We start from the raw sequence: 144,179 nt of genomic DNA, 5'->3' as shown, positions 1-144,179 counted from the left end.
TACAAAATACAATGCAATACATACATATTGGTTTATATAGTGCTTTAACACCAGCTGAAGCTGTAACAAAGCGCGGACATGGAAAAAAGGGAATTTCTGCTCCTTCGTGAAAGGAAAAAAAAAACATTGCCAGAGGTCTTACCAGCGCTTGATCAGCACCCCCGCAAGAAAAACCAAAACCTGAACAAATTCAGGAACGGCGCTCCATGTCATATGTTCAATTCCCGAATAAATTCGGGGATGACAGTGAATGAGTAAATACATGAAGTCCAGCTAGCTCATTTCGACTAATATCTAATATCAAAGACTGTGCGCACCTGTCCTGCGCTGAATTCCCAGGGAATACCATTAGCTCGTCCTTGTTCATTCCCACGACTGCGTGAACGCCCTTTTCCACCTGTGGAAATACCAAAAGAAATTTAAAAAAACTCCTCCAATGCGTTGGGCCTGAATGTAGGTTCCCTATTATTAAAGATTCAATCCAAATTGTTGCTTTGATAAATATTTCTCTTCCTCCTGAAGAGCAGAGTGCTTCCCGCCGGCCCCCATATAAACTCATCTCTGAGAGGTTTGTTTATCGGCATTTGTTGCGACCAACCAACTGGCCAGTGGGCACGGTTCCACACAAATCGCGACACACTCAATGATCAATGGATCATGTTTGGATCGTGCCGAGTGTTAAATGCTGACAATGTATTCATCGATTTGGCTCTTTCTCTCGGTATCGATGAGTTGAGCAATGGCAAAAGCAGCAGTAACCTTTAGATCAGGGATGGGGAATCTTACTCCTGTCAGTTTTTATAACATAAACAAGCGGCATGTCCAAAAAATATATATATATATACATATATTACAGTGGCGGGCCATCACGGCCTCCAAGGCCTTCTCTGCTGGCCTAAAAAGATCTGAATCACAGACTAATTATATTATATTATTATTACAGTAAAGTCTCGTTATATCGATATCGGATATATCGATAGTCCCGGTTATATCGATACTATTTCTATGCACGCACGGAGAAAATTACATGCAAACAGGGTCGGATATATCGATAGTCCCGGTTATATCGATATTTTTTCGGACTCCCTTGAATATCGATATAACGAGACTTTACTGTATATTCATATTTTGTTCATAAATTATTTTTAAATAATTCCAAATTGTCTTTCAGCTTCCTTTCACTATTTTTCCCCTGTTTCGCATGTTCCAGATGTTTGTTTCCGTATTTACACATTCAACCAATCACATTTCAGCCATCATTTGTTAGCAGGGTCAGAAATCTAGCTGGACGCCTTCACAATCAGTTCTGCAGGCTCTGGAGCTAAAAATCAACGCCGATGAAACAGTTGCTTTTACCAATCAGAGTTCGATTTGGCAGCCCAATGCCTGCTTGAAGGCACTATCAACGTCAGAGTTTTCACAAATTATGATTGGCTAATCACCTGATTGGCTAGTGACTAGCCAATCATATAATATAGTATCACTAGGCGTGAGTGATAAGCGCATACTGGCCAGAGCCAGCACACTGTATCATAGCAAGCTGCATAAGCAAATCTATTGTATTAATTTAATAGCAGTTTTGTCAACCCACAATGTCTGAGATTTACTGAAAACAGAAAACAAGAAAAAATTGACATCACTACGAAATGTTGGTCAGTTATTTGCAAGCTAATGTTACCCTCTAGTGGACTTGTAGTAAATCACACCACACTTTTTCAGTCTGGATTGATTGAGCTAGCTGGACTTCATGTATTTACTCATTCACTGTCATCCCCGAAGGCCTAGCGATGAAATCCACGGTCAATCACTGATATATTCTATGATTTTATTCAAAGCGTCCATTTTATTGTTGATTGGGCTGTTTGCAGGGCTGCCACAAAGAGAAATACATTCTTGATATTTTATCCACATGGGCAAGACGTTTACGAGACATTTGAGAGGGCAAGAATCTTGTGTACTTGGCATTGGATGTCAGCAGCTCATCGTAGCCAAAGTTGACGACTCGCCACAAAACCTCCACGAGGTCATGGTTTGACTTAATGTCTTACGTGTGTTGAAGGTCCTGGTGAAATTCATAGGAAGTCCTTATTTGCCCTCCTGATTAAACCATGTGACGCTGGGTACGGCTGTTGAGCTGTTGGCTAATAAATAAATATTTATACACAATTTCAGATTTGTTTTCCAATTAATGATCACAATGGACACTTTATCCCACAAAGCAATTGAAGCTACAGGCTTATGTAAATATGCAAACCAGAAGAAACATGTTTCTATGGTAACAATAAGAGTAAAATGATAATCAGGGGCTTCAACGATTGCACAAACGTTTACATAATGTATATCGGAAAAGCTGCAGAAGCTGTTGCCTTGTTAATCTAACAAATGGCGTTTCTTGAGCCACATATTCAGTCACCAAATAACGATAAACAGCATTATAATGGACTCTAATTATTGTACAAACAATCTGCTGATATGACAAAATGGTTGACTTGGGTTAAGTGTGTTTCTCTCGTGCCTTCTTGGCATTTAATGTGCTGTCGCATCACCTCCAGCTAATGAACTTTAAGCAATAGGGCCGAGGACGTGACCAAACTTGATAGCCAACTCAGAACGAGCACAACCACAGAGGGGGGTTGAAAGGTCAGACGCCGTCCAAGACGATCGCTAATTATGCCGCTAACTGCCAAAATCAAGGCAAGTGGGTGAAAAGTGCTCACGCGGGTCGTGAAAGCAACAACATCAAAAAATGAAGATACGATGAACTTCCTGTCGCCTCCAACTGGATCCTTTTCTACGCTTACTTTCACCCTTAATTTTCACAACCAATTAAAGCGTCAATGTGTTTTCTCGCACTGAAGTTCATCAGAGATGATGAACATGCTGCTTCATCATTGACAACCAGTGGTGAAGTGGCAGCCAAATCAACCTGGCCCTAATTATTGCATTTAACTGCATGCGGCGTTTGACATAGTGGATAAAATTATTCCATTGGCTCGTTTGCAGCCTCTGTTGGATATTGGCTGTCGCACCCTTGAGGGGGATTTCTAATAATATAACAATACATTTAATTCACAAGTGCCTTTCAAAGCACGCAAGGACACTTTACAATTAAAAGAATAATGTGATTAAACTAAACTGTAATTGGTTTAAGTCCCATTTGGCTGTGCAAAGTTGCACTCAGTCACTTACTGCCCCACTGTCAGGTGGTGTTCCACAGGGCTCAATTGTGAGGCCTCTGTTGTTCTCAGTGTATCCCCTCTCTGGGTTCAATCTTAATTAAACGTGGTATTTCCGTCTACTGTGGTGTGGATTACTGTCAAATCTGTCGTGCTGGGTCTCAATGATAAAAAACTTCTCATTGAGACCACTTTTATACTCTCTCGCGGAAACAACCTCTTGGGTACTGATTACAGTAAAAGTCAACCATAGTTGGCTTTGAAGCCGCAGGTACATGATAAATGTACCGTACCGTATACAGTATTGTACCACATAATGTACTGTATATTTACTGATGCTCTACAGACTAGCTATGGGAATGTACTGTATATCTGCTGGATACATTGTGTGTATCTACTGGATACACTGTATATCACACGGTACATTTATCATGTACCTGCAGCTTCAAAGCCGGACAAATACAGGACCAAATACAAATACAGGACCACATAATGTATATCTACCGTAAAAATTCCAGCAGACATTTAAACAGCTTCTTCCCCCAAGCCATTAACTCTTTGAACTCTTCAACAGTAGCCAAAATGGAACTGTATAGTGCCACTTAGCAGTTTTTTTGATGACGATACTCGTGCAGCGTGTTCTACCTGAAACAAATTCCTTGTATGTTCTACATACTTGGCAATAAAGATGATTCTGATTCTGATTCTGATTCTGAAACATAGTGTGGTACTGTATTTGTACATATCCGCAGACATACATTTTCTTGCGAAAATTCAGGTTACACGAAATGGCATTTTATTGGTGATTACATTGGCAAAGTTTTGAATGGCAATTAAACTAGTGGCCGATGGTAAGCGACTCATGAAAACTATTTCCAGATAGCGATAGTTCAGCCACTTCGCAAATTTAAAGACAAACAGCCATTTCAGTTACAATGCTCCATTCATGGGCGAAGTTTTTGACATTCAAAACGTGATAAAAGTGATCTTGCTTAAGGACATAACTCACACCGCTTTTGCTCATCAATGACCATCAGTGTTAGGGCTTTTGTTTGCGTCGTCCTGGCAAATCATCCTCCTGTCGCAACCCCCCTGATGATTTTGTTCCGTCGTGCATTCATTACCCCAATTCCACTTCCTCCGTCTGCGCACCCCTGTGACCTCCTTCTATTCTTCCTCTTGGCTCCCGTTCGCTCCGGCGGGTCTGGAACAGGAAGCGAAACGTCATGTGTTGCCAACTCACGCGCACACACATACACGCACGCACACACACACACACACACACACACACACACACACACACACACACACACACACACACACACACACACACACACACACACACACACACACACACACACACACACACACACACACACACACACACACACACACACACACACACACGCACACACACACTCACACACATTGAAAATGAGCGCCTGCGGGGATCTATCTGTATGGTCTTTCAGATGCCCATAAAAGAGAAGCGGACTTTCGAAAAACACAAGCCCTCTCTATTCAAACACTCCCAGACGTGCCAACAGTGTCCACCTGCCTGTTACACACACACACACACACACACACACACACACACACACACACACACACACACACACACACACACACACACACACACACACACACACACACACACACACACACACACACACACATACATACACAAACTTACACACACATGCACACATACACACACTCACACACTTTCACACATCCAGTCGCTGACTCACTTACTCATTTTCTCAATTGGTCCTCCTAATTGTCCGTCAGAAAAATCCCCAAGTTCAGCCGTGATGCCGCAGCCAGAAACAGCGTTGGAGCACGTGAGGTGCAAAATTTGCATTGTGATAGAGGTCAGATAGGTATGGGGGGCAAGTTTATGGAAAACGGAGAATTTTAAAGTTGATTCTATATTTGACAAGGAGTCAGTGGAGCTCCTGGAGGACGGGGGTGGTGTGGTGAAAAGATGAGGTTGTGGTGATGAAGAATTCTGGACTAGTTGAAGTTTGTGGAGAAGTTTCTGAGGGACACCAAGGAGAAGTGATTTGCAATAGTCAATCCGGGAGGTGACAAGACGATGAACAAGGATAGCAGTGCAGAGACGGGCGAAGACGACTGACGATAATACAATACATATTTATTTATATAGTGCTTTAACAACAGCTGAAGCTGTAAAAAAGGGCTTAGCATTCGAAAAAACTAAAGCAGTCACAAAGATAGCAGGAAGCACCAGGGAGTAAAACAAGATCAAGTCTGAATCATGCTGAGGCAAATGCCAAAGAGTACAAGTGAGTTTTTAGGCAGGTTTTAAAGATGGGCAGCGAGGGGCTTGCAACGGAAAAGGCTCAATTCCCTCTGAGTCTTCGTCTAGTTTTTTTGGCATATCTAATAATGGCTGGTTCTGCCGACCTGAGGCGCCAGGAAGGTGTGTAGGAGTGAGACCATTTAAACATTTCAATATATGGGGAGCCAGTGAAGGGATGCAAAAGTAGGGGTTATGCTCCCTCTTACGGGTACCAGTTAAGAGGCGAGTATCAGCATTCTGGACCAACTGGAGCCGCATCATGGCGGATTGGCTGACTCCAAATTAAAGTGCATTACAGTAATCGAGCCGAGATGTGACAAAGGCATGAATTACTGCTTTAAGGTGTTCATGATAAAGGAAAGTGTTCAGAGGTTTGTTAAGTTAGGATGAATATCTGATAAACTGTGATATATTCGTCCAAAAACAAACAAAACAAAACGCACTCCTATGTGTTTTAGATATCTCCCTCGTCCAGCACACCTAAAAATGGTCCCTATAATCGCAACCACTTATCACTCTTTAGTCCCTAAATCCAACTTTCAAACAAATCTGCTACGTCAAAATAATTAACCCAAATACGTGTATAAGCAATCTAGACTATTTAAAATTCACTGCTACCCAGTTTTGGCAGGACAAAAAAATGCAGTGCACTTTGATCTTTGTGGTATTTTTATCTAAATCATGACATGGTGATTTTTATAATAGGGGTTTAAAATAACATAATATTTCTCCTTAAAATATGCTAATCAAATTTTCCAAGACGCAGCGATGGCCCACAAAGCGCATCTCAATTTGCACGGTGTTTAAAATGTCAAGTTGTTTGGAGGCTTTCAAAGAGAAGCAAATCTTTTTCTTAATTTGCCACATGCTTTTTTTGGACACGTCGTAGCCGACAGCTGACAATGACGTTTATTGTGGTGGTGGTGGTGCTGGGGAAGGTGGGGCAAAAAAGCAGCCGGTTACAAATCTGAGCCATATTTCTCTTTATCCATGGGTGTCAACCTCTACTGTGTGCATTTCTGTGTGTGCGTGTGAGATGAAATTGATGTTTTTTTTCAATGATTTGTCAGCTCTGAAAGAGCAGACGTGTGAGGATTAATAGGGGACTATCGTTTTGAGAACACATCATTCATCAGAACTTGACAAATCCATATCTGACAAAAATACACAATTGCCACAAATGGACATGGTGACCCTGGTTGTATGTGTGTGTGTGCATGTGTGTTTTATTTCTAATGAAATCTGAGTCACGTCCGTGTGTGTATGTGTGTGTGTGTTTGTGTGTGTGCATGTGTGCGTGTGTGTGGTCAGGCTGCCAGTGTGGTCGAGTCTCCATTTGGACGCCCAGGTGGATTGACAGCATCGGATTGGACAATATTTATCTCCAAGTCGACTGAGGAAAATAGTTTGTCCCCGGTGACATTTTCATTGATTGCAACATGTACCCTGCCACCCCAACCCCTCCAAACCCCCACCCCTCTCCTCTCCACTGAAAAGCGACTAAGCTCATGACTTGTGTTCTCCGTCTGGGTCACGATGTCACATCTACTGAGCAAAATGTTCTCGGTTTCCACACATGGATCCATTTTTCCCCGTATCTGATTTAGTACCAATATCAGATGTTTTTCATGTGCAGTTTATCCACACTATTGATAAGGGAGAATATTGAGTCTGCTTATGATGCCCCACTATAATTGCACAGAAAAAAAATATTTATTTTAAATTTGGCTCCAATTGGTGTTAAAAATATCCCTTACATTTATAACAGCGACTAGTTAGTTGGCTTGTCAATGGCATTTTACATTGTTTGTTAGCATTAAAGAATAACCAAGGCCAAGTTGTGTATATAATTTGTAAAATCACTTCAAATGACTTTTACTGAGCATATTTTACAAAGATTCCACCGCATATAGCCATATTTTACGTTTTAAGAATCACACTGAATATTCAGGAAGTCTTGTTTTTGAGTTGGTGACGATTCCTGACGTGACGTCACGTCAGGAACGCCCCTGACCGAGAAAGCGGCGCACAATGCATTTTGTGTACTTTGTTCGGTCTGAAAACTTCGTGTTGATTCGTATTGATGGCGAAAGTAGAAAGAACACACATAAATAACGTGATGGTGAATCGTTGTGTGTTGCACCAAGACTACTATTTGATACTAGTCGACACAAATTGCCAGCAGACAAATCAGCCCATTTCCAACGGAGCTTGGGCACCATCTTGTGCATTTTCTGGGACGCTACATTTGTGTCATTGACGGCTCTAATTGATATGGGAGTACTCCTTTAATCGATTGCAAACATTTATGCTTTCCTCTTCAGAACTATTTCAATCATATTCATAACTGGATGAAGAACAAGATCTTCTTTGAATCTGAAGCCATTGTTTTGATTCTAGAGCAAGACATGAACACGTCACGAACAAGGGGGCGGGACCTTCTGAAACTCGCCATCTCCGAGGTCATTTTGAAGTAGTTTAGGGACAGTTTAACTCATTTTTTATTGGTGTTTTGCATTTGACTAAAAATATCAGCCTGCGTGTTTTGGGTATTTTAGATGCTATAAAATGTTTTTCTGATGTGTCGGTTGTCCTCTAAGCTAAATCAACTTCCCTGAAACAAAGCATTGTGGTTCTTTGGAAGAAATAAATGAGAGGCCTTTTTTGAATTGAGATACAATAAAGAGGTGCTTTCTGATATGAATGATCCTAGTTGAGAAGGTTCAGAAATACAAACAGCCAATATTTGTATTTACTTTTTTATTTATAGAGAAAATTTATATTAAATTATGTATTTTATTTATTATATATTTTATTTAAAATAGAGAAATATTCATTGTAAGGGAAGCTTCAAGCTATTTAATTCCACTGCCAGTTGGAATTTACTGTCAGAATTAACATAAAACCAAGAGAATATTAGCCAAGGCCTCAAGCAAGTAAACATGAACCTGGCCACTATTTGCAAAGTAATAGAAGAGCACGCTCCATTTTTTCATTAGATCTTGCTATTTCGATATCCACTTTTGGTTGTCACGTGGAAGGATCAGTTTGAAACGTTTTTTTTGTTGTTGTTGCTGCACCGCTGCTGGGCCATCTGGTCTCGATTGGCATACTGATCCACTCTGCAGCTGCCCTGTCACGGCATTCTTATTTAAAGGTACAGTGCGACCTGCCATTTGGGGGTCCGTCGCCCAAGGAGCTTGATATAGATGGCGGCGGTGTGTGACAGCAATTGTAATCAATACACTGTAAACTCGTCTCCATTACTTAAGTCCTTATTGATCTGCTGGGCTACCTGGCAGTCAAAGACGTGGGAGGGCATTGCCGTGAACAATTTGTATTCATTTTGTGCACGCTGTAACTCAGTGGGTGATGGTCAGGGCAGGGAGACCTTTGCTATGCACAACTATCAAAAGTAATGACCTATATTGTCAGCCCTAGTTCTAATAATTATTGAACACATTTTTTTTCATCAATTTATCCCCAACAGTCTGTTCTCTTTAGTTTGCAGTGTAAATCTCGTGAATGCTCCATTGTCAAGGAGGGTCCTAGTTCAGCCTGTAGTCAACAATGTTGTCCATATAAATATGTACACACACACACACACACACACACACACACACACACACACACACAGACACACACACACACACACACACACACACACACATATATCCTGTGCATATACTGTTAATGTACTGTACATATACTGTACAGATACACACATATACACACGTATACACACACATATACACACCTACACACATAAACATAGATATGCACATACATACACATATATACACATACATACACATATATATACATATATACACATATACGAATACATGCGTACACACATATACGTATATATACACAGACAGACGGACAGACAGACAGACAGACAGACAGACAGACAGACAGACGTTTACAGACCGTTACAGACCTTTACTAAGGTGAGGGAGGCCAGCAGCTTTCAACACAGTGCTGCATTCCTTTGAGAGTCATCACTTTACTGTTCAGGTAATTCTTGGAGGTCGTCCACGCATGGGAAGGTTCAGAATAAACTTTAACTTCTCTGACCAATGTTGCCGTTTCAGAAAAAAGAAAAAAGAGAAGAAAAAAGTCACCCGCAGAGTCAGTCCTTTGGTGTGATGGAATGAAACCTTTTGAGGTCAGAAATGACAATAGTTTGGAGCATATTATTCGGGAAGATTTTTTCGTCTCCGTCTCAAAATTGCACGACTTTTGAAGCGCTGTAACTTCGGGGCAGCTTTGTACCAAAGTCTCTGGAATGCAATGTCATGGCCTCATTTGACTTCAATGCTGCACTCACTTTGTCTCTGGGTTGTCTCTGGCTCTCCATGAAACTATCCTCATTCAGGGTAAAAAAAATTAAAAAATACAAAATGAGACAATGTTTTCAATGTGTTTTTCCTAGACTTTTTTCAGCCCCGGAACAAATGATTGCTTTTTATTGTCTTTCTCATTTTGTTTCCCTTCTTGCTTTTGCGTTTTCTGAACTAAACCACCTTTAGCATCATTGAACCCAAATAATAAATGACTGACTGGCGGACTACAAGGTGAAATCACCTGCCCTCGCGAGGTCTCTTGGCAACTTATTTCAGGCATTTTTTTTTATTGACAGGTTGCCAACGGCGTCGGGATGTCTTTGAAAAGGAGCCACAGCGGTTATCTGTGGAACATTAGAGGGCATGAATATAGATTTTTTTTCTTTATCCTTTTCCACCTGACTTTTTTTCTGTGTGTGTGTGTGTGTGTATGCGTGTGTGTGCGTGTGTGTGTGTGTGTGTGTGTGTGTTTGTGTGTGTGTGTGTGTGTGAGAGTGCGTGTGTGTGTGTGTGTGTGTGTGTGTGTGTGTGTGTGTGTGTGTGTGTGTGTGTGTGTGTGTGTGTGTGTGTGTGTGTGTGTGTGTGTGTGTGTGTGTGTGTGTGTGTGTGTGTGTGTGTGTGTGTGTGTGTGTGTGTGTGTGTGTGTGTGTGTGTGTGTGTGTTAGCCCTGGCTCACCTTTCTTTTCTGCAGCCGTCCTCGCAATAATCACAGTCATTCATATTGGATTTCGCTATTCTGTGAAGGTGACGAGGGCAGGGCACAAAGACTAAATGGAAAAAAAGAAACAAAACATCTATCCATCCATTTTCTACTCCACTTAGGCTCACGACAATTTCCACTCACTTGCTAAGTTAGCCATGATGCCGTTGCTGCTTCCAGCAACAGGTTAGTGGTTGCACTCTAGAACGAGTTCAATCACAGTTCTTTTTGTGTTAGCCTCAGATGCTCCGTGTCCCATTCTGCTCCACTGTCGTTCCACAGGGTTCAATTTCGGGGCCCTTGCTATTTTTGTAGTTTTTGCTGCACATCAGGTTCCAATTTAAGAAAGCATATTTCCTTTCATTGACATGTGCAAGACAGTCAAATCTCTGTCCTGCTGAGCGAAAACAAATCTTTTTCAGTTAGGATTTTTTTTTCTTGTCTAGGGGAAGTCAAATGACGTGACTAAACGTTTTGAGCAGCAGTAGTGGTGTGACTGTCTGATTTCTACTTTACACACAGCTGAGGTTGTTTTCCAAGTGCTCTATAATTAAAATTGAGTTGCGTGCTCCGTGTCTGTAGAACGTTAACCACATTTAACTCCTTCACTGCCATTCCCAAATTTATTCGGGAATTGAAAATATGACGTAGAGCGTCATTCCCAATATTATTTCAGGTTTTGGTTTTTCTTGTTTAGGTGCCCATGAAGCGCGAGCCATGGCTTCTGGCAATGTTTTTCCCTTCTACAAAGGGGCAGAAGTCCCATTTTTTTCCATGTTAGCGCTTTGTTCCAGCTTCAGCTGTTTTTAAAGTGCTATATAAACCAATATGTAAGTATTGCATTGTATTTTGGACAGCCACCCTCATTTCAAGCTCATATAACTGCAGACCCATATAATTTAGGAATTAACTCTTTGTTCTTGAAAAAACAAGAGAGTCTAAGGTTTCTTACGCTGCATTGAATGTTTATGTAGTCCCAAAATTCAATATTCTGTGGGTGCTTCAATTTGATTAACAATGACAAAAACCCTGGCACTGGAGTGAACACATATTTGTACATCGTCTGGTAGTCTCTCATCTCATCTCATTTGCCGTACCGCTTATTCCTCATTAGGGTCGCGGGGGTTGCTGGAGCCTATCTCAGCTGTCTTCGGGCACGAGGCGGGGGACACCCTGAATTGGTTGCCAGCCAATCGCAGGGCGCACAAAGACATACAACAGTCACTCTCACACTCACACCTAGGGACAATTTGGAGTGGTCAATCTGCCTGCCATGCATGTTTTTGGAGTGTGGGAGGAAACCGGAGGACCCGGAGAAAAGCCACGCGGGTCCGGGGAGAACATGCAAACTCCACACAGCGACCTCTGCACTGTGAAGCCGGTGTGCTAACCACTCGACTACCGGGCCGCTCGTCGTCTGGTAGTGAGTGAGGTAGTGAGTTAAATGTATTTATTTATTTATTTATTATTTGTATTTATTTATTTATTTATTTATTTGCCAATGCGACCATTGGGAAGAAAAAAATAATCGATGACAAGGCATTGCCTCAAACTATTTAAATTGCTTTGATATCAGCCTTCTGGGTTTTGAAATGCACGTCATTTCCCGATGAAGAGCTCCGCTTACGTTCACTGGGAGCACCGCAGTTTAATTGCAACCATGTGCCGGCGCTACAGGCATGCAGCCATCAATAACCAGCCTCGTAACAAGAAAACAGCACAGATACAAATTATTTTTTGACAAGAGAATTGACAGTACATGACATTTAGTTAAAAATGCAGTATTTCCTAGCTGGAGCCACATGCAAAAGTGTACTCAGAAACAGGTGGAGAGGAAATCTGGTCTGGGGGAGCCATTTCCCATCATGTCCAAGTTATTGATGACCCTTAACATTACTGGGAAGCCGCGTTTTGTTTCAGCAGAATTTCGATAATGTGTCAGAGGGGTTCCAGGACCAGTGTAGTTCTTGCGGGATCTTTGGCAGTCTCCAGGTGGAACCCACGGGTTTGTTTTGAATGCATGGATGTCAGAAGAACCCTTTTTGTGACACCAGTCCAGGAAGTTTTTAACACGTTGTCACAAAAAGTAAAATAAATAAATAAATAAATAATGATTTACCTCTTTGTCCTTCCAGTGCCATTGTGACTTTTGTCTGTTAATATTACCATATTTTCCGGTGTACAAGGGGCACCCAAAAGCCTCCCCCCGTAGAGTAGTGCGTAACTGCAGCCTCTACTATAGCGCCTTATGTGGTGTGCCTTATATTTGGAAAACTTTTATATACAGTAAAGTCTCGTTATATCGATATCGTTTATATTGATAATACCGCTTATTACGACACTATTTTCATTTCCCGTGCACATTTCTAGTCTTTTTATGTATAATTAGTTCCGTTTAGTACGATTCGTGGTTTTTACGATAATCCGGTTACTACTGTGCTCTTTTTCATCTCCCGCCGGCCATTTCGCTACGTTTATATCGATACACGCCATCGGTCGCGCCATTGGTCGACTTGGTCACGTGACTTGGTCAGGTGAGTTTGTTACGTGACCAGCTCCCGTGTAGCAGAGCCATTTTCATTTTCAGACGCTAGCTCGTGTGTAGCAGACGAGATTGAAGTGTTTGTGTTAAAAAGTAAAAATGGGAAGCAGAAGATTGATGACTTTTTTAAATTGCATACATAATACAGTAAGATGTAAGCGTTGCAGTTTCTCTGTTGTGTTATGTACATGCCCACTGTACTGTATATGAATGCAATCTATGCAATCTAATATGAATGAAAGTCCTGCCCCCAGTTTGTGATGTCACGCCAAGACGTCTTGCATTGCTTGTGAATCCAAACAATGGCTTCAGATTCAGATAATATGCTTTCTTGTTACACATCCAGTTATGAATATGATTCAAATACACTGTAGTTCTGTAGAGGAAAGCATACATGTTTGCAATCGATTAAAGAATTATATATGCCATATTGAGGCAACATTGGGGGAATGTCTCTCACCCCTAACAAAAAGAGGCACAAAATGGGAGCTCATATGGCCAGCTCCGTTTCTTATATGGCGCTTGGATGCTCTCTTTTGGCGGCTTTGTTAATGCAGTTCGGCTCTCGACGGATATAGCGACAGTACGGTTCTCCCAGCATTCTCCCGAGAATATCGATATAACGAGACTTTACTGTATTTATATACTGTATTATATTTAGAAAATATTTTTCATTCATTGGAGGTGCGCCTTTTAGTCCGGTGTGCCTTATATATGGAAAAAGTTTGAAAATGCTCCATTCATTGGGGGTGCGCCTTATACTTCGCTACGCCTTATACACCGGAAAATACGGTACATCATTTTTAGGGAAAAAGACCCTTTTTTCATGCATTTAAGAAATTTCACATGCAAAAGAAACAATTAAACAAGGTTTACGATAGATTCTGTTTAACCCCCACCACAATTAAATGACTTTCCATTCAAGGTTTAACCCTCCAAAGTCAACGTTCACTTCCACCCGCTGGCTTTTTCTCCTGCGGCAGGCTCTGCAGCCACTTTCTTTAAGCGCTTTAGGCTAATTAATTTATGGCATGGCACTGTAACATCCTTTCAGCAATTACAATGCGGTCAAGTAGCTCATCTTAACTCAATTCATTCGGGTTTTTGGGGACACTCTGACGCTTAGTTGAGGCCTCTGCGGAGTATCACAAAGCCACGGGTGATAATCATGCAACATAAATTATATTGCCAGTAGCCTTTTATTACATCAGTGCTTGTAATCATGTTTATCCCCAAAATAACATTCAAGAAAAACTATTTCTATTACACAGAGGCAGGGCCTTGCATGTCACTCCTAGGCCTTCAGTAGTGCTGGGTATGAATCAATCCACAGCTGTGAATGTGGTGTGGTTTACTATACGCCCATGGGATGTCATTGGCCAGGAAATAACGCGACTTGAAGAAACTTAAGAAATTCTCTCATTAAACTGAATTTTGACTATGGACGTGTGAATTAACGATAACTTCCTAATATTGCAATAGTATATGCTATTTTTGCTAGCTTCCGAGCTGTCCAACCTTAATGATGTCCATCTATTCTTGAAAAGTCTGTCTTGAAAATAGCTTTAACAGTTTATCTCCAACCAAATCCGTTTTTTCTCCTGCTTCAGCCAATCTGGGTTGACAAAACTGCTATTAAAACAACACAAAAATATATTTTTATACAGCTCACTACAGATACAGGGTGCTGGCGCTTCCCGGTATGTGGTTATCACTAGCGGCTCGTGATATTATGATTGGCTAGTGACGAAAACTCTCCCGTTGCCAGCGCCTTCGAGCAGGCTCTGATTGGTTAAAGAAACAATTTGATCGACATTCAAGGGCCTGCGGAACTGATTGTGAAGGCGTCCAGGTAAATTTCTGACCCTCGTAACAAATGATGGCTGAAATGTGATTGGTTAAAGGCTTAAATACGAAAGCAGTACAACAGGGGAAAAGCAATTAAAAGAACCTGAAAGATAATTTTGAATTATTTAATAAGAATTCATGGACAAAATTTAAAACACATTAGTCTGTGATTCAGATATTTTTAGGACAGCAGAGGACGCCTTGCAGGCCCTGTCGGCCCAGCACTGGCATTACAATGACTTTATGTTCAACAAACAAACCAGATTTCAAGTCGTGACTGAACTTGAGAGTAAAATGACACGAGCGCATCAAGCGAGTGGTCTTTTTTCTCGCTTGTTCTGCAGAGTAGCGTCCGTAGACTTTGCAGTAATTAAAGCTGGATTGGAGCCCTATCGAGCAAAGCTCCTTATGTTTAGTGCACTCGGCCACGGATGTGGGGTCGGGGGGGGGGGGTTGACATTGAATGCAGCTTTTGCACGTCATACTCCACCCACCCTCTTTTCCCTTCTCGTGTACACATGGGAGAGGGATGTAAAGTGGATGTGGGGATGTGCAGCGGAGGTTGTCACGCTCCAGCATTCCGAGATGTTAAAAAGCATTTGATTGTGTGTTTGCGTGTGTGTGTGTTTGTGTGTGTGTGTGTGTGTGTGTGTGTGTTGCGTGTGTGTGTGTGTGTGTGTGTGTGTGTGTGTGTGTGTGTGTGTGTGTGTGTGTGTGTGTGTGTGTGAGAGAGAGAGAGAGTTATCCAAGAGGGATTTGGTTCATGGCAGTTCATGGCAGACAATTGTGAAAAACGTGTAGTGTACAGATCAGCTACAGTAAGTGGAGCGAGCAACTCCGGCACTAAAACAAAAACGTAAATACATATGCTCACACAGACACACAACCCCCCGACACACACACACAAAGTCCGCAGTTAAACAAGCCGGGGATGCGACTGATGTGTCAAACGTGATAATAATATGCAAGATATCTTTCAATTTGATGATAATAATATGTGACGTCTGTGTAAGCTCTCAGTCACACAGGAGTGGTCCATCTATGAAAAAGTTTCTTCAGCCGTCATCTATACTTCTTTGAAGGTGTCGGACGTTTTGTTTTCGGGCAGGACAATAGAAGTAATCAGTCAGGACAATAGAAGTAATCACTGGAGCCGCAGGGAGTAGTCCTCTGCTCCCCCCAACCTGAGAGCAGGGACCAATCATAGCAAAGTCTGGCACTGCCACGGCCGTACAGTAGGGTTATATATAGGGCCAAAACTACCAGCAAGACTTTAGTTCGCTGAAGAAGCATCTTGGATAAGAAGCGAAACGCCAAACACCTTCAAAGCATATTTGTGTATGTGTGCGTATGTGTGGGTGTGTGGTATGAGTGTTTGTGTGTATGTTTGTCTCCTTGGTAATGTGTGTGTCTCTTTGTGTGAGTGTTCGGTGGTGTGTATTTGTGTGTGTGTGTGTGTGTGTGTGTGTGTGTGTGTGTGTGTGTGTGTGTGTGTGTGTGTGTGTGTGTGTGTGTGTGTGTGTGTGTGTGTGTGTGTGTGTGTGTGTGTGTGTGTGTGCGTGCGCGTCCACACTGGAGCCGCTACCTGCTCTCCCCGAACAATTAAGATGAGCCTCCTTACAGTATCTGCACTCCAATTAATTTTCCTACTTAAAGGGGCGAGCGGAGACTCGCGTGTGGGCACTGACGGACGATTAGAGCAAACTCAATTAAATATTGATGGCTCTAAATAAACACGCCGATTTGGCGAGGCGCCACAACACAAACTCCGTCGCTGCTTATCAAATCGGCAAATGTTGAACTTGGGTGTGGGTGGAGGTGAGAGCAAGGATAATAATCCAAGGTAGACGCTGATTGCAATAATGGATGCCTACTGTATACGCCTAACTTCTTCTCATCTGTTGATGGAGCTATCTAAATTAATTCATAAAATGTCTAATGTCAGGATTGTGAGGTTCCTCAAGGTAGTTCACTGGGGCCCTTCATACATTTTTGCCCAGGTCAAAACTGACCTGGAATGTGCAATATTACAGGAGTAGAAACAAAGTACTGCATTTTACGGTGTATAAGGTGCACCCTCAATGAATGGTGTATTTTCACACATTTTCTATATATAAGGCGCGCCCCAATGAATGGTGTATTTTCAAACGTTTCCAGATATAAGGCGCACCGGACTATAAAGCACACCCCAATAAATGTTGTATTTTTAAACGTGTTCCATATATGACACGCTGTATTATAAGGCTCACCGTCGATGAATGGTGTATTTTCAAACATGTTCCATATATAAGACACACCTTAATGAATAACATAGTATAAATCGTACCTGCAATGAAGGTTGTATTTTCAAATCTTTTCCATATATAAGATGCACCGAAGTATAAGGATCACCGTCAATGAATGAGAAAAGATTTTCAAATATAACGTATTATTACATAGTTTTTCCAAATATAAGGCACACCACATTATAAGGCGCGACAGTAGAGGCTGGGGTTACGCACTACTTCTTCTATACGGAGCAAATGGAGTCAGTAGCCGCTGACAGTAATTGCGAGACCTGTTGTGGGACAATAGGACTTCACATATAAGGTGCACCTGAGTATAAGATGCAGAGTCATCTTTTGAAGAAAATCAAGGCCTTTGAGTGCGCCTTACACACCAGAAAATACAGTACTTGTATTTTGCTCTGGACCTGTATGCAATTTTCGCTAGCGAATGCATCTCCTATTGTCACAGCCCAAATGAAGCACTTTGACTTTGCGTCTAGTTGACAAGATGTGGCCGCCTCGGAGGAAAGACAAACGAGGCACGAGGAAGGATTAACAGCTACCTGTCACCCGGGCGGCGTGAGCGCAATCACGATGAAGGAGCTAAATAGCAGCAATCAGCGGAGACGCTACGCCTCCTCTTCCTTCGCCTCCTCTTCTTCGAGGTGCCAAGCGATGCCGCACGCCGCAATTATGCAGGCGTCAGCCCTCTGCGACAGGCGCCTCGTAATTTCTCCTCAATTTGGCTGGCGTGGCTTTGAAAGGGCCCGTAATTTGGCTCCCTTCAGCTTTATGCTAATGTCTTAGCGCTGACGCGTGCACCTTTGTGCTAGCATACAACCAGCACGTGTCACGAAGGCGCGCGACCATGTTGACGGCCAAGAAAATGGAAGATGAATGATGAGGTAACTGGGTGTACGCCTGCGATACGCTTTGTTTATGACTCAACTGTCATAGGAACAACAAAGCTTTGGTTAAATCTTGCCATGTTGTGTGGATAAACAGCACAGGCAGCATTTCCTGAATGTATTTAGGAAGGATACTTGCAAAAACATAGAAAACTTCACTTTTATCTGTAATTTCAAAAAAAGAGTAAACATTTGTTGAGCAGTGTAATTCAAGAAGAGGTAAAACACAGATCGTTCATTTTTTTAACTCCAATTATGCTAACTATGAGCATGTCAATGGTATTTTACATTGGTTAAGCGTCCGACTTTCCTCAAGCATATTTGTTTAAAAGTCTCCTTATTATTTGTTTAGTTTGAAATAGAAGTGCGTTGGGTGCATACTCGTCTTTCTCCATGAAAGAAAGGCAGAAGATAATAAGGACATGAGCAACACACAGACGTTTAGCGTATGAGCTTGCTAATGGCTAACCTGTCACACCACCATCATCCAAAGCCTATTCAAGGACGCGTCAGCTTTCCGTCACGATTCGCCACCACAAGGCAGCCGCCTTCTTTTCCCCTACGCTCTTTTTCACGCTTCATTCCTGCCTTCCAGCAGCCAGGAAAGCTTAATTAATCACTGCCCGTCTCGAATGAATTGACCAGATGGGGTGTTATTGATCTCTTGGGTAGACTCACACCCTCTCAACTGAGCTCATGGGTCAAACACATTGGAGAAGGAATGTCAAATATTCCAGCTGAAAAGAAAGAGAAGGTTAGCATCAAAGAAGTCTCAGAAAAAAAGGGAAAAAACAGCAGAGCTCAGCGTTCTGTTGTGGATGAAGACCACAAATGTTCCTCAAAGGTCAGGGATACGAGCAAGAAAAATAAATCAGTGGACATGATCCTATCGAGCTGTAAGCGGGATTCTTTTCATGTCAACTAAAAGCAACAGCCTTCAGATTTAAGAGCGGTGGGCATTTTAGTTGAACGCAACAAGCCTTTCTCAGATAAAAATCATCATGTCTGAAGGAAAACGAAATACGAATATGACAGCCAAAATCACCTTTAACTCATTTACTGCCAGACAATGTGTAAAAATGTGTCCACTCCAGTGCCAGGGCTTTTGTAATTTTCACTCGAATTGCAGGACTCACAGAATATTGAGTTTTAGGACTACATAAACATTCAATTCAGCGGAAGAAAGCTTAGACTCTCTTCTTCCATCAGAAAAAAAATATTTAATTCCTAAATTATGTGGGTCGGGAGTTGTATGAGCTTGAAATGGGGGCGGCTGTCCAAGAAACAATGCAATTCATACATATTGGTTTATATAGCGCCTTAACAATAGCTGAAACAAAGTGCTAACATGGACAAAAGGCAAATGCTGTCCCCTCATGGAAGGGGAAAACATTGCCAGAGGTCTGACCTGCCCTTTTTATCGGCACCCAAGCAAGAAAAAAGAAAACCCTGACTTATTTGTGAATGGGCTATGTCATATTTTCATATTTCCGAATAAATTCTTGAATGGGAGTGAATGAGTTAACACTCACGGTAAACAGATATATTTCTGTGCTACAACCCTTTAAGCAATGGATTGAACAAAAACGGTGCGGCAATGCATGTAGACATTCAGGAGTATAATGTAACGTATTTACAGTACATACATACAGTATATACACATATATGTGTGTTTTTTGTATGTGTGTGTGTGTGTGTGTGTGTGTGTGCGTGTGGGTGTGTGTGTGTGTGTGTGTGTGTGTGTGTGTGTGTGTGTGTGTACGTGCGTGTGTGTGTGTGTGTGTGTGTGTGTGTGCGTGTGCGTGTGCGTGTGCGTGCGTGCGTGTGAGCATTGTGCCATAGTGTGTGTTTGTGTCTCAGTTTACATGTAGCATCTTCGAGTAGGGACTCTGGGCCTTCAAAAAAGAGGGCGGGGAAAAAAGGTGAGTTTTTTTCAGCAATGTTTGGTTCCACAGAAATATGCGGCAATTGTTTGAATTTGTCAACGGTGCCAACTTTCTGTCCATCAACACGCAGTTGATACGAAGTGTGTGTGTGTGTACTTTTTTGAAGGTGTCGGACGTTTCGCCTCCGATGTGTGTGTCGTATCGGCCCTATTTATATATCCCGAATGTGACATTGGATGTGTTGGATGTAAGACTTTAGTTCGCTGACGAGGCCTCTTGGATAGGAGGCGAAACGTCCGACACCTTCAAAAAAGTACAGATGACGGCTGAAGAAACCTTCTCATCGATGGACCACTCCTGTACGACTGAGAGTTTACACAGACGACTTGAACATATATTCGAAAGTAGCACAAAATGCTTTTTCAATCACTCATCTACTGTATCTGTTCGAATATTTAGTATCACCAGATACAGTAATGGTCCAGATTATTTTGACATCTGAAAATGACATCACAGTTGCTCAAGGCTCAGGTAATGACCAATCACGGTTAACCTGTTGTCTCCAGCTGAGCCATATTGCGAGTGGCAAAATGGCTGCCCTCTGAGGGTGTTTGTGTGTGTCTGTAAATGACACGATTATCTCTCAATCCCATTCATTATAGTGCTCAATGTTTAACTAGTTTGGACGGGTGACGTACGACAACGATTGGACATTACATCACGGGGTAAGGCCTTTTTTATGTCTGGCTAGCATACATAATCGAGTATAAATGAATTGCAAAACTGAAAAACCACAGTCCGTGAAGCTGTATTTGACCATGCACAACGTACAGAATAGTACTCAGTTGACTCAACGTGTTCCTTAACTGCAATGTCTTGTTTCCTATAATATGTACGTGGAATGCCCTTTAAGTGTAGCAGTAACCGATCGGAGAGTCGAGTGTTTGGGGCACAGAAATGACCTTTGAAATGCATGCAAAGTACTTGTTCAGTGACCTTCTGGTGAAATGAAAGAAGTTTATTTTTGTCCTGTGGGTGCGTGTCAGATTCATTTGAACAGTATTGTAAAGCAACAAATAAATCAATGGGCTGATTGACTCTGAGCAATCAGTGTGGCATTTTCACAAATAAGCTGTATTTTAATCATCATGACAAGCATGCTTCATCACAGCTCTGAAAGAAAATGAAAAACAGACAAAAGTAATGTTGATTATTTTAATCCCAAGAGCCTTTTAAAACATAAAGGAACCTATGCATGGAAAACGAGGATTCAAAAGATAGATTTCAGAATGAAACATAATCACAATAAAAAAAATAAAGTCTGAAAATGAAAAGTTGTGGTAAAAATACCCTCTTTGTATGTACGTTTCAAAACACCAGAAATCATGGAAAAACTATATACAGTAAAGTCTCGTTATATCGATATTCAAGGGAGTCCGAAAAAATATCGATATAACCGGGACTATCGATATATCCGATATCGATATAACGAGACTTTACTGTATATACATATTATCTTCTGCCTTTCTTTCATGCTACATGTGTGCGTGTGAGAAAGAGATCTCAATAGTTATTAAATATGATATGATTTAATACATGATTAAGAAATTTGTAAAGGGATACAATAAAAATTGTCATGATATATTTGATCGCCACTCTCTGAATGTTCATATGAACGATGTTCAGGAAAAAAACAACAAATAATACTATTTGGGGGGATTAAACCTAATCATCAAATCTTTGTGTATCATTTCAGAAAATGTCGGAAAAAATACAGAAAAATAGAAAAATACATTTTTAAAAACTACCAGGACACAAAAATCAATCAGATCATTCAAGTAACAATGATAAAAAGACAATGTCAAAATAACAATTTAAAAAACAATGTACTCCAATATATATTTTGACAACTTAAAGATAAATAACCTAAACAACAGGACACTTTCTCTCACTTTAACTCATACCAAAGCCCCCCACCCCCCTCGTCCCACATGCACACACTCACACACACACGGAATGGCTGTATAAGCCTCAGGCGACTTTTGGCTGCGTTGTGGTATTACTTCAAAGCCATTAAAAAAGAGCCCCGCTAATCTAAATCCAATCATTTGTGCACTTTTGCCTCCCTTCGCTGGCATCATGCGTTCTCTGTGAGGCACAGATTGAGAGTGTGTTGTTTGGACAGGGATAATGCTGATGGCGGCGGCTTACACACGATATAAAGACTCTTAATAAAATTCTAATTAAAAGAAGAAAAAACATCTCCAGTACGCACAACATCTCTGATTGTAAATCCGATCTCCTTTCTGGTCGCCTTAATGCATTGTTATCCGCCTTAAAGCCAAAACAGCGTGTTGCTTCTGAGGCTGACAACGAGAACACAAAGCTTCTTCGCCTCCAAATACGCTTTATTTTCGTATACTTTCTTTCAACCAGTCTGATCACCCCAAAAACTTGATTTTTAACACGTAAAAAGTTGAACCATTATTAAGTTTTTAAGACCAAAGCTTCTAAATATTTCTGCTGACACTCATTGATTGAATAAATAATACAGTAAATAAAGTCTTGATCGATATTCTCGGGAGTCTGAAAAAATATCGACATAACCGGACTATCGATATATCCGATCCTGCGGCATGTAAATTTTCTCCTTGCGCTCATAGAAATAGTATCATAATAAGCAGTACTATCGATATAACAGATATCGATATAACGAGACTTTACTGTAGTACAAACAGCCAACATTTTTGGCTACCGAAAATATTCAAGCGTACATGCCAATATATTCGGCCATATTTGCAAGTGCAGTGATAACTCGGCTTACGAATGCTTTAACTAACGTACTTTTCACCTCACGAACATTAAATTCGCAAGCATATAGTCTTGGCTAACAAACTAGTTTTCGGCAAACAAACCAAACCACACGGCGCCACGGTGGCTGGGGGACTAGTTTTCGACGGATGAACACCAAACCACACGGTCGAACAGCGCCACGCTGGCTGGCGCACTACATTTTGTCACCCCTCTTGTTGAGAACAGACGTGGTTTGTTTTCGAGTGGAGTACTTTTGCTATTATGGGACCAAAAAAGACCCCACCAGAGGCTAGTGTGAAGCCGAAGAGGACACAAAAGAAAATTACGGTCGAGCAGAAGGAGATTGTCATGATGCCAAAAGAAATGTTAAATAATTTTGTGTGTTCTGGATTTTGGATGGGAGAAAGGTGCGCATTTCTCCCCATCCAAAGCAGTCGAGTTGGGCGACCACTAATTGACTGAGACTGATTGAGAAGGTGATTGCAACCACCTGGGAATGGCCAATTGCCGCTGGGATCTGATTGGCCAGAAGCTTAGGTGAAGCACCTTTAAAACTAGACTGAGCCAGTCACTTCGAGGAGGAAGAAGAGGGACAAAGGACAAGCTGGAGAGCGGTGTTACCTGGGGCCTGCCGAAAACTGATATCAACTTCAAATAAAGAAAACTCACAATACCCTTCCTGCATCTAGCTGAGTGAACTTTTATCCTCTTTCCACCTGCTTGCTGTCTCGCCGCACGACAATTGGTGGCAGTGGTGGGATCGTTTCACCCTGCATGAAGAAGGTGGGATCGTTACGCCTTGCTGAAGTGGAAAGGATAAGAGGAAGCCGAGAGGAAGAAGGTGGGACGAGTAAGAAGTTGTGTAGCATGGGCCAACCAAACTGGACTGAAGAGTTCTGAAGGGGATCAAGGAAACCAGAAGCTTGAGTTGCCCCAAGAAGATGCCGTTCTTCTTTTCCATGAGGCGTCTGACAGTTGCCAAGCCAAGGATGGAACTGAGCAGAGTGAGATGGAACCAGTGGTGAAGCCTAAGACTCAGACAAGAGGTGATGTTGATCGAACAGATCTAGAGATCAGATGCACCCAACAAGTAAGAATGGACATTTGACAGTCGATCTAGTCAACATTATCCCCCTCTGGGACCGCAGCCCCAGGGCGCTGACTCTCGAACAGCCAGGCCAACGAACCTTCGTCCCGCACAAGAAACTCCCAAGTTGGGTTACTTAACATGCCCAACCTCCACAGTTTCATCATCTAAGACAAGCTGCAATTCCCATGGTTTCTGAACCCAGAATTCCAGAAAGAAGCGGAAGATGCAGAACGTCAGAAGCTGGAAGAGGATCTCCAGCGAGAATAACGGCAAGAATTTATCAGGGAGAGATTGGCACCCTGGACAGAAGGTGTTAATATTGTTGCATATGGGATCAAGTAAGCTACTGGCAAAGTGACAGGGCCCATACGCTGTGACTAGGAGAATAGGACCTGTCACATATGACTTTCTCTGCCCTGACAACAATTTATTGCTGATTATTTTACAAGAATGTCTGAACTCTGAGGAGAGGGTGTGAATGATGTCATGATGCCAAAAGAAATGTTAAATAATTTTGTGTGTTCTGGATTTTGGATGGGAGAAAGGTGCGCATTTCTCCCCATCCAAAGCAGTCGAGTTGGGCGACCACTAATTGACTGAGACTGATTGAGAAGGTGATTGCAACCACCTGGGAATGGCCAATTGCCGCTGGGATCTGATTGGCCAGAAGCTCAGGTGAAGCACCTTTAAAACTAGACTGAGCCAGTCACTTCGAGGAGGAAGAAGAGGGACAAAGGACAACCTGGAGAGCAGTGTTACCTGGGGCCTGCCGAAAACTGATATCAACTTCAAATAAAGAAAACTCACAATACCCTTCCTGCATCTGGCTGAGTGAACTTTTATCCTCTTTCCACCTGCTTGCTGTATCGCCGCACGACATCGAAAAACACAACTGAGCTCTGCGTTTGTGTGACTTAAAGTCCCTGTACCAGTATGCTAAGTCGGCCATTGCTACATGTGGCCAAAGGTGTTTCTGTGTTGTCTAAGCAACGGTCTCAGGCAATACAAAAGGTTGAAAAACTTCTGTTGATTTGGATTAACGAAAAGCAGCCAGCAGGGGACTGTGTGAGTTGAGGGTATTATTGACGAGAAAGCACGGCAACTTCACTCGGATATCATCAAGAGGCAACTACATCAACGACCATCACAAAGGTCAATAAAACGACTTTATTATACAGCAGGGGTCGGGAACCTATGGCTCGCGAGCCATATATGGCTCTTTTGATGATTGCATATGGCTCGCTGATAAATATTACATATTATAATACCTATTGTGGTTTTTTTCGTCGTTCATTTCCCATTGGGGCTGCAGTTGGCGGAAAGCGCAATTTTGATTGGATGACACTGACCCAGAATGGCCGAAAGCGCCATGTTGATTGGATGATAGTGGCCGTCATGTTGAAATAGGTAAACTCCCCTTTAAATGAGCCCAACTTGTGCACTTCAGCGTGAATGCACCGGAGCATTAGAGGAGAGAAAATGTTCTGATTCTAATTTGCAATGAAACAATACCATCGATGAAACAGTCGAATGTCAGTGACATTTTAACAAGCCCCATGTTAACGTTAGCATCAACATACTTCTGCGAGAAGTAGATTGCAGATAGCAAGTGTGGAAGTTTATGAGCCGTGTGCAGGCTAGCTAGCAGTAACTTCGCCTCTGGACCGGCAAATTGAATTTCATTCCGATCGTTTTCCTGGATTTTTACCAAACACGGGGAACGGAAAACCATTCATGTTAATGGTGAGTACTATCACAAAGTTATTTTAAATAATACATTCTGATATTTTGTTGAAAAGTGGCCGCGCCCACACACGCGCACGTTTGTATGTGCGCGCGCGCGCGTGCGTGTGGCTCTCGCTGAAAAACATTTCTAAATATTTTACTTTTATGGCTCTCTTAGTCAAAAAGTTTCCCGACCCCTGTTATACAGTATAGTATTATACAGTACAGTTTATTTCTTCAATTACAATACAATATCACATTTACTATTCATAAAATAAGGTATATGTTGTGTTGTTTTTAGGAACAACCGACGTCTCCAGACAAGTTGTGTCCATAATTTGTAAAATGGCTTCAAATGACTTCTACTGAGCGTATTTTAAAAAGATTTCATCGCATATAGCTATATTTTAAGTTTTAAAACTTGTGCTGAATATACAGGAAGTCTTGTTTTTGAGTTGGTGACGAGTCCGCACGTGACGTCACTAAAGGAACGCCCCCTGACCGAAAAAAGACATTGTAGCAGTCCTTCCATCACGTAAATGTATTTTGCTGTATTGTTTGGTCTGAAAACCTTGTGTTGCACCCAAAAGCCGCCAGAAGAGGGTGTCCAATCTCCACATAAGAAATTTATCAGCCTGTGAAAAAGGAGGTGGCCACAGGAGGTCACCATTTTGTGCCTCTTTTCTGGTGATCGTTTCTCCCCAATGTTGCCTCAAAATGGCATGGAATAAATTATTTAATCGATTGCAAACATGTATGCTTTCCTCTTCAGAACTATTTGAATCATATTCATAACTGGAGGTGTAACAAGAAAACATATTCTCCGAATCTGAAGCCATTGTTTAGATTCTCAAGCAATGCAAGACATCTTGGCGTGACGTCACGCACAGGGGGCGGGACTTTCTGAAAATGCCCAATTCGCAGCTCAATTTTTTGCAGATTTTGGACACTGAGTCATTTTTATTGGTGTTTTGCATATGAATAAAAATATCATAGTGCGTGTTTTGGGTATTTTAGATGCTATAAAACGTTTTTCTGATTCAGTTAAGAAACAAAAAAGTGACGTCGGTTGTCCTTGTGGCTTATTTAGTCGAAAACTATGTTTTATGGGGACCTGGGAACGGATTATTCTCATTTTAATGGTTTCTTATGGTAAATAAATGTTCGGCAGACAAACTTTTTGGGAACAATTAAGTTTGTGAGCTGCGGTATCACTGTACTCTGGCACAGCTGATTAATCATCTGGCAGTGAATGAGTTAAGCTAGGTTTTAATGTTCCTTTAAAGGACAACCAACGCCTCCAAACAAGTCGTGTCCATAATTTGTAAAATCACTTCAAATGACATCTATTGAGCGTATTTTACAAAGATTTCACGGCATATCGCTATATTTTACGTTTTAAGACTCACACTGAATATTCAGGAAGTCTTGTTTTCGAGTTGATGACAATGCCTGACGTGATGTCACGTCTGGAACGCCCCTGAGCGAGAAAGTGACACACAATGCATTTTGAGTACTTTGTTTGGTCTGAAAACATGGTGTTGATGGCGAAATTACAAGGAAAACACATAAATAACGCGATGGTGAATCGTTGTGTGTTGCACCAAGACTACTATTTGATACTTGTAGTTGATACAAATTCCCAGCAAACAAATCCGCCCATTTCCAACGGAGCTTGGGCGCCATCTTCTAAATTTTCTGGGACGCTACATTGGAGTCCTGACAGCTCGAATTGAAATGGGAGTACTCCTTTAATCGATTGCAAACATTTATGCTTTCCTCTTCAGAACTATTTGAATCATATTCCTAACTGGAGTAACAAGAAAGCATCTTCTCCGAATCTGAAGCCATTGTTTTGATTCTCGAGCAAGGCAAGACGTCCTGGCGTGACATCACAAACAAGGGGACGGGGCCTTCTGAAACTCGGCATCTCCGAAGTCATTTTGAAGTAGTTTTGGGACGCTTTAAGTCATTTTTATTGTTTTGCATTTGACTAAAAATATCAGCCTGCGTGTTTTGGGTATTTTTGATGCTATAAAACGTTTTTCTGATGTCAGTTAGGAAACAAAAAAATGGTGTCGCTTGTCCTTTAAATACACAAGTTGTCATTGTCTTTGTTTTGTTTGACATTCAACTCAAAGTGGCGAAGACCAAGTGGATACACAGGTGAATTGCGCCTTCCGCTATCTCACGGAAAAAAATAATCGGTCAGTCTGTCTCGATATGTCACTCGTTGAGGGAGATGAGCGAAGACACGTTATTTGAGTCGAATAGCAAATCATTTTTGGCCTGACGAAGTGATTTCCCACGGCGCGGTGGTTGAGAATCGCTGGAGCCGACAACAGAGTTGATGGGAGATGTTGGGGGGGAAGAGTGGAGAGTAGAAGTGATAAGAGCTGACATGGTCAAGTCCTCTGTGGCCTCGCTCTCCCTGGTGGACACACACCAGCCGCTAGCAATTATCTCTCTTCCCAAATAGCCGTTCTTCTTCTACGGGAGCAAAAGGAAGAACGTCGGCCGCCATTAAATGGCCAAACGATAAGCACACAGCGCTGACTTATAGCTGAGTTCAGTGACTGGAGCAGGTTTAGGGTGAAAATCGTAAAATCGTTACAGGTAATGTTTACTTACATTTTTACAAAGCTATCTGTCCAGCTGAACATTTCCTGGTGGATAAGCCCGTCACAACCACCATCCAAAGGCCATGAAACCGAGCGACGAAACAAACTGCTGGAAAAAAAATCCCTCTCAGAGAGCAACGCGATGCCGCTTTTAATTATTGCACAATCACCCCCTCGCCGTGAAGAGTTCCAATTGATGCGGCTGTCAGCTTCAATTAGACGCCAAGTGTCTTGCAGTGGGGGGATCTCTGGGGGCCACAAGTCCAACGGCAAAAGAAGAGGAAGAGGGTCATCAAAGGCAAGGGTCGCCACATCGAAGGATGACAGACAGCGCGCTAAGGAGCTTTTTGAAGAGAATAATGGTCAATGGATTCCAAATGTCACTAAACTTAACAATAGAAGAAGATGAAGTCCAAGATGGCGCCCGAGTAGGCAGCCGTATGCAAGTGCTCTAACGAGCCTTGTTTTTTGTTGTTGTTGTTTTTGTGTTTTCAGAACAGATACGGGTTTTTTTTTCAGCATTTTAGGCCACGACATTCTTCAAGGAGGAGACTCAGCTGAGCGGTTGTGCCTTTTCAGCAGCACGATTATGGATTGGATTGGATATGCCTTTATTAGTCTCACAGTGGAGAAATTTACATTTCACAGCAGCAAAGTGATGAAAGGAATGAAAGTAGAAAAACAAAATACATGAGCTGCTGGAAAGGCAGCCACTCTCGGGCGCCGTCTTGAAGTCAAAAACAACAAAAAAACTAAATAACAAATAATATGACAGCATAGAGACAATATGACAAAACAAAGACACAGAGAGACATTCATTCTTCAGGACTTGCTGTACCCTCTTTGTGATGACATGAAGCAGTTCTAGATGAAAGAGGATGCCAGCACTGTTTTTGATTGAGGAGGAACGTCAGTGCCATTTGATTGTCATCACTGGACAGTTGTGGGGCCATTTAGCTTTTTGCGCCTTTTGCCCAATGCAGGCACAAAAAACCATTGTTACAGGCCGGCTTTGTTCAGAGGAAACTGTCGGACGGTCTGCGGCTGGATGGATGCTTGAAGACACCGTGATGAGAAGAAAGGAGCATCAACGCAGACTGCCGATGTGTGTGTGAAACTTTCGCGGCTTGGAATTGAAGCGGATTTATGTGGAACAGTGAGACAGTCTCTTTTCGTCAATGGAAGCTAAAGCTTCATGTTTGCCTTCAACCATTAGCTTGTAGCAGATGTGCACATTATACCATGACATCCTTGATCCACTGGTGAAAAGGAAGGATGCTTTGATCCTCTCTTTCATCAAGAACTGCTTCACACAACTAAGAGTGTGCAGAAAGTGCTTAAAATTGAATGACTGTGTGTGTCTTTTGTTGTTGTTTTGACTTCAAGATGGCGCCGCGACAGTGGCTGCCTTTACAGCAGCTCCTGTATTTTGTATTTCTACTTCTTCTTTTCCTTTCCTCTTACTTCCATCACTTTGCTGCTGTGAAATGTAAAATTCTCTATTGCGAGACTAATAAAAGCTAATCCAATTCAATCCAAGAAGAACTGACGGTAAATGAAAGGTAAACCATAATGTGTCATCTGTGTTAATGTGGGTGGAAAAAAAATGAATCCCCTGCCACTTAACAAATTTGCAGCTATCAAAGGCAAGTAGGACGTGTACTTGAGAAGTTCCTGAGAGGCAGCAGTGACACTTGACAAAAAAAAAGGATACACAATCAGATTCTTGTTAAAAAAGCTTCAAAACATGTTATCTTCTCAGGAACTCAAAGCACTTGTACACACGGGGCTGATTAAAAAAATAATAATAAAAAAGCTAGCAGATGTAAACAAGTGAAGCACAGATATCACCAACTAAAAGTTTTGGTTGAATATTACCAAATTGACATGATACTGTATTTGGAATATTACAAAAAATTCAAAGAAATAACATTACATCATCTTAAAATTGCGATCATCATCAAATCATTGATGTTGCTTTTAATTGATGTGACTTTCATTTGTATTCTATTTGCTATCTAGCTGAGTAGCTGGCTGCCTAGCAAGCTATCTATTAGCAATATAGCTATCTATATAGCTAGCTGTATAGCTAGCTAGCTATTTAGCTGGCGGGCTGTATATCTTTCTAGTTGGCTGGCTAGCTATCTACCTAGCTATATACCTGCCTGCCCCTCTGGGGGTCGGCATTGACAAAGATTAAAGACTAGATTAAAGAGATTCCTGCTTCATTAATAATGACAATAATAATAATATTAATACTAATACTAATACTACTACTACTACTACTAATAATAATAATAATGATACATTTCATTTATAAGCGCCTTTCAAAACTCTCTAGGTCACTTTACAGTCACAGGATAAGTTTTTCTGTGGGTGAGCAGCGGCAGCCACACGTGCCAGCGTTCACTAAAGCCAAAAGTAACTCAAATAGATAGAAGTACTAATATATAGCTAGGTAGATAGCTAGGTAGGTATTCTGGCGGCTTTTGGGTGCAACACGAGGTCCCCAGACCAAACAAGTACAGCAAAATACATTGACGTGATGGAAGGACTGCTACAATGCGTCTTTTTTTACGGTAAAGGGCGGTGACGTAAAGGGCGGTGACGTCACGTACGGACTCGTCACCTACTCAAAAACAAGACTTCCTGAATATTCAGCGCGAGTCTTAAAACGTAAAATATAGCTATATGCGGTGGAATCTTTGTAAAATACGCTCAGTAGAAGTCATTTGAAGCCATTTTACAAATTATGGACACAACTAGTCCGGAGACAGCACCATATTTTGGTTTCCTAACTGACATCAGAAAAACATTTTATAGCATGTAAAATACCCAAAACACGCAGGCTGCTATTTTTAGTCGAATGCAAAACACCAATAAAAATGACTTAGTGTCCCAAAACTGCTTCAAAATGACCTTGGAAATGGCGTGTTTCAGAAGGTCCTGCCCCCATGTTCGTGACGTCACGCCAGGATACTCCAGACACAAAACAATGGCTTCAAAGAGTTCAGATTCAGAGAAGATGCTTTCTTGTTACTCATCCAGTTATGAATATGATTCAAATTCTGATGATTCAAGACTTCCTGAATATTCAGCGCAATTCTTAAAACGTAAAATATCTGTGTAAAATGCACTCAGTAGAAGTCATTTGAAGTCATTTTACAAATTATGGACACAACTTGTCCGCAGGTGTCGGTTGTCCTTTAACTTGTATGCACTGAAATAAAAGTCGATTGATTGAGACGGTCACCACCGAGGAAAGAAGTCCCCCCCGCCTGTCAATAACGCTGGAATGCAAATGGCGAACAAAGACAGAAAGAAACAGCTGCGCTGTGATGAATGCCCTGTATTCATTCCACAGGAAGCTGGTTCATCTGTCACGAAGGATGCAACCCTTCCACTCTAGTCTTACACACACGCACACACACACACACACACACACACACACACACACACACACACACACACACACACACACACACACACACACACACACACACACACACACACACACACACACAAACGCACACACACACACACACACACAGCTGGGTTCGGCGACAAATGTCTCGCCGGGGGCCAAAGCCGCCGTCAACATCACATCCTGTCGACTTTTTTGCTTTCTTCATCGCCCCCCCCCCCCCCCCCCAGCCCAAACTCCATCTCCCACAAGTCGGGTCTACTCGATATTTCCTCCACTCTCTCTCGAATAGAAACGTTTCGCCAATTTATCCCAACTTAAAGGCTTCCTCCATCTGCAGTTAAGTGGGTACCTGGAGTGGTTGCACCTGCTAGTTTATAGTTGACACGATCTACCTTATCATGAAAAAATTCTTATTTTTTGTTTGATAAGAATCTCTTTTTACTAGCTAGTCAGCCGTCAGCATCTTCTCTGAATCTGAAGCCATTGTTTTGATTCTCGAGCAAGGCAAGACGTCCTGGCTTGACGTCACAAACAGGGGCAGGACCTTCTGAAACTCGGTTTGGGTATTTTAGATGTTTTAAAACGTTTTTCTGATGTCAGTGAGGAAACCAAAAAATGGTGTCGGTTGTCCTTTAGATGAATTGTCACTACCCTCCGGTTTTTCGTAAAAAAACAAAATATGTTAGTTTGCTGCTTGTTTTGAATGTATTTTGGAGTTTTACTCATGTTCTCTCCCTGCATATTGCAACCATCCATCTATGCCAGGGGTCGGGAACCTTTTTGACTAAGAGAGCCATAAAAGTAAAATATTTAGAAATGTTTTGCAGTGAGAGCCAGATGCACGCGCGCGCACATACAAACACTCGCGTGCGCGCACACATACACACACATGCGCGGCCACTTTTCAACAAAATATCAGAATGTATTATTTAAAATAACTTTGTGATAGTACTCACCGTTAACATGAATGGTTTTCCGTTCCTCGTGATTGGTAAAAATCCAGGCAAACGATCGGAATGAAATTCAATTTGCCGGTCCAGAGGCGAAGTTACTGCTAGCTAGCCTGCACACGGCTTATAAACTTCCACACTTGCTATCTGCAATCTACTTCTCGCAGAAGTATGTTGATGCTAACGTTAACATGGGGCTTGTTAAAATGTCACTGACATTCGACTGTTTCATCGATGGTATTGTTTCATTGCAAATTAAAATCAGAATTTTCTCTCCTCTAATGCTCCGGTGCATTCAGGCTGAAGTGCACAAGCTGGGCTCATTTAAAGGGACGTTTACCTGTTTCAACATGACGGCCACTATCATCCAATCAACATGGCGCTTTCGGCCATTCTAGGTCAGTGTCATCCAATCAAAATTGCGCTTTCCGCCAACTGCAGCCCCAACGGGAAATGAACGGGGAAAATAAAACGACAATATGTATTTAGTTTTATCGGCGAGCCATATGCAATCATCAAAAATGCCATAAATGGCTCGCGAGCAATTTATGGCATAGAACTCCCCATAGATAGACTCTATGCCAATGTTCGATGTAAATACTGCAATGGGCCATGGGTTAATGAATACTCGATCATCTCTTTCGGCAGTTTCCAGCAGATCACGACCAACGTTAAAACCTGAAAATGAATAGTTTTCAATTGCTGTTTAACGCAATTTGTTTCTTTCGCTATTTTAACAGAAGTATGACATATGTGGTGCAGATCATGTAGAAATATGCGCTAATCGTATTAGACTTGCAGAAGTGCTGGCGCAATGGAGTTACAAAGTTGCGCTAGTGGCTGTAAACATGCGTAAGTGGCGCAGACGCATCCATGCCTCCTCCTGCTGACTCATTTCAACATTTAATAAACTGAAACGTTTAATTTCAGGAAATCAAATGACTTACCTTGAAGGCCAACCTGTCAGCATGGTGTCACCCAAAAAAGATGTTCAAATAAAAAAAAGAAAAAAAAATCCAAAACCGAACCCCGCCCCCAATAAAACAATCAAGCTGAGCAGTCAAATGAAACTCACACGATTCTTTATTGCACGCATATTTTGTTTCCCTTTTGACCTTTTTTGGCAGGAACAACTAAAGTGTCATTACACTCAAAATTCTCAGTCTCACCCCTCTAATGTCAAAACAACACAACAAAAATCTACTTCACATAACCTCCCCCCTTAAAAGAAAAAAAATCACAGATTTTAGTGCAACACTATAAGGATACAAAACTGTAAATATAAGAGTACAAAAAAAGCAATCATTTAAATGCATTAGAGTAAAATGAAAAAATCCAGTGGGACCATTTTTTTAAACAATTTGGTTGCATTTTTTTGCCGTTGAACTCACTGAAGGAATGTTTGTTAGCCAGAGACAAGGCAAGATGGACAGATGTGGAAACGTTAGTAGGTGAAAAAAGACACTCAATGCCCTAAGACATGTCTTTTTTTTTTTTTTTTGCAAAGAAACTGCTGCAGTGGGGGGTTCGGTGTGCTATTGGGATGCCATTGGCCGAGGATGACATACCATAACAAGTTGGGAGGAAAAAAATACCAGGAAAAATGGCACTTTTGGTGCTTTGGAGGACGATTTGATGCTTGGATTTAACATCCTTGGAGTTTTCGCTGGTCCCCAAATTACTCTTCACAAAAAAAAAGGTATTTCCTTAATTTGGGATTTTTTTTGATGTGTAAGGTTCTATTTTTAGAAGTTACAGGTAAAGCAATGAAACTATAAATCAACAACTAAGGGTTTCTCGAAATTAACTCATTCACTGCCAGACGTGCAAAAAATGTGTCCACTCTTGTGTCAGGGTTTTTGTCATTGTCACTCGAATTCCAGGACCTACAGAATATTGACTTTTAGGACTACATAAAGATTAAATGCAGCATAGCATTAGAAACCTTACACTCTCTTCTTTCATCAGAAAGAAAAAGTTAATTCCTAAATTATGTGAGTCTGGAGTTATATGAGCTTGAAATGGGGGTGGCTGTCCAAAATAAAATGCAATCCATACATATTGGTTTATATAGCACTTTAACAGCATCTGAAGCTGGAACAAAGCGCGAACATGGAAAAAAAGGGAAATGCTGCCCCCTTGTGGAAATAAAAAAACATTGCCAGAGGCCATGGCCAGCGCTTTATCAGCACACACGCATGTAGAAGGATTAGAACCAGATCGGCTAGTGATGTGATGAGGACATTTTTTTGTACACAAGGGCCACATTTGAACTTTAAAACGGATAATGCAGTTAATGTGTTTACTTGAATACAAAAATGTCTTTAATTTATATTCTCTATATAAATACCCATCTGATAAATGTCAATATAGCATAATCACTACTAGCTGTAGCTAGCTAGCTAGCTAGCTATTAGCTATCTATTAGCTCTAGCTAGCTATCTATTAGCTATCTAGCTAGATTTCTCTCTATTCAAGTTACTTTCGGTCTAGCACACCTTCCGAGGTTTAATTGATTGACATGGTTTCCACCTCGAGTTTGAAAGCTTTTGTGGTTTTCCTTGTTGGCTCTCTCCTCACCTTCAACCGAGGTTCTTTTGCCACTTTGTGTTCTTGTTGGCCGTGTGGACCGCATTTTTGGCTATGATATTCATCAAGGAGGAGACTCTGCTAAGCGGTTGCACGAATATGCCAGCACCGTTTTTGATTGGTCCCATTTGACTATCATCGCTGGACAGCTCTGGGGCGATTGTGCTTGCGCTCTAGCAGGTAGCAATTTAACAGCCGCACTTTGTTCAGTGGAAAGGTCGGTGCTGTTGGACAGTCTGCGGATGGATGGATGCATCCATTGAGGAGCGTCAGCGCAGTGCATGTGGAACTGTCGCGGCTTGGAATTGAACCCGATTTACGTGGGACAGGAGATCTGAGAAAGTGTCTTTTCATCAATGGTAGCTACAGCTTCGTGTTTGCCTTCAAAACTGAGCTCGTAGCAAATGTGCACATTTCACCATGACGTCAGTGATCCACTGGCGAAAAGGACGTTTTGATCCTCTCTTCTTTAATCGATAACTGCTTCATACAACAAAGTGTGTGTGCAGAAAATGCTTAGGATTGAATGGCTGTCTATGTCTTTGTGTTGTCATTTTATTAATTATTTTGTTCTTTTGGCGCCGCAAGAGTGACTGCCAAAACAGCAGCTCCTGTATTTTGTTTTTCTACTTCTTCTTTTCCTTCTCTCATTTTGCTGCTGTGAAATGTAAATTTGTCCAGTGTGAACGAATTAAAGGCTAATTGAATCTAAAATGATCCAAATACTGCCCTGCCATTGGGTCACAACCAGTCCAGGGCATACAATGACCCTCAACTAAGAGTAATTTGAGGTGCAGCCACTATTTGAGGAAACTTGTTCTTATAGCTGCTAATCCAGTCTTGAAAGGCGCTTTTAATAATTCACTTAATTTCCGATGAAGATGCTGACGTTGATGTTAGTCCCATCTAATCCCCGTTGTGTGCTTAAGGAGGAAAAAACGAGCAATTTTTTTATTCCGTCTTTTTTCCTTTGTTGTGAGGATTTCACCCAAAAAAGAAAAATGAGGTAACATAATGTGGAGGCGTCCCCGGCAATGATAATAAGGATTAATAATGAAGTTAATCTATTTCCGAGTGCGTCGTGACAAAATGGCAAGTGGCGGAGGAGGCGGAAAAAAAAAGATTTTAAAGCCAGGGATGACGCAGCAGTCGACTGACACACTGGCAGTGTTTGAGACAAGAAAGAAAGAAACAAATTGTAATGAACAATAAATACAAGACAGCTGGAATCCATATTGGGGTTTGAAAATGGAAGGGGACAAAAATTGGTCGTTTTGATCCCAAAGTACTTCATATATTGCTTTGGAGCAGTCGGGAACCTGCAGCCTGTAGGGTATTGCTAGCTATCTACCTTGCTAGCTAGCTGGCTATCTACTAGCTATGCAGCTGGCTATCTGACTGTTAAAGTGACCTTGAGAGTTTTGAAAGGCGCTTAGAAATTAAATGGATTATTTTTATTATCTGGCTATCCAGCTGTCTATATAGCTGGCTAGCTAGTTTGCTAGCCATTTGCTATCTAGCTAGCTATATGCTATCTAGCTAGTTACCTAGCTAGCTATTCGCTACCTAGCTAGCTAGCTATTTGCTATCTGTCTAGCTGGTTATATTTTAGCTATATGGTTAGCTATTAGCTATCTATATGGCTAGCTATATAGCTGGCTAGTTATTAGCTATATATTAGGTAGCTTTCTATCTATTTGAATTACTTCCGGGTTGAGTGAATGCTGGTGTGTGTGGCTGCCACTGCTCACCCACAGAAAAACGTATCCTGTGACTGTAAAGTGACCTTGAGAGTTTTGAAAGGCATTTACAAATGAAATCGATTATTATTATTATTATTATTGGTACTTCATATTTGTTTTATAAACGGTTGGTTGAAAAATAAAAAATAAAATATATCGCTTCAGGAGTTGTCTTTGGTCAAGATCTGAGCTTGTGGAGCTGATCTATTTGGCTTTCATGGCGAACCATTTTCTTCAGTCAACAACATTTTGCATCTGCATCGTATTTTCGAAAATCGGTTTGTCTTTGATGGATCCCCAGAAATGGCAAAGATGACCGTAAAACGGTCCCTTCAAAACGTTTTTCTTGACTCATCAGTCAACCACATTGCATGTTTCAATGTGGGAAATTTAAAAAGGGGCCCATTTGGCGCCCTTGTGTCTGAAGAGGGGGCCAAATTCTAAAACTTATGGGGCACGATTTAACTAGATTAACGAAGTATACACAACTGTTTGAAATAAACCCGAAATACATTAATTGAAGCATATTTCTAAATTGCAAAAAACAACATTAAAAAATCAATTTTCTAATATATATACAATTTTAATATAAGTCAAAAAATTTATTCATACATAAAATAAACTTAGACTTTTTCTACTTTCTTTAGTTACTACACAATCAATCCTGTGCTATTTTGATATTCTACGGTATTACGGAAAAGACAGAGAACGGACTTAGTACAATATTTGTTACTAGTGTCTACTTTTCTTTCCCTTTAAGATTTCCAACCTGTTGCAACAGTTCTGAAATCACTAAATTCTCATCATTAATGGCAGTTTGCTGAAATGAATTGGCACTACCCTCCGTTGTTTCTTAAAAAACAAAAATATGTTTGTTTGCTGCTCGTTTTAAAGGACAACCAACGTCTCCGGACAAGTTGTGTCCATAATTTGTAAAATGTCTTCAAATGACTTCTACTGAGCGTATTTTACAAAGATTCCACTGCATATAGCTATATTTTACGTTTTAAGACTCGCGCTGAATATTTCGGAAGTCTTGTTTTTGAGTTGGTGACAAGTCCTCACCCTACGTCACTGAAGGAACGCCACTGACTAAAAAAAGGACACATTGTAGAAGTCCTTCCATCACGTCAATTCATTTTGCTGTACTTTGCTCTGAAAACGTCGTGTAGGACCACAAAGAGGCAGAAGAGGGCGACAAAGAATAAGAATTAATCCGCCTGTGGAAACGGGCTGATTAATTCCTTACACGGCTTTGTCGCCATGTTCTGCCTTTTTTGGCTGCGACATTTCCCACCCCTGATGCCTCAAAATGACACGGAATAAATACTTTAATCGATTCAAACATGTATGCTTTCCTCTTCACAACTACAGTAAAGTCTCGTTATATCGATATCGGATATATCGATAGTCCCGGTTATATCAATACTATTTCTATGCACGCAAGGAGAAAATTACATGCAAACAGGGTCGGATATATCGATAGTCCCGGTTATATCGATATTTTTTCGGACTCCGTTGCATATCGATATAACGAGACTTTACTGTATTTGAATCATATTCATAACTGGACGAGTAACAAGAAAGCATATTCTCCGAATGTGAAGCCATTGTTTTGATTCTCCAGCAAGGCAAGACGTCTTGCCGTGACACCACGAACATGGGGGCGGGACCTTCTGAAACTGGCCACTTCCGGTTTCAAATTGAAGTACTTTTTAGACACTTTAAGTCATTTTTATTGGTGTTTTGCATTTGACTAAAAATCCATACTGCGTGTTTTGGGTATTTTAGATGCTATAAAACTTTTTTTCTGACGTCAGTTAGGAAAAAAAAAAGTGACGTCGGTTGTCCTTTAAATGTCTTTTCGAGTTTTACTCCAGTTCTCTCACTTCATATTGCAACCAACTATGTCAATGTTGTTTCATGTAAATACTGCAATGCACCATGGGTAAATGAATACTCGTTTATCTCTTTAGGCAGTTTCCTGCGGACCATGACGAAAGTTAAAACAAACAGTTTTCAATTGCTGTTTAACTAAATTTGTTTCTTTCGCAATTTTAACAGAAGTCTGTCATATGTGGCGCAGATCATGTAGCAACATGCGCTAATCGTAATAGACTTGCGCCGGTGCTGCGCAGCGGAGTTCTAAAGTTGCGCCAGTGGCTGTCAAAATGTGTAAATGCCGCAAGGGCGTGGCCCAGATGCATCCCTGCAATCACTCCTAGAAAAGATGACGTGATTTGTATCCAGAGTGCAGTTCCACTATGAAGTGAATTTAGATTTGGATCGAGTCAGCAGGATGACGAGTTGGTTTGATATGGCGTCGGTTTTTCAGACATGGAGAGGACTTGAGATGTGGAAAATGCGTCTCAACTTACATTTTCTAGTTCAGAAATTTATTCCAGATCCAAGTAAGAGTCTCAACGTCTACTCTATTTTACAGTAAGAATTAGTAGACTCCCAAAAGGTATTCGCTCTTCTATCAAGAATGCGAGTGATGCAAAGTGTTCACCAGACAGGAAACAGCTGCAATACCAGCCTCGCAAAACTCCCTTTTTGAGACTTTCAATACAGATGACATATTGTGTTGCTCGGGGAAAAAAAATTCTTCGGCGATGACCGTTTTTGGGTTGGAGGAGTTTGAAGCCGAGAAGAGGAGCCCGTCACCCTCTTGCTAACTCCCAGGATTGCGTGAGACACAGAATCAAAATGAGAAGAGGGGGCAGCAGCGGTGTAGTTGGCGAGGGCAAAGGTATGAAGAGTGTCAGCAGATTTCACGTTTTCAGCACAGAGGTGAGAAATGCGTGAGCAGGAGTGAGCGACGCGTACCAACTCGTGCACTTTCCAGTTAGGTGGCGGCGTTGTCTCGCGGAGTGGAACCTGTTCTCATGGCAGTTTCGTGGGACTTTGTACGACAAGTCTCACACTTGAGGAAAATGTGACGAAATGCTTCTTTTACCTATGTTTTATTTTGGAAGGAGGGGCTACTTATCATTTCACTATTAATGAGTTGAACTGTGTCAGTACTTGGCGAGGAGCATTTTGGTGTCAATTTCGCACAAATGACTGTACATGCACGGTACTTTTTTTCATTCGATTTTCTCAAAAACTGAGAGTGCGCCCCCCTATTAGCGCCTTATATCTGATTGTTAGTCAGATTTCTCGCATTTTTAATGTTTTGTAAAGTACTTTGCTACAGCTGCAAGGGTTGTGACACCTCTTATTCAATGAGCCTGTATTGTATTGTATTCCCTTTAGCATAGACCCATTTAATGGATGCATAATGAAACCACAGCCTCTGTTGTGGCTTCTATCCTGTGTGCCTCATAATTTCTTATGGCCTGCATTTAACTCATTCGCTGCCATTCCTGAATTTATTCGGGAATTGAAAAGTGTGACGTGTAGCGCCATTCCTAAATTTGTAGCGGTTGTTTTTTTGTTTTTATTTTGCACGGGGTGCCGATTAAAGCACTGGTCAGACCTCTGGCAATGTTTTTTTCCTTCCACAAGTGGGCAGCATTTGCCTTTTGTCCATGTTAGCGCTTTATTCCAGCTTCAGCTGTTTTTAAGCACTATATAAATCAATATGTATGTATTATTTTGTATTTTGCACAGGTGCCCCCATTTCAAGCTCAGATAACTCCAGACTTAGTAATTAACTCTTTTTTTTCTGACGAAAAAGAGCCTAAGGTTTTTAATGCTGTATTGAATGTTTATGTAGTCCTAAAACTCAATATTCTGTGGATCTTGCAATTTGAGTCAGAATGACAAAAACCCTGGCACTGGAGTGGACATTTTTTTACACATCATCTGGCAGGGAATGAGTTAAAAAAATCAAAACCAGCCATTCAATTCAGGTGTGCCTTATACTGCAAAGCACAAAATAGTGCAGATAATGCTGTATATTTCCCTTGACTGCGTGCTCTTAGTTTTTTTTTTTGCTCCAAATTCAAAAATAGCTCATAAATAGTCTTGATTGTAACAAACTACTAACCATTAGTATGATTTCTTATAAAAAATGCATGAGAACACGTTTGTGTTTGTGTGTGTGTGTGTCTATCCATGTGTCCGCGAATCACCATTAATTCTGTTAGTCCGTGAATCAGACCGGGTCAATACATTCATGAGACTGGTTAAAAACACAAAGACAATAACAGCGCGTTAGTAAAATTCTTACTAAGAATGTTTTATTAAAGTAAATGCCAAGAGGTTAATAAGGAGGAAAAAAAATCAAAATAACAGCATACACCATGTGAAACTAAATAGCAAGCATGTAAAAATACTTAATGACAAGAGGAAATCTAACAAAAGTAGCTCATGAGTTAAACAAGCTGGCCATGAAAACTAAATATAACAATGTGTAAAAGTGAAAGAGGGAGTTGGGGGTAGAGGTGGGGGTCCATAAAAAAAGCACTCCGAAACATGATTAATACACATATAAAATGAGATTAGAAAAATACATTATAAACCTGTAACAATGGCTGTTAATTACATTATCATACATGTAGAGTAGGCAGGCCAGAGAGAATATTTTTTGTTGTCCCCCCCCCCCCCTCAATCTTTTTCATCACCTGATGGATGTTACCCACACACACAACGTGGCGCGTAACATCGCAAGGGGTCGGGGAGGGGGAACACTCCTCGTAATACTGTCGAATGCTATACAGCCATTTCCACCGATATTGCATTTCAAAAATGGTTTTCCCCGACAAATAGTCATGAGCAAGAATAATGAGAGTAACACTGAAATCAAAAGAAACATTTCATTGACCTTTTCGGCTCGATGAGAAAGCCATGAACAGAATAGGTTAAAAAAAGATGTTGATTTCTTTAAAAATCCAAATGCCGCAATGGTAGTTTATTGGTTGCCAAATTTGTTTAAAAAAATGATCAAAATTAAACAAATCCTAAATGTATTTTTCTCAGCTCATGACGCAATCGACTGCATTTGCTACTATTGGCAGTGCCGTTTTATCCGACGAGGAAGTACGGCGCGCACACATACTCCTCCATCTAATTTTTGAAAATTCATACAATTCTCAAAAACAAAATCAAGGAGATCAAAGCCTGCTCACACAGCAGAGTAAAGGGCTGTCGAGTAAAAAGAAAAAAGTAGGAAGACCCCCCCCCCCCCCAAAATTAAACATGGCACATTTTAGCTGAGTCAAGTACGGCGCGCACACATACTCCTCCATCTAATTTTTGAAAATTCATACAATTCTCAAAAACAAAATCAAGGAGATCAAAGCCTGCTCACACAGCAGAGTAAAGGGCTGTCGAGTAAAAAGAAAAAAGTAGGAAGACCCCCCCCCCCCCCCAAAATTAAACATGGCACATTTTAGCTGAGTCAGCTAATTCGGGTTGCATAGAGTTAATGCGGGCCGCCGACACCACACTTTTGCTCTGCGCCATCTTGGGTGGTGCTGGTATTCTTTTTTTTTTTTTTTTTTTAATACGCTTCTCCGAAAAACGCACGGAACTCTCGATAAGGCACTTTTTGTTTTTATTTGATTCCTTCCTGTATTTTTTTATTTTATTCTATTCAATAAACCTTTCTTTCCAGTCAAGTCCAGGCCAACAGCACCTCCTCACACACCGGTTCTTTTTTTACTTTATTTTGTCCTTTTTGTAAATCAAATCTTGTATCTGCAAAGTATCAAAAGCTAAAATTGGCAAAAATAGAATTCCTTTTTTCCCTCTACTCCAGCACCCTGTACTGTAAAATTATCTTTTTTTGTTCGCTTCTGTGTATGTATGTATATATGCAATGGTTTTATGTACATTTTGATATATATTTATGTATATAAGACGTATGTATAAAGCAATTTGAACAGGCAGGCATGGCTTTCACATCCTATTTTTTTTTTGTTCTTGAGAGAGTTTGACAAAATGATCTCAGAAGATACGAGATGTGACACATTGTGGATGCGCTCGCAAGTTGACCTGACATAAAAATGGCCAACTATTGAATTTAAAAACAACGGCAATTGGAGAAAAAAAGGTGGGAGGGAGCCTTCATTTCTATGCTTAATTCAAGGAGTCGTTTGGTGTTTTTGGTTTTCCACCTCTGGAATTAAAAAAAAAACAGTCCAGTAAAGATGCTAACTGACTGGCTTAAAAGGCAGGCACCACAAAAAATTCACACTGTGTCAAACTTTAAAAACAGCCCTCTGTGTGATGCAGATGCATAATGGCAGATAGCTCATCATAATTGTAATAAAATCAACGTGGGGGAAAAAAAAAACTTTGGCTAAATATGCACACGTAATACTTGTTTTTTTTTGTCTTTTTGATCACAGCTCAGCGAACTCAATGAGATCTAGTTTGTTCTAAATGCATCAGGCACTGTAACATGGATGTCATGGGGATAGCAAAGCCTCCGAAACACCCTACTTTCCTTGTAGCATGTCAAGAAACACAACCATCACATTGAAAAATTAAAATAACAAAAGAGAAAAAGCACACACACGCATACGTAAACCCTTCATTCCAAGTTTGGCCCATCCCCGCCGTTAGCTTTAGCAGCCTGCATCTTTCTTTGTCAATGTAGTCAAACAACAGCAACAAAAAAATAAAAAGTCAACTGAATTAAAAAAAAAAAACATACAAATTGTAACCTCCCCGAAAACATATAACATAAAAATAATTAAACAAAAAGCAGCTTGTTTGCAATCGTTACAGCCATGCGGTTTTTAAAACAAATGAAGACAGAAAACCTTTTTTTTTGTTGGGTTGGGCGAGGGTGGAAAAAAAGGCAGCACACCCAGAATGTGTCAAAATTACAAATTGAGATGACAAATTCAACAAAGTTAAGGTGAGTGTTGATGTTCTCTTTCCTTCTGTTTCTTTTTTCAAGAGAGTGGGGTGGGTGATACTTGGTCTACGCCCCCCACCATATTTCGTTGCTTTTTTATTTTTGGAGGGGCATCGTCCGGGTATGATAAAATTGTGGGGCGGGGTGTCGCGGGTGGGTTCTCTGGTTGGCATCTTATTGCTTATTTAACATCAGTGCACATGTATGATTAACACCATAAACATCCCACCCGCGGCGCGTGACTGGTGAAGAAAAAGAAAGAGAAAGAATGGGAACGGAACTCAATGAACAGAAGAAAATAAAAATTAAATAAAACAAAAAAACGAGGAGCATACAACTTCATGTGGCCGTGAAGTTTTTGTTGGCGTGTTAGGGTTGGCGTCTCCCTTCTCTTTCTTTCTCTCTCTCTTTAGTCACTGGGAGAGATGCTAGCAAAAAGGCAAATTACCAGTTAACTGATCAGCAGGCAGGCTTGGGGGACGGCTCGTCATTGGGTGAAGAGTTCAGAGGTCAGAAGGTTCATGTTAGTTGCCGGTGGCGGCTATAGGTGGTTAGGAACAAAAACAAAAACAAACAGAAAAAACAAAGATAGAAGGGTATTAGTGTCAGCAGGAGGAGACTGGAATGACATCATTTTGAACAATAAAAAAAATATGAATAAAAATGAATCTGATGTGTGGCTCCCACTGCAACTAGGCGGCGGTGGCTGCTTGTATTTTGCACCCAGTGCCCCGCAAAACAAAAACATTAAAGCCAAACAAATAAATAAATAAGCAATGGACAAACAGAAAATAACTTGTATGAGGCCACGTCAACACGCAAAATTGCCACGTGTCATTTCAAAAGGCGTCAATTAGGCACAGACGCTCCAAACTTAGGAACGAAGTACGTTCCGAATAGTCGTTCGTAAGGTGAATTTGTTCGTTAGTTGCTTCAGTGCTGTATTTTGTATGGAATGTATGTTTAAGGCTTATGTAAGCATGTTTCAGGTTTATATAAGTATGTGTAATGCTTGTATAAATAACTTCTATTGGTTTGTACTGAAAAATAAACATTTAATAAAATATATGCTCTATAAAGCCATGTACATTTACAACTGGAGCGAATACTACAAAAATTCGTATGTACCGTTGTTCGTAACTCGAATGTTCGTAAGTAGAGGAGTGTCTATATCCCGTAAAAATAGACAAAGCGGCGACGCGTTGGGTGGCCGGCGGCTCCTTTTAACGAATGTTAACCTCATTTATACAATTGGTAGAAATTGGACTGTTTTACATAAAGTTGCATCAGGGCAGATACAAGCTAAAGTTAGCATCAAGCGTTCAAAGTGCTTGCTAGGCTAGCTTGGTGAAGCAACTAGCTAAAATAGACAGAAGCTTCTTACACTGAACAAAAAAATGATGGGTAGCTAAGCTGAACTATGTGGATGGAATGAGGGGTTCATAAAATGGACGTTTTGTTCAAGTGCAGCTATGCTAACTAGCACTTGTACTCGTTTTTAGTCTGTGAAAATAAAGTCCTGTGATTATACCAATTTGTGAGGAATAAAAAACTGAGATAGTGAATAGTCATTTGCATTCGTGTTTGTTTACGTATATCCACGTTTTATTTTTAATTTGGGCTATCTAAGAGGCGGAATTGAAACATTTTATTTGCTCAAGTTGCAACAAAGTGGGACATAATCGGTGATCGTATTGTGTAACATTTTTCATTTCGTGCCTCAGGAAGGTTTATTGTAGTGTCTTTAAAATTAGTGAACAGAGCCTCAAACCAATGTCACAAAAAATGATTGGTGAAAAGAAACGTTGGCATACGTTTAATCTTCGTTTAGAAATATCCGTGTGAACATGGCCTCGGTATCCCCGCTTGCCCTGCCCGCGTGTGATTAGTGTAGTATCGATCTAACGTTACAACTAGTGTTAAAAGTGTAATAAAAGCCAATCAAGTGTAATAAAAGCCAATCAACTTTTTTCCGCTTTGTTTTTTTCCTCTTTATTTCGCAGTATACTTTTTATATAATATAAATATATACAAGAACCATAAATACATTTCAATATAAAAAATATAAAATGACAGTACCTCGCATACAGGGGAATTATTAACGTTATATCTCGCGGTACACTGGAGGGAATGCAAGCGACCGAAAGCTAGAGGGCTTCTGTAGAAAAATAAATGCCCCCCCCTCCCCAAAATGGCTTTGTTGCTCTCTGGGATGCAGTGAGGAATTGCTTCCTTTGCTCCTTGAGAGGCAAAAAAACATGTTATTTAGGCGCCAAGCTCCCATTCAGAAGGAATGTCTCATATCATTGCCTACAAAGTGCGACCTGTACTGGCTTCACAGCTGCATGAACCAAAAAGCTACAAAGATCACTTTTTGCCTGAGCTTTGAAAAATACACAGTGTACACATCCTTTTCGTCAAAGGCTCATTTGCAATGCGAAGGCATTTTCAATAGGGCCCAATAATCAGTCACATTCCCTCATGATAAATGATAACCGCTTTACATACTTTACACAGCGGCTCTTGCCAACCAAGTTGAGGGGGGGGGAAATACTTGTGTGAATTGACGTTGTGAGGGCACATAGGAAGTAAAAATCCTGAGGTTAAAAATAAGGCATCTATATAACGGGTAAGGCGTTCAGTGGGACAATGGGATTAAAAAAAAATGTTTGCACAGTGGTACATCTACTTAAAAATATCTCTTCATACGAAATTATCAAGTTACGAAACGTCGACAGGAAATTATTAGCCCTTATTACAAAAGAAATTTAAAGATACAAAGGGTAAAATTACAGTCTGGAGCAGTCGACCTATTTCGGAGGTTCCTGAACGCAACATACTAAAGCTGCTCTGCTATTGGCAATTGCCAAGCATCAAGGCATCCCATTGGCTGAGAGGGACCGTTATTGTCAGAGTCGATTTGTGTAGATAAGTGCGTGTCGATTAGGACATGGTTAAAAGTGACCCGCATCTTTATTCTTCACTGTTTTTTTAACTCATTCACTGCCAGACGATGTGCAAAAATGTGTCCACTACAGCGCCAGGGATTTTGTCATTTTAACTCAAATTGCAGGACCCACAGAATATTGAGTCTAACATTCAATGCAGCATAAGAAATCTTAGACTATAAAAAAAGAGGTAATTCCTAAATTATATGGGTCTGGAGTTAATTGATCTTGAAATGAGGGTGGCTGTCCAAAATACAATGCAAGACATACATATCCGTTTGTATTGCGCTTGAACAATAGCTGAAGCTGGAACAAGCGTTGGAAAAAAAGGGAAATGCTGCCCCCTCGTGGAAGGGAAACAACATTGCCAGAGGCCTTACCGGCGCTTTATCGGCACAACAGCAAAAACTAAAACCCAAACAAATTTGGGAATGGCGCTATACGTCATATTTTCAATTCTCGAACAAATTCGGGGATGGCAGTGAATGAGTTAACATTATGCACAATTCTCATTTATTGTACAATAATCTCTTTGTAAGATGTTTTTGTGCTATATTTCGATGCATTTTTATGCTTTAGTAAAGATTTATGTGTTTTTTTTCGAATTGGGGGGGGGGTTTACACGGAAAACACATCTCTACTCTTTTCTCGTCAAGAATTTGTTTCCAGAACCAATTAATTTGATAAGCAGAGATACCACTGTATTAGAATAAAATGCTCCGTGGGTGAAAAAAAACCCACAAATAATGATTCTTTCGTTTTCTGTGTTTCTAGATTTAAAATAAAATGTCAAGATGGCTCGACAGTAAATGCATACGCACAGGAGGGATGACAGCACCAGCAAGCTAAACTAATCACTAAGAATGACCGCACAACATAAGGAGCGTCAATGGAAGTGGGCTGCAGTGATGCTCATCATATTCCCAAAATATTTTAAGTGGGTGTTAATTTGATATGACTTCATTTTTTTTAATTAAACAAAGGTGGGGCCCTCTTAAGAATGTCGTATTTTTATTATTCTTGCAAATGAGCTCTTTGTAAGCTAAGGATTGAATGTAAACAAAATGTGCACGCCACAAACGCACAATTGAGCTGGTGTGTGGACATATATGGACGGACTGACGGACGGGTGCGGAGTGGGGGAGAAAACACAAACACATACGATTATACAGACGACAATAGGGATTCCCAACTCAGGCATCATCATCATCATCACTGAAATGCATCATTTGATAGCAGAGTGTAGCGAAGAGACTAAACTGACCTCTGTCAGCGGTCACAATCCTTTGGTAAGGATGGACCCGCGTGTCATGCCGTCTCACTTTAGTAGCCATTGCACCTAGATTGCAACAGGTCCACAAGGTTAGAAACCATTCACTTTCAACATTCACATTATTCTTTGAAACCGTTCGCGTAACGCTGGGACATTACAACAGGACACGGGGAATCATAGCACATATGCACATCACATAGCCGGGATAGAAAATAATACAGTGGAACAAAAACACACCTGTTTGGGGATAGTATTCAAATATGCATAAGTTAAGTCATTCAAATTCCACAGTGCTCAAGAGTTTTTGGTGAATGGGGATAAAAGGGATACTAGGCGTCGGTGAAGGGTAATGGCTGCCGGGCGGTCTGGAAAAAAATAATGCTATTCTTCCAGTGGGGTCCGGAGAGGGGATTGGGAGAAATATCCTCCTTATTTTCAGAGATGAGGAAATCCAATACAGGTCTGATGGTAATTGAATCGCACCAGACGCCACCTGCCTCTTGCCGCTCGCTGCTTGCAACGCTGGCATTTTCTCATGAGCCAATCAGCCTGCCCGGTGGTGGGGGTGGGTGTCCTACGCTGTCGACGTTTGTGTGGTATGTTCTATTAAAATTGAGTAGAACCTCTAAAGTCTTACTATTCAGGATCGGCAAAACTTGAGGTTGCAACAGTTTTGATTTTGTGATGTTCCATTATGACTTTTTCTTCGGGAAAATCTCACGAATGGAGGAGATGATTTCATATCATATAACCTTGGTTCAGTTTTGTAATAATTGTTTTCACTCATTCACTGCCAGACGTGCAAAAATGTGTCCACTCCGGTGCCAGGGTTTTTGTCATTGTCATTCGAATTCCAGGACCCACAGAATATTGAGTTTTAGGATTACATAACAATTCAAAGCAGCGTAAGAAACTTTAGACTCTCTTCTTTCATCAGAAAAAAAGAGTTAATTCCTATGTTATATGGCTCTGGAGTTATATGAGCTTGAAATATAAATATCCAAAATACAATGCTATACATACATATTGGTTTATATAGTGCTTGAACAACAGCTGAAGCTGGAACAAAGCGCTAACATGGAAAAAAAGGAAATGCTGCCCCCTTGTTGAAGGGAAAAACATTGTCAGGCATCTGGCCAGCACTTTATCGGCACCTTAGCAAGAAAAATGTTCTTATACCGTGACTGTAAAGCGTCATTGAGAGTTTTGAAAGGCGCTTAGAAATAAAATTATTATTATTATTTTAAAAAACCGGAACAATGGCACTAGACGTCATATTTTCAATTCCCCGTATAATTTCGGGAATGGCAGTGAATGAGTTAAATTAGGGACATTATTCACTCAGATTTTTTTCCCCAAGTAGCTTGGAGGGGTTGATTTTTCTTGTATCAGAGTAAAAACTGTCTCAACTTCCCCACTGATGAGAACATTTCTTTCAAAATGGGGTCAAGATGGACGGCAGCATTAAAACACACGGAAGAGGCACGTGTGCCTCAAAAAATTCAATGTGGAAATTCTTGTCAAATATTGTTGCCGCCACCTACACGGCTCTGAAGCGCCAGATGGCCCAACATTTCCCTGCTGTCCATAAAGCCAACGGTGGCAAGAGATAAAATAGCGGGCGGCAGGGAAGTGTGTAAGAAAGGCAGTATGCGCCATTCCACGGCGAGTGTTGCTAAAGGCACGGATCGATAAAGTGAGTAAATAAAAACACACTACGCCGGTGTGACCCTGCGAGTTAAACAGAAAGATGCTGCACATGACTCCCGGAGATAGGGCGGCAACGTGCTGAGGTTCACGCTCCACATATTAAAGCGAGAACAAGACGGAGAAAGAACAAAAAAACAGGCTTAGTGGATTTGTCATAAGGACTCTGCGGACATATGGCGTCACAGTTACTCATTGAATGCTCATGGATTGTCTCTTTGGTCAGCTAAAAGCACCATCCGGGACGCACGTAATATCGCCCCCGGTAGTGAACTGGACTCCGGGCATGGAATGAAGGGGAGGCTTGGGTATTAGCACAAAGCTCGGGTTCACCAGGGGTGAGCCTGGAACAACAAAGCAAGGCGAAGGAGATGAGGAAAATAAAGGAGGACTGGAGGAATTTAATGAACATCCCCAGTGGGAGTCACAGAGGGACTATCTGCAGGCATCAAGGCCTGCCTGCAGCACAGAAAAAAAATCATTCCAGAAGCTGCAGAAATCCGATGGGATCCACTGCCATACTGAATATGCCTTTGGGCCAGCGCATGAAATGGTTAGCGAGCGGGCTGCGTGTTCGCAAGCGTCTTTCTGTCGGGCTACCTCGTTTCAGAAGTCGCTGAGCCCGCCTGTGTAAACCTCCCCGGGTCGAGGCAGTGCGTACCTGGGAGCACTGAGCCAAATTTAATGGTAAAGTAACCTTTCTTGTCAAAGGGCGAGTCATTCCCCTCTCCAATTTTGACCTCGAATCAAAAACGTCCGCATTAGCCGCCTACATGCACCCCGGGGGTGTCTTTTTGCTCCTCAGGTGGACACGACATATTTACCTTTCAGAAAGTCCTGACTGAGGCTGACGGAAGCCGTGTCCAGCACCCCGAGACCGGGGTAAAACAAGCCGGCCTCCTGTCCGGGATGGCTAAAGTGGGCCGCCGCGCCCGCCGCGCTCATGCTCCCCCAGGGCCGCTTACCTAGAACCCCACTGTGCTCGATGGGGTACTCCAGCAGGGAGGCGGGCGCCAGGGCGTAGGGGTAATCGTACGGCGTGGTGTAGATGAGACCGGCATCCGGTGTGGGTGGCACCAGAGTGGGGGTGCCGTTGGGCAGCATGGCGGCCATTTGAGTGGGCCGGATGAGGTTCATGAGGGGGGCCCCAGCAGGAGTCGGGGGCCGCAGCGCTTGGGGCGGCAACACCTGACCTGTGGGTGCCGCTATGAGGCGGGATCCCTGAGCGGCCGCCGCCGCCGCTGCAAGAGAGAACGCAAGGGTGGCTGCCATAAGCGAAGAGAGCGAAGGACAGAAGTGGAAAGAAGACAAGAGGACGAGAGGTCGACCCAAGTGGCGCCGATGGTTATCACAGATGAACAGTGGAGGGTGAAAAATACAAAAGGAGGAAAAAAAGAGAGTTGGCAGGGACAAAGAGGGAGGGAGGGAGGGAGGAGAGGGGGCAAAAGGTCAAATTAGTCCATGCAATGATCATGGTGGTGGACCACAAAAGCAAAAGAAAACAACCCCCGCACACCAAAAAACAAAACTTGCTGTCATTGTCCCAGTGCAAAGCATACAAAATCCCTTGGGCAGCAGCGGCTCAAACATTGACTGCAGATAGCATGAGAAGTGACGTGAACACACACGTACGCACGCATGGACCCCAAATTGAATCGGTAACTCGGCGCACCAACACGCCACGACCATTTCCGGAATGCATGATGATTACATAAAAACTCTTGTGAGAAATGATCACCATGTTGGGGGGCCAAAGTCATTTTGGCCATAGACTTTGTAATTATGGTTCCCTTCGGAAGGCTGGATAAATTGCTGTGAATAAAGGTATGGCCTTACCATCTAAAAATTGAAAGCTAATTGAAATATGAAGTCAAAGGGAAAATAATTGCTATTGTTCACTCAGTTTGGGAAAAAAAGCGCTTTGGTTTCATCTGTTTGCAAAATTACAAAATGAACAAAAACGAAGACAATTTGAGGTCCAGATTTCTGTGACAAGTCCACCCCCCCAAAAAAAAACAGAGAAACATATTTTCCGGTGTATAAGGTGCATCCAAAAGCCTTGATTTTCCTCAAAAAATGACCCTGCGCCTGATACACAGGTACGCATTATATTTGAAGCCACAACAGATTTCGCAACTACTGTCATCAGCCACTGACTTGTTTCATTTCCTCCTGTAGAAGAAGTAGTGCGTAACACCAGCCTCTACTGCAGTGCCTTATAATGTGGTGTGCCTGATATTTGGTATCTTATGTACATATCTTATGTACATTTATATATTTACATTTACATTTACATTTGTTGTTATTCATTGAGGGTGCACCTTATACTCCGGTACACCTTATACACCGGAATATACAGTATATGGCTGCCCAAGGCTTGAGTTTGACACCATTCCTTTTAGGCTGGCCTATTGATTAGAATACCTGTCAACTTTGGCTAATAGCTGCCCTTATAAATAATTACAATTCACATATAAAAGTTTTAATACGTTGTAAATTATTAGAAACGCTAACACAAGCAGAAATGCAGACAGCTCAACGGGTATGTGCACGTCATAATTTTATCAATCCGACCATATGCAGTGATAAAAAGATATATACGATTGAAGATTAATTTTGATGTTTTGCCGTGACAATAGTAGCAATTGGCGGCAGCGTTGTCGTTGGCTACCAGCAGCTGAGACGAACTGGATTTGAGCAAAAATGGTCTTTGGAAGATCGGTTCACAAATTTTCATTAACTTTTTTTTTCCTGCATAAATGTTGTATTACGCCGCACATTATTTGAAATAATTTTAAAAAACGTATACAATATGGGGAAAATGTATAATAATATGTGTGTGTGTGTGTGTATGTGTGTATATATATATATATATATATATATATATCAGCGGCGGTCCGTGCATTTCACACCTAGGCCTTCAGTGAAATCCTGCTTAGTCCGACTTGAACAAATATCCCTCGTAATACCATAATTTATGACACAACGGCTGGAGATATCATTTACAAAAGCACACGCACGCAGTACTGGGCGTGGCATTACCTTAATCGTCTACAACACAGGCTATTACACACAGCAATTACACATCAATAAATCTGCATCAGCAATTAGAACTTGTCACTATATGTGATACTGCAAACACTTAAAAATAAAAGGAAATTTAAAATCATTTGTCCACAAAGTTTTATGAAGTCCACCAAGAATATGCAATCTTTAACAAGATTTTACGCTAAATTACAAAATGTCAGTTTAATATAAGAAAAAAAACGAGACGTTCACAAAACGAACTATTTGTTGAAAATAAAAATAAACAAATCTTTTTCATTTGTTCTTGAGAATAGGCTTACCTACATGCGACAGCGAGTTGTCCTCTCCTTCAGCCATTGTGGGTTAAAAAAGCGAGTAGTAATACTTGTTTTTTCTGCTAAAGTTTCCGGGTCTGATCTGTTGTCAGCTTGGTTGATTTGCATAGCGCTGCCTCCGCTGAGGGCTGAGGTAAAGTGAGTATTCAATCACAGGACGCGTACGTCATGTTCAACGCGACGCCCTCTAGCTGGCCTTACTGTGCCAACTCGTGATCTGATTGGCTATCACAACTGCATATCAACTACATGTGCCCGTTCATGTACAGCGCACAGACGCCATCACTGTTGATTCTGAAGGCGTCGGTCAGATTTCATACAGCCTGGCGACACAAACTAGCTGAATTCTGATTGGATTAAAAACTCTGACCTAAAACTACAACACTGAAAGGAGCATAACCAAATGGATATAATATAACATCAAGAAAACAGTATGTAGAATAATTATATATATATATTTAGAAAAAATACTTTTTTAATGAAATTGACTTTTATTATAATTATGATAATGATGGTAAGGATGGACCCGTATATATAGTAAAGTCTCGTTATATCGATATCGGATATATCGATACTATTTCTATGCACGCACGGAGAAAATTACATGCAAACAGGGTCGGATATATCGATAGTCCCGGTTATATCGATATTTTTTCGGACTCCCTTGAATATCGATATAACGAGACTTTACTGTATATATATATATATGTATCCAATCCTATACATACAATTACAGAAGTGACTACGATCACATATTTGAACACATACAAACACAAACAGTCCAAATTCTTCTGTCAAATTTGGCTGGAGGTAATTGTTGCATTCCTCTACCGCCCCATAAAAAATGCGAACAAAGATGACAAGATCAGAGTTTGCATGTGTATCAAAAGCATCCCGCAGGCAAGTCAAACTAATTAAACAGATATCATCAGTGTTTCTATTTGGGATGGGTACGCTAATTGTTTTCCTGATGGCTCTGTCAATGGTGTAAAATTGGTTGTTGAGGCGACAAGATGGAGTACACTCGTGGTCTGCGACGGTCGTAGAAACCGTTGACTCAACTAGGAGGGAAGCCCATCTACATCCACGTCGCGACAACAAAAGAGGTCTGATCGTCTCATCCCATTCAAAGCGATATTTGTGAATCACCATTTCCACAGCGGTTGCAATCACAATGACATGGAACACATAAAAAGCCAAGATCGTGTTTTGTCGGGGGTGTTGTTAGCGCGGTTATATGATCCACGGATGCTTCTTCGGTGAGCAGATGTGTCAACTAGATGGCGACATGCAGAGGTTGAGCATAGTGAGCTGCAGCGGTGCGCTGCAAAGTGAAGAGCGAGTGGATCACCAAACGACCTTGGCTGGAGGAAAAGGGCGGACGGAGAAAGGATGGATGGTGGGGAAAGGAGCACAGAGGACAAAATGGAGGTTCTCCAGCGACTCATGGTGAAGTCGGTAAACACATTATTTGGTCAGCTTGAAGAGGGGTGTGCTCACGGACACACACGTGTACACGGGCCATCTGACTAAACACTGATTACTTGGTGGTCAAGGCTGTTAATTCATAGCTAATTGAGTAAATGGTCTGAATTAAATGTGTAGCATGCAGGTGTAAAAAAAATAGGGGTCCTATGATGTGATGGACGGATGTCATTAGTGGTGTTAATCATAGTTCACTCACGCGCTTTGATGTTGTTGTCTCTGTATGTCCCGTTAAGAATGGCCAATTCCATCAACTGGACCTTTTTCAAATTGTCTTCACCCTCCGCCTGTTGAGTGAAAAATAAAAGCATGTCAATAAATCAATGTCAACTACGACATAAGGGCAATTCATTGGGTTAAGAATTCAGCATAGCATAGCTAACGTAGCGTCAAGTTTAGGTTGTTGAGGTAACCTGATGCAGGCGGCCATGACATTAGTATGTCATTATGATGTTGGTTACAAAGCAGGCATTCTGAACACAGGCCGATTTACGTATACAATTCAAAAAGAGCAAACATCGTATTCTCTGCGATATATGGCACAACTTCAATAAATGGCCCGTTTTAAAATAGTTTTCATCTAGAGGGCGCACCGCATTTTAAGGCACATAGGAAAGAAGAAGCCACAAATTTCCCCATTGCGGGACTAGGAACTCATTCGCTGCCTTTCCTGAATTTATTTGGGAATTGAAAAGTGTCACGTGGTGCGCCATTCCCAAATGTGTTCATTTTTTTCTTAGCAGGGGGTGCGGATAAAGTGCTGGTCAGACTCAAATTCCAGGACCTACAGAATATTGAGTTTTAGGACTACACAAACATTCAACACAGCAAAAGAAACCTTAGACTCGCTTCTTTCATCAGAAAAATATGTTCATTTGTACCTTATTTGTTTCTGGAGTAGTATGAGGTGCAAGTGGGGGCGGTTGTACAAAAGGCAAGTCCCTGGAAGGGACAAAACATCGCCAGAGGTCTAACCAGCGCTTTATAGGGACCCCCCTCAAGAAAAAAAAAAAGAAAAAAAAAACGCAAATTCAGGAATGGTCCTCCACGTCATATTTTCAATTCCAGAATAAATTCATGAATAGCAGTGAATGAGTTAATAAAGATTCACTGCATTTAGAAACTTTCACCATGCTCCTTCCAAGAAATGTCGTCAATACACTAATTTCAGGAGAAGCCAAATTGCAGATGAAGTATTCACCATGGCAACCATTTTCCCCAAATTGCGGGCGTGGGCGGTTTTGTAAAAAAAAAAAAAAAAAAGAAGAAAGCTAATTGACGTCAGCGATTCTTGAGAATGGGTGCGGCAAACAAGGATGGACGATAATGGGCTAAATATAGTGACCTTTGTCGCAGTGGTGCTTCGGTTTGATCTTTCAACGTGGTCAACTGGCGCATCACTCAAAAGACTTTTTGAAAAGGGAAAAACGTAAGCGTGAAAAGTGAAGAGTCGTTGTCATTTAATCTGACGTCGCTCGTCAGTTTGCATGTAAACAGTGTGCCCTCACAGTCACCCTCGGCCAGGAAAGGAGCAGCGGAGACAAGCGAACAGACTTAATTCTCGGACTCACAAACACTTGGGCAACAGTCTGCTCCTCTATTGAGGCGCCGATAAGGAAAAACGGAGAATAAAAGGATGAGGAGGGTGAAGAGCTAAGCCATCCCCTGAGACTCCCCTTGAATGCGGCAAGAGTGAGTGCGAGGAAGTGAGTGCGCGCAAGGTTAAGGGGGAGGAAACAGTGACAAGTCGGTCTCTCTTGACTAAATATAAGGCGCTGAAGAGTCGCGGTTGTGTGTGCGCGAGCGAGTGTGTTTAGTGGAGCAGCACGTCCAATTAACAAGACAAGAAACTTCTCGTTGGAGTCGCTCGGCGCCTCACTCCTTACCCACCGCATTCCCCAAAGGCTGCAACTTTTTACAAGGCGGCGACACTTTTCCCTTTTAAGACGACGCGAAGGACAGGAGAGGAGCGCTAATGTGATTAGTCGCGACGCAGGATACATTTTGCTGAATTTTATGATGATTAAACGTATCACAAAGTTGAGACAAGGCGTGTCAGTTTTAATGTGAATGGTGAGAAAAAGGAATAAAAAAATGATTCACTCTTATCTTTTCGGTACAATCATTCAAACTCAAGTAATGGCTACTCGCAAAATTCCAGGACTGGCGACTTGGCATGTCTATAAAGAGAGCCTGCTGTGTTGTTTTCTCTTTTTTTTGTTTTAATTCACTGAGTGAGAAGAGGTGAGAGTAAGGTTGAGATTACTCATGGTGTTTTCATCATGTGAATGAGCCTGTTCGTGTTCATCTGAGCCTCGGACAGTTCCCGACTGAGAAGAACATCATCGTGCTTGGAGCAAACTCCCTCCTGACCCAACCAGTCCGAAAAAGAGTTTCTACTTCATCAGCTATTGGCAAACAAAGTAACCCCTCTTTGAAGAGCATCCGCAAAATAATAATAATAATAATAAATCATGACTAGTTTTTGCAGCCAGTGCTGTTGGACAGTTTGCGGCTGGATGGATGCTTTGTTTTTCTACTTCTTCCTTTCCTTAACTCTTTCTTCCTTAACCTTGCTGCTCTGGAATGAGAGAAAAATAAAGACTAAGCCAATCCAACAAGGCCATACAGTGGCATCCGAGAACACCAGAAAAGTCTGCAAAGTTCTTCCTTTCATAACTTTGCTGCTGTGTTATTTCCGGGTAGAGTGAACGCTGGCGCAAATGGCTGCTGCTGCTCACCCGCACAAAAAAAATCCAGTGACTAAAGTGTCCTTGAGAGTTTTGAAAGGCGCTTAGAAATTAAATGTATTATTATTATTATTATTGTTTCATCAAACTTGAATATCTTTGCACAACCCCGAAGACGAAACCACAAATTGAAGTAGCTGCACCATTTTATTGGCTTTCTGACATTGGCTGCTGACCCGAAAAGAGAAAATACGGCAAGGATAAGGCCGCACTACTCAAAGGAATGTTGCTGCATGAATCACACAAATCCATCATCACACGAATCCAGTTTGTTAGCTTAATACTCCAACCTCCACCATCCCCCAGAAGCTAATTTGACCGTTTTACTGAGGCAAATGTCACCTCTGCCTATCTTTTTCCAGGTTGTCTTTTCTCCGTGAAAGCTCAATAACTATACCTGGCAGTATAAATGTTCCAGTTTGCTTGTGACAGGAAAGATGACAGCTCGGCAATGTCTGCGGATTTTGGCTGCATGATGGGATGGGGGTGGTGGGGTCGGGGGGTTACCAAGATAATACAGAGCAGGACCGTTGGGATCGGAGTCGGATCGTTTTAAATCATGTAGTGTTGCGAAAGCCTCCCAACCGCAGACGCCGCTCGGATCAATGTTTGATGAGCGCCATCAGGGAGCACAGTTTAACACTTTAATCTCACCACAATTAAGAGACTCCTCGCTACAGATTCGCTGGCTATAAAACATTCACGCCAAAAAAAAAAAAAAAAAAAAAACAGAGTGTGTCTGTAATGATCTGCGAGCTCAAATGCCCCAGAGAGCGGTTGTGGAATCGCAGATAGCGAGACAGCCAGATTAGAAGAGGAAGTTATCTTTTCGTCTGCCTCACATGTATGCATGTACAAGCAAGCATCTCCCTTCCATCTCCTGTCCATCAGTTGGGGGCAGGGGGGGATACGCCACTCAATAATGCTGCGCTATCCACGAGAATCAGATTCAATCAACAAGGCCTATTTGTGCGATCAGCAGAGCGGTAAAAGCTATCAGGGAGGAGCAATATACAGGGAGGGCGAGGAAGAGGAGGACGGAACTGAAGGTAGACCGACAGCAACGTGATGCGATAAAGTAGGTTAGCCGTGTCCCCACTGCCTTCCTGACAACCTAGCGATGAGGTCACACCTTGCATTGCTAAATTGTCACCGTGACACCATCGCTCTTCAAGTTAGCTGAGAGCTTGAAGGAACCCCAAAAAAAAGAAGAAACTAATTATGCTAATTGTCATTTTCATGACAGGCATGCGGGCAACACTCACTGTAAAGTGATGACTCTGATTATCCAGAACTGAAAGTTACACATACACATTCTACCTCTCCCAAGCCCAAACGTTCCCCCCCAAATAGCAAACGTTTTATTTTTGACAACAGAGAATCTGAAATGTCTCACTGACAACTCATACCAACAACGGGAGGAGTCATCACTTTGCTCGCAGATGAATACAACAGTTGCATTGAGTGTAAACCCGGTTCGTCATGCCTGGAGCGTGACACTCAAAACAAACAATCAAAATTGTTTTGCTTGTTTGTAGATAAAAAAATAGATGATAGGAAAAAATAGATGATAAGAAAGTGACTGTTTTTGTTTAATGATGCTCCATTAGTGTAGCTACAAAGTTAACACAATACCATCCATCCATCCAACAAGAGTGTGCTGAAGCCTATCCCAGCTGTCTTTAGGCAATAGGCAGTGGACACCCTGAACCAGCCAATTTAAGGGCACACAGAGTCAAACAATTATCTGGGCTCAAACTCACATGTAGGGACAGTTTAGGGCAGGGGCCGGGAACCCATGGCTCGCGAGCCATATATGGCTCTTTTGATGATTGCATATGGCTCGCCGATAAAAGTAAATACAGTACATATTCTCGCCTTTTCGCTGTTCATTTACTGTGGGGGCTGCAGTTGGCGGAAAGTGCAATTTTGATTGGATGACACTGATTTAGGTTGGTGGAAAGCGCAATTTTGATTGGATGATACGTCATGTTGAAAGAGGTAAACGCCCCTTTAAATGAGCTCCACGAGTCCACAGGTTGAATGCACCGGGAGCCTTTGTAGAGAGAAAAGGTTCTGATTCGAATTTGCAATGAAATAATACCATCGATTAAACAGTCGAATGTCAGTGACATTTTAACAAGCCCCATGTTAACGTTAGCATCACTATACTTCTGCGAGAAGTATATTGCAGATAGCAAGTGTGGAAGCTAATGAGCCGTGTGCAGGGTAGCTAGCAGTAACTTCGCCTATGGACTCTGCAAATTGTCTTTCATTCCGATCGTTTGGCTGGATTTTTACCAATCATGAGGAACGGAAAACCATTCATGTTAATGGTGAGTACTATCACAAAGTTATTTTAAATAATACATTCTGACATTTTGTTGAAAAGTGGCCGCACGTGCGTGCGTGTTTGCGTGCGTATTTGCGAGCGTGTGTGTGTGTCTCACTGAAAAACATTTCTACATATTACTTTTATGGATCTCTTCGAAAAAAGGGTCCCGACCCCTGGTTTACGGTGTTCAAGTATCCTACTGTGTATGTTTCTACAATGTGGGAAGAAACCAGAGGACCCGAAGAAACCCCATATATGCACACAGACACCTCACGGAAAGGCTGGATCGAACCCATGGCCTCTGCACTGTGAGGTCGACAATATCGCTAATTTGTTGTGGTACAACTTTAGGCCGAAGTGTACTAAGCAAGCAAAAAGTAAAAAAATGTCAGACTTCTAACAATAATAATAATAATACCTTTTATTTGTAATCCGCAGCAGAACATATGGCATCTGCCTGTACAAAACACAGGTAAATTGGAACACTTTGCATGCATTCCTGCAACAGATGGGCGTCTGGTCCTTTGACTGTTTATGCAGTTACCGTCTCTTTTAGCAACAAGAGAGCGAGAATCCAAGTGGGTAGTACTTTCCCACGAAAAACGCAACAGCCGTTGTATATGGTGGCACAGCTCGGAGATGTTAAATAACGGGTGTGCAGAGAGAGATGCCTCGGCGGGAGTAGAAAAAAATAGTGGGAAAAGTGGAAATGACGGAGGAGACGACGCAGAAGGAGAGGGATACCCGCAGAGAGGATGAGACAGCACGGCGAAAACCAATTTGTCTCATCCCTGGCTTTCCATCATTGGGCTCACTACTGCCAATCACTGCAAATCCACACACACTTGACTGAATGGGGACAGGGGTCGGTCTCTTCAAACCAACACAATTACCTTAGAGGTAAACACATGGTGCCCGCGAGTACCTCGTGGGACACAGAGTGAGGCGGGATGTCGGAATGAACGTAAGAGAGGGAGGAATGGATGAATGCTGAAGGGTGCAATCGGTAGTGAAAGCAGCTGTTTTTACTCCTGTGCCTCCATCACATACACACATACAAACACCCCCATTTCCCATTTCTATTTAGTCACTTCCCAAACTAACATCTGGAGGAAAATTATTACTTCCATCACACCACCAAAATGACTAATCAACAATTCCACACTCAACAGGAAAAGTAGCACGCTAAACAGGGTAGGAAGAAATGAGCATTTGTAATTAGCCTTCAAACATCTCCAACACCAAAATAAACAAAACAACGAGGCTAATCAATTTGAGACGGCTCAAACAAACTTGCAGCTTGTCTCGGGGTGGAAACAAAAGCGGCAACAATCCGAACACCCGTTTTGTGAATTAAACCTGCACTGACACCAATGTACAAAAAGCAGAATGATGCCTGCATTACATTATTATGTTTGGATGTATCAAATTTCTTAACTTCAGTCTGAATTTGGTGGACTGCAGCAGTCTTTAACTACACATAAATGTAGTAGATAAGCTAGAATTTTGGTCAGAAATAATTTAGCGAAATGCAAATGATGTATTTATGTATGTATCTATGTATCGATGGGGTTTCTTCAGCCGTCATCTGTACTTTTTGAAGGTGTCGGACATTTCGGACATTAGGGATATATAAATAGGGCCGATACGACCAGTCAGACTTTAGTTCGCTGACGAAGCCTCTTGGATAGGAGGCGAAACGTCCGACACCTTCAAAAAGTACAGATGACGGCTGAAGAAACCTTCTCATCGATGGACCACTCCTGTACGACTGAGAGCTTACACACAAGTATCTATGTATGTATTTTTTTATTTATTAATGCAGATGCCCCTACTTTACGAACTAAATACGTTCCGAGCAGTCGTTCGTAAGATGAATTTGTTCACAAGTTGCTTCAGTGCTATATTTTGTATGGATTGTATGTTTAAGTCAAACACTGAACGGGGAAGTATAAAACAGATGCTCTAACAGTCGTAAAATAAATTCACACCTATTGTAGACCGACAACATATATCCTTTGGTCTTCAACAAGCCATTACTGAAGCTGCTTGCACGTAATTTCTGAATTATGTGCCAGCAGCCATTACTCTTGTTGTGCATCACGTCCACCTGGAGCGTCAACTGAGAAGAGAGATTTCCTCCCCACCCACATACTTTACGCAGCCAATCGTAGGCAAGCTCGGTGGATCGGGACTTGAACTCGTTGGCAACACTTTAGCACTGATTGGTCTGTCTTGGTGTCCGTGATGTAAAAATCTAGCCCTTGAAACCCCCAATGTGTCTGTGTGCGTGAAGCACAGTACGCAGCCAAAGCAAGCGAGCTCGGCTGGAAAACGGAGCGCAATACAAAATCTAATTTACACCCTCTCTGTCTGAACATTTTTTAACATACCCACAAAAATGTTCATATGTACTGTTGTTCGTATGTTGTGTAATTGAATGACTTACGCTCATTCCTGACAGTCTAGTCGTGCGCTGCAAAAGCGCTTCTATGTCTCCAAGATGCAATTAATCATCAGCCAATTTCAAAACAACCCACACAGTTCCTTATCAATCAATCTATTATGCCAAAGTTAAACACTCCACTATGTTCCCTCTCATTGAACCAATTGCATCCACGCGGGAATGGCTGAGAGGAGGCTAGCAGCAGCTGTTGGGGGGATTAGCATCTTGTTCAAGGGCATTTAAACACACAGATTAACAGACGACACACGTTATCTCATGAAACCGACATGAGTTCCGATCACTGTCAATTTTCCCTGGGCAGAACGATTCTTTTCCCAAATGTCCGGGTCGATGCAATCTCTGGCAACTGTCGGCTATGGCTTTCGTTAAATCGGCATGGCAAAGCCTCTTTATTGCCCCGTCGCACCGTTTGCCGACTTCCGCAGCCCGAGACAGCTCCGTTAGCGACGAGCGCCATTAGTCATGCTAAACCTCCAACACCCTCGCTCATTAGCATAGACGCAAACCTGACTGCAGTCAGATGATTAAAACACTTTGCAGCTGCTCCTCCCCATTACAGTCAATCAAACGGCTTAGTGACGTACTGTTGAAATTCCCGGAGTTGAAGCTCGTGTTCATATTTCATTTCTCGCTACATAACAAAGCCTGCTCGGTACAAAGCTTTTCGCCAAAGATCTGTCTGATGTAGAAGTATTCGTCTAATTTAAGTGCCTTTGCCGCCACCGCCGCGGTTGTACTTGTTTACACAAATAGACGAGAACCAAGTACTGAAAGGGAGAAATTCTGAGTGACGTTGTTCATTCGCAAAGCGGGCTGGCATTTCATGTAACATAACAGCGTTAAGAGTGGATTAAAGTCCACATAAATAACCTTGAAAAATACATACAGAGATTTAACAGCATGATTATTCCGGCTTGTGGAACTGTGTCGGTTTCGACAGATGATGTAGCTGACTAAGTGCAGGCAGGATGAAGCAGTCGTACAACAGTGTGTTGTACGACCTAACAGGCAAGCAGCTGCCCCTTGTCTCTTGTCCTCCGTTGAGAACAAGAGGCCGGTCATTATGCCAAATTTGTAGCCTGACTTTTTCTCTCCTCTCCCTTCACATTTATCCCCTTATTCGTCCAGGCTGCCAGACGGTGTATTGTTCTGTCACTCTCGATCCTTTAATGCCCTCCAATCGAGCGGGGGAATATCTTGAAGGGATTTGGCTCGGGATGATTGGGAGGGGTGGGTGGGGGTGCTTTAAATACAGAGAGGATTTGCATCAGATTCCGAGATCCTGACTCCAGGATGATCACCGCAGCTTTAGCGAAGGACAGAAGTGCAAAGTACCTCTGACAAGGAGCGAGACTCTAATATGGAACCTACATTGGTCCTGTACTGTCAAGCTTTTAACGCTGAAACCGTTGATTCCAGAAAAAAACAACCCTAAATAACATGGAATGTAATTATCTCAACATTCATGACTTCACAATACTATTTATAACAGGTTGACGCAGGCTAAACATTTGAGAAGAATGAGGTTCATAATCTTTCGGGGCTAGTAGGGGGCTGAATGACATCAGACAGCCAACTTCAGGTCATCTGATGCTAAACTTGCCGCAATCCAATTTCCTTGCGTGAACACTTTTAAACATGGTTACCAGGGGGGGACGCTCGGATCAAAGTGTGCTTGCATGTATGTGTTTACACAACGCAGATGGTTCAGCTTGGCCTTGGCTAAATGCACTTCCCATGATGGCTTTAAACACGTCGACTGCCGTGTCTTCCTAATGATGACCACAATACAATGAAGCCGCTTGTTTTCTTTTTTCTAATGTATGCACACAAAAAAAGACTTCAGCGTTTTGTCAACTCACTATAAAATGGATTAGGAAGACCTTCAAAGGCAAAAAGATTGGAAAGGGGCCCCCGCAGGGTGCCCTCTTGTGACCACCGGAAGGATCATGGCAGATTAAAAACAGCCAAGCTTTGTTACCAGCTTCCTCTAATTGACAATTGCATTGGGTCACTTGAGGGTGGCTCTGAAGGACAACCAGGCCAGGTGGATTGGGATTTTTTTTTTCTGACGCTGATGTAAGGTGGCTTTGTGGTTTGCGGTTTAAGAGTTTGGAGCGTATGAAGTGAAATTAACAGTATGGTACGGCATGCAAGGGTAATTTTGCCACTGGTGCTGAGGGCTAGTGTACATTTGCCTTGGGGAAATTGTAGTCGACTTGAAAATCAAAGTGAAAGAAATAGAAAAAAACAAAGCAGGACTAATACTGAGAGGAAATATCAATTTGATCGTAAATGACAGCTGAAATACAAAAAAAAGGAGCCAAAGGAAGTATTTATAGCTTCGGGTTGGAGTTTGCTTAATTACTGACAAACAATTGTGTTGGAGTGACACAAATACATTAATTTCTGGAAAATATTTGAGGATGAGATGCACCCCAGGCCACAGGAGGATTTCAGAAATAAACGGAAACCATTTTTCCGTTCCGTTAGATTACCGAATGGGAAACCACCATAACAAATTTTGGGTGACATAAACATTAATCATAGGAATACATTTTTCCATTTTGACTGACGTTCATCATGTTTTCAGCGTGAAGACTAAAATAGCATAACGCACACGCACATCATGTGTTTCATTCTTCGTCCTTCTGTCCCAACACCACTTAACTCATTCACTGCCATTCACAAATTTATTCGGGAATTGAAAATAGGACGTAGAGCTCCATTCCCGAATTTGTTCGGGTTTTGTTTTTTCATGCTTGGGTGCCGATAAAGCGCTGTCCATGGCCTCTGGCAGTGTTTTTTCTTTTCCAAAAGTGGGCAGCAGTTCCCTTTTTTGGTAGTGCTTTGTTCCAGCTTCAGCTGTTGTTAAAACGCTATATAAACCAATATGTATGTATAGTATTGTATTTTGGACAGCCACCCTCATTTCAAGCTCATAATTCCAGACCCATATATTTTAGGATCTTTTTTTCTGATGACAGAAGAGAGTCTCCGATTTCTAACGCTGCACTGAATGTTGATGTGGTCTTAAAACTCAATATTCTGTGGGTCCTGGTATTCAAGTGACAGTAACAAAAACCCTGGCAATGGAGTAGACATATTTTTGCACGTCTGGCAGTCAATGAGTTGATAAAAACAAAACAAAAGTAGAATAAAATAAAAAACACTCACACACCACACTGCATTGATCATGCAAGAGAGATTATATCATGTATAGTCAACTAGTGTGCGGTGATTTTTATGGGAAACAATCATTACGTGAAATCCTCTCAGGCCTTCACCGGGGAGTTGCAGTTCATTTTCCCAAGCACTTTGCCAGATAAAAACCTCTTCTGCAGCTCGTGCAAGGTGCAAATGCACAAAGTCACTCAAAAACACAAGTGTCCCCTCAGGTAAATGCTTATGGATGTTTATGACATGATTGTGGTTGCAGTAAATGTAGATTTTTTTTCCTCAAATAAAATGTACATATAAAGCAGAGCGGCTAATGTAGTCATATTTGGATTGGAAAATCGGCCACAGTTATCTCCACAGGGGGTACTGATCTTAAGGGTGGGAGCCACCTGTCTGCCTCACAGGAGGCCATTAAAACGCGCTACAAGCAGGGATGGGCAGATGGAGAGGGTGGTGGGAGGAAATAGTGGGAAGATTCCATCAGCCAAGACCAGATCAAGTCACTCCTGTTGGATGCGGGGAGGCAGTGTGCAACCAATCTCTTATTAAACAAAACAAAAAACATGTTTGTAGCTGGTATGTTTTTATTTCACCCACAAAAAAATGAGTTGGGCAGTCTGCTCAGGTATACCATCATTAAAGGACAACCGACGTCACACTTGTTTCCTAACTGACATCAGAAAAACGTTTTATAGCATCTAAAATACCCAAAACACGCAGTATGATATTTTTATTCAAATGCAAAACACCAACAAAAATGACTTAGTGTCCAAAATCTGCAAAAAAATTGAGCATTTTCAGAAAGTCCCGCCCCCAGTTCATGACGTCACGCCAAGACGTCTTTGCATTGCTGGAGAATCACAACAATGGCTTCAGATTCAGAGAATATACTTTCTTGTTACACAACCAGATATGAATATAATTCAAATAGTTCTGAAGAGGAAAGCATACATGTTTGTAATCGATTAAATAATTTATTCCGTGCCGTTTTGAGGCAACATTGGGGGTTAATGTCTCACCCAAAAAGAGGCAGAAGAAAATGGCGACCTCTTGTAGACATGACAGTGTATTGGATTGGATTTGCCTGTATTAGTCTCGCAGTGGAGAAATTTACATTTCACAGCAGCAAAGTTATGAAAGAAATGAAAGTAGAAAAGCAAAACACAGGAGCTGCTGGAAAGGCAGCCACTCTCGCGGTGCCGTCCATCAGTTGGGGCCAAATAACTAAATAACAAATAACATGACAACACAAAGACACAGAGAGACATTCATTCTTAAGCACTTTCTGTTACATAAAGCAGTTCCAGATGAAAGAGGAGAGGATAAAGGCGTCTCTTCACCAGTGGATCAGGGACATCATGGTGGAATGTGCACGTCGACTACAAGTTAAATGTTGAAAGCAAACACACAGCTGTAGCATCCATTGACGAAAAGAGATTGTCTCACATCTTCTGTCCCCCATAAATCAGCTTCAATTCCATCCCGCGACAATTCCATCTACGCATCGGCGCTCTGCGCTGACGCTCCTTTCTTCTTATCGTGGGCTCCTCAAGCCATGCATCCATCCAGCCGCAGACTGTCCAACAGCACTGACCTTCCACTGAACAAAGCGGGGCTGTGAAGATGCTGCCCATTACAGGCGCAAAAAAGGACAATGGCCCCTTTGGTGTCCCGCAATGGCAGTCGAATGGCACCGACATTCCTCCCATTCAAAAACAGTACTGGCATATTCATGCTGCCGAAAAGGCGCAACCGCTTAGCACAGTCTCCTCCTTGATGAATGTCGTGGTCAAAAATGCTGAAAAACAATCTGTATCCGTTCCACAAGACGCACAACAACACAAGTGACCAAAGAAAACACAAAACAAGACAAAAACAACAAAAAAAACAAGGCTCATCAGAGCACTTGCTGACGGCTGCCTACTCGGGCGCCATCTTGGACTCCTTTTGCGTTTCCACGGGCTAATAAATTCCTTCCGTCCTTCCTTCCTTCCTTATATGGAGCTTGGTCGCCCTCTTCTGGCGCAACACGAGGTTTTCAGACCAAACAAGCATTGACGTGATGAAGGACTGCTACAATGTGTCCTTTTTTTTCGGTCAGGGGCGTTCCTTCAGTGACGTCACTTACGGACTCGTCACCAATTCAAAAACAAGACTTCCGGAATATTCAGCATGAGTCTTAAAACGTAAAATATAGCTATATGCGATGGGATCTTTGTAAAATACACTCAGTAGAAGTAATTTGAAGCCATTTTACAAATTATGGACACAACTTGTCCAGAGACGTCGGTTGTCCTTTAAAGGCTGGCCAATGAGCAACTTGACTGAAATGACCCAAAGTGTACTTTTGTGTGTTTGATCTTGATTCCAGATTAGTACTCAATTAGAAAATACATTAAAAAAAAATCACTGGACCCTACTCACATGCTTACATTTAACTAATTCACTGCCAGACATGTAAAAATGTGTCCAATCCAGTGTCAGGGTTTTTGTTATTTTCACTCAAATTGCAGGACCCACAGAATATTGAGTTTTAGGACTACATAAACATTAAATACAGCGTTAGAAACTTTAGACTCTCTTCTTTCGTCAGAAAAAAGAATTAATTTCTAAATTGTATGGGTCTGCAGTTATATATTCTTGAAATGAGGGTGACTGTCCAAAATACAATGCAAAACATACATATTGATGAAAAAAAACATTGGCAGAGGTCTGACCAATGCTTTATCGGCAAAAACAAAACCTGAACAAATTCGGGAATGGTGCTCAACGTCACGCTTTTCAATTCCCGAATTAATTTGGGAATGGCAGCGAATGAGTTAATTAGAAAATAAGTTTAAAAAAAAAATCACAGAACCCTACTAACATGACATTTAATATTTTCCACAGTAAATGCGAATGAAGTGAAACATGTTTGAATTGAAGTCTTCTGGACTGATAAAAATCAAAATTTGCAGAGTAAATAACAGCAAGTGACCCCCCAAAAAGTGTGATGACCTGCATCTGTACTTTTTGTGACATTGGGATGATACGTATTTCTACCTTCTTCTCCCCTTTAACTGCAGACTTTTAACTGCTCCATAAACACGTTTGACTGGAATGCTAAACATTTCTTAAAACAGCGCTTGAAGGTTTTACAATAGTGACAGCTTGTGCCTGGAACAAATGCTCACGTTTCCTGAGGGAACATTTCTTATAAATGAACACAATGTGGAGATTCCGGCGCAACATTTGTGGCCAATCTTGTGGTGCTGAATATTTCGTTTCAGCCCCCAAAGCATAATTTAAGATACTGCATATCTCATATGTACATATGATCTCAAAATATCCAGGCTGGTCAAATGACCGGTTACTCACATGAATGTGTCGTGGCGACTACAATTTTGTAAGTATAAACGGACAACCAAGTCGCACAATCGGGAGGGTAATTTGAAAGTGTGATAAATACACACAAAAGTGGACTGTGCTGGAATGTAATGTAATGTAATGTAATGTAATGCACCTTCCCAGTACAAGCTTGTTGCTATCCAGGGAGGTGTAAATCACCTTAGGTTAATATGATCCAGCGCAACTCTTTTATTAGCCTGATGAAGGTAATAATAGTCTGGAGGGAAAAGTGCTGTCAAGTTGGCAAAAAAAAGTCGTCTTACTTGAAGACTTTATATTCATGAAAATGAGATAGTAAAATTGAATGAAATATGTTATTTATTACTGTAATAAACAACAAAGTTGTCCTTTTGTGCAGAAATGGCACGATCCGCATTTCCAGAAGTTGTTAGCGGTCTGCAATTCCAGATCAGAGCTGTTGTGCGTCTTTTTAATTATGACTATTGTTGTCATTCAAAGTTTGTTTCATCTGCAATTCATGGATACCACTAGCAAAGAAATTGGAATATGTGGGGTCAGTAGAAATATTTTAAAATGGTATGCATACGTACCCATAATTCTGCGTCAGGTCCCTATAAATGGTAGCTAGTAATTCCTGTTTCACAAACTGTTGTACCAATTTTATTTTTGGGTTTTGTTCGAGTTAGGGGCCACTGAAGAAAAGACAGGAAGCAGAGCTGGAGGTATTGGGAGAAGGATGCTGAGCCTTGAGCAGGAGACCGAGAGGAAGACCGAAGAGGAGGTTTATGGATGTGGTCAAAGAGGACATGAAGGTAGCTGGTGTGAGAGAAGTGGATGCACAAAACCGGGTTAGATGGAGGACATTGATTCGCTGTGGTGACCCCTGAGGGGAAAAGCCGAAAGAAAAAGAAGAAGTTCGAGTTAGGGGCCGTTACGGATGTTGCTCATCATGGTATAAACGGGTCGATCGCGGGAGGTCAAAAAAGGTTGGGCGGCCTCTGCTGTAAATTGCTAACAATGCTTTGCTGATGTTTGATTCGATTCTTTGCATTGATGAAAACGTACTGCCAAATGTCGGTAGCCCGAGCTTCCATTCAATTATCGTATTTTCGCTGTATAAGGCGCACCAGACTATAAGGCACACCTTCAATTAATAAAAGTTTTCCAAATATAAGGCACACCACATTATAAGGCGCTACAGTAGAGGCTTCAACTTCTACAGGGGAGAAATTGACTCAGTGGCTACTGACAGTAGTTGCGAGACTTGTTGTGGCTCAATATAACTTCACATATAAGACACACCTGCGTATAGGGCGCATGGTCATCTTTTGAACAAAATGAAGGCTTTTGCGCCTTATACACCGTAAAATACGGTACATCCCATTGGGTTTCAGGTAATGACAGAGGGAAACCTTTCCATAGATTTCCCACCATCGTTTATCATCAAACAAACAAAATAATAATAATAATAATAAAAAGAAAAACAATAAGAATAAGACCTAAAAATATAAACCTCATTAACTGAGGAGGCACACATGGATGGTTACGGCCAGATGGTGTTTTGTACTCATTTGTCATACACCACTGACAGAGGAGGAGTCAAAGAAGAGTTATAATGGAATAAAGACAAAACACGTGATTATTTAAGAAGAATATTTAGCGCATACCTGCCCGTCTTAAGGAGTGGGTGTGGAGGGATTCATTTATTTATTTATTTGCCGAGACCGTTCCTGTGACGCGAATAATGCTGTAAATATACAACTTGAGCATATTGGTACAAAGTACAACCACGATCGCTTGCCTTAAACCGAGACAATAGACCTCGTTTGGAATTGTGTTTCAATACGCCACGTATTGAAACACAATTCCAAACGAGGTCTATTTTTCTCCACGGCGTAACAATTTAATCTGTCACTGAGTAAAATATGCTGCGCTATGTCTCCAGGGCAACGTGTTTCTATTTAAATTAGGGGATTTATTCTTTGTTCCTTTACAAAGCAAATGATATGCTTTATTCATCGTGTCAACATTAGACGGGGACATAAAGCAAGTGCCAACGGCAAGCATTGATTAGCGCGCGTTTGGTGTAATGTCATATTACGCTAAAGTAGTTTGCGTGTGGGTTTAAATGCTTTATTTTTGTATTTTAATGTTGGAAGCAGAGCGTTTCTATCCTAATTTAAAAAGAAAAACAACGGGACCTCTGAAACGGAATCATATCCCAAGTGGTCATTAATGTAAGAGCCCTTCCCAAACAATACCCGCAAAATCTTGGTTTTTGCAGGGTACATATTGCCAAACAGTCACACTTGTGAAATATTTGGAATTTCACAAATCTAATGTGCAGACGTTTGGAATGAGGAAGGAAAATGACAATTCTCCATCGGAAGGCTGGGTTCTGCTTTTGTTATTTTCTTATTTATTTACTATTATTTACTTTTTGTTATTTTCACTCAAATTGCAGCACCCACAGAATATTGAGTTTTAGGACTACATAAACATTCAATACAGCGTTAGAAACCTTAGACGCTCTTCTTTCATCAGAAAGAAAGAGTTAATTCCTAAATTATATGGGTCTGCAGTTATGAGCTTGAAATGAGGGTGGCTGTCCAAAATACAATGCAAAACATACATATTGGTTTATATAGTGCTTTCACAACAGCTGAAGCTATAACAAGGCACTAACATGGAGAATAGGGCAATGCTGCCCCATCGTGGAAGAGACAAAACATTAACATTGCCAGAGGGCTGACAAGCGCTTTATCGGCAGACCCAGCAAGAAAAACAAAACCCGAACAAATTCGGGAATGGCGCTCCATGTCATATTTTCAATTCCTGAATTAATTTGGGAATGGCAGTGAATGAGTTAAATGTTCTTCTTTTCCTTTCGGCTTTTCCCTTCAAGGGATCGCCAAAGTAACCCCTCAAATTCAGGACGATGAGGCACCAGTTACCAGCACCAGTTGCCTCAAGTTACCAGCAGATCAAATGTAAGTGTAAGGTACTGCCTCACTTAAAGGACAACCGACATCACTTTTTTGTTTCCGAACTGACATCAGAAAAACGTTTTATAGCATCTAAAATACCCAAAACACGCAGCATGATATTTTTATTCAAATGCAAAACACCAATAAAAATGACTTAAAGTGTCCAAAATCTGCAAAACATTGAGCTGTGAATTGGGCATTTTCAGAAAGTGCCGCCCCCAGTTCGTGACATCACGCCAATACGTCTTGCATTGCTGAAAAATCAAAACAATGGCTTCAGATTCGGAGAATATGCTTTCTTGTTACACATCCAGTTATGAATATGATTCAGATAGTTCTGAAGAGGAAAGCATACAAGTTTGCAATCGATTAAAGATTTTTTTTCCATGTCATTTTGAGGCAAACGGGCGGGGGGGGGGGGATGTCGCACCCAAAAATGGCGACCAGCTCCCGTGAGGAGGGGTCCTTTCGTGATGTCACGTACGGACTCGTCACCAACTCAAAAGCAAGACTTCCTGAATAGCTATATGCGGTGGAATCTTTTTAAAATACGCTTAGTAGAAGTCATTTGAAGCCATTTTACAAATTCTGGACACAACTTGTCCGGAGACGTCGATTGTCCTTTAAGACTTGAAGTCACTCCTGTTGTTTTATATAAGCGTATGAGTGGAGGTTACCCAAAGTGCAGGTCGTATGATGGCCTCATCCAAAGACTGAATTGTGGCTGAGGGCAATTTGGATGAGGTTGCAAGAGTGTGTGTCTGTGCGCATGTAAGTGGATGCGGGTTGAGAGCGTGGCACGTGCGTGAGATGGCGGGATCAACAGAGGAAATCCACACTTGAAAGAGACATCGTTGCTGATCGCCCCCTGGTCTCTCTCATCTTAGATGTTATCTTGACTCTACGTTTCTGTGTATGTGTGTGTGTGTGTGGGGGGGGTGTCAAAAGTTCACAGGACAAAGGGACCATGACTCATGGGATGGGCGAGGCTTTACCTACCATCGTGCAATTAGAGCCTTCATCCGACGTGGTGAGAAGTATTGTCATTGTAGCCAGGGATTTTTTTTTACATCTCTAGCGATCTAATGTTTTGAGAATTGCGTATTCTACTTTGCGTTACGAAATAATAAAATGTGCACGTGTGGTGAGAGTATCACTTTGGTCCACTTGAGGTCGACAACCTCACAATTTATGTCCTTGACATTGAGTGTGTATGGCTTTAAAATTTGGGGCTTGGTCTGGTGAGTGACCTTGAAGGAGTCAGTACATACATCATGCTAAATCAACTTTTTGGAGATGTTAGCTATGCTACAACGATTACTCATCAAAAACATGCCAAAGTGGTGTGTTCCTCCATTCACTCATCTTGGAGAATTTACACTCATTCCTCTTCTTCAGGCATGTAGTTTTGAAATGTTTGGCTTTGTGAGGTGGTACAATAAGCAACATTTATAAATGTAATCAACAAATACACAATTAACTGTCAGACTACACAATTAAAAAAAACTTGATGGCCACTCTGTGAAACACGACACAATCAATGCCCCTTCCTGCATGCCAAAGTGAGCGCAGCGGGTTTATTCCTCTCGAAAGGCTCCACAAGGGTTGATGTTTTTGATTTCATCTCAATTTATGGCTGAGCAGCAACTACAAAACTAAAAGCAAACAGGAAGCCTATGTAATTTTTGCTGTTCCCTAAAGCTTGTTCACCGAACGGGAAGAAGAGGACGACCTCATTTGGTTTCCTGTGTGATTTTCCTAAAGGGCATTTTTTTACACTGCCAGATGTGAGGAAGATGCCCTTCATTAGTACAATGCCTATGCACCAAAGCCACATTTTAAATCCTATTCAGTTTGGCGTGAAAAGGGGCATTACTGCCAGCCAGGGTGATAGACCATCCAGCCACTTGTGACGTGTGTGAACTGACACGACAAAAATGTGGTAACCCCTGGGGGGTTCGAGCGGAGATAAAACATGCCAAGTGAACATACATGGACATGTAGACACTTATTCTGGTTTAATAAGAGAGCAATTGCCATTTGCATTTCAGAAAGTGGTAAGACACATTAAAAACCAATAATGGTTTTATCAGACAGGTTTACAGCTTTAGCATTTGGATAAGGGCCGTGTGTGTGTGCGCGCATGCCCATGTGTTGATATTTAATTCCTGAAATATTTTACACCTCATTAAATCTGTAATAGAAAGAAGCTACCATTATATATCTATTTATAAAAATATGTCCTAAACGCATTTACATTTTACCACAATTTTGTGATATAAAAATATATAAATATACAATAACAATAATCTAAAAATAAAATACACACACCCACACAAACATATGTTCTTTTTTTTCAAAGATATCAAACAGAACTACTGTACATTGGAATTGTTTCAACTCAGGTTGGATAAATTATTCCCCAAAACATTTTGGACCAAAAAAAACAGACTTTCTTTTTAAATAGCAGTCTTGTGAATATGGAAGAAACTAATTCATGTCATATGATGAATATTCTTTAAGCCTTATAAATATTTTGATTTTGTTTTTAAATGTCTGTGGAAACAATAATCTAATCAACTTATCGGATGGAATAGTTCAGGGTATGAGTGAGTAAATATCTGATCAAGTTACAAAATAAGAAAAAGAAAGGAAAAAAGACAGCCCTTTTTATCACGTTCCACCCATTTGGGGCTTTTTATTGGGTGTGTTGTGCATCACGTGATGACTGTGTGTGTGTGTGTGCGCGCGTGTGTGTGTGTGTGTGTGTGTGTGTGTGTGTGTGTGTGTGTGTGTGTGTGTGTGTGTGTGTGTGTGTGTGTGTGTGTGTGTGTGTGTGTGTGTGTGTGTGTGTGTGTGTGTGTGTGTGTGTGTGTGTGTGTGTGTGTGTGTGTGTGTGTGTGTGTGTGTGTGTGTGTGTGTGTGTGTGTGTGTGTGTTTGCAGTGACTCAGACAGCAGTCAACTGTCACTGGCTTCATTCTTGGCTTTGTGAGGGCACGCACACATTTGAGAGTGTGTGTGTGCGACAATGTTCAACTGTGTCTTGTGTGGGTATACATGCTGAGGAAACAAAACAAAGTGCCTAAAGAAATAATTGGCGGCCCAGATGCAGACAGAGAGTCTTGACAAGAAAAAGCACATGAGGTGATTTCAAGGCTGGCAGGGTTAAGGGGAAAGGATAAGCTAACATCCTGGACAGGAAGCTCCACATCACGCTGAGGTTGTTTTTTTATTATTATAATATATATGTTTTTGAAACCCCACATTGAATTGAACCATATTAACCGAATCGTCCTGGCACCGACTAGCGCACCGATGAGAAATCTGAGCCTTCAACTACCCTGTCCACCTGGTCACCCCAGTCAGCAAGGAAAACACTCACTGTTTGCCAGAATAGTGGCAGCAGCTATCGAGGGGAAGCGGAGATGGAATGTGGCAGTCACAGTGGGCGACTGCCACCAGCGTCATTTATTTGTCCCCACCCCTCTACCCCCCAGCACGAGGCCAAGCTGTTCCTGTGGTTTAGGTATGCCCGTAAACAGGATGCTAACAGTGAGCATTCTACCATGTGTAGTTCTGTTATTCAGATCAAGATAGCAAAATTCAATTCAGCATTGTGTCACCCGGACCACAGAACATTGTTTTTTAAATTGAACTTAGCAGGCCCAAATACCACATTGTACTTGTGTACTTACAGCTGGTACGAGAAGCTTCTTCACTTCCTCCACGGCTCTCCTCATCTTGATCTCGGCTCTGGTTTGCGTGTCTTCCACGGCGATGAGGACATGAAGATCTTCATTGAGGTGCTCCCAATTTGGCTTTCCTTTGTTCTGCTCCTCCTGGAAAAAGATAGACGCGTGAGTAGATGTGAGAGTGTGGGCGTGATGGAGCGCCACGATGGCGACAAACACATCAGAGGACGACGTGGTCCTGTGAAGAGAGACGGGATGACAGGAGAGCTCCTTTCGTCAGCCGTTAAGCATTTGCTTTGAAGCGACACCCTTCTTTAGTAAAACCCTTACTTAAATGCTATACCCTGCAGCAAAAAGCGCAGACCAAAAAAAAATAATGGGTCAAGATTTGAGAGACAGGTGAAGCCCTTTTTTTTAAATAAACTCGTTGAAAACTCAACCACCATTTATGAACAGTTAATTTCGCTTTATTCTGGTTTAGCTGAGAACAATGGTGCACTAGGAACAATAGCTGTCTGTCTACGGCAGCTCTTGAAAACCAATGAGTGCCAAATTGTAGTGGTACATTTAACCTAATGGACATGTCAATTCAAAACTTGGCAAACTGTGGTTGTTCAATGAGCTGAGTTGGGGGGGAAAAAAGCTTCAAAATTTGAATAGTAGAACACATGACAATTTTTAACTAACTGAAAAACACTCGATTTTAATGAATATTCTTTTGTATTCTTTTAATGTCAGACAAGTTACCAAATATTCCAAACTAAACAACCAAGTTTATTCTGATTTATACAACCCCCGAAAATAACCATGTGTGGTTTTAAATTGAGGTGCCAGGCCTGGTGAGTGATGTGGGTGTCAGCAAATGAGTGGGGAGTTGGTTGTTGTGCACTTTCACTCCTGGCCGTGAGCTGCCTTACTGTTAGCCACACTCAGATTGAACGTCCGGCCAATTCGTGAACCCACCTTGCTTGCGGAAACGAGGAGAGTTGGGCTACATTAAATTAGCTAACATCACTCACTATTTTACGTAAGCCGTTCGTTCTGCTTTGCAGTCTACATCACAACTTTGGAAAGTCTTTTAAACACTCTTTCCCCTTGGGTAGCCATGCTTGCGCCAACTTATTGCAGCATGAAGAGGTGAGTGAGTTGGTGTGAAAAAAATGATCGCTGTGAAGGACCGAGGAGGATATTTTCTCTTTGACTTTTCTTCTAATCAAAAATTGTTTCTTCCCACAATCTCATTCATCTGATAGCGTAGTCAAGTGTGAACGCTATTATCCAAACTGAGGTGTGCATCACACCCGCACATCAAGGTGGGTTCAAATTTATTGACAAAGTTGGATGCCGTTCTATGTGAGCATTGCCTGGCACAAATCAACAATCGCTAAGTTGCAAATTGGGCCAAATGTGTGAGTCTCAATCTGAACAACAAGCTACAAGTAGGCTATGTCCAGACTTGATAGGGGGTGCTTTTTTAAAACAATGTTTGGCCATGTTCCAATCACCCGAATGATGTGTTACGGTCCTCTGGTGTGATTCGATACACAATTGCTGGACTATAACAATGCAGAGATTTAGGATACATAACGTCATTAATACAAAAGATTAAAGCAGGGTATATGTGATTGTATGCCCCACAAGGCATTGTCGCAACGGCTCCCTGCAGCTACCCTGACGTGATTTCTATCGAGCTGTGGAGCGCCAAGGAGAAGACACTCGGAGCAGAGTGCCACCCACCTGCTTACCACTCTACAGAGAGCTGTTGCCATGGCACTGCTCTTTACCACGCACATACTGAAAAGTTCAATATTCCACTCTCGTTTTCCCCTTTTCCACATTGGAAGGATGGGCTCAGTTTTTCCACATGGGCCATTATTACACCGTGGCTGTTTGCTCATGAGCCATTCGGGGACACAAACTGAAAGGCGAATCAGCGTATGCAAAACGGAATGGTGTGGTTCAAATAGAATATTGCAAGTGTATACTATAACTACGTACTTTTCTTGGCATATCATCTCTGCCCACAAGAGTCACCAACAATCTGAAGAGCTATCGGCGCGTATGTGCCAACCAAGGCAAGGTCATAGTTTGCCTTCTGACAGAAAGTGACAAATATGAGGATGGTCAGTTCAAGACAAGATTTTGTAGTCCCTGCGGAGACGCTTTAGATTGTGACACTTCATGTTAGAGTTGAGATGGTAATGCCGGAAAACACAAAAGAGCTTGCTATTCGGTCCATGCGGCGATCGTGCAGTTTACAAACTCGCCCGAAACAGGCTGACGAAGGAAATTAACATCGCAAAGAAAAGTTATGCTGAGAGGCTTAAACAGTTCTCCGCTAACGACTCTGCATCGGTGTGGAATGGCCTGAAAGCAATAACAAATTATCGTTTACCTTCCCCCCAAGCAGTGTACAACAATGGTATGGCTGATGAGTTAAATACATAATTCTGCCGATTTGAAAAGGACACCCCCATTTCCCTGGTCTGCCCACCATTACCAGAAACTACCGTATCTCCGCCCTCTGCCCTACAGATCCACGAACTGGACGTTAGACGGCTCTTCAAGCAGCAGAAGATCAAGAAAGCTGCAGGACCTGACAGAGTGTCCCCCTCCTGCCTGAAAGTCTGCGCTGACCAGCTGGCTCCGGTCTTCACACAAATCTTCAACAGATCCCTGGAGCAGTGTGAAGTCCCATCCTGCTTCAAACAGTCTACTATCGTCCCAGTTCCAAAGAAACCAGCACCCTCGGGATTGAACGACTATAGACCTGTCACTCTGACGTCTGTGGTCATGAAGTCCTTTGAACGCCTCGTGCTGAACCACCTAAAGAACATCACCAGACCTCTGCTAGATCCTCTTCAGTTTGCCTACCGGGCAAACAGGTCTGTGGAGGATGCAGTCAACATCGGACTGCACCACATCCTCGACCACCTTGACAACACAGGAACCTACGCAAGGATCCTGTTTGTGGACTACAGCTCTGCGTTCAATACCATCATCCCAGAACTCCTCATCCCCAAACTTCTCCAGCTTGGTGTGTCCCCCACGATCTGCCAGTGGACCCTCAGCTTCCTGACAGGACGGACACAACAGGTCAGACCGGGAAATATATCATCCACAACACGAACCACGAGCACTGGAGCCCCGCAGGGATGCGTCCTCTCTCCATTGCTCTTCTCTCTCTACACGAACGACTGCACCTCAACGCACCCAGCTGTCAAATTCATCAAGTTCGCAGACGACACCACGGTCATCGGTCTCATCAAAGACGGCGACGAGTCTGCGTACCGACAACAAGTGGAGCAGCTGGAGCTCTGGTGGTGCAGCTGGAGCTCTGGTGCAGCCGTCACAACCTGGAGCTGAACACGCTGAAGACAGTTGAGATGATCGTGGACTTCAGGAAACATCCATCACCACAGCTACCCCTCACACTATCCAACTGCCTTGTGTCAACCGTTGAGACCTTCAAGTTCCTGGGAATCACAGTCTCCCAGGACATGAAGTGGGAGGTCAACACCAACTCTATCCTGAAAAAGGCCCAACAGAGAATGTACTTCCTGAGGCTGCTAAAGAAGCATGGCCTGCCACAGGAGGTGCTGCAACATTTCTACACGGCTGTCATCGAATCCATCCTGTGTTCTTCCATCACCGTTTGGTTCGGGGCCGCCACAAAAATGGACAAAATCCGACTTCAACGGACAGTTAGGACGGCGGAAAAAATCATTGGCACCGCCCTACCCACTCTCGAGGACTTGCACACTGCAAGAATCCAAACTAGGGTGCGGAAAATCCTACTGGACCCTCCGCACCCTGCCCACCACCTTTTCCAGCTACTCCCCTCAGGCAGGCGCTACCGATCCATGCGCACCAAATCCAGCAGACATTTAAACAGCTTCTTCCCCCAAGCCATTAACTCTTTGAACTCTTTCAACAGTAGCCAAAATGGAACTGTATAGTGCCACTTAGCAGTTTTTTTGACGACGATACTAGTGCAGCGTGTTCTACCGGAAATAAATTCCTTGTGTGTTCTACATACTTGGCAATAAAGATGATTCTGATTCTGATTCTGATGCTATTACGGGTGAAGGTTAGTCCGACAACGGATTTTGGGCTATGTGGCACTAGCAGTCATGTGGCATTGAATGAATGCAATGGTCCAACTTTGAACATTACTTCCCCTCTTTGAGCCAAGTGGTTGTTTAAATTGAGGCTAAATGTCAATAGTATAAACAGGTGCGGTACAGAGTTGAAGGGTGTTCAGAAGGACAGCCGAGCAGGCAGTGATGTCTGCAAAGGAAAATACAAAAACTGAGCTTTCCAAGAGAATATCATCATGACAACATTTCTACATTGACATTTCTAAATTGAAGTGTCCACGAGAGTTAATACTCAAGTACGCAGATTTTTTGAGACTTAATGTTTTTATATGGGCAAAAAACATATGGAACACATGGGCAAAACAATAGTGAACAAGCGCGTTGATAGAGCGGGTCATCCAATGACAGAACAGTCATAGATTATTTGACTCCCAGCTCAAAGTGTACACTTTCCCAGCTCCTTTAAAGGTTTTAGAGAGCTCTATTCCCATTTAACTTTAAATATTCAATTGAATTAAATAATGAGTGGAATATACAACATTACACGATACATCCTGATTTATATAGTGCTTACACAACAGCTGCTGCTATAAAAAAGAGCTGTACAAAACAGTTAACATAAAATAAATTGTGAAAATAAAATATAAAATAAACACAACAAGAGATGTTCGGTTGGACACTGTGAACAAAAGCTCGAATACAGGAAGATTGTCTTTTACTGTAGGCAGGGGACGCAGCCATTGATGACCGACGCCCATACTCTGTAGCCCTCTGCCAAGCTATTCATTGAGTATGTGCAAATGTAAGTGATACATTAGTAAAACATAGTCATCTTGATTTGAATACTACGCCCCTGGATGTTCCAAGCACCAAAATCCATAAAACAACAAACAGATTTTTTTAATTTGTTGTCCTTTCCATGAACTAAGATTTGTAACCTGGCTAATGAGCTCTTCTCGTACAGGAGCGTACCAAGTACCCCCTTCCACTCTGGCTTGGTCATCAACAAATACTCCTTCCCGTCCACCACGGCTCGATTCATTACCCAAGGATGACCGGTTGACAAGTTAGTTATTGCTCTTATCAAAGTGCACAAGAGACCGTTGTGTATTGTAGTCATACCTGTTTCGCTAACTTCTGTCTATTCTCTATCAACAACACATACTATTGTAAAAACATGGTCATGCAATCTTAGCCACTTTCCCCTCTCACACACTTTGTTGTTTGAAGCAGTTCTAAATGAAAGAGGGGAGACTCAGTGTCCTTTCACTGGTGGATCTGAGACATCATTTAACTCAACAAGAAACTAACGTTGATTAATGAAAAAACTATAAATTAGTTTCTCTTCTTTTGTCTCATATAAATCCACATTAACGCCAAATGGAGACTCTCAATTCGAAATATGCATCTGTAACTTTAACCATCTGACTATTTCTACAGCAGTCATCAATAGCGACTTTCCTCATTAGCTTCCTCCCTGTGGGCAGGTTTTGAAGGACATGACAACAACCAACAGCAGCAACAAACGAGTACAAAAGAGTAAGTCGTCACTTACAAGAGACTAGTGCATTGAGAGTGAGGCAAGCAGTCTCCGAGGAAAGGATGTAAGATGTGTCTTGTCTGAACAAATATGTCACAAGAAGAAATGTTGTGAGAGGTATTTTATCAGTGCAAAGTGCAATCTGGAGATAGGTTATGATGCTTTAATATCGATGAGAAGGTTTCTTCAGCCGTCATCTGTACAAAAGTGAAGGTTTCGGACGTTTCGCCTCCTATCCAAGAGGCTTCGTCAGCGAACTGACGAAGCCTCTTGGATAGGAGGCGAAACGTCCGAAACCTTCACTTTTGTACAGATGACGGCTGAAGAAACCTTCTCATCGATGGACCACTCCTGTACGACTGAGAGCTTACACAGACGATGCTTTAATATGTTCAGTCTCCTCCTATTTAACATAGCTATGATCTCTCTCCCACACATACGTAGACGGGCTTAGCCGTTTTTTCCACTGAAGCCATGAATTAGCATTTAGTGATCACTTTACTATTTACGCCTGATCCAGACTCCCTACATATGATTTAAATTGTATGTGCCCAATTCTAACTTGGGGCTAATATACAAGTTAAACATTAACATGACTTTTCAAGTAATTCTTATCTGATAACACCCTATTTATAATTACTAAAAGTCATTAAGTATTATTCTGTGAATGTTATGATGCAAAATACGTAGTTCATTCCTCAAAAACATTTGGCTCGGCGGAAACTATTGCTCTCTTTTTTTGATGAATGAAGTATTTTGAAATCACCTGGTAGTGTGCCGAGTACCCCGCTCGTTCCTCAACCCCAAAGAAAGTCCTTTCCATCACATTTTGGAAACAGCCTGCACAAAAATCAAGGACGAGCTACCAAAGATTTTTTAAACGCTCAAGAAATATGGCTTCAAACAAGAATACAGTGGGACCTTGGCTTACAAACTTAATTGGTTCCCAGACAGAGTGTGTAAGGCAAAAGGTGTATACCTCAAAAAATAATTTACCATAGGAAAGCATTAAAATGAGAATAATCCTTTCCCAGGTCCCCATAAAACAATTTTCTAAGCCTTAAAACTACACAAAATATACCTTATTTTATGTATAATAAATTTGCTATAGTATTATGATTAAAGAAATAAACTGTACTGCCCAATAAAGTCATTTTATTTACCTTTGTGATGGTCGTTAATGGCTTGATGGAATGGAGTGTCCGGTTTCCTCAGCATTAAACACTTGATGAGAAATATAGGCTTCTTTCACCATCTTGAGGAATGATCCATTGTAGGTGCTTTCTCTGTGATAATTGCATCGAGTTCTTCATCAATTGTGATCTGTGTAGCTGGGTTGATAGCTTTTTGCATCAAGTGTACAGATGACGTGTTCGGGTTATTTGTGGAGCCTGATTGATGGGATATTTTAACCTTTCAGTCTACACTCTGCTTTATCAAAGTTGAAATGAGCCCAAATTTCATTGTTTTCTATCCATTTTCTCGCCATTTTACTTTTTTCCCCTTTTTTTGTTTCAAGCGCTGTCCTCTCCCTTTCGTGTGTGTGTGTTTTCTCTCTCTCTCTGTCTGCCTGTCTCTTTAATGTTTAACCTACCCCCACCCCACACACACTGCTGGGTTCTTGACCAATCACGTGGCTTTAACCGAAGACGCTATTTTGTTTTTTCGAGAACGGCCTCACTCTCTCTCTAACCTCATCCCTCACTGCTGCGTTCTTGACCAATCACGTGGCTTTAACCGACGGCTGGGGGCGGGGAATAGAGGACAAAAAAAGTCCGCTGCCTTTCTTGTTTGGAGACACATCACTCATTGTGGGAGCTCCGTGTGTATCCCGAAAAAAAAAAAATTGTATGGCAAGGTAAAATTTTCATAAATGTAACGTTCATAAACCGAAAAGTTCGTAAGCTTTGCTGCATTGAAATGTAAATTTCTCCACTGCGAGACTAATAAAGGCAAATCCAATCCAATCCAAAGGGCTTCATGAACCGAGGTCCCACTGTATTTGATTTGTCTTTGTTCTTGGCAAGGCAAATGCGATCGGAGGATGATGGGTTTGGGTGCTTTTGAGAACCAAAAGTCGGCCTTAAGACAAATGGGCTAAGAGGCAAACTTAACAAAAGGCCAATATTTCAACACTTGTTTGTCTGAGAAATAAAGGGAAGACAGTCCAAACCCATTAAGCAACTTTCATCCGTATCGGGGAAAAAAGCAATCGCAGGATACGGACTTGTCCACATAACTGCATTTCGCGCCTCACCTTCATTCTTCTTACCTATTTTCTAGCCGAGCTGCTTTTCCATCTCTCGCCATTGTTCTCCACTGGACCGTGATTCACTCAGCCTCTCTGTCGCTCTCTTACACAGCCATGCAGGCTTCAGTGAACCCGCTCGCCGTCAGCCGGCGCGGCCCAAGAGCAACCAGCTGAATTATTGAGAGCATAAAAATGCTGCCGCTAATGGATCCTGAATAAACACGCCAGCTAAAGCTGCTGCCGTGGCTTCCTGAGCTGCCACAGGGCACATTGCGAAGAATACGGAGGGTTGAGGATATGGATAAAGGAGGCAACCGGGGCCGTGGTTTTGTCGGAGACTGAGCTGTAATTATGCAACACCTTCAAAGACTCTTGTGGATTTACCGACAAAATAAATAAACAAAACACCCCTGAGGAAAACAAATGAAATGAAGATCCGGCAGATCCCTGGCAGAAGGCTTACGCCATTCTTGTCCCAAAGACAACACAATCTATCTGAAACAGCCAATATTGAGATTTCAAAAAATGTAGACCATCTGAATCACAGAATAATTCACGATATAAGTGAACGATATGATTTCGATACAATGTTATGAGGATACAGTGGTTGAAGTATAATCGAAGGTCAGTGGAAATATTTATTTAATTTGCTTACATTGGTTTTAAAAGCAATCAAAAATTCATCATTGTAGGTCAATTTGCTTATCCTTCGTTTCAGAATCAGAACAAGATTTATTTTGTATGCAAGACACGTGGAATTTACGTTGAATTCAAAACCTGTTCAGAGGAACATTAGAAAACAATAACCAACATTGGGGGGAATAGAACGACAAGTCTAGCGGGTCTCTCTGAAGACAGAACTGTTTCAAAACACGTTTGAGTTTATCACTCACCGACGTATATTTCCCAAGAAAAACATATTTAGGTCAACAAATACAAAACTCAATATCTTAAACTGAAGTAATGCGGTCTTGATAAAAGAGTCATCATACATTAAGTAAGGAGCTATCGAAAAGTCAATCTTAAACAGTTATGTGAAAATAAATCACATCGCATGGCAACATCCGCAACATGCTTATCACACAAAGTGATCAATTCCTGTTGAAACAACTAGCGGTGGGGCTAACACTAAAACTGGCGGGAGCTAGTCCGAGTTCCTATGATGCTCTTTTGCATTATGCTAATGGAAAGTGTGATTTGTAAAATCCACACACATATACCATAAGCTAAAATAGTAACACGCCAAAGGGTAATAAAAGGTTTTTGTAATCAGATAAGACAGGGATCCAGGAATGGGGTGTGCACTGGGAATTGTGTGCGCGCCAGAACATGTTCACTCCTCTCAAACTACTTGTGCATCTAATTGTGACGAGGAGAGCGGTGTGCCCTTATTGTCTCCTCTTCTAATGAATACACTCCAAGGGAAATGACTGCGTAGAGTGAAATTAAAATAAGAATGGGAGGTTTCCACAAAAATAAAAGAACAAGGGAGTGAGAGGGGGAGAGGGAAAAAAATATGCTTGCCGGGAGCTTCAAAGATTATGACTCAGCCTAAAATGTGCTCGCCTGCAAGCATGAATTGTTTGTGTAGCGACGCAACTGTAGACTTTGTGTGTGCAGATAACTTGTGTTCTCACAATGCGAGGGTATAAAATACATTTCCTTATGGAAATGTAATACAATAAAGCATGCCATGGCTGACAGCGACAGACTAAACGAAATAAGATGAATCAGAAGTCGAGCATCGCGTAGGATCATAGACGGGTATTTACTTATCCCAGAGGAAAGATTTTTCATTGCAAATACCTCCAACACCTCACCTTTTAAGAAATGGATATGATGCCGCGGTTTATAGTGAGGTATTGTCAGGCCATTTGCTTCTCGAACAAGAGGGGACTGTATCAAGTGCATTCCTTAGGATTCCCCCAAAACCTCTAGAAATGTTGTTTTGTAGGATTTTTGGAGAGCTCCTTCAATCTGTGCTACAATTTACTTGCGTTGCCGATTAGGTTGTGACAAGAAAAAAATAATGCTGTTAGGTGTAATCTGCGGGTAGATATTGAATATCAAGGAAGATTATCCAATGACCGGCATGAGCTGTGCCAGAATGACCAGTGAAGGTGCAGTCGTACCAATCAAGCCCAAAAAAAAGTTGCACCGAGATGTTGGAAGAAAACAAGAATGTATAAAAATATATTTCAAATTGTTGAAATGAACCGAGATGTACATTGAATAAATATTGTTTGTGTGTGACCCGTGATGCGTTAAATTCCTGTTCAATGTGTAGATTTGGAAATTTGATTCTTTAGGACAAAGATTGATTATTTTTGTGATAACAGGGAGAGAAGAATGGAGGGTTGAATTTCAACCGCAGGAACTTTACCCCACACTTTTCAGTGAACCAAGTTCATCGATGAGAAGGTTTCTTCAGCCGTCATCTGTACAAATGTGAAGGTTTCGGACGTTTCGCCTCCTATCCAAGAGGCTTCGTCAGCGAACTAAAGTCTGACTGGTCGACCCCATTTATATATCCCTAATGTCCAGAAATGGTGGCGCCGGACACAGCTATGATAGGTCCATACTCTCAGGTTGGGGGGGCAGAGGACCCCTCCCTGTGGCCCCACTGATTGTTCCTACATTCCTGACTAACGACTGGCCTATTACAAAGTCGCCTAACCTGTTTTGCCTATGCAGGCTTTTGTATGAACGATCCAAATTGGAAAATTTTCGATCGTTCATACAATAGCCGTTAGTATATATATATATATATATATATATATATATATATATATATATATATATATATATATATATATATATAAATGGGGCCGATACGACCAGTCAGACTTTAGTTCGCTGACGAAGCCTCTTGGATAGGAGGCGAAACGTCCGAAACCTTCACATTTGTACAGATGACGGCTGAAGAAACCTTCTCATCGATGGACCACTCCTGTACGACAGAGCTTACACAGAAGTGAACCAAGTTGTTTGCCCATCTATGGCACTTGCCATGATGTGTTTAAGATTGCAGACAAAACGTCTGTGTAAGCTCTCAGACGTACAGGAGTGGAGGCGACGCTGACGAAGCCTCTTGGATAGGAGGCGAAACGTCCGAAAACCTTCAAATTTGTACAGATGACGGCTGAAGAAACCTTGTCATCGATTGCAGACAAAGTATTTGGAAAAAATCTTTGTTTTAAGTTTCGCTTTGTAGTACAAGCCTTAAACAACTGTTGGCAATTCATCAGGATTTTTCATTCACAATAGTTAATATTTGGATTACCGGACGGACACTCAACTGCGAGTAACATGAATTTTAGAAGCGCATGATTGCAGAATAATGTGGTGGAGGTTTAAAAATGAAGGGGCGGGAGGAGTTGGGGGAGTGTCCAGCACTGGCATGTCAGGACATAAACACATATGGCATTAACCTTTTATGCCTCCAACCTCAGCTCGGTGGCTCCAGAAATAGAGGCTGCCCCTGGCCTTGGCCGTGTGCCTGCTTGCCTGTCTTACTACTGCTACTGCCTTCTTTACTTTCCACTGCACAACCTTTCTGCAAATAGATCACATGTCAGCATCCAGCCATCCTGGTGCCGCTGTGTGGAATTTCCACACGTCGGCAAGGATGTGTTCGTGTGACTTAGACCGGGGGGAAGCTTTCAAGTGATGGCGTCATACCTTAAGGAATCTCGACCTCAAATGCGCGAGCCCAACAATAATTAATGCAAGATCAAAATGTTTTTTTTTCCTGTCGTTTTGGATGTACCAAGGGAATGCGTCATGAAGAAATAATGAGGGGAGGGGGTTAAAACACACTAGCATTCGCTTACCTTTTTTTTGTCTCTCATGGAGCTCTTTCCTCGCACCATGATTTTACACCCCGTTTCTGCTTCCAACTGTTTGGCCGTGAGTCCCCGCGGGCCGAGGATTCTACCCACAAAGTTATACTGCAAAACAGGGGGGATAGAGAAAGCAAGATGTTGAAATATGGAATATAATATTGAGAAATGGGCTTTAACCCAACCTTGGTGAATATGACAAAAAAAAAAAACAAGCACAAAACTCTAGTCCCCGTTACATACAGTGCAGACACTCTCCTACTTACGAACATTCAAGTTACGAACAACAGCACATACAAACATTTTGTAGTAACATATGAAGTATTATCTCCAGTTGTACATGTACATATCCTTATAGAGAATATCATTTATTAAATGTTTATTTTTCAGTACAAACCAGTACAGGTTACTTATACAAGCCTTAAACATATTTATATAAGCCTCAAACATACTGTCCATACAAAATATAGTACTGAAGCAATTTATGAATGAATTCACCTTACGAACAACTGTTCGTTCGGAACGTATCTCGTTCGTAAGTTGGGGAGCATCTGTAGCGTTTTTAAAGGGTGGGGCTTGGTGAGTGGCGCGTGACATTGGCAACTCTGCATGTGACTCCCCTCGGTTTGATCTGTAACTCGTGTTTTACTGATCTCCCTGTGGTCAAAACAGGACTGGAAATTGGAAAGGTGACTATGGCTCTCCTTTCCCACCTGCAAGGGTATTAAGGTGAGTAAGCAAGCAGTAAAAACCCATAAAAAGGACTGCTATAAAAGCCAGGTTTCTGTTAAATAATGGTGACAAAAGTAAGATATGCTTCACAAAATGTCTGAGATATAGATTATGTTTTATTACGTTGTAAGATCCTGTATTTATGGCTGTGCTGGTGTTCTGAGGTAACTGGCAATGGGCAATGAACCAGTTTGCTTAGTGGTCCTGCTACACAAGCAGGTGCTGCTGTACTTCCTGTTATTCACTTCATCGTTTGTGCGTTTGTTCAGTGTTTTGTTTTCACATATATATTGACTGCAGTTTACGACCATGTTGGTAATACACCATTGAAGCGATGAACTTCTCACAAATTCAGGTGACATCATGGTGTTCAGAATGTCGACTCATTCCATAAAACGCCAAAGAAAAAAGGGACCCAGGTATTCCAGTGTCTTTTTTTAAAACAGGGTGGGAGAAATAAATGTAGGATGTTACTTGACATCCAGGTTACAGATATTGCAAAATTCCCGTTTGCACAGCCGGCCGGCATTTGCAAAGTCAGCTTTGTCGCCCTCATTTTGGAGGAAAATATCAGCAATGACGGGCTAAACAGGGGCTTTTGACGGAATATTGCGGCGGGATTGAAGAGTTCAGAGGCTATAATAGGTTGTGTGCAAATATCAGGGGCTCCTTTTATTTTCTGAATTGCTTTGTGACTTTGTACTAAAAGGAAAAGGGATAAACGGAGGTAATCCCCTCCACTTGGAACTGCCTTCCAACGGGATAAATGCAAAACGTGTTGAAATAATCCAACAGTGTTCCTCTTCCATAATTAAAACAGAAATAAAGGAGGGAAGCAGGGAGGAAGATAGGTCACCCAGGCATAAAGATAAGATTAAAATGACGAGATAAGACGCACGCGTTCAAATGTTGTGATATTGCTTTTAGTGCAACAATGGCGGCGCAAGCAGTTCAAGTTTGCCACGACAAAGACGCCACTGTTCATCTCTTGAGCTACGACGATGAGGCTTGACACAGACACATTAAATTCATAAAACACAAGTCGCATGCGGTTACTTACTCCGCTGCACCGGCGCCGGTGCAAAAGACAAGAGTGCTATCAACAGAGTCACGTTTAATTACACGAGGATTACACATTTAAAGCACGGTGTAAACAAAGGCAGGGCTAGGGCACAGCCAGGAACTCTACGCAGTCATTTTGAACATGTCTGGCTGGAAAGACATGCCTCATGGTCGCATGGGTGGAACATCAGGGTGACGAGCGTGACTGGCGGTGGCATGGCTCGGTGGGAGAATGGTCGTGTCCCAACCCGGAGGTGAGGTGTTCAATGCCTGGCTATTACGACCTTGTCGAAGTGTCCTTGAGCAAAACATTGAGCTTGTGCCTAATGCGAGTTCATCAGTAGGTAAATGAAGAAAGCGTTTTGAGTACTCAAGGTTTAAAACTGCTATACAAGTGACATCCCCTTTACCGTTTAACTCCTTCACTGCCAGATGATGTTCAAAAATGTGTCCCATTTGCAGGACCCAAAGAAAATTGAGTTTTAGGACTACATATGCATTCAATTCAGCATCAGAAACCTTAGCCTATCTTCTTTCACCTGAAAAAAATAATTTCTAAATTACAAGGGTCTGGAGTTATTCGAGATTAAAATGGGGGTGGCTGTACAAAATTCAATCCATACATATTTTATCATGCCTCTGTCCAACAATACGAAGCGCGTAATGTATGAAACAGATGCAGAAAAAGAGCCCATAACTGAGACTACGCCCTTTAATACAATAGGCGTATGGTCGCTACAATACGCTCCATGTTTCCACAACGATTCCAGTCCTTATCTAAATCACAGACCACAATATGGACATACAACATGTTTATAGAACTATAAACAGCAAACGGTTGGAGAGATTCACGCGCCCAACCTTAAAGTAACAGCGAAAGAGCAATTCAATATTTTATTACCGGGGCTGCTCTCCCTACAGTGACACTCGCCGCTCTCCAAGGACATGGATATGTTGATGGCAATTGTACTTGACAGAGAACTCATCGCTCTCATTAACATATTCGTGGCAGAGAACAGCCGAGACAAATAAAGAGTGAAAAGGTTAAGGAGTGGATGACATGCAAGCACAATACACTAATATCCGTTTGTCACAAGGAGTGGGGAGCCATTATAGAAAAAAAGAAAGCAAGACCAAATCCTCCTCTGTATTATTTTTGTTTGACCAAGCGGGTGTCGGCCAGTGTGTCACGTGTGTTCTTTTGGAAACGCTTACTTGTTTGAGACATGTGACTGGGCAGATGGATTCTGCTTGAGACGTCTAAAAACAAATTTGAAAACGATGTGACGGAATGAAACTTCAACTAAAAGCCTTGATATTTTGCTATAAAAGGTGCTCTCCATTAGACTGAAAAAAATGGAGTGGAGACATTGGAGTCATCCGAGACGCACCAGGCCTGCCAGGAATTTCACTCCCTGCAGGCAGTAGAAGTATGATGGATGCAGTTACCTCCTTATTGCATATTTCACATTCCTTTTTCTGCCGTTGTATCATAAAAAAACATATCTGGATGCTAACAAAGCCATGATTTTGCTATTTGATGATTAGAAATGTAGAAATAGCACAGCAGAAATAATTCTGGATGCTGCACTGCTTTTTAGAATCTACATTTCAGCCAAGAATTTAAGTTACTTAGATACTTAACTGCAGAAGGGACCAGGTGTCCCATTGTCCTCGTATGTAAAAATAGTCATTTAATACTGTACAAGGAACTCGGCTCACCACACACACAAGGCAGACAATAAGACTTCACAACTGAATTCACAGATGCTTGGCACTTACATAAGGAGGAGCTGATGTTTTTTGGTTTGCAGCAAGGCCCAACAGTCAACTTTTATGACTGTGACCAAATGTTGTTTACAGACAAATATTCAATTATTTTGCTCTATTTCTTGTCCCATTGATTCAACTTCAATTCTACTTCATTTCATGTCACATCTCTAAAACGTGGAACAAAAAAAAAGGAGTCCAAGATGGCGCCCGAGTAGGCAGCCGTCAGCAAGTACTCTGATGAGCCTTCCTTTTTTTGTTGTTTTTGTCTTGTTTTTGTGTTTTCTTTTGTCACTTTGTGTTGTTGTGCGTCGTGTGGAACGGATATGGATTGTTTTTCAGCATTTTTGACCATGACATTCATCAAGGAGGAGACTGTGCTGAGCGGTTGCGCCTTTTCGGCAGCATGAATATGCCAGTACTGTTTTTGAAAGGGAGGAATGTCGGTGCCATTCGACTGTCATCGCTGGACAGCTCTGGGGCCATTGTGTTTTTTTGCGCCTGTAATGGGCAGCATCTTCACAGCCCCGCTTTGTTCGGTGGAAGGTCGGTGCTGTTGGACAGTCTGCGGCTGGATGGATACATGGCTTGAGGAGCCCGCAATAAGAAGGAAGGAGCGTCAGCGCAGAGCGCCGATGCGTAGATGCAACTGTCGCGGGATGGAATTGAAGCTGATTTATGGGGGACAGGAGATGTGAGACGATCTCTTTTCGTCAATGGATGCTACAGCTGCGTGTTTGCTTTCAACATTTAGCTTGTAGTCGACGTGCACTTTCCACCATGATGTCCCTGATCCACTGGTGAAGAGACGCTTTGATCCTCTCCTCTTTCATCTGGAACTGCTTTATGTAACAAAGAGGGTACAGAAAGTGCTTAAGAATGAATGTCTCTCTGTGTCTTTGTGTTGTCATGTTATTTGTTATTTTGTTTTTTTTGTTCTTTTGACTTCAAGACGGCGCCGCGTGAGAGGCTGCCTTTCCAGCAGCTCCTATGTTTTGCTTTTCTACTTTCATTTCTTTCATAACTTTGCTGCTGTGAAATGTAAATTTCTCCACTGGGAGACTAATAAAGGCAAATCCAATCCAATCCAATTGTAAGCCACATTTTTAACAACCCTGCAATTTTGAAAAACACAAAAAAGAGAGAAAGATGCTTTGTCTATAGGAACATTGTTCTGTTCGACACGAGGGGGGGGGGGGGGGGATAAGAGGAGCTAACTTCTTGCTAGTTGATTTAAAATAGCATGTCATTGTTCGTTGTAAACTATTTCCAGCGGGTATATAATGTGTTGTGTGTATTGTCGGGTTTGCTGCTTAATGCTAGCCTGTGATGTTCCATCAATTTATGTGATTCTTGGTGGGACTGGAACAAACTAGCAAAACTATTTTCATCATAAAGTTATGTTTTGTTTTCCATTGCATTGTGTGTTTTAAATTGTTTCTTGTGTGGGCCCGCACTCGTCTGTGATGGTGGGTGCCGCCCCAAGGGTTCTCAATGTCCACTAAGCTTTCTCCAGCCCGTGACCACTTTGCTCTGCCATGCGAGGCATGTCCGCAGCCCCATCCCAGACGCTCTCAGCCCTGGCAAGACAGCCGTTTGTGGCCATTCCGGCTGTTGGTCGTTCATAATAACGCGACAGTGCGGTCTCTTCAGAAAAGAAGAGTGCATGTGTAGTAGATTGACTCAACCGGTGAAAAAGAGGGTGACTTCTACCTTTCTTCTGGTGGGACTTTGCCAGAATCAGAATCAGAATCAGAATACCTTTATTCGTCCCGCAATGGGGAAATTTGCAGTCCACAGCAGCAATTGAAGAGGGATGGGGTTGGGGTGGGAGTGAAAGGATAGAAAACAAGATATTCTAAGCATAACAAAAAAGAAGAAGAAGAAGAAGAAGAGGGAGCATTATAGGACACTGCCCACATGCCATGTGCAACAAGATTCTGCACACTATGAAAAAAATTACCAGTTTGCTGAACATATCGGGCTTTGTAGTAGCTAGCTCTTAGGTAGCTAGCCATTTTGCGTATTTAAAGACTGAGTCTCAGCTGTGAGACTGGGTGGGTATAAAAAGTTGACCAACAAATTGGTCGAAACAAAAAATGTATGCCTCAAAACTATTAATTATTAAATTAAAGGATACGGCTGAAATTATCAAAGGAGGAGTTTTCCAATAGATCTGGTTATAGTGCAGTTTTCATGCCAAACCACAAATAAAGACGTTTGACAGAAATATCAGTGCACAGGAGACCAGAACTTTAATTTTCCAACACAGAATCACAGTTTGAGCTCTTTTACACATGTTCCACACTGGGATCTTATTGGACAATGTTTCCCCTTGTGTGTCCTTTCACGACTTCAAAGTTTTCAGCGCTTTCCAAAACATAGAAAAACAGAAAAGGCACCTTGCTGTGCGTCTCAAAACCATGCGTGAGTGAGACACAGTCAGACAAATATACACTAGTCAGACAAATATACAAAGCCCCTTCAGGACCAGGGCTTACAATAACATTAAAGGGACTTTTTTGGGGGGTGGGGATGGGGGCTACAGTTGTCGCTACACAACAGGCGGGTTATGTTGTGTGCATAACTATGCTTGAGCCTCTGTGTGTTTGTATGTGAAACCACAATGTGGCCTGAACTCTTGTCGGCACACGTGTATGTGTGTGTATGTTGTGTGTAATGAAACAATAGCAGTTGCAGCAACAATGTCCGGAGGAGGACAATTGTTGCGTTTGTTTGCGGCAGTGCGGAAACAGGAAATGAGATCAGGCCGAGGGCACTGAGTGTGTGCATGAAGAGCTTAGGGAGAGGCTGTGCGGTGAATACCAATGACATATTAGCTGTCCTCGTGGGTTTATGGAAATGAGGATTGCATTATGAGCGTACCAGATAAAGGTAGAATTGACACTCATTCCAAACGATGTCACCTCAGTCTTGGATTCCTGATGTTTTCATTTCGGCTACAACTATCAAATCATTTTCAGGTCCAGTATTTGACCAATGATGCCACCGAGCTGTTCGTTAACTAATCCGACATTCTCAGCACTTCAGTTAGTGGTGCCACATTTTTTATTATATTATTTTTATTTGGGAGTGGATTATAATGCATGCAATGCATTAACTCATTCGCTGCCATTCCCAAATTTATTCGGGAATTGAAAATGTGACGTTGAGCGCCATTCCGGAATTTGTCCAGGTTTTGGTTTTTCTTGCGGGGTTTGCCGATAAAGCGTTGGTCAGACCTCTCGCAATGTTTTGCCCGTTCCACAAGGGGACAGCATTTGCCTTTTGTCCATGTTAGTGCTTTGTTACAGATTCAGCTGTTGTTAAAGCTATACATAAACCAATATGTATGTATTGCATTGTATTTTGGACACCCACCCTCATTTCAAACTCATATAACTCCAGATCCATATAATTATAAAAATAACTATTTGTTTCTGATGAAAGAAGAGTGTGTAAGATTTCTTATGCTGCATTGAATGTTTATGTAGTCCTAAAACTCAATATGCTGTGGCTTCTGTAATTTGAGTGAAAATGACAATAACCCTGGCACTAGAGTGGACACATTTTTGCACATCGTCTGGCAGTGAATGAGTTATCAGGTTACAGCTATCTTTAAATGTTAATTGTTGACACCTGCTCGAAGGAATCTCTCCTCCAGAGAACTCACATTTCGAGGTGGAGAACAGTGTCGCTCTATTCATAGCTTGCAGCAACTGAGGAGCAGTACCTGCAAGTCGTCAGGTCACTCACAACACAGAAGCTCACACGCCACCTGCTGGCTTTATGCCTCCGGTCACACATTCATCTTTTGAGGCCCAAAAACCCACAGCATCTGACACATTTCCATGGGACAGAGGAAAATGAAAATGGAGATGAAGAGTGGACAAAACTGCAGCAGTGTGAGCCATGTGAAAGGTTTGAGGGCACAGGGGCTCCTGTTATGGGTGTGAGGTAAATGTTGTTTTGATTCCAACAGTGCCATTTCCGCCTGAAAGCCCCGCAGACTTCAAAGCTCTCTTTTTTAGCACATCCAGCATTTAACACCTAATCCGTGGCCTCCTTTGATAATTCTGTTTTGATTTATTGTGGGGTTGCAGGCATTGTGGAAATAGGCAGAAAAAAAAAGCGTTCACAGATTCGCGTTCAAAAGATTGACATTGGCTCAGGACGTGAGCAAAGTTCACTGCTTGACCAAAGTTGATATTCAAGTGAAAGTCAAATTTCTCTGAGCTCATCACACAACTATTACTTTTTAAAAGTGGGCAGACAATTAAGTAGCACGTTTCCATTCAAACTCACGCTGTCAAAGTCCCTGGATAGCCAAGTCAAAGCCATTCAAATACAGACAGACTGATAGTTATAACTTGACTCTGTATTCAGCTCGTTGCTGTCATGTGTGTTTCAAACTACAGTAAAGTCTCGTTATATCGATATCGGATATATCGATAGTCCCGGTTATATCGATACTATTTCTATGCACGCACGGAGAAAATTACATGCAAACAGGGTCGGATATATCGATAGTCCCGGTTATATCGATATTTTTTCGGACTCCCTTGAATATCGATATAACGAGACTTTACTGTATTTCTGACTGTAAACAGAGATGTTCATAATGTATGGACCTTGAAAAAAATCAAGAAAAACCTATAAATTACTTTATTTCCCGAAAAAAAGAATGGACAACGTCACTCACAACACAATTTGGTGATACTGTTCATCTTCAAGTCCGTCCAATCACACTATTCAAGAGTCAACCATTCACCGCTGAAATTCCGCAGCTTCTCTGGCAGTGTACGGAGGTGAGATATTAAGGCAGCGCATTTGGAAACCTGGTAATGACTTAAGGGGGGTCAAAAGGATACCAGCTGCCAGTATGATAAGCGATGACACCACCCATGGGGACAAGCTTAATGAGTTTTCCTTTGCTGGGATATGGCCAAGTAATTTCGCAGCAGAGACGCAAACTAGGTGCGCAATATCCGGTCTTCTTCATCCAAACTGGCTGCTTATGTCTTTCCCCCTCCCCCACTCTGAGCACTAGAGTGGAAGTAAAAAGACTTGTGAGGGACTCAAGTTGAGTTTCAACATGCATAAATATACGGTACAGAGTTTAGCTCTCTTTATTTCAGGTGTCGGAGTCATTAATTAACGGGAGACTGAAAGTGCACTAAAGTAGACAGAATATTGCTCGTCGGTTGAGCTTTTATTCTTTTCAAATATATAGGCCATATTTTACAGGCGTGAGAAAGCAGCTTGAAATATGGATATGAAGCCTAACTATGGGGGACATTGTTGATTACAAATGGATTACGCAGGACAAAGAATAAGTATTATCTGTTTTGTTGTGAGGCATCATGGTACTTTTATAGTACCGGAATATTGTGTGTCCTCGTTTTAGGACCAGGTTTGAGATAACAAATGATGCGGCCACTCTACACAGTGGTAAAAGAAGTATTTTTCACATAAATATTGACTATAATTATGACTCTTCTATTGGCCCGATGTCATAAGTTAGCTATAAAATGCACCGCCGGTGGAACGCAACTCATTTATTCAGTCCCTGAGCATCAAATTGCAATATTTTTCAGGCCCAGTAATTATTGAAAACATTGAATTGAGGTACATTTGATTTATTTTCAACATTTGGAGTACAATCATTTTGTCAAGATGGCCCTTTAGTCAGTTAATTGCTGCTTGAGACGGGTACATTACTATTAAGGTTTTTCGTGGACACATACTGCATTGGAGAAGGAGTAAAAGTCATTAGAGTCTGGACATAAGAAATTTTGAAACGAAGTTGACCCGCCCTCAGTCCAATCGGACGTTCAACAAACAGTTCATACACACACACACTAAGGGAATAAATGGCTGCAATATTTAAAGACGCCCACCCTATCAGATGCCTGAAGGTCAGCCTAAATGACGTTCTGATCTGTCATCCAGCTCGCCCGTGTGTATGCGAGCGTGCGCTTGGAAGAGAAGCGCCGCCGCCGCAGCAGATAGCATTTAATTGAAGGTGGACGCTATCAGATAGCCTATGACTGAGCTGTCAGTCAAGATGCGGGCGCCACGGTAACGCTCAAAGGAGCTGTGTGCACCGCTGACGGCGCTGCAAAACTGCTGTCTTTTAAGTTGCGGGCAAATGAGAGAAACGCCTGACAAGACATAAACAAGCACAGTAGGACAATTTTGTTACGTTTAAATGATTTGCAGGTGGAGAGCAGAACTTAATATGTCAAGTGTCATAGATTAAGACAGTGGAACCTCCAAATGTAGTTCCCCAATGGAAATAATGTCAAATTAATTGATTAATTCCAAGATCATACTGTTGACATCAGAAAACCTGCTCAAATTATGGACGTTGCTTCCAGAGTGATGCCATCACCCAAAAAAGTTATTTAAGTGCGCATCTGGATTACAAATGTGTGTGCATTTTTAATCACGGTTAAGGGAAGCCACAACCTTTCCGTTTTTATCGCGGTTCTCTGTGGAGGCATCAGAGATTTGCTGACATTTCGTGTGCCAGCACACAAATTGCTGGTTTGGTGAACTTTCGAGATTTTTTTTTCATGAGAATTTATTTTGACATTCTTGATCCTGTACAGGACTCCAAAAATATTGCATATATATTTATATCTATATATATAATATTATATTTTTGTTTGTGAAATTGAATTACATTTATTCTCCACAGGGCGGCTCGGTAGTTGAGTGGTTAGCACGCCGGCCTCCCTGTGTGGAGTTTGCCTGTTCTCCCCGGGCCCGCGTGGGTTTTCTCCGGGTCCTCCCACATTCCAAAAACATCCATGGCAGGCAGATTGATCACTCCAAATTGTCCCTGGGTGTGAGTGCCAGAGTGACTCTTTGTTTGTCTTTGTGTGCCCTGTGTGTGCTGGCAACCAAATCAGGGTGTCCCCAGCCTTGTGCCCAAAGATGGCTGGCATAGGCTCCCGCACCCTCCGCCACCTTAATGAGGAATAAGCGGTACGGAAAATGGATGGATGGATGGATATTCTCCACAGTGGATGAAAATTAATTGTTTGTATTTTATCTGCACATGTACATTTGTGTCTTTGCACACTCAACCAACCCTCATTTCTTCGCCAGCCAAACACTTCTAACACTGTCAACTCAACCCCCCCATCCCCTCCCCGGTGTGTTTTAAATAGCGCTCAGGGCCTTGCCAAAAGTTTTTAGTATATATCGGAGGCTGAGAAAAAAAGCGGACCGCCACACCTGCGTTTTAACACCACTGATGAGAGGTGAGTGAGGGATAAAATCATAAAATGACGTCACCATTCCCCATTCGTTTTTCCTCTCACAACGGCCCTTTAAGGATGAGGGGAAATCTCGAGAATGGGTTGGAAATTTGAGATATGGAAAATATTGCCAGGTCCCAATCATAATTAACATTTCCCAAAGCATTGGCCAGATGGAGATAAGAAATTTCTGCGTCCACGCCACCATTTTTGGCCTCTCGGTTTTTACCCTTATACTAAAAAAAAGATCGCTAATATACTATACAGGGGATTTCACAGCTAGCGCACACGTGGAAGCAAGCTCAAGGTACATTCTCTGAGAATAGAACGCATAATTCCATTAAGACCAACCGCTGATTTCCCCTGGTTCCAATCACCACACCTAATTATATCAAAGCTATCTGCCGTTTTCTCTTTTCTTGTGGACGTAACAAACGCAGGTGCGCAAACTAAAATGACAATGACAAAGTACGTGAGTGATAGTAGCGCCAGTCCTGTTGCGATGTCCTTTTGCATGACAGTGTGTGTCTGGTAAGGTTAGCATTAAATCATCTCATGCACCGGGAGTTGGGGTGGGGGTTCGTGGGGGTGGGGGGGGTTAATTAATTTAGTAGCTTTCCTGGCAGCTTGTAAACAAAATGCTGACTTAACAGTAGCAGCTCATTGCCGCGTAGCAAAGAAAAGTGGAAACGCATGACGGTCAGCTCAGCACTAAAAGAAGTCAGTGTTGGAGTTATATACTTTTATACTTCTGATCCTTAACTGGGTGAGATAACTAATTTATTGTTATATATACAAAGTGCAGATTCCAGTCGTCAACAACAACCTCAATGGATTATTAACTCATTCATTGCCATTCCCGAATTTATACGAGAATTGAAAATATGACGTAGAGCGCCATTCTTGAATTTGTTTGGGTTTTAGTTTTTCTTGCCATTGTGCCGATAAAACACAGGTAAGACCTCTGGCAATGTTTTGTCCCTTCAACAAGAGGGCAGCATTTTCCTTTTTTCCATGTTAGCGCTTTCTTACAGGTTCAGCTGTTGTTAAAGCGCTACATGTATTACATTGTATTTTGGACAGCCACCCTCATTTCAAGGTCACATAACTCCAGACCCATCTAATTTAGGAATTAACTTTTTTTCTGATGAAAGAAGAGAGCCCAAGGTTTCTTACGGTGCATTGAATGTTTATGTAGTCCTAAAACTCAATATTCTGTGGGTCCTAGAATTTGAGTGACAATGACAAAAACCCTGGCACCGGAGTGGACACTTTTTTGCACGTCTGGCAGTGAACGAGTTAATGACACATGGGTACTTACGTCTGGGTAGTCTTTGACAGGCACAAACAGTTTTTCCTGTAGGTAGACCATGGGTCCCACAGGCTCAGGCAGCTCCAGAGGGCGTCTGTCCACAAGGCCATTGACTGTGTCGCTGTACATGTGTTTGCGAACTCTGTTGATCTCTGAAAAACGAACACAAAAAGAGTGGTCAATCAATTGGAAGTACACACATCCGTTTTTTTTTTACCTCAGTAACTCAAGTGTCACTCCTATTGATTCTTTTCTGCTTTGAGGCAAAGCGTTAACGTAAAGCTTGTTGAAACAAAAGAAAAAACAATTTGACACAGGGGGACTAACCAACACTGGCCAGGTTTTGACAGCTAGCAATTATTCAAAGCAGCAGCTGTACACAATGGACACAGGCGGACTGCATAATGACAGGCTAAAAGGGCACGCAGTGAAACAGTAATCTGCAAGCAGGTCATTGGGGTAGGGAATGGGGAGGGGGGTGGAATCAATGTCTGTAGTTGCAACACAGACATTACTAAGTGACACACATTTTGGTCACATGTGCTTGCTTGTTTTGCCCCCCTTGAAGCCATTTGCAGCCGAACATGCAGAGTGTGTGCCAACACATCAGTTGGAAGAACTTTATATCAATGCAGCGACAGATAAGATTTAAAAATTATCTCCTACTCGCCTCCAAGTTTTAACCTTGCACTGTAACTCATTTGACATGTGGGTCAGATGAATGGGAAATGAATCTGGAACATGTTAAAAATAATGCAATTTTGGAGGCCACTTCTATGGTTACAGATATAGATTAAAATAATCCCCAAGCTCCAAAAACAGAATGACACACTGTGTTGCTTTGCGGGGGAATTACTGCTTCAGACTGTGTGATTGATGGATTTGTCGATAGACGGACGTGAACATCTGGATTGCAGTATGAGTTGATGACACCTCTGGGACAATATCCGCTTTGTGTCACGGACCCTCCCATATGAGGTCAGCATTCGGGTACGGCCATTCTCTCAGTCACCCAAACTAATCGAGTGCAGGCCTCCGTTATGCCTTAAACAGAATTTTGATTGCTATTTGGAAGCGAGCAAAATTGTCAATCAAAATGCATTGGCGACTAGTGATATTATAGGACATGTCATTTAGTGTTTTTGTTGTAAAGACAGTCTGGGTCCCCTTTTCCACTTTTTAAAAATACATTCAGACTTGATTAGGAGTGGTCGCTTTCCCCATTGCCTGTACGGCTGCTCAACACTGTCAAGTTTTGCTTTAATCATACGGCGTATGAAGGAATGAGTATCAATGTTCGCTAATTTTATCATGCCCACCGCCGTTAGGCATTTACAGTAATCTTGATTTTACTAGCATGTTAGCAAAGCTTTGTGCTGAACTATAGCATTTTTCTGATGAATGTACAAATTTGACTCATGTTGCCATCATCAACCAACCCCCACCCCCCCGCGATAGGTTCATCTTTAGGACAAAATTCTAAATTCTACTTGCCAGTCCAAGGTTTGCAACATTATATACGTCCTTGTTGAATGGATTTATGACGAGCCTTTCCATAAAAACACAGACTGCAGACTGGCGAAATGACAAAGCCGTTTTCAGTGGCTGTTAAGATTGATTGCCAGTGTGCACAAGATGTTCACTCGGTGCTGAGTGTTTGAAAAGGCCGACCGGCAAAAATATTTGCAAAGATAACACAAAGTGGATGATGTAACGAAAGTGATCTATAAAATTGGCTATCAACCCACCAAAATATTTTTTAACCTAGTTTTATTTTATTCAGTTAATTTTAAATTGTTTCACTTGGACCCCAAAATTAAGAAAAGTGTCACTCCACTACTAGCACAACACCACGTTCCCTACAGCCTATCTATTCTATCTATTTCCTCTTGCTGAAATGCCACATTAACATAGGGGGCCGTGCTAGTCTATCAGTGGAGACGTGTAGCATTTGACAACCTCTAATTTCAATGCAAGGAGTCCTTTCTGAAGCGCCGCACTCACCGAAAAATTACCCCACACCTCGCCCAAGTGACAAAATCATTTGTCTAGCTGTCCGGCGTGGCAGAAAAGGCTGATTGTGCGAGAGAGATAAGGGAGGGGGGGACCGAAAGTCGCGATCTTGGGAGAAGAAGAGACAAACGAGAGACAAAGGGAATATCACCAGACAAGGGCAGGCCAGCCAACGTTGTGGCACATTTCTGTGATATCTCAATTCTCCAACGCCTCCAAGAATTTAATAGCACAAATATGCATGATAGCATTTGAAAGCAGAACGCCCCTGGTGTTGTCCAGGTACTTCCATTTAGTGCCACTGTTTGAATAATTCGGAATCAGTAGCAATTAGCAGTGATATCAGTTATATCTAAGTAAATTTGACTGAGACCGGCGTGGTTCCTCTTTGCATACATTCAAGTGTGCTTGTTCAAGCTAGTCATTTCCACTGCCACTTGAGGGTTACTGTCAAACTAAACATCAAACAAAGAGAATGACACGCTGTATCGTCATACCGAGCAATGTGCCACCATCGCATCTTCTGCAAGGTGACTCGGCATACCCTCTCACATACCCGCGCATACCGCTTTTCTGTCACCCGCCTGTCAGTTTAGCTAAAAGGAGGGAGGCAAAATGCATACAAAGTCATTCTAATGGTCCATTTTTCCTTAGACAAAAGCAGAGGGAGACTGAAAAATCGCCCATGAGTCAGGTTACAGGGTAGAGAGCGAGAAGAAAAGAACCGCTGAGCAAGCAGACTGCCGCTGTATTCACACTTCTTTCCTGCCCCACAGACTCTCCTCAATGTCTGCTAAAACTGCTCATTTTAGTTGTATCTTTTTTTTATTCTCTCAATTATTGCCCTATTGCCTCCAATCTGCAGGGACAAAAGGGACGCGTCAGCGTGTGGACTCGATCTTCAAGTGCAATAGAAACAAATTCATCTTGGAATATTCTCAAAAGCGCATCATTAACTGCTTTGTACGCTTGCTGCAAAGTGATTTTTGGCAGTAAACCATTGCGAGTTGAAAGATTTAGTGTTTATTCTGCCAGAAATGTGATCGTAAATGAGCATGCGGGGGGTGAGGAGGAAATCCACGTATTGAAATTAGGGTGGAGAAAATGATGAGGTGGACACGGAGAAAATGGGTCAGAGATACTTTTTAAACGCACCGGCCCGTGTGATCAAATGAAAGTAAACACTGCGTCGAGATAAACTTGGCGAGCAAGGCGGAGGGGAGCTCAAAGAAGCCTGACAAAGGTAAACAAATTCAATTAAATCAGTCCCACTTGAATGAACATGACTTCTGATTTGGAGCACAGCGTTCATTAAGGCAAAATAAAACTTCAGCGATGTGCGTTTATCAATACGGTTGCATTACGATGAAATTGCTTTTCTTAGCCTATGGAAAAAAAGTATCAAGTCAGCCATCAAACTGTCGTTTAAGTACACATACCTCCTCCATTTACATTTTTTTTTAATTAAGCAAGTGCAGGCAATTTCTAAAAATGAATCTAAATGACTCCGAATAGCCAAGTCTAAATGATTCATGCAGGTCTAAAACCGATGGCTAAAATTGACCCGAAACTATGAATTATGGAAACATGGTGACTTTTGTGTGAATGTCGCCTTTCCTTACTATGAGGAACACCCACAATGGAAATCAGTTTGCATTAAGCCACAATGACCATGAGCAAGTATTTGCACTGCCTCTTTCCGTAGATACAGATGTTCCGTTAAATCTTTCCGAAACAAAAACATACGGTGATGACCATGAAAAGATACATTTAACTTTCCGGTGCTGTCAAATAAAAGTCTGAGATATGTTTTTATGAAACACTTGGCTAGAAAACACTGTAATTTCCAGACTACAGAGTGCACCTGATTATTAGACATAGCCAGTACATTTTTAAAGGAAAAAGCATTTTGTATAAATGAACCATACCAGATATTATACAATATTGATCATTGATCATGATCATCATATAGGAAGATCTATATATATATATATTACAATATTATATATATATATATATATATATATATATATATATATATATATATATATATATATATAAATCCGATTATAAGGCTCGATTTCGGCTTTTGCGCAAAATACGGTAGTTGGCCGGACGTATCTTATTAAGCTTCAATAAGATGCCCAAGTAAAAAATCTGTGGTAGCTCACGAAAACAATCCCTATCAGAGCGTAGGAGGTTCTGCAGTACTCATGTCAACATATGGGATTGTGGCATACATAGTAGCTTTTCTAAACTGATTCATCCGCAGAGTTCATGAATCCAGACGTGATGTGGATAGAAGTGCTATCCCCACTCCAGATGGAAAGATCTAAAGGCCTGTAGACAGAAATGACAGTGCATTTTGTTGGCACATACGGACGGCGGGAGATTTATGATCCGTGTATATGAGAGCGCGTGTCAGGGATTCTCCAAAGGCGCGTTGGATGAAAAGCTCCTGCGTCAACTCTTTAAGTACATAGGCCACTAAATAAAAGACTGGGGGGGTAACAAGGTTTCCCGATGCGCTCCTCTGGGAGCGAGGTGCAGAAAGTAATACCGTGGGTGGCTACACAGCAAACAAGACAAAGAGGAAGTGCTCTCATCCGGCCTCCCCTGGTAATAAACGGACGCTTTGGAAAAATAATGCCAATAACAATCAGCTTCATGTTTGTCCTACTCAATGATGCAGATTTGCATTGAGTGTACACAAAGCCGGTGTGTGCATGCATATTGCATCCAAAAAGCCCCAGAAAGCGGTACGCTACGCTCTGTGATCATCAATAATGAGGCTGAAGCAGGCCAAAAACACATGCACACACAAAACGTGATTTTGGTTCAACTACAGTTCAAGCAATGCACTGGAATGTGTGCCCTGGTACCAACTTAACTAAATGTACGATATATGTATAAAAGCAAACACCCAGCTTAACATTAAAACACCCACACATCTCAGCTAATGAGCCAGTGTGTTTGAAGGCAGGAATCCCCTAGGACCTTAGCCAATGGAGAAAAAAAAGTGCTTCCGAGAAATATCTGTTAAACAAATATCGCAGGAAACTGGCAGGAAATAAAAGAGTCACACCTCATTTTTTTACTCACTTCACTAACCCAGGCCGCCTCATTGAGAGTCTGGCGACATAGAAACTGCAGGAAAACAGATTAAGGAGAGCCATTTAATTTCTATTATGGTCTCTTTCTCACAGACATCCAGCAAAATTGTCACAGAGCCCTTGAATGTTTTTACCGTGTTTTCCACACTAAAAGGTGCACCGGATTATGAGGCGCACCTTTAATGAATGGCCTATTTTGTCTTTTTTCATGCATTATAAAGCGCAATCTATAATGCATAATCTACATGGAGCTATGCTCAAGGAAATGAAATCTTGCGATTAGCATAGTTTACTCATTCACTGCCAGATGATGTGCAAACATGTGTCCACTCCAGTGGCAGGGTTTTTGTCATTTTCACTCAAATTGCAGGACTCACATAATATTGAGTTTTAGGCCTACATGATTTCTAATTCCTAAGTTATATGGGTCTGGAGTTAGATGAGCTTGAAATGAGGCGGCTGTACAAAAGGCACATGCTGCCCCCTCGTGGGAGGGAAAAACATTTCCGGAGGTCTGACCAGCAGTTTGTCTGTCAGGAATGGCGCTCCACGTCATGCATTTCAATACCCGAATAAATTCTGGAATGTCAGCGAATGAGTTAATGTTGGTTAACTGCGACAAATCAAGGCACGTCATTGTCAAGGCACAACTAACGTGTGTCCACTCAATGTAAGCGATATATTCACAACAAAAGAATTTTTCTGACTTTGATTGGTCATGCCTGGAGAGATGAGGTCATCGTTTGCCAACAAAAATGCTTTCAAGAATTGCAATTGATGGTAAAAAGTGAGTCTACATTATTGAAAGGTTATATGGTGACAATGCACATTGGAAAAAAAGTGCAATCAATCGTTAAAACATCTCGGGCACAAGAAAGCTGGTAAAATGGGGGCAGGGCGTTGCATTTCACATCGCAGAAGTGCCTTCAAGATATTGCCTGAGAATCCATTTGTTGACAGACAACCCTGGTTGCGTATGCAAATACTAACGTTATCAAGACAGGCCGAGCTTTTTGTTATAAGCTGTTTTCGGGCTGCAACCGTCTAACAATTGTATTGATTGCCCCATCGATGAATCAAATCCATCTTTGCTTGCTTGGATTTCCAACAAGAAACCAGATTGTCTTGGTTGGAATCTTCATCCATCAACGTCTAGTGAAATAAAATGAAATGGATCGGATGGTGTTGCAAACATCAAGAGATCAGGCATAGACGCTATGCTCGCCTGCGGACCAGCCCGCACCATCTTCCAAACGCACCGTCGTGTGTGGGTGTGATGGCCTGGCTCGGAAGAGCAATCTGCAAAACCATTAATCATAGGCCGTCGTCGTAAAATACACAATTTCTGTGGGTGCCAATGCATTCGGAATGAGGAGGTGAAAAAAAGGCACTCGGAATATCTGTGATGTATGTGACGACGGGTTACAGCAGCGTGTCCACGGGTGTCGCTGGTGTGCTGATTAAACAAAACACACGCCAGACGAGGAGAAGCACTGGAAGAAAAAGGCAAAGATGATGAAAGACAAACAAGCCATGGTGAAATGTGACGCAGACAAAGGGACGTTTAAGAGCAGCCGAAACTGAAAAGGATGTATGTCGCACTCAAAAAACGCCACAAAATTGGCATTTTTTCTTGGAAAAAAGCACAACATTTCTAAAAATAACAAAAAACTAAAAAAATTTCCCGCTCACATAGTGTTCTCAGCACTGTTTCTCCACCCCCCACTAAAATTAGCAGGCATCACATTTGATGATGTGCAACCTCTCTTTGGGGGTAAAGTTCTGGCAATGGAGGCGGCTCAATGAGCCATAGACGTGCCAGTTTCGTGCACTCGGCGAAAACTCCCAGGGAGTGAGGTAAAAGAGGCACGGAAAGCCGTCTCAACACTGAACTGTGACGTCTTAATCGTTGCCGAGAAAAAAAAGTCAAACCCACAGAATAGTGCGTTTTAGGACTACATAAATATTCAATTCAGCGTAAGAAAAGTTAAATGATGCTCTTTCATCGGAAAAAAAATGTAATTCCTAAGTTTTATGGGTCTGGAGTTACCTAAGCATGAAATGGGGTAGTTCTACAAAATACAATACAATATATACATATGGATTTATGTAGCGCTTTAATAACAGCTGAAGCTGTAACACAGCGCTAACATGGACAAGAGGAGAATGCTGCGCCAGACATTGCCAGAGGTCTGACCAGTGTTTTATCAAATTCGGGAATGGAGCTCACGCTTTTCAATTGGCAGCGAATTCTGTACTCTGAACTCTGTAAATGTGAACAAAAACAATTCAGTTTGGGCTGAATGTTCAGCAAACAAAGCACATCTCTCATTGGTGCACCTTTTATCAGTCGTCAGGAACATGCAGCTCAGTACAAAAACAAGAATACACAAGATTGGCAAACTCAAAGCGCTCCTCCCAAAAAAGTACATACACATCTTTTGTTTCTGTGCGTCAGGGGAACTGTATGCAGGTTCAGACTTGTAAGCATTTACCCCCCTTCACCCGCCTCCCCAACCTCCGACACTCACAAGAAAAATCAATGTCTTTGGAGTGTCGCAACGACGCAGAACGTGCTAACTTTACCTTCCGGTTGAATCGGGAACACAAACAAAAACGAGGCTAAAGTGGAGATGCGCGAGTCACTTTTTCTTTTTTGAACCCACTACGACTGTCAGAGAGTTTGTTGATGTACACGCAAAGCGCAAGCGACTGGAAACAAGCCTGCAGTACCATTTCCCCCTGGAAAAAACACCCCAAACACACACTGTCCACATCAACTAAAGCACAGGATGCATGTTGTAAGCTGCACCGCGCGATGTGATAAAGAAATGGAAGAATAACAGGATGAAGACTCAGGATGCGCGCTGACGAGACTGTGAAGAGCAAGTCGTGGTCACGTCTTCTGACGGCTGAACTTGAGTACCACATAATGTTCATAGACCTGTGGCACAAACACTGAAAAGACTTCCCGGAGGCCAGGGGAGGGTCGCCTACAACCCGTGAGTTCAGATCAAGCCCACAGGAATATTTAGTCTGAGACGGCATTCAGTTGTAAAACAACTAAATGCATCCCAGTGATGACAACACCGAAAGTTGGTAAAGCCGCTTTGGTCAAACAACAATGGCCGGAAAGGTTCAGCGGTCAAAGATCCCGGCAAGGGTAGGGGGAACAAGAGACGTGAGGAGGAAGGAAATGCTCAGGATGTGGATGCAGGTGGTCAAGATGATAACTTTGCTTCCTGTCCACACCTCAAATACTGAGACCATCAAGCAAGATAATCTTTTCGTACTTGCCACCATGACATTTTCCAAAATCATGATCGATCGTGCACAAATGCAGCCCTTTTTGGTGGCTGGGATGATTAAGTTGTGGCGGGGCTGCGCAAGGAATATGTGCACATGTTTGGATATGTGCACCGAGGCACCCGGTCAAGAGGGCCAGTTCTGTCCTGGGGTGCTCGCTGGACTCTCTGCAAGAGGTGGGCAACAGACGGATGCTTGCTAAACTAAAAGCTATGATGGACAGTCCCCCCCACACCCCCTGACAGCACTGGGTCGCCCCTTGAGCCAGAAACTGTTACACCCATACTGCTAGAAGAAGAGGTACCGCCGCTCGCAGTTACTGACTGCCGTCAGGCTTCTTGATGATCACACATGAAAAAAATATATAGAAAATTAAAAGAAATACCGATTTCTTGCATTGTGAATAGCACAGCCACCTTATGTTGACTCAAGAGAGTTACATATATCAAATGCTTTTTATACTTGCACTATGTACAGTTCTTTTTATGAAACATTTTTGCGCAGTTATACATTTCAGTCTTCTGACATTTCTATTATGCATAGAATACTTTTTACCCCCCCCCCCACACTCCTTTCAATTTTGCTGCAGTAGATTGCAAATTTCTCCATTGTGGGACTATTAAAGGCTTTCTGATTCTGATATGACGAGTGGACTTCAGGGAAAGACATGAAGAAGACCTGTTGCAACACTAAGGTGACTTGATCTTCAGACAAAATTTAGACAAAAAACAACTTCAAAGTGTGTTTATTGTAGTTTTACGGAAATACTTCAATTACGGGTTTCAAATAAAAAAGTAAGGATGTGAGTGCTCTCATTGAGGATTTGTTCCGATATGCCGAACTGCAGTGCGTCACTGGTAAAATAGTCTTGGCGTCAGATCATTATTTGTAGTATGCACAATATTGTAAGTGATGACCACTTACACAGGAAGTCCAAGCGAACATATATAATCAATCCTGACATCAAAAGAGGAGTTGAAAACCTTCAGAGAAAAATAAACCCCCAATTGTCCATTCGTCCCCAATAGAATCCTGTATTCCCTTCCAACCAATAAGCGGCGGCAATCAGACAGCGGTTGTGAACACTTAATTGCAACGCTTCGACAAATAACATCGGCAGCCTGCCAAAAAGTGCAGCAACGAGAATGTGAGCAAACAAGAACGAGCGCATTCCCTTCATCCCCCTGTCATTACAAGGGAATGAGGTCACTCTATTACTCCACCAATGCTTTGATGCCAGGAAACGGGAGACAAAAGCGAGCAGGGTGCTGCCTGCACGTTTTACTTTTCATTTCTTTTAAGTCTTGTGTTGTGCGACTGTTACCAAATGGCTCGACAGAAAGAGTAGACATTTGCTCCTGAATATTGGGGTGGTGTGTCAACTGCCATCGAGAGACACGTGTATGAAAGCTTCGTTGCTTAGATCTTGGTGTGAGGTGAAGGAAATGTGTTGCTGCTTATTGTGGTAGGAAGGCAACCGCAAAAAAAACCTAAAAATAAATTATTCCTCGCCTCCCCGGATGGAGTGTAATATTTTTTGGCTAGTGGATCAATTTTGTCTAGTCTACTGGGTCAAAAGTAACGTTTATAACGTGGGGAGGGGGTAGAGACATGCTGAAGAAAAACACAAGAAACCCTTTTCACGCTTAAGGTTTCACCGACCATTTGAACAGGAGAGCTTTGCAAATCCGGGAGGGAGACTGCACACAAGATTTCAGACAGCGTGTTGTTCTCGAGCAACATTTAAGCCTGCGAGTGATTGTGTCAAGAGCCTACGTGCATTGCTAGCATCCCCGAGCACAGGGCGGCGAGCGCTTGGGCTGATGCAAAGCGACAGGCCACGTTGTGGGCCTTTAACATCACCACTGGTCCTCACTTGGATGAGGAGAAGGTGCCTACGGGTAGAATATCTCTCACACAAGTGGAGAACGGGGGTTGCAAAAAGAAAACATATGGAAGGAAGAGGGCAAAATGAAACGCAGAGGAAGAGATGATGAAGAGACAGATGAGGAATTGGGGAGGTGGGGGGAGGTCACTCCGGTCAACGTAGAAATATTAAAACAAAGACAAAGCCAGTAAAATGAGTCACTCTCTTTGGACGGTGATTGTCTGCTTCGGAAAACATGACAAGGGGTGATCTTGCCATCTGCCGAATGGTAAAGTGCCCCCCCAGTAGCTGGTGCAGTTCTTGTAAAGCTTCGAGAAACTCAAAGACATTGGGAGGTGTGTGAACATGACGGAGTAAATACAATCCAGGAGCAGGTGATGGGTGAGTAATACGAATAAGAGGTGACAGCGGGACTAAGAGACAAGTCCATCTCCGGAAAGACTTTAGCATCTTAAGGTGTCGACAAGTTCTGGCAACTTGACGGCTTGCCCCAGCGGACGCCTGCCTAGGCTGTAGCTTGTCACTATCAGCATTGACTAGCATAGGCATCGTATTCTTAGACAAGTTTTGTCTACGTGCAGTGGTACCGTGACTTGCTTGTCGAAAAGGTTGCAAAAATATGCCCGAAACGTCATCAGGATGCTTAGAGGTGCCGTGACCAGCGCACCTCGCAAGTCACATCATCTGTTGCTTGTCCGAACACAGACCTTCAAGGAAATGTTTACACCAGACATTCTTGAGATGTAATCAAAAGACAGCCTGTACCTAAAATACACCTGCCCCCACCCAAAAAAAGATGCCTTTCAACTGCCCTGTCCCAATAAGCCGGGTGCACGCTAGAGCTGGGTGATGTGACGATAAAACATATTTTGCGCAGACCACGGAAATATTTTTACAGTGCCACTTCTCTCATATGGCTTTGATCGTTACATCATTCTGGCAATGGCGAATAAACAAATGACAGAGGTGTGCTGGCGAAGAAGCACTTGTACCGAAAAAAGGGAGACACACAACTTTGGTTTGGTTGTATTTTGGGTTTGAGACATTTGACAAGGAGCAGAAAACGGTTGCCTGGCACAAGAAGGTTTCCTACTCTGGCGCCGATAGAATTGTGTCAAATGTGTCACGTTAGGGAAAGAAAAAAGGGAAAAAAAGGTGGGGGCAGATTGAGAATTTCAAATAAAAGGCAAAAAAATGCAAAAAGGAAACGCAAAATCAAGCCAGTCGTGCAGTCAGATTAGCAATTCCAGAGAAATATAATAATAATATAAATAATATAACAGTCTGAACACAATATAATCCAAAGCAGCCCATACGTCAATCCACCCACGGACAAGTGCCAAATTTGAGAATGTCAAACCCCCCCTTGACGAAAATGAACCAAAATGATAGACAAGCCTGATGTGATCCCTTAATTGTGACGTGAAACAAAAACACATGAGGTCAAGTCAATGATGAGGATGATTTGGTTAAGAGTGGATAAGGTTGAAGACAAGACAAACAGATCGCAACCAGCCTAACCTTTTATTTCATCCGGCAAACCCAATTATTTTTCTTTTTGTTTTCCAGCAGTTGCCACATGGCGCCATGGCCGCCCCCCGCAGGTCAGTCTCGGTACTACAATCAGTGACATTAGTGTAGGTCATCTTGACATTAAGATGTTACGTGGACATGCGTCCCTTTTAGAATACAAAAAGCAGTGACGCTTCAATGGTGATGAGTACAGTTACGTGCCATTCTCCGGTAAATAAACATTATTTGTGAGCAGGGACTCACAGACAAAAAAGGCCATTGTGTCTCATTGGTAGAAGTGAGGAGGGCCGGGATGAGGGGGTGGCGTGTGGAGCCGAGCAAGGGGTCAATAACCTTTCCCATAGCTAACAAGATGACCTCATCCACATCACATGGGAGGATATGTGGCCCCTACCCAACACACACAAAAGCACCCCTACCCCCCTGTTCTTTATAATACTGACTATCCCTCTTCTTCTGACACGCCTTCCTCCTCTCAGGCAGAACAACTCATCAAGTGAGTAGCTTGGGATAACTATTTTTTTTTCATAAAGAGCACGAGAATGTGACTTTGCTTTTAATAACACAAACGGCAGTAAATGGGATCTTTGATATTCCAATTAGCGCCTTATGATACAAAACCCGCATTATTTATTAATCTGCCCCGGTAGTGCGATGTCATCTGTCTGACCCCCTAACTTCTGCGCTGATAAGGGGGAGCTCTCATGATGACAGACGGGAACATACAACAGCAGAACAGATACAGAAAAATTTGCCACGCTCGCAGTTTTCCGCCGACAATCTGAAAATTTGGTCTGGTTACGCCAAAGATCCATCAGACAAATGGTACAAATGCCAGCTAGAGTATTGGTCAAAATGGAACCACTACTTTATGACAAAATATCTACTAGGAACGGACGCTCATGTGAACAGTGAACAATTTGTCACCCAGTATTAATCAAAAAAACTTTTCATTCACGAGTGAATTTTGTTTTGTGTGGTCAGTTTTGGCAGACGTGCAATGCTAAGCATCGTGACACGGCAAGACCGCAGTACGGGAGGAACAGACGTAAAATACAGACGCTCCCCAACTTACAAACGAGATACATTCCTAACGGTCGTTCGTAAGGTGAATTCGTTCCCAAGTTGCTTTAGTACTACTTGAGAACGAGAAAGAGAGAGAACTCTTAAAGTGCCACACATCGGTATTAGCGGCGGAAATATGCACTACTTTGCAAAAAAGGTGTGCAATACAAAATTTAACTGAAAGCATCTCTGTCCGAACATTTTTCAACACACCCGTGAAAATATTCGTATGTACTGTTGTTCGTAACTCGAATGTTCATTCAAAGCAACAATGGGGGAAATCTAAATGGACGGGAATGCGGTCATTGCAAGAAATCAAGCCGGTTAAACGGAGACTGCCCGTGGTAAAGTAACAAATCCTGTAAATATTAAAACCGGCATGACCAAGTTTGAGTTAGAACTACAACACTATTGGGAGATGGAACGCGGTCGGACAGATTTCACGACGAACAGCTGACAGCGAGGTTACAGTGCACACCGCTTCATATTCGGATGACAGCGGACTATAGAGGACTCAAACTGACGCTTTCCACAGGCCCCCGCGGGGTAAGGCCACTGCAGCCTCTTATGCTTGCGCCAAGCCCCCCCTCACAGAAAAAAAACACAAGCGGTGGAGGACAGGTAAATTATTCATCTTTTGATTTATCGGCCAGCTGAAGGCGAGTGGGACGCCGCAGCAAAGGCTTCCGAACCGCAGGGAGGCCAAAGTGCTAAAGGCTTTGGACAGGGATGAAGTCAGATTAACATTCAAAGTATCTGCCAAATGACATATTTAGGGAACCATTACCGGTCTTTTAATTCGTGAGAAATTGACATGCTGCAAGAGACCGACATCTATTCAAACCCACAGTGAAACCAGCCATGAAAACCAGTGCAGCTGTGCAAAACAAACAAAAAAATTATAATAGGCAGGAGGCTAAGTACAAATTCCTGAGCTGGTTGCCAAAACTTGTTTCCTCGTCTTTCACCGAAAGAGAAAATGAATGCTGCCAGGGTGGGCGGGTAAAAATGAGACAAAGTGAGCATTCACCTCATCTAACCCTTCCCCCGTTTCTGGGATAAAAGGGGAGGAGACTCCAAGTGGTGCCAAAATAGTGTGATTCATGTTGTACTAAAGTTGTTACACACTCAAGTCTATTTGGGAAAAAAGTGTGCTCAAGATACTACAGAGACTGTATAATAGCAGAGACAAACACAACCTTCGGAGGAGAGGTCGCTTCGTTCTGCAATCTTAATTAGTCCAAAAGAAATTTGGAAAGGTGACTCCGCCCTCGGTGGGAGAGTGCCGGCGCAGAACAGGTGACGCTTGTCACAATGTCTCAAAGACAAAAACAAACCACAGATTCTTCAGGGTCTCAAATTCTGTCATTTGTACCAGGTGATGAGACGCAAGGTAAAAAAATGAACATTTTTATTCAAAGCATGCTGACACAACGTTCGGCGAGGGTATAGCTGTGGCTTGTGGTGAAGGTGTGAATACAAGTCCTATTCTTGTACAAATAAACGGATAAACATGACTTTTACTTCAAATTCCAGTGCCATTGGCCTTATTGTTATTACCCGACGAGGACAGCGCGAGATTGTAAGTGAATGACGCTCAGAGACAGGGGGCGGCGGTTGATAAGGGGGCCCCAGCATTCGCCGGATCGAAACCCGTGATAAACGCTCGGAGCCGATGTGCAATGACTTTATTACACAGCACCTGCTGGGGGTGCCACCTCTGAGGTGTAGGGTGGAACGAGGGGTTAGGGTGAGGCATGACAGACCGTAGCTCAACAACTAAAATCAGGTAAAGCAGTCTTGCCTTCACTACTACTATTTGAATTGTACAGACGATCCCCACCTTACGAACGAGATACGTTCTGAGCGGTCATTTGTAAGGTGAATTTGTTCGTAAATTGCTTCAGTGGTCTATTTTGTATGGAATATATGTTTAAGTCAAACACTGAACGGGGAAGTACAAAAAACAGACGCTCTAACATTCTAACTGTAGTATGACAACATATATCCTTGGGTCCTCAGTAAACCATTACTGAAGCTGCTGGCACGTAATTACTGAATTACTTTTTGTTATGCATCGCCATTCGCCTCCTCCTCTGAACTTCAATTGGGAAGAGTGATTTCATCCGCACCCACATACTCTAGGCAGCCAATCGTAAGCAAGCTTGGCGGATCGGGGCCTGAAATCATTGGCAGCACTTGAGCATAACGGGCGCTTGAAACCTCCAATGTGTCTATGTGCGTGCGTGTATGTGAAGCACAGTATGCAGCCAATCGCAAGCGAGCTCGGCCAGAAAAAGGCGCGCAATACAAAATCTAATTTACAGCACCTTTGTCCAAACGTTTTTCGACATACCGTACCCGCAAACATGTTTGTATGTAGGTGTTATTCGTAACTCAATGTTTGTAAGTTGGTGAGCGGAGGTACTGTTAGTTTGATCCCATTGTTTCAGAACACTTTTTAAGCTTTTTCCCGGTTTTCAAAATACTAAGAAACGAACTCGTATGTTATCCACTAAGGTACACCTCAACCTGAAACGGTATAGCAATGCAACCGAACCGGAAATTAAGCAGAAATTCCAAGGGAAATGGAGGATAACGGGAGAACGAGATTCCTCAATCCAAGATAAGACCCCCGATCTCTTGTATTTCGCCGGCGGTTTCATATTATTGCATTTATTTTGGTGTTGTTTGGGCCCACGTTCTTTCAGAGATAAGCAAAAAGGAAAATGGAAACCACAAGAGAGGAACTGAAAAAAGTTTGGTACGAGTATTTTTTTACAAAAGACAATTATGCTTGCATGCTATTAGCCAATTCATCAACTGTGTTATTTGGAAGTCTGCATCTTATTAACATCAATAGTTTTGCCGGCGCCACCAAGAAGGCCCAGACCAACTAGATTTTCTGATGCTCCACATTTTAAAAAAATATTGGTAACGGCACGGCACACACATGGCCAGAACAAGACCAGCGCAAAGCCTCCATATTTCAACTTCAACAATAGCAGATCCGGCTCAGTAAACCGGTGCACAGAATGGCGCTCGTTAATTAAATCCCAGCTTATAAAGTGGTGCTTGGGGAAAGGATGCAGGGGAGGGGAGGTGATGGGCGGATAAAACAGGTTTCAACTTGCGACGACGCCAAACAGCCCCGATTGACTCGTTCTGTCAGCCTCTAGCGGTGCACTAAGCAGTGCGGTGCTCTATCCTAATAGATACGGCATTGATTGTGTGTCAGAGGTTAGAGAAGGTCTCTTCCTGCGCCAAATACACACAGTCAACCTCGAAAATGTGCTCATTTCACTCAGATGGAGGAAATAATCACGCGAGTGGCTGCTAAATGACAGAAATTAGGGGCATGTTTTTACATATCAGAAATTAGGAGCATAGTTTATATATTACATAAATAGTTTCATTCCCTGGTGCTTTCTACTATCTTTGTGACTGCTTTTCTTCCTGTATATGATAGCTATCTATGTTAAGAGCTTTGTTACAGCTATAGCTTTTGTTAAAGCCCTATATAAATGAAAATGTATTGTATTGTATATGCGTGTAAAAAAACTGGAGGACGCACGGCATTGTCCCATAAGACAAACTCTCTAAACAAGTTTCCGTATTCATCGAAAGTTGTCTTCCAATTGTTTGCATCTAGCACGGGGAAAGTCACCCAAAAAAAGCAGAAAATAGTGGAGACAAAAAGGCAAATGAGTAGGAGCGTGCATGACATTGTTTGCTGCCAATGGCTGGGAAAATCTTTTTTATCTCAAAAAAAGACCCAGGGGAGGATTTTGCTTTGATCAAACAATTGAAAATCAATATCAGTGTTTGGATTGTGTGAAGGGAAAAAAATGGCCCCAAAAAATCCCTTCCGCCATATTCTCTGTAAACGTACAGCATCAGAAATCAGAAAACCTTTATTCGTCCCACAATGGGGAAATTTACAAAGCATTCATTGCGCTCTTCCCAACATTGCTGCCTGTTAAATGGGCGGTCTTCTCCTGCCAAGTGAAAATAGAGCAATTTGAAACTGTGTGTTGGCTGGCAGGCTGTAAAGATAAATAAAATAATGAGGAAAAAACATCACAGGTGTCACCTTAGGGAGATGAACAACTGGAAATGCAAGGGGAACGCATGGAGGGGAGTGCGGGGCTGTCAATCTACAACAATGACCTTGAGGCACGACATATATGTCAGCAACAAAATGGGTGCACATGGACGGGTGTTTGCTAGGGTGGGGTCTGCTTTCCTCACTTTCATAGCAGCAGCTGAGGAGGCATGCGCGGAAAAAAATGGGCAAGCGAGGTAGGGGAATTCATGCAGCTGTCGGTCGAGCATACATCACAAACACTTTCAGAAACAGTATCTGTATGATTCAGATGGAAGTGGTTCATTAGTTGGGGCTCAAAAAAATAGTTCCACCGTTTCCCTTACATCAGAGCTTTTGAGTGAATCCCCGAATGCCACATCAAGATGGCAAGGCCCTCAACGACCGGGACAAGAAAAACAAGCAGTCCCAAATGGGATCCAAAGGTTTCGGCTTTCTCAACACCAGGGTGACTTTCATAGCGCGCACTTGCAATTTCTGGCACTGGGCTAATATTTGGCCTGGTGCTGTGGAAACCCCTCGTAAAACTCAACACATCTCAACGGGGGTAGAAGTGAGGCTTGCGAGTCATAAATGTGATGTCATTTATTTCGAGAACAAGATTGAGATTTTTTTTAAACTGTATGCCATGATGTGAAACTCTTACACACTTTCAGAAAATAATAAAACAAAACTAAAATATTAGGTAGAGCTATTCAGATTGTTCATGGTACTTTTGCCAGATTTTGTAGCCCATAGTGGGAACACACGCAGGCACGATGTCGAGCCATTCAACCACTGCATATTTACAGACGGCTGTTATATTCTACAACAAGAATCTGCATTGATTATTCGTGACACATTAATAAAATGGTCAAGGTGTAGCACGCACTTCCTTTGAGTAAAAGCGCTAAAATGTTTAGCGTCATACGAAAGCTGGTAACTTCAATCAAATCCAATTTTACAAGAGTTATATGGGAGTTTTCACCACTTGCCTAAATTTTATTGATTTGCAGTTTGATTTCAATCATCGATAACATACTATACAGCATATTCTATCCATTCTGCATAGTGCTTTTCCAGTTGTTTTTTAACAAGGGCTGGATCCTGTCCCGGCTGACTTTGCAACTGGATTGATCGCCTGTCGATAAAACTAGCAGTTAGTCAGAAAACTATTCAATCTGTCCGTAGGGGAGGCTCATGAGTCCACCACCCTTCCAGCTGTGACGAAATAGCATACATCTGTACAAAATCAAGCACCAAAAACTTCCAAGAACTTGTTTTATACACTCTTCTCTAAACATTTAAGAAGCACAGTGACAACTCAGACTAATATATAATGTACTCGCTTTAGGTTCGAGAGTAGAGAAAGTTTGTTTTTAATTTCAAATGCCTTGTCCAAGTGAGGTTGACACCAATTCAGGGGAATTCAGTCTTGCCTGATGTTGGTTGCAAAGACAACTACATTATACACTCGTAAGAAAGCAGTCTTGTTTTGTTGGGCAACAATGTACTCTGGCAGTTTTCCAGTAGGTCCACTTCTATAACTTTGGCTTATCATCGATCTTTCACGGAGAAAAGATATCTGCGCAAACCGGTTTAGCTCCTGCATACTCGGGCGCCTACGCAACCGGGGAAACACAAAAAATACGAAAATATGCGGCATTATTTCAGCACACGGTGGTGTAAAAACGAAAACATAAAAAAACAACAACCTTATTTTCCTTTTTGTCGTGTGAAATGTGAAGCGGTTTCCGTTCCAAGTGTCCGGCGTTGTGCTTCACTCACGCGGGGGCTGTGGCGCTCTCTAGTGTCCCCTGCTCGGTTACATAAAACCCGCGTCGCTCTGTCTCTCACACCGGTTTACGATTGTTGATACTACCGACAATAATCCACTGTGATTAGCAAAATTCGAAGAAAATATACCACAAATGGCCAAAGTAGCAGATGGGCACATTTTTGTGTAAAATATAAAATATCGACGTTCGGGTATTTTTTTCAACGGCCGACGCAGCTAAATGGGGGAAATAAAAGAAGTAAAACATTGCTATGTTTCATTTGAAGTCGTAACTGGAGGACGAATGAGGGTAGAGAAGCGACGAAGAAGTTATGGAGGCTTTCCAAGCCTCGACCGGCCATTGTTTGGGCAAAACGCACACAACATTCCTCCACGGTTTGAGCTCGCCCGCTGGGCAACAACTCTCATCAGGTTCCAAACAATCCTAAAAGCCAAAATCACGCACTTTGTGTCCCTTTATGGTCGAATGTCAATTCACTGGCTTTTTGTAGCGCGTTTAACGAAAATGGCTTAAGTTTGAGTCGAGTGTAGTGGCTAGCTTGAAAATGTGGCTAGTAACAACCCCCCTCCCCAGGAGCTAAAACTACTGAAACATGTGGAACCAGGGCCCCTGCTCGATGAACAGAGCCCACAAACTGGCCCAAAGTTCATATAAAACGCACCACTGGGTTGTTGAATCGCAAAGGTAGTGGGTAGTTTACAAGTGTTTTGAACCAAGAGCGAAAGAAAGTTTTGCTCTCGTCGCAAAGTCAACAGTACTAATCCCAGCTACGCAGATAACACCATGCACTCGCCACTTTACAACGTGTTGCAGCGCTACTATATTTAAATAAAACAACAACAATAAAGAAGCGAGAGTAGGTGATTTATATTACGGGTGATCTGTGGACATTTTAACCGCGCGGTCGCGTGACATCGTTTCCCAGCGACCTCGGTAGCACCACCACCATGCCGCCACATACCTTCATCGAGAAGCCGCTCAAGGTGCGTGAAGATGCCGCAGAGATTGGGCAAACTGGTCATGAGCTTCTTCTCGTTCAACAATTGCATTAAATAGTCGGGACTCGGCCTCGGTCGCTCCTTCACTTCGACCTCTCCGACCATCATCTTTGCGGTGGGGAGAGCGGAACACGAAGCACCGCCGAACACAGAATCCTTCTTTTCGGGAGTGGGTGAGGGGGTGAAAGGAAGAAAAGAGAGAAAGGGGGAAGAAAAAAAACTTGCGGCACCCGATCCCTCGCTTTCCGCCCGCTCCTCGTGTGAACAGTACTCTGGCACTCTCCCCCCCGTTTCACGAATTGTTGCAGGCTTGCTGTGGTAGTGCTGTTTGGGGGGTGGCGGAGGACAAAAAACAGACAGCGTTATTCCCTTGCGCTCGTGGAGACTGTGTGCGCTCGGGGACGTTCGATTCCTCCACTGTAAGCGCGAGGGACTGTTCCGCCGGAACAGGTCCGTCCTTCCTCGCCGTTGATTGGCCGGTGTACTTTCATTGGGCTAATGGAATAACCAATGAGCGTCCGGAGCTCAAGCCGTTAGAGGCGGGGCTGAGTCGTGGCGACAAATGATGGATAGGAACAAGGGCCAACTGCGGGTGCGGCGCAGGAATGCACATCAACCTCCGAAAGTGTCATAAAATATGATCCCGGGTTGACTAAAACTTGATCACGTATACTCTTATTAAAAAGTGTGATTACAATTACGCTTATTTATTCCAGTAATTTTTATTCAACAAGGTTTTAATGTTGTTTGAACGTAAACAAGAATGCATTGGTAAATCACACACATACCGAAAGAATAGTTCAAGCCTCCACTTTCTGGTTTCAAAACAAGCGCCGGATTTTTGAGAAAGGGCTTCAAAACAGCATCCGTTTCAAAATATGGTTTCCAGGTTTCAAGATAGGGTTAGCATGGTTTGGAGTTTGTAGTAAATATTTCTAACAACAGAAGTCAGGTATCAATCCAAGCTGTCAATGCTAGTTGTTCGGATTTTAAATTTAAGTGTGGGATTGGGGTTATATTGGCCTTTTGAAGTGTCAGTGGGCCTTCTCTATCGTGATTTTATGTTTGGTCTTCCAAGAGAATTAAAAAAAAAATAACGCATCTGGTTTTGGCCCGCCTTGAATTTCTTTGAACTTTTATTTGCCTGGGTTTCAACAAGACATGTTTTAAAACAATTTTGGCAACCTAGCTACTGTTAATCTTTCTTACTGTGATAAAACAATCAAGAGATGTTATTGTTTGTCATCTAATGCTTATTATGTTATCTTATCACTTCGGTAGACAACATGTCGCGGAAGCCACAGTTAGCTGACCGTTATCTGTGCTATTTTTAACCCTGTTTGTCTTTGAAGAAAATCTAATAACCTGTACTTGCAAAGCGTAGTTTTGGACCATCATTGGAAAACATCACATGTGAAATGAAACTAGCTAGCAGGTTGCGCAATATCTACAATCTACTGTAAATGCTCCATGAATGACATTAGAATGGAGCAACTTGCATGACAAGGGGCGTAAAGTGGCCTATAATTCCATAATTTTTCATCTTGTTATTTATTTTGATTTGGAAATAAATATACTTTAGACTTTTCTTTGAAAGGTAACCTGTTATGTCCTCTGAGTAGCCAGCGCGACAACGCTTACAATTTGGCATCGCTGCGTGCATTTTAGCCATTCAATTCTCGACATAAAAAATACAATAAAACAGTTTCCACTGATTTTGATGACAAGATTACAGCTAACTATTGCCACAGGTCAAATGACGAGTCCAAAAATGACATCAGCAGTGCAGCCCACGTCCTAACACAACATCTGTTGTTACCCAAGACTTGTACATGTTGTTATCCTTCTTGGGACAGATTGATCAACGCTGCCGATCAATAGAATCTTTTCATCGTCCTGTCCTTGAGGACCTTTCTACATATCTTCAGAAGATTAACATGCCTGATCAAAGGGACAAGTGGGCGAAAAAAAAAATACTAGCTACATTTAATTTCTCACCCGAGAAACGGTCAGGTGGTTTTCATATACAGTAGGAGTTATTCAATGTAATCAGATTTTTTTTAACCAAATTCAACTCATAACCTACTCTTGTGTGTACCTTGGGATGACATTTCCTAACTCATTCACTGCCAGATGTTCAAAAATGGGTCCACTCCAGTGCCAGGGTTTTTGTCATTGTCACTTGAATTCCGGGCCCCACATAATATTGAGTTGTAGGGCTACATAAACATTCAATACAGTGTTAGAAACCTTAGACCAGGGGTCGGGAACCTTTTTGACGAAGAGAGCCATAAAAGGAAAATATTTAGAAATGTTTTTCAGTGCGAGCCACACACGCACACATGCGTGGCCACTTTTCAACAAAATGACAGAATGTATTACCTGTATTTAAAATAACTTTGTGATAGTACTCACCGTTAACATGAATGGTTTTCCGTTCCTCATGATTGGTAACGAGCCAAACGATAGGAATGAAAGTTGCCGGGTCCATTCACGAAGTTACTGCTAGGTAGACTGCACACTGCTCATTCGCTTCCACACTTGCTCTCTGCTGTCTCTCGCAGAAGTACAGTATATTGATGCTAACGTTAGTATGGGGTTTGTCAAAGTGCCACTGACATTCGACTGTTTCATCGATGGTATTGTTTCATTGCAAATTAGAATCAGAACATTTTCTCTCCACAATGGCGAATCTTTCGGTTTATTCAACCTGAAGTGTATATATTTTTTACTCGTCTGGCTTTTTTAAAAGGGGTGTTTACCTGTTTCAACAACAGCCAGTATCATCCAATCAAAATTGCGCTTTTCGCCAACTGAGGTCAGTATCATCCAATCAAAATTATGCTTTCCGCCAACTGCAGCCCAAACTGGAAATAAACAGCGAAAAAGCAATAATATGTATTTAATATTATCGCCGAGCCAGATGCAATCATCAAAAGAGCCATATATGGCTCGCGAGCCATACTTCCCGACCCCTGCCTGAGACTCTCTACTTTCATCTCAAAAAAAGAGTACATTCCTAAATTATATGGGTCTGGAGTATTATGAGCTTAAAATGAATATTGGTTTATATAGCGCTTGAATACATATGGGTTTATATAGTGCTTGAACAACTGCTAAAGCTGGAACAAAGCGCTAACATGGAAAAAAAGGAAATGCTGCCCCCTTGTGGAAAAAAAACATTGCCAGAGGCCATGACCAGCGTTTTATCGGCATCCAAGCATGAAAAAAACAAAACCTGAACAAATTCAGGAATGGCGCTCTCCGTCATATTTTCAATTCCACAATAAATTTGTGAATAGCAGTGAATGAGTTAATCATTACCTGAACATCAACATGGATGATCAGTGGGATACATAAAAAAATGTGTGTGGAAAATAGGGTCTGCTTAAATCTGACCGCCCCTTTCCGACTCTTGGACCTCATTCAACGTGTCCGCTCGCCCACTCGCCGGCTCCATGAGTGCTCCAACAGCTGCACTATGACCCGTTTTGGCTTCGGCTTGTCACCATTGTGCTGACGAAAGCTAACTTCCAGCCTGTACAAGAGCGGAGTGCCGGCAAATCATCAAACAAATTGAAAGATTGCGCATTTGGATCAGTTTTATCCAGATGAAACCGAACAGTCTGTAACGTTGTTACACGGTTGCCTTAACGACCACACCCAGCCTACAACAATGAAGTAGAGTCTAAATTTGTTATGACTGTAATTACCGAGCTTTATTTAAGCCTTTATGAACAAGCACAGCTTAAAAATGATCATACAAGCTACAAATATGGGATCAGAGGACAGATTGACATGATTATGATCCCGTCCAAATGGAAAGTGGGCCGCCATTCAGTCCTCCCACATGTTCATGATCCTAAATACACCTTTAAGACCACCGCTGCTTTGCTAAAGAAGTTGAGGATAAAGGTGACGATTGGCCAAGCATGTCTCCAATTTCACACTTTGATGGGTGTGCGGGTGCTTCAGAGAGCAGCCTATTTCCACACAAGCAATTAAAAAATATTTTTTTTCCCGCAATATGTTCCGTCTAAGTGGATGGAATATCCAATTACCATATTTCTTCAAAAGAAAATATGCCAGTTCACCTTATATGTGAAGTCATATTGAGTCGCAACAGGTCTCGCAACTACAGTCAGCAGCCACACTAACTCCATTTCCACAGAATTCATGTGTAACCCCAGCTTCTACTGTGGCGCCTTATAATATGGAGTGCCTTATATTTGGAAAACGTTGGGACCGGCACAAGAAGACTTATGTCCCTTTGTGGCTACAGAACAATCACCTCACTCAGTAAAAGGCTCCCAAACACAAAATGGCCATCGGCACAGCAACATTCAGAAAAGCAAAAACTATACATTTAGCAACATCAGAAAAATAAAAATGACCCCAAAGTTTTGAGCTTGCACTGTTTTTGCATCGCACATGATATACACTTATTCAAACAGTATAATTCAATTACATTGGTCTACCACACTGGTAATATAAAAATTGTCAAATCTTTACAAATGTGCCGGTCCCAAGCCCGGATAAATACAGAGGGTTGTGTAAGGAAGGGCATCCGACGTAAAAGCTTGGCCAAAACAAACATGTGGAACAAAATTCTAAAGATGGAGGACACTGATTTGCTGTAGCGACCCCTTGAAGGGAAAAGCCGAAAGGAAAAGAAGAAGATTCATTTAAGTTGCGCCTTATAGTTTGGTGCGCCTTGGAAAACGTTTGAAAATACACCATTCATTGGGGGTGCGCCTTATACTCCGTTGTGGCTCATACACCGGAAAATACGGTCCAATACGGTCCACGGACTTGTTATTGAACAGTAAATGGTGTTCCCTTGCCCCCAATGCGTACTGTACAAAAACACTCACAAACGAAGCAAAAAGTTCTTCCAGACCATCCCAAATGCTCTGTGTCTGTGTCTGTGTGTTGACGTATTTTCTCAATTTTAAAAGCACCAGGGGAAAAAAATCCCAAACGCATTGCATCAAATGGAAGCTGGCATTGATTTTGGGCTAAATGGCTTTAGTTCTTATCTTTAATCGTGCACATGGTCATTTGAACCTTGACATGTATGAATGTGTGTGTATGTGTTTACTCTCATATTTCATCAGCGTATAAGTGAGAAGACACAGGTGGGCACACTTAACTCATTCAATGCCAGACGTGCAAGAATGTGTCCACTCCAGTGCCATGGTTTTTGTCATTGTCACTCGAATTCCAGGACCCACAGAATATTGACTTTTAGGACTACATAAACATTCAATACAGCGTTAGGAACCTTAGAATCTCCTCTTTCATCAGAAATAAATAGTTAATTTCTAAATTAGATGGGTCTGGAGTTATATGAGCTTGAAATGAGGATGGCTGTCCAAAATATAATGCAATACATACATATCGGTTTATATAGCAAAGCTGGAAAAAAGCGCTAACATGGACAGAAGGCAAATGCCCCTTGTAAAAGGGAAAAAAAACATTGCGAGAGGTCTGGCCAGCGCTTAATTGGCACCTGAGCAAGAAAAAACAAAACCCAAACAAATTCAGGAATGGCGCTATATGTCATATTTTCAATTCCCGAATAAATTTGTGAATGGCATTGAATGAGTTACAGAGCACAAATGCGATGAATCCCCACTTTTGTCCATTGTGGCTTTGTCAATTTGAATAACACGCTTTCATTTTAAATGATTCATCCAATTAATATCCAGATAATTACAGAACATGCGTTGACGCTGTAAGCTCCCTCACAATGAGCTGACTAAAGTGCCACGGGGTCTTAACTGGAAGCGTGCCAGTAGGCGCTGGTAGGCTGGCTGCGGCGTGCCTCTCGGTACCAGCCTGTGCCACGGGACTCACGTCTGTCTGTGATGTGGCGCTAAAGCATCCTGACTGGCACATTGAAGAAGAAACAAAAAAAACAAACAAACAAATCAATCTTGTACTATTGACAAAACTCGTTTTGAAGCAGAACGAGGCATAACATTTAGGATGTTCCATTAACCGGCTATGCTACCGGAGGAAAAGTAGAATATCCAGAGAAAACCCACACAGGCTCGGGGAGTGTCACGTTTCGGTTTGTGACCAACGGGTGGCATTGTAGGGCCCCACCTGCAGCTGCACAGGTGGCGGTCGTTTTAATCAGTGGCAGTTAAAAGAACTCCAGGCATGACCATTTGGGGTCGGGTTTCTCCTGTCACGTTTCGCTCATGTTTCTCACCACTGTAGGTCATGTTTTACTCTTGCTCTCATTTATGTTTTGCTCTTGTCCTCTGTCATATTGTTGCTCATGTTGCGGTCACTGCTAATCTTTAGCGTCAGCCACAAATATTGTTTGTTAATTTTTACTTTCATCATGTGGGAGTTCTGGATTTAGTCATTGTTTGTTTCACCCTGTCAGGTTTGTTTCGTCTTGTCATGTTTTACCTAGGGTTTTGTTCGCTACTTTGGACCTTTATGTTCTGATGACTTTGTTGTTTGAGATTTTGTTCCTGCTGACTGTAACTCCTTTACTGATATTCCTGAATCTAATCAGGAATTGATAATATGACGTAGAGTGCCATTCATAAATGTGTTAGGGTTTTTTTATGCTTGTGTGCCTATAAAGCGCTGGCCACGGCCTCTGGCAATGATTTTTCTTTTCCACAAGGGAGCATTACTTATCTTTTTAGCCCTTTGTTCCACCGTCAGCTGTTTTTAAAGCGCTATGCAATATAAACCAATCTGTATGTATTGCATTGTATTTTCAACAGCCGCCCTCATTTTAAGCTCATATAACTTCAGACCCATATAATTTAGGAATTAACTCTTTTTTTCTGATGAAAGAAGAGAGTCTAAGCCTTAGACTCTCTTCTTTCGCGAGGTTTCTAACACTGTATTTAAAGTTTATGTAGTCCCAAAACTCAATATTCAGTGGGTCCTGGAATTCAAGTGACAATGACAAAAACCCTGGCACTGGAGTGGACACATTTTTGCACATCGTCTGGCAGTGAATGAGTTAATACAATTTGTCACATACCCCCTGCTCCTCCTCCCTGCCTGCTTTTTTGGGGTCCACCATCATCTTGCAAATCGTGACAGGGAGAACATGGAAACACCACAGAGTAAGGAAATCGAACCCTGCGCCTCTGCACTGTGAAGCCAACATGCTAACCATTGCACGAATCATTAATGACCATGAAGTTTATGTATGTGAACCGACTCTCCAGAATTGAAAACTGCCACATGGTCCGTGTGCGGAGCAAGCTCGAAAGTCTCAAGGAGATGGCGGCCTGCGAGACTTCTATCCATCATGTTACATTTGACACTTAGCCGCCGACTGGATGACAGGGTTGAGGAAGGCCAAATATGTTTTCAAGTTAAGCCAGTTTCATTTATGGCCCAGGGGAATGATTTATCCATGTTTCCCTCTGCACCTTCCAAGGAATCTGGTGGAATATTATTTTGGCAAATTTCCTTGGTCCCATCACAAGTCCCGCTGCTTATGAAAAGCTGGCTCGCCCTCACCCAACTTGCTTGGGAGATAGAATCAGAAGCCCCTTTTAAGTCAAAGTTGAACCCCTTCGCCGCCACCACCATATCACTGTGAAAACCTCCTGGCTGAGACTCAGGACGCCAGTTGACCCGGTCGTTTCCGGGCTTCTGGGGTAGTATCAGATGCCCCTTTCATACTAGTTGACAATGTTCCCGTGTTGTCAGCCTGCGGGATTGATACCAACGCGAAAGCACGGGGCTAACGAGTATCAGAGCCCTCCCACCCCTACCCCACAGCCCATCAATCTGCATAAAAACCAACATGGAGGATCAAGTTAACCTTGTAAATGCCTAACAAAATCTTTGTGGTCGATCCAAAGGCTGCACAACAGCTGGATGAACTCGAATCGCAGAGAGGTAGCACATCTGCGAATCACAGTGTCAGTTGTGTTGGAGGTTGCAGTAATATTTGATGGATTCTGATTGACAGGTCATCTTGGCTGATTTTGGAAAGACTCTCCACGGGTCTGTTGCAACCGCAGTTAGCATGATGTTTTGAGGTTTGTGGTACAAATATGCTTCCTTCCTGTTTGGAGTTTGTAAACGTGTGTGTGTGTTGAGGTTTTTGCCTGACAACTTCTTTTGGTAAAATCATTTTAATTGCAGTTTTTGTCCAAAAATTGTCAGACGGTACTGTAACTTGTTATTGACATTGCGCGGTGGGGGGTAGGCTTATGCCTCGAGGGTTGTACGGTAGCAGTCAACTCAACGCAGGACTAATGTTGATGCCGTACTGATGAGCTCAGAAATGACTTGAGAAACTGTTATGAATGCAACTGGAGTTCGAGGCACGACACACATTGTTGCACTATGATTGGCTGCAGGGCACGCCGGTGAGATTCATAACAACGTTTAATCCAGCCATGCATTCATACTTCATCTGAACGACTTTATCAGAATGATGGCCCCGGAGAATATCTGTCTGTCAGTTTATTTAGAAATGTTTTTAACTGTTACATTTTTAACTCATTCATTGGCATTCCAAAATTTATTCGGGAATTGAAAATATGACATAGATCGCCATTCCAGAATTTGTTTGGGTTTTGTTTTTTCTTACTCGGGTGCCGATAAACATGGCCAGACCTCTGGCAACGTTTTCTCCCTTCCACAAGGGGGCAGCATTTCCTTGTTTCCATGTTTGCGCTTTGTTCCAGCTTCAGCTAGTGTTAAAGTGCTATATAAACCAATATGTATGTCTTGCATTGGATTTTGGACAGCCACCCTCATTTCAAGCTTGTTTAACTCCAGACCCATATAATTTAGCAATTAACTCTTTTTCTGATGAAAGAAGACAGTCTAGGGAAAGGGTGTCAAAGTCATTTTTTTGCCGTGGGCCACGTTGTAGTGACGGTTTCGTTTCGGGGGCCGTTATGAATTAAGGGAAGTCATTAAAATGTTTCCTACCCTCCACATATTACATCCAGAACGCACAACAAATTAATGAATAACTCGTTTTGAAATTTGAAGTCAAGAATAATGACTGTTATCGTGGTTTACATCCAATAATTTGAAATTTTGGTTTTAGCAAGCATCATAGAATTTCCCATGTTTGATTTGCTTTCACGGGCCGAATAAAATGATGTGGCGGGCCAGATTTGGCCCCCGGGCCTTGACTTTGACACCATGGTCTAGGGTTTCTTACGCTAAATTGAGTGTTCATGTGGTCCTGAAACTCAATATTCTGTGTGTCCTGCAATTTTAGTGACAATGACAAAAACCCTGGCACTGGAGTGAACACATTTGTGCACGTTTAGCAGTGAATGAGTTAAGATCACTGCATGCTTTTGTAAATTGCTATTTTTCCTCAATAATATACCCATGACATTTTTTTAAGCTTCTTCCTGTATGTCTACTTGCTTTAGGAAATTTCCAGAGTCAGGAATATTTTGCTTACATGAAACATAAAGAGCACATTTCATCTTTTTTTTTTAATTCAGCTTCTGCAGTGAAGCAACTTGCGGAAAAAGTCTGTTTTTGTTTGTTTGTGTGCCTGTTTTGCACTTACAAAGCGGTCACACGACCGAGTGTTTGTGAGTGATAAGACTTGGAAGAAGGCGCTTCCTCATTGATCACGCCGGTCCAGGGGAAGATTGACCCTGCGGCGTGGTCTGCAATCGAAACACACATCCAAACACACGCACACACATCCAAACACAAACAGATAAGAGCAGCATTCGCAAACATTGGTGAATGTATTATTCGCGACAAAGTCCTCACATAGTTTCCACAGGGATCAGGCAGCGGCAATCTCCGACTCAGAGCAAAAGCTGCGGAAGAAGGAAAAGGGAAGGAAGCGATAGACGAGAAGACTTGAGCTGCTGACTGCGCTTCTTCTTTCTGTAGCTGACGCCTTCTAAATTCCAGCTCTGAATACGCAACAGTATTAACCATGTTGCAGTATTGTGTCGCTTGCTACCTTTCCCTGACTGTCTTCAAGCTTGGTCGAGAATTGTCATCTGACTTTTTACCTTCAACACCTTCATAGAAGTCCAGATGACGGCTGAAGAAACCTTTTCATCGACTACTAAATACGACTACTAAATAGTGTGCAAATAGTCAGCAGGCTTGTCAAAAGAATAGGTGTTACAAAATCAAATCACATTATCATTGCTGTTTGTATTTTATATAAGAAACACCAAGCTATTCTCCTTCATCCCTTTTAAGTCTATCATCTCTTTGAACTGTGTCCAGTGAGGGCCAAGGAAAACCAAATCATATTTTATTTTAATTCATTCTATCTAGAATTATTTAATGTCAAATAAGGCCATGTTTTTAAAGGAGGAAAGACAAGATTTCATTGATTATTTTGGGCAACATTTTTTTTCAATTCCTCAAAAAATATGTATAAATTTGTGACGGAACCTGAAGTAGCCTGATAGTTCAATATGTATTGTATTGTATTGTATTGCATTGTATTTATAATTCTTCCTCAATATATTTTGTATAATTGGCAACGGTTGGTTTTTAAATGTAATTTGCTAACACACTCACTTCATGTGAACACTGTAGTAAATTTAAACACAAAATTCCACCCGCAAAAAAGACAAAAAAACAACAACTTTGTCCTTGGCAGAGGTCTGGCATGCAGTGAACACCATTCCAGTCGTTTGTTCTCTCTGCTGAGCACACACACCAGACAAATATTACATTGGCCCTGGCGCTCCTCTCATGTGATTATATTCTCTCTCGGTCTTTGTCTTGTTTCAACTTTTTCCTCAATCTCATTTTGTCCTGCGTCAACACAACGCTATCAACGTGTTTGGACAGCTTTCGACGTCTCCGCTGGCCCGTGACGACGGAGAAGGACAAACTTGAGCTTTCAGGAAATTTGCCACGTTTTCACTCCCCAATGACTTTGGTCAAGGGGAGTCGGGGGGCAGCGGCAGCTGTCGCGAATGCCCCAACTTTCCACGCTAATAATAACCCGCTGCTAGCTAAGTGAGTTGGGCTGTGTGTGGGGGAGGGGAGGAGGGTGTTATTGTCTCAGGTTGACCCCCCCACCAGAGTCCAGTTACAACGAGGTTGTGAGGATTAGGCCAGGATGTGAATTAAGGAGGAAAACTATTTTACCCTTGGAAGGTGGTTGAACGTAACTCTTGGAAGTGACTGGACGCAAAGCTCCTGGAAAACAAGAGTCATGTGATTTCCCCACCCTGAAATCCAGCAAGTGGTCAGCAAAACTCATACTTGAGACAGTTCAGCTATTTTTAACTTCACTAGCGTATCTTCAGAATGTATAGAGGGGTGTGAACAGATTTGCATGACGTTTGGCGTGTAGTTTCATTGTGGCCTGAGAATAAATTCATGAAGAACCCGGATCAAGATCGAGATCCAAAGGTTTTTGTGTGGACCTAAACAGGATTTATTTCACTTAAATTTGGAGAGCAGCTTTGGTGTGAGATGTAAGTTGGGGATCCTTTTTCTTTTTTATTTTATTTTCCATAGACATCAGACTTTGAGGTTTGCAAAAGACCCCGCCTCACATTAACTGCCATTCATGAATTTATTCGGGAATTGAAAATATGACATAGAGCGCCACTCATGATTTTTTTTTTCTTGTTTGGGTGCCGATAAAGTGCTGGCCATGGCCTCTGGCAATGGGTTTTCTCTTCCACAAGGGGGCAGAATTTCCATTTTTTTTCCATGTTAGTGCTTTCTTCCCGCTTCAGCTGTTGTTAAAGCAATATAAACCAAAACGTATGTATTGCATTATATTTTGACCAGCTGCCCTCATTTCAAGTTCACATAACTCCAGACCCATATAATTTCGAAAATAACTCTTTTCTTCTGATGAAAGTTTTCTTACGCTGCATTGAATGTTTATGTAGTCCTAAAACTCAATATTCTGTGGGTCCTGGAATTCGAGTGACAACAACAAATTAAAAAAACTATGTTTTTATCTGTTACATTTTTAACTCATTCACTGCCATTCACAAATTTATTCGGGAATTGAAAATATGACATAGAGCGCCATTCCCGAATTTGTTCGGGTTTTGGTTTTTCTCGCTCAGGTGCTGATAAAGCGCTGGCCAGATGTCTGGCAATGTTTTTTCCTTTTCATAAGGCAGCAGCATTTCCTTCTTTTCCATGTTAACGCTTTGTTCCAGCTTCAGCTGTTGTTAAAGCGCTATATAAACCAATATGTATATATTGTATTTTGGATAGCTGCCCTCATTTCAAGTTCACATAACTCCAGACCCATATAATTTATGAATTAACTCTTTTTTTGATGAAAGAAAATAGTCTAATTTTTCTTAAGATGCATTGAATATTTATGTAGTCCTAAAACTCAATATTCTGTGGGTCCTGCAATTTGAGTAACAATGACAAAAGCCCGTTTTTTTTGCACGTCTGGCAGTGAATGAGTTCAAATACAAATGTAGTCATAGATTGAACTGATCCAAAAACTAAATTTTGCTGGGTGCCTATTTGCAAGACAACTATTTGATTCTTTGGGCATTAGTTTCCTTGCAATGCATTTTGTCATTCTGAGTTTCCCATTTTCAATTTTGTTCGAGCTCATAATCCTTTGGTTAAGACAGAAAGACTCATTGTATCAAACACTTTTGTTTTTGTTGTTAGAGGAAGGCTGATTTGTGCGACCCAAAAGATAAACAGAATCAGTTTAGTATCTAGATCAATTGATACATCCATAAAAAATTAATAAATAAGAAAAATCCACCAAGGCAAGTGTTTGTGCCCCGATTTCAAGATCATTACAAAGCGATAAACCAACTCCACTTATTCCATCAAGTCCTCCACAATACAAAAATCCCCTTCGGCTCAGATAACAAAGTCTTATCGCCAAGAGGTATCGTGTGCTGTTATGGGAGTAGAGGATGATGCTAAGGCCAAAAAAAAAGAAAAAAAAACTGTCAGCGTATGCACACTGGATGGAGGAAAACACATCCATTTCCTGGGGCATGTTTGGCCACCCGCAGTCCAGAAATAATATCGCTCATTATGAGAAAAAAAGGTCACATTATTTTTACTTAGGCATCCTGACTTTATTTTGCGGGTAGACCGCACGTCACAAATGAATGTGTGCTTTTGCATCAGTGCCCTTTCTTTGGACCAATCATGCACTGCTGCGTCTCGTGGGCAAACTAACCTCAATGGCTGCTCATTTCACTTTGGTGACTGACTTGCATGAGCTGATTTAACTTGCTGATGTTGTTAGGTGCCATTTGAATGTGTGTGCACGTGTGTATGAGTGTGTACGTGTGAGTGTGCAAGCATGTATGTAGAAGCGTGTGCATGCTCGCGATGCGCTTATTCGCTTTTGCCGCTTTTCTTAATAAGCTGCACTGGCTTCTCCGAGAGGTCGGAATGGACACGGTTTAGCATTTAATTCCCATTAGTGCCTTGTGATGTAACCTAATTGAGCCATTAGACTGCCCGGCCCTCTTCATGTTAACGTGCCATTTTTTTTAGCTATACAACATGTCCGCGCTGCCCCCTTTAGTGACCAGACAAGTGAGCCAGTGGCTCACTTAAATTGGTTGAGTGAAGAAGGACGTAACTGATACAGTTCCACTCAACCGCAGGCTAGTCAACGTTCGACCCACCGCTCAAGTGAGACAGTCGAAAACGTTCAGTTTGGGATTTTCATTGTGGTGGGGTATTTTTTTTTTCAATTCAGTTTTCAGTTTTGGAAGGCTTCGATGAAAAGGTTTCTTCAGCCGTCAGTTTGCTGACGAAGTTTCTTGGATAAGAAGCGAAACGTCCGACACCGTCAAAGAAGTACAGATGACGGCTGAAGAAACCTTTTCATCGATGGACGACTGTACGACTGAGAGCTTACACAGACAAATTGAAGGCTATTTCTATGTATTTATTTATTTATTTATTTATTTATTTATTTGAGTGGGCTTGGTGTATTGTAATCTCCTGCTGAGATCAGTATTTTAAGTAGGCCTCCTGATAGTGTCTATTTAATCATTAAATAGAAAAAAAAGGGTTACGTTCAATTTTAATGTAACCATTTTTTTTTTAAAGCCGGTCGTCTATTACTCAGGCTCTATCTTCTGCGTGGCATTCCAAATGGCTTCAGAAAATTGCCGCTGGTATTGTGCAACAAGAGAAAAATAAAGGTCAAATGTGATTCTTCCAGTCAAAATGGCATAAAGAGATGAGAGGAAGTCTCAAGCGAAGCTATTTATTTTTTTAAAGATGAGCATGACTTTGTTTTCGGAATGCCGGGGGCCGTCATTCCGGATGGTCTTTCCGGGCGTGTTGCGACAGGCACTGTTTCTAGTTGGCTCCATGAAAAAATGACTGCAGTAGGACAGCACAATATGGTCAAAGAAAATATTATTCCGGCATGAAAGGTTAGCTGTGGAATACTTCCCGCTACTGGTCTATAAATCATTCTGAATATATTTAAGAAATGCTGATTGAATTTTAACCTAGGAGGGCTCAGAAATCAGCAGACTCGGGTCGATCAATGGACTACAGGGTTTAAAATAAACACGGTGAAGCTGAAGTAGCTGTCATGCTGTACATAAATGGAATAAGCTGCCAAGTAAAGTGAAATCAGACCTTGTAGTTACTTTAGAAAGCTTTTATTTCTGAAATGATATTTTTTTCCCTTTATATTAACATGTTTAACTCATTCATTGTCATTCACACATTTATTTTGGAATTGAAAATATGACGGAGAGCGCCATTCCCGAATTTGTTCGGGTTTTGTTTTGTCACGCTTGGGTGCCTATATAGCGCTGGCCATGGCCTCTGGCAATGTTTTTTTCTTTTCCACAAGGGGGCAGCATTTCCTTTTTTTCCCATGTTAGCGCTTTGTTCAAGCTTCACTGTTGTTAAATCGTTATATAAACCAATATGTATGTATTGCATTGCATTTTGGACAGCCACCCTCCTTTTAAGCTCATATAACTCCAGAACCACTTAATTTAGCAATTAACTGTTTCATCTGATGAAAGAAGAGAGTCTGAGGTTTCTAACGCTGTACTGAATATTTATGTAGTCCTAAAACTCAATATTCTCTGGGTCCTGGAATTCAAGTGACAATGACAAAAACCCTGGCACCGGAGTGGACAACATTTTTGCACGTCTGGCAGTGAATGAGTTAAATGTTGTTAGTGTTTATTAACGTCATTTTTCAATTACTTTTTAATTTTCTCTGCTTTGCGCTGCTGTGCGCTTTACTTGTATGTAGGTGAGTCTTTGCTCGTGTGAAACATGCTGAGTTGCCTTATGGATGACATTTACGATAAAAATCGATCTGCCTTTCCTTGCCTATCAGATCATAGAGGCACATACAGTACACGAATGAAGTCAAATCACAATGTCATGTTCTGGCCAACTGAATATGAACCAATTTTTTTAATGAGCGTTCTGCATTGACAGAGTAACAAAGATAAGGCCTTGATATAGTGATTGCATAGTTCTGGGATTTTATGAAAATCATCATTCATCGGCATCACATGGAAAATATGTGTTGGAAATGTTACATGTTTTTTACATGTTAGCGAAATTATTCGTTGATTGCATAAAAGAGAATTGATGACTACTTTCTAGCAATACATTGGAACGGTGTGCCTTCGCAAAACCACAAAGTCCATTAAAAAGTTGTGTAAACAATTCCACACATGCTAAAAATGTGCAAACAATAGCCAATTCATGTTTACAATTTCGTGGGGGAAAACATGGTCCTTCTCAGAATTTGCTCATGAAAAAAATATATATTACAAAAGTCAAAGAAAAGTCTTTTTCTTTTTCTATGACGCCGTATTTTATGACTTCCTGAAACATAATTCCTCAACTTCCTCAAATAAAATTGCAGCGACATTGTAATATTTGAGCATACACGGCCAGAAGTGACAAACACATTGTTACATCAAGCTGCTCGCTCTGAATGCTGCATTATTATTCTCCATACACTCCACTTGTCTGCAGTGCTGTATTTTCTCGCTGTCCTCAGTCTCCACTTGAGTAAAGTAGAAGTGTCAGTGTTACATCATGAGTGTACATGGTTAGGAATGACAAATAATCCGATTTTAGTTCCGTCGAAATGCAGATGTTTTACACTCCACATTTGTTTCCTTTCTGTCCTTAATCTCCTCATAACTGAAACTTTAGTGGCATTGCACCATTTGAGGAAACACGGATAAATATTACGCACATGAACATGAAAGTGTGCTATTGCTGTGTTTTAGCTATGCCAAAGTGTTCATATTCTATCGTCTCAGATTTGTTACAGTGCTGCCCGTATTCTCTTTTTGAATACATTGACAGCGGGATAAATGGAAATGAATAAAAAGCAGCGTACCCTGTCATGTGCCTCAGCTGTGGACGTTGCACCATGAGACTTCATAGTTTCCACTTGAGCTGTCGCACACATTTTTTCTGCCCATAATCTCATCACGGATAAAAATTTTCTCCCAAGAAGGATGGATCAAGAGACCCCATTACCATGTTTTACCAGGTGCCATAATGAAGTACAAAATCAATCACATAAATCGAGCCGAGCTGGCACTAGGCAGTAAAAAAGTGTCAGCTATACCAACCGCCAGCCCCCCGCTTACCACCGTCAGTTAATCATGCAGGACTCATAGGTTGGGACCATGTACTTGATATTAATGAAGGCGTCCTCTCCCCCATAACGTTCCAACACCTCCAGAGTCTCCTGAATGAGGTCCCCAACATTCTCTCTCTTTTGCTGGCTGTAGTCGATGCCGTCTCCAGTGTTGACTGCGGGACAAAAGAAAAATACACTTGACACTTACACTCCGATCTAACCTGCACACTGAACGTCCCAAATGTGGTCAAATTTAACACAAAAGACAAAAAGTGGATGCAGCGTCAAGAAACAAGTCGTTTTACCCGTAATAACAATATATCAGTCTTCCAAATGTGGACAAAGGTGTCAAGGTTATTGTTTGCCGTGGGCCACATTGTAGTTACTGTTTCCTGTCAGGCGCTATTATAAATTTGGGGAAACCATTAGAATGTTTCATCACCTCCAAATATTACAGAGCGCACAGGAAATTAATGAAGAACTATTTTTTTTAAATTTGAAGTCAAGAATGATTGGAATAGCTTTTATTAGTCTCGGAATGGAGAAATGTACATTTCACAGCAGCTAAGTTATGAAAGGAAGAGGAAAGTAAAGAAAGATGTAGAAAAACAAAATACAGGAGCTGCTGAAAGACAGCCACTCTTGTGGTGCCATCTTGAAGTCAAAACAAATCAAAAACAGAACTAAATAACAAAATAAGGTGACACAACACAAAGACACAGACCAACATTCAATCTTAAGCACTTTGTGCACCCTTTGTTATATAAAGCAGTTCGAGATGAAAGAGGAGAGGATCAAAGCGTCTTTGTCATCAGTGGATCAGGGACATCATGGTGAAATGTGCACGTCTGCTACAAGCTAAACGTAAAGGGTAGCATTTTCACAGCCCCGCTTTGTTCAGTGGAAAGGTTGGAGGTGTTGGACAGCCTCCGGCTGGATGGATGCATGGCTTGAGGAGCCCGCAATGAGAAGAAACGAGCGTTAGCGCAGAGCGCCGATGCGTATGTGGAACTGTCGCAGCTTGGAATTGAAGCGGATTTACATGAGACAGGAGATGTGAGACAATATTTTTGCATCAATGGATGCTACAGCTTTGTGTTTGCTTTCAATATTTAGCTTGTAGCAAACGTGCACATTTCATCATGACGTCCCTGATCCACTGGTGAAAAGGACACTTTGATCATCTCCTCTTTCCTCTCGAACTCCTTCATGCAAGAAAGAGGGTGCAGAAAGTGCTTAAGATTGAATGACTGTCTGTGTCTTTTGTGTTGTCACATTATTTGTTATTTAGTTTTATTGTTGTTTTGACCTCAAGATGGCCTCTTTTCCTTTCCTCTTACTTTCATCACTTTGCTGCTGTGAAATGTAAATTTCTCCACTATGAGACTAATAAAAGGCTAATTCAATAACACATGGTTAAACACATGGCTAATTCAATAACAAAGCATAATTGCTTGAACCGTTGTGGTTTTGGTAGGTACAGCGATTCCAACTTCAAAAGTGACCGTCTGGACTTTCGACTTACATTCTAGCTTCAAGTCTCACATTCTGTATTTCAACATTCAATTTTGCAGCCTTTTCGTTGGATAAAAGCTACGTCGCGGAGCTCCCGATGCTCTTCATTTGGACCAACTGTCGCATCAGTTTGACTTTGTCTGCCATGTGTTGTCTCAGGCTGTCTGTCACTGCTGGATCTCTGCGCCAAAGACTTTTCGTCGATTTTCTTCCGCAACAATGCTGTCGCATTCTTTGCACTTTTATTGCTTTGGCCTTCCCGCATTGTTTTGATGCTATTTCAGATTGCGTTAACTAGCAGGGTGCCTGCAGTTCAAAAACACGCACACACCACTGAGTCAAGATGTTGAGCGGTGACTCCACAATCATAGTGGTTAGCACACCGGCTTCACAGTGAAGAGGTCGCCGGTTCGCGTCTCGGTCCGCCTCCCTGTGTTGCGTTTGCATGTTCTCCCCGGACCCGCATGGGTTTTCTCCGGGTCCTCCGGTTTCCTCCCACACTCCAAAAACATGCATGGCAGGCAGATTGGCCACTCCAAATTGTCCCTCGGTGTGAGTGTGAGAGTGACTGTTGTACGTCTTTGTGTGCCCTGCGATTGGCTGGCAACCAATTCAGGGTGTCCCCCGCCTCGTGCCCGAAGACAGCTGAGATAGGCTCCAGCACCCACCGCGACCCTAATGAGGAATAAGCGGTACGGAAACTGGATGGATGGATGGAAGCCACAATGCTGTACAACAAAGAACATACTCGATTTTTGCTAGAAATATTTTGTAACTAAAAGTATTCATGTTTACATGTGAAATTTTGTTCATAAAATTGCGCAATGAAATATTACACACGTGTATGTTTTTTTTTGTCAGTCAGTAAGGAATAATTAAGCTGTTAGTAAAGTTACAGTGTCTCGCAGGTTGAAAGGTATGTCGTAGACTCGTCAGTATTTTTGTTTTGAGCACAATGGCATAAGAGCATGACATTTGACTATGCTGATAAGGGCACTGCGTGTGTGTGAAAGTGTGCGACTGAAAATGAGAAAATGGCGGTGAGTAGGCTTGGCTGGATACCTCCGGAATGTTTTCTCGATAACAAGTTCCCTCAGCACACTAGAACTCGGTTGTGTTTAACTACTGCGTGTGTACGTGTGTGTGTCCCAATGGAGGGGCCGCTTCCTCACTATGTTATGATTGGCTAGAAACAGTGTATCATGTTCCCCTACCCAGCCTACGAACACTACTGAGAAGACCGAGGCAAACTTTTGAGTTGAAGAGCGTCATTCGTTTTTTTTTTTTTTTTTTTTTTTCAAAATATGTGTGCTAATTCGCTTTAACAATATCACACGTTTCGTTTTGCGCGTCTGAGCATGAATGGGTGTTTGTTTCTATGTGCCATGCAATTGGCTGGTAACCGGTTCAGGGTGTCCCCCGACTCCTGCCCGAAGACCGATGGGGTAGGCACCAGCGACCGTTGTGAGAATAAAGTAGATCTGAAAATGGATGGATGGATGGATGGATGGATGGATGGAAAGGTGCTGAAAAGGACGCTTTGATCCTCTCATCTTTCATCTAGGTCTGCTTCATGTCACAAAGAGGGTACAGTAAGTGCTGAAGAATGAATGACTCTCTGTGTCTTTGTGTTGTCATATTACTTTGTTATTTAGTTTTTTGTTGTTGTTTTTTTTACTTCAAGATCGCGCCACGAGAGAGGCTGCCTTTCCAGCAGCTCCTGTATTTTTTTCTACTTCTTTCTTTCCCTTCCTCTTCCTTTCATAATTTTGCTGCTGTGAAATGTAAATTTCTCCACTGCGAGATGTATAAAGGTACATCCAATCCAAAACGAGCAAGTAATTGCATGAAATTGTTGGAATGAGCTAGCACTGGACATTCGGCAAGCCCCCTCGCTGCCTATTTTTAAAACCCAGCATGATTCCGACTTGATCTTAGTTTTACTCCCTGATCTTTGTGACTGCTTTATTTCCTATAGATGATAGTTGTCCATGTTAAGCGCTTTATTCCAGCTTCAGCTGTTGTTAAAGCGCTATATAAATCAACATGTGTTGTATTGATGAGAAGGTTTCTTCAGCCGTCATCTGTACAAAAGTGAAGGTTTCGGACGTTTCGCCTCCTATCCAAGAGGCTTCATCAGCGAACTAAAGTCTGACTGGTCGTATTGGCCCCATTTATATATCCCTAATGTCCAGACATGGTGGCGCCGGACACAGCTATGATAGGTCCCTACTCTCAGGTTGGGAGGGGCGGGGGACCCCTCCCTGTGGCCCCACTGATTGTTCCTACATTCCTGACTAACGATTGGCCTATTACCCCCACTGCCCCCGGTATCACCTCATCAGCATAACGACCCTCATCAGCATTGCGAAAGTTGCCTAACCTGTTTTGCCTAAGCAGGCTATTGTATGAACGATCCAAATTGAACCTCACCCCACCAGACCGATTTAACGAAGGATTTTGTTGTTTTATAAGAATCGCTTCTTTTACGCCCCTTTCAAACCATCTATGTTCTTTCGCTAAGATTTTAACCTCATTGTCCTCAAATGAGTGGTTGCTAGCTTTTAGGTGCAAATGTACTGCCGATTGAGGCCCACTAGTATTATCCCTGCGATGTTGATAAAGTCTTTTTTTGAGAATTTGTTGAGTCTCCCCAATGTACTGCTCTTTACAATTTTCATTCTTACAATGTATGGAATAAACTACATTACTTTGTTTTTCATTTGGTAGCCTATCTTTTGGATGCACTAATTTTTGCCTTAACGTGTTTATCGGTTTGAAATAAGTAGGAATTTTATGTTGCCAAAGGACTCTTTGTAATTTTTCAGAAACTCCTGCAATGTACGGTACTGCTACTCCTCTCCTTTTTGAATCTTGAGAATTATTGGTTTCGTTCGCTATTCTTTCTTTCTGACATTTGTTGAATGACCACTGAGGGTACCCACAGTTAGTGAGTGCTCTCCTGATATGTTTTGACTCCTTTTCTCTACCTTCAGTGCTCGTTGGTATTAGTTTAGCCCTATGCTGGAGGGTTCTGATAACTCCTAGTTTATGTTGTAAAGGGTGGTTAGAGTCAAAAAGTAAGTATTGGTCAGTGTGCGTAGCCTTCCTGAAGACTTCTGTTTTTAGCGCTCTGTCCTCTTTTATAATTACTTTACAATCCAAGAAGGCTAGTTGGTTCTCTTGAATGTCCTCACGAGTAAATTTAATGTTGAAGTCTACAGAGTTGAGGTGATCTGTGAAGGATTGAATTTCTTGTTTCTTAATTATGACAAAAGTATCGTCCACATATCTAAACCAGTGTCTAGGTTTTGTCCCTGGGAAGGATGTGAGGGCCTGTTTCTCCATCTCTTCCATGTAAAGATTAGCCACTATGGGTGAAACTGGTGAGCCCATAGCACAACCATGAATTTGTTTGTCTGTGTAAGCTCTCAGTCGTACAGGAGTGGTCCATCGATGAGAAGGTTTCTTCAGCCGTCATCTGTACAAAGTGAAGGTTTTCGGACGTCCGAAACCTTCACTTTGTACAGATGACGGCTGAAGAAACCTTCTCATCCATGAATTTGTTTATAAAATTTTTCCCGAAATTGAAAATACATAGTATTAAGGCAGATTTCTAATAATTGGCAGATGTGATCCGGTTTAAGTTTGGTTCTTTCATGCAGAGAAAAATCCGCCAGCAGCCTCGTCCTCACCACTGAGACTGCTGCTGGGGTTCTTAGCGAAAGAACATAGATGGTTTGAAAGGGGCGTAAAAGAAGCGATTCTTATAAAACAACAAAATCCTTCGTTAAATCGGTCTGGTGGGGTGAGGTTCAATTTGGATCGTTCATACAATAGCCTGCTTAGGCAAAACAGGTTAGGCAACTTTCGCAATGCTGATGAGGGTCGTTATGCTGATGAGGTGATACCGGGGGCAGTGGGGGTAATAGGCCAATCGTTAGTCAGGAATGTAGGAACAATCAGTGGGGCCACAGGGAGGGGTCCCCCGCCCCTCCCAACCTGAGAGTAGGGACCTATCATAGCTGTGTCCGGCGCCACCATGTCTGGACATTAGGGATATATAAATGGGGCCGATACGACCAGTCAGACTTTAGTTCGCTGACGAAGCCTCTTGGATAGGAGGCAAAACGTCCGAAACCTTCACTTTTGTACAGATGACGGCTGAAGAAACCTTCTCATCGATGGACCACTCCTGTACGACTGAGAGCTTACACAGACGCATGTGTTGTATTGTTGATATGACTAAAATGTCTCTCCTTTATTATTTGCAGTAATTCAAGTAAGCCACCCTACTCCCAAAAATATCTGAATTATTGCAAAATAGAAACATACTTAAATCTGCCTCAGTTGCATAGTCTAGCGTGTTGCTAGTGTCCACACGGCTAAAGGCCACGAACTGCTGTGTCCTTCATACGAATTAAACTTCTCTGCCGTAGACTCCCAGCTGGCACCAAAGTGCCAGTGCATCTGAGGCCCGTTCACACAGTCGTGCTGGAAAATAGGGGTTTGCTTTTAATAAGGTAACATAGTCCCCAAAATAAATAAATAAATAAATAAATAAATAAATAAATAAATACATACATACATATCCAATCCAATAGATTAATGTATAAACAAACGCACAAATACATATATATTAAACCTTGAATAGATGGATGTATAAATAAAAAATAAACAAATAAATGAATAAGTAAACAAGTAAATAAGTAATTATGTAAATACGTAAATAAGTACATTAATAAGTAAATAGAGTAGATAAGTAAATAAGTAAATATATATAAATAAATAAATAAATAAATAAATAAATACATACATACATACATACATACATACATAAAATCAGTTGGTAATTGGTGAGTAAAAAATCAATTGGTGAGTAAATCATGTTGAACCGAAACTAACTGTAACAATTACAATACGTATTGCATCATCATTTATCTTTCACAGGCCTTTCCTGTACTGACCCATATTTTCTGGTATATAAGGTGCACCGGAGTATAAGTCGCACCCCCAATGGTGTATTTTCAAACTTGTTTCATATTTAATGCGCACCGGACTATGAGGCGCACCTTCAATGACTGAAAAAATGTTTTCCAAATATAATATAGAAATATATCAAAGTTTTCCAAATATAAGGCACACCATGTTATAAGGTGCTACAGTAGTCGGTGGCTGCTACCAGTAGTTGTGAGACCTGTTGTGGCTCAATATTCCTTCACAAATAAGGCGCACCTGCGTATAAGGCGGAGGGTCTTCTTTGGGAGAAAATCAAGACTTTTGGATGCACCTTATACACCGGAAAATATGGTAATTCACAATGACAAAGTGACAAGACAGTCATTGCATCATACCCACTCGTTCTGTCGCGTTGGAGTTCTTTTTAAAATGAGCCGTCCTTGAATCATCCCCACCCCTCCCCCACACCCACCTTGCACCGAAGTACACATTGAATCATCCTTTATTGGACAGATGCACATCCTTAGTAATTCACTTACTTTTGCCGGATCCTGTATCTTTTTGGCAATGTCATCTGTACGTGAGCCGTCTTTATTCACTGAGTTTTGTAAACCGATACTTGCATTTTTTTGCTGTTAGAGCAGCGTGTTTGAGAAGGGAAGGGAAATGGAGAGGATGCTTGTGAAACTTGCTCTCAAAACCTCCTTCAACTAAATAACATCTTGTGCTCCCACTTGTGGCATTCTTGTCACCATCCTCATTTTTTTCCAACCCTCTACTTGTATGCTCTTCTTCTTCAATGACTATAGAACGGAAAGACGGGGCGGGGTAGGTGCGGGAGGGTGGGAGGTGGCGGGGCTTGAGTTTTTTTTTTTTTTTGCAATTGAGGCGAAATAATCTAAATCTATAAGCAAAATATCCAAAATCTCAAACCATGTGACGCAAGGAAAGAAAATTGACTTGAAAGGAGTCCCATGAGGAGGAGGAAGCAGTGGATACAGATGAGGAAGAAGGACCCTCTGCTCAGTCACGATGGCGGCATGAGGGCACTCGTTTTGTTTTTCGCCTTTGGCGATAATCACTGGGATTCGTGTGACTTTTAGCGTGTCGATGGGAAGGAAAGTCCCGTGTGACATTTGGCTGTTAATTCCACTCTGCCGATGTGATGCATCAAAACAAAGGTCTTTAGAAATGAAAAAAAAAAAAAAATCTTTGAGGGTATGCCTTATACTCCGGTATATATATATATATATATATATATATATATATATATATATATATATATATATATATATATATATATATATATATATATATATATATATATAATGTGAATTTGTTCGTAAGCTTTAGTGCTATATTTTGTATAGAATATATGTTTCAGCCTTATCTATGTATGTTTAAGGCTTGTATAAATGTCAGAGATATGACAGTCAGACACTGTGGACAGAGACTCGGAACCAGAAAGCTTGACCCTACTGCCGGCAGAAAACGCAGTCATCTATGATATACGTCTGAATTCTGCGCGCCTCTGCCAAGCTATTTATTGAGAATACATGTTAATTAAAGTGATACAATAGTAAAACATAGTTTTCTTGATTATATTACCACGCCTCTGGACGTTCGGAGCACCAACAGCTATAAGCAATAATCATTGTGTTTCCCATGAACTGATAAGTTTGTAACCTGGCTAATGACCTCTTCGTGTGATAAGGAGTTTGAAGTCCTAAATTACCCTTGTGATAAGGATTTCCCCAAGTCCTAAATTACTCCTGTGAAGCTGACCGTTTAACTTGCTGTGTCCGTTGACCTGATTGACCACAGGTTGCCGTGCTTCAATTGTGTATTGAATCACACGTGTTGACTAAGCATACAACGGCATGAAACTTTTAAATAAGAGAACTTCTTATTCTCTAATCTCTATCAATAAGTAACCTGTATTGGTTTGGACTGAAAAATAATCCTTTAATAATATAAATGCTCTATAAAGATATGTACATGTACAAAAAAAATGGTCATATGTACCTTTGTTAGTAATTTGAATGTTCGCAAGTAGGGGAGCGTCTGTGAATATATATATATATATATATATATATATATATATATATATATATATATATATATATATATACAGTAAAGTCTCGTTATAT

General features: G+C 41.9%; 2 protein-coding genes across 6 annotated transcripts in view; both read right to left on the bottom strand.

Annotated features, from left to right (window-relative positions):
* Window positions 1-42,389: 42,389 nt before the first annotated feature.
* Window positions 42,390-119,405, bottom strand: qkia (QKI, KH domain containing, RNA binding a). 5 transcript variants are annotated; one of them, XM_089005267.1, is made up of 8 exons: window positions 118,949-119,405; window positions 99,196-99,338; window positions 87,034-87,150; window positions 75,313-75,456; window positions 54,749-54,836; window positions 50,527-50,967; window positions 47,987-48,061; window positions 42,390-44,315 (listed from the first exon to the last, which is right to left on the bottom strand). In XM_089005267.1, exons 1-8 carry the CDS (start codon window positions 119,091-119,093, stop codon window positions 44,299-44,301), a joined length of 1,170 nt encoding a protein of 389 aa, XP_088861393.1. In that variant the 5' UTR covers window positions 119,094-119,405; the 3' UTR covers window positions 42,390-44,298. The 5 variants fall into 5 exon arrangements, with proteins under 5 accessions (XP_088861393.1, XP_088861395.1, XP_088861391.1 ...); XM_089005269.1 differs by having other exon boundaries at window positions 50,668-50,967; XM_089005265.1 differs by lacking the exon at window positions 42,390-44,315 and having other exon boundaries at window positions 47,770-48,061.
* Window positions 119,406-134,117: 14,712 nt separating this feature from the next.
* The window catches only part of pacrg (PARK2 co-regulated), a 193,517-nt gene continuing 183,455 nt past the window's right edge, over window positions 134,118-144,179 (bottom strand). The window contains exon 5 of the mRNA XM_089005133.1: window positions 134,118-135,728. Coding sequence (XP_088861259.1) covers window positions 135,568-135,728 — 161 coding nt within the window. The 3' untranslated portion in view covers window positions 134,118-135,567. The remainder of the gene's footprint in view (window positions 135,729-144,179) is intronic.

The sequence above is a fragment of the Hippocampus bargibanti genome, linkage group LG09, assembly GCF_051943395.1.
Source record: "Hippocampus bargibanti isolate YZ-2025 linkage group LG09, ASM5194339v1, whole genome shotgun sequence".
NCBI classification, from domain to species: Eukaryota; Metazoa; Chordata; class Actinopteri; order Syngnathiformes; family Syngnathidae; genus Hippocampus; species Hippocampus bargibanti.
This window is presented reverse-complemented; position numbering and strand designations above follow the sequence as displayed.

Coding starts and splice junctions, on each gene's coding strand:
- qkia (XM_089005265.1), bottom strand. CDS start 119,093: ATGATGGTCGGAGAGGTCGAAGTGAAGGAGCGACCGAGGCCGAGTCCC. Junction 87,151..99,195: donor CTGTCAAAGACTACCCAGAC/GTAAGTACCCAT, acceptor CCTGTTTTGCAG/TATAACTTTGTGGGTAGAAT. Junction 50,968..54,748: donor AGACAACAACATCAAAGCGC/GTGAGTGAACTA, acceptor CGCTTATGGCAG/CCACCCTTGCGTTCTCTCTT.